Below are 136,659 nucleotides of genomic sequence, written 5' to 3'. Positions count from 1 at the left end.
AAGCAATAGCAATACACACACACACACACACAGCTACCTTGATTGCACTAACCATACTATGAGAAAAGATGATGTCTACTGTATAAAAGATCTTCTACAGGTGATGGTCTTCCAATGCACGTATTGTGAACTGCCTTAGATGTTGGAGTATTCAGAACTCAAACTCAGTACCAACATGAATAGGAAGAGATAGGAACTTGATCAAAGCCGGACCCTGACAACAGTTAACAAGGATGTAAGAAGGATCCTCATCTTACATAATGAGGACCCCCAAAAAAACACTTAATTGCTTCAGTCTATGCTGCACTACATTACCATTATATGAGGCTTTAATTCAGCCCGCTAACAGTCGACTGAGGTGTAATATCCTGCACTTGTCAACCTGTCTACGTCAATATCATGATGATGACTATTCACCACTTCCCACCTGTTTCCTGGTTGAACACATCAGCAGCACCAGTCCATTTGAATGGGCAGTTTCTAAGATGTCTGATGTACTGCGTGTCTGCTCTGTGCATTTGTATACTTTTTGACGGTTGTGACTGTTGAAAAAGATGACCATGATGAAGCCTGATGAGGTTTGTTGAATAGATAAACACTAGACAGAGCTGTCTTGCACTGTAATCCTCCTTCGTATCAAACAATACATTTAGAGCTGTTACTCACAGCACATTTGTACACGGGAGACAATGGATAGAATTTTCAGCTGCTGTTTAATCCGAGGGTGTTAACTAGAGTCAGTATGTTGAGACTGACAATAGACTGGATAAGTACTGCAGAGCATTAAAACAATGTAGACAAATATTTGTGGCAGTGGAAAATCAACCCTGTTTAGATTGCCGGTGCCCCACAACACTGCAACACTGCAACATGGCAGTTTGGCATTGTTCATACCCAATTAATAACTTAACGCAACCAGTTTTGCAGGCAGTGCTTATTGATTCTATGTTATTAAAATCCCAGTGCTACCATCCAGCTCTCACCGCTGAAGCATCCAGACTGCTAAACAGAGAGCCCCTACAGTCTGCTCCTTTAATTTGGACCATTTGCTATCGATATTGATTAGTTCTCCTTGATATTCCCTTCAGCAGCACGTCTGTGAAACCCCATGTAAGGCATTGCTCACCCATATGTCAATTAGACCGGGAGAGCTGAATTCTGTTTCAATGAAAGAGATGGTTTAGGAAGTTGAACAGTTTGACACCACTGCACAAGATGCTGCAGGAGCTGTTCAGAAGAACGAATTATGTAAAGGATGTGACAATAATACTAACATCTAGACTGAGAGCAAGGCAACCTAATGGGGAGAGGAGATATAAATATTCATTATAATTGCAAATTGAACTGAAGAAGACACCACGTTCGAAAGAAAATTGTGCGGCAGTACCTCTCAGTAGTTTATCACTGAATGCAAAGTCAATTTAGGATTATTCTTGTGATGATGAAATTGAAAAACAGTATAAAGGTTTTAAAGAACATGAATTGCCATGTTTTACTTGTATCTTTGGTGAGAAACAGTTCAATTAATTTCCACCAAAGACACTAAATCATGCCTATTCCTATTGAAAGGGTTTTCTCTCATCATGTTGAGGTAGGTTTAGGCATTTACGACCATACAGTTCATTTCACCTTCATCTTTTCTTAGGTATGGTCGTCAAGTCATAACTTGGATCTCAACAATTATTTATATATTTTTTACACTATGGAAAAAGTATCCTAATGGTCACCCACTCAACAGTATATTGGAAGGGCCCTAGAACATGACAGAGGTGCATCCATCCCCTTGAGTGTGGCACAGAAGGCCAGCATTAACCGGCGCCACATTACCAGCATATGGCTGCACTCTACTGCCAAATCCAGAAGGCTGTTCTGTGCAATCATCAATAAAATTAAACCACACATGTAAACAGCCACCTCCTGGGATTGAAAGAATCCCTGCTGCACTTCTGCCAGACCCACCACCAGCAGAGCACAGCGCAAATACAAGTACCGTCATAATTTACAGTTTACACACAAGAAATGCAAATGTATATATATTCATTTGAGAATCATGCTATAATGAGTTTCACGCCCTCTGTCATGCCTGATGTTATTTCACGTCAAGTCGAATCACTGGTAATGGTACAGACATCCGGTTTCATAGTGAGTTGACTCCATAATCCGTTCTGCTGAAGACTAGAGTCCCCATCAAACCTCTAGACCTTACACTGAGCGCAATCATGATTCCACACGATGATTATTAGCACAGTTTATCCTGATGAGTGATTATGAAATGTCAGCGGAGATGATTGCTGCTGATGTTGAGATATTTCTCAACCACCTGCTGTCCCTGATTAGGTTCCACAGGAAGTAACATTTCAAACCAAATCACGGACCTTAACTCTCCCTAGGAATAACTGAGCTGATGTAACTCTGTCTAAATGATGCTGATGCTGTACTCTCAGGAACATGATCTTCTTGGTACATCATCTCAGATCTTATCTGCTTTAGTCCTTAAAAACGTTTAGATCTACAGAGTTTGCCAAAAGTATTGATTGAGCCTAAATGTTAGGTCCCCAGTAATGTTTCTGCGGCGTACAGGTCATACTGCTCTCATTGTTCTTTATGACTGTTGTTTACCACATGAATACAGCAGCCTACCATTTTTTTTAAACGGGTCCCGACCAAAGGTGTAGAAAGTTTTGTGGTGAATTATGATCTTTTTAACATCCTCTCTCATTGTCGCTGTGGATGGAAGGGCCTTCAAGCATGAACATAGCTGACGAATAAGAAGTCACAACATCAAAATGTATGAATAGTGACTAATACATAGAGACATGGGCTATTTGTTCAGTCATGAGCTTCATGTATCAGAAATAGTTATAGTTAAAAAAAGACTGTTCAAATGACAAGAGGGCAGACTGAGGTCACAACCGACACAGCTAGGAGAAAATGCAGACCACAGATTACTCATGCTTAAAGGCACGCATTGTCTATTCTCTGATGTACAAAAAGAAAATTGATGGGACAGTTCTTTTCAAGTCAGGGGTCACCAGGGTAACAAATGTGATGGTTGAAGTGCTTCCTACCTAGGGATTTTTCTGTTCTATTTAATGGCTCAAAAATCAAGATGGGTACAGGTGTCTGCTTCATTTTGTTTTCACTGAATGTAAAGAAAATGTACCTTACATCGGGGGTTCTCAAACTTTTTGGTGGCAGGGACCCCTTACAGGTGTGAACATTTTCCAAAGACCCCCCATAATCATAACACCCATTCAGCACACCCTTTGTACTCTTAAATTGACACAATATGCTTGTTTTTTTTTGCTGCAAATGGTCCCCATCTCTAGATTATTATTTTTTTTTTTTCACTTTTCAATGATACAGCACAATTTTACAATATTATAATTTATGGCAAATTATTTTGCGGACCCCCTGGTTATGTTTCGCGGACCCCTAGGGGTCCGGGGACCCCAATTTGAGAACCATTGCTTTACGTAATACATGATAATTGGTCATCATGAAAACAGATGTTGAAAGCATTGACGTTCTGAGGAGGATGTTTTCTGAAGTGGAGATGTGACCATAAAAGTCTGGGTATGTTAAGTTGTATAATGCACAAGTTGGATAATGAAACTCCTCACTAGTCGGTGGAGATAGTCATGATGGTGGGCATGATTGTCTGCAAGCTGACTGCTGGGCCATCGATCCAACTCAAAACATTACTCCTGGTCCGTTTAGCGAGCTAACAATCACATCCCGCCTGATTGATGTGAAGATAATTGAGCTGCCACCAGAGTTTCCATGTTCTCTTTCGCTCTGTTTCAAACTCTGGGAATTTCATTGTATTTTACTTTCAAACCATTTGCAGCAAAGGACTCCTGACGTTTATTTATGTCAATATTCTGCCAGACTACTGACAGGGAGACAGGCAGACAGCAGTCTGGACATGATAGACCACTGCCATAGCCAGGCTAATTAATCTCTGGGGATGCCTCGCGCTGCTCTACAGGGTCAGCGAGCAGTTCAGTGCCCCTCCTCTGACGTCAGTGACTTAACGACTCTCTGCCAGTGCAGTTCTGTACAAAATGTATGATGGTAGTTACAGTTAAGTAAAAAAACACCTCAGATGAACTCATATGTTGTATTTTGACAGAATGTTTTAAAAGCTGAAAAGGGCAAACCAAATATGGTCCTCATATCACAGGGCATTCTCTTCAGACCACGAAGGTTTGAAATAGAGTAATTATGCGGAATCTTAATGAGAGATTCTGAATCCTGTTGTTTGTTTTGTTTCTATGATGCAAGGTTTGGACCAACATCACGTCATTGAAATGCAAGTGGCAAAAATAAGGCAATTTTTGTTCTAAGCTTTGTTGTTTTCCAAAGGCACTTAATCGCAATCTGCCTTCTTCACACAACAAGCGTACACCATGGAAAGCAAAGGGGGGAAATTAATCATAACGCCAACACAATGGCAACAGCGCTGTCTCCAACAGTTGCAAGATTCTGAAAGATCAAGGAATCAAGGAAATCATATTTCTTATTTTTCAACCCATCACCTTAACCAACAATGTCAAAATAAGTGTCACAAAAGTCAACAACAAAAAAAGAGACCCCTGCAGTTATTTACATATGATAAAACCTCGCAGCAAAGAAATACAGAGAATGACTCTTCACAAATTGACGGGAACATCTCACCCCAGCTTGAATTAACATTAGAGAGGTCCTGCTAAAATGATCACAAAAATGGGTTTTCTCCTTGGTCTGGGTGTTGCCACTCTAAAGACCACATTAGGACATGCCATTGCGTCTCTCCATCTGTGAATGGTCGAGCAGCAGGTTAGTGCAGCCCACACTGAGGAGAATGAAGCCAGGGTGTTAATAATTAAGGAAGCTCTGCTTCCCCATCTCTGCATTGTCCTCTCTCATGATAGCCATAAGCGGGTTGATTATCCTTTTCACTGTCGACTCTGCAAGATTATCATCTGCTGCCCGCTGATACAGTGCCCATCACATAAATGCTCGCTTTCAAACTAACTGCATCATTGCTCTTGGGAAATGGAAGCTCCATCAGAAAGCTTGGCCATGCACTGTGATATTCACAGATTATGTTAACACACCAAAGTTTACTTTTTGAAAGGAGAGGGATATAGTTTTTGAGAGTTAGGTAGTAGGCTTTGAGCATGTCATGCTTCTCCAACGTGATCATTTGTTTGATGGCCTACTTCTTTTTGGCAATCGCACATTTCAAATAAGGCTGCCAAGCTACAGTTGTAAAAGGTATTGAGGGACTGTTTGAGACATGTGTAGAATGGCTATTGTGTCAGAAAGGTTAATGACAAAGCGGACTTAAGTCATTCAGTCACTAGTGACAAGTGAAATACCTTTTACCCACGATACTTTTACAAGATAGGACAGAATAATCAAGAGAACCTGATTGCAGATCACTTTGCAGAGTGAAGTGAGCCAATTTGATTGACGTACCTTCAGCTTGTGAAATGAACTCAGATTCTAATCTAAGTGCAGCTTTGTAGACTGTCCAACTTCAATGCCATTTTCACTCTCGTGGAAGAGATTTCATGTAAAGTCAATTTAACTTAACAGACAATGGACCAGAAGGTTTACTGCTACACTAAAGTTTAATCTAAATTATCCTATAGTTACAGTCATTTAGCCATTATCTTTAGATTACATTTAGTCAGAGAGTAGAAATATTGTAAATTGTGAATACACGCGCACAGTGGAATATACGGTTTGCTTCCGATTTTCCTGAGTGCATGAGAAATGTCTTTACAATGTTGGAAGCAATTACACATTAGCATTAATTTCTCATGTTTTTTTCAGTCCTGGAGGGCAGATAATTGGGCATGGGAAGGCAGCTAGTCTTCGTAAAGTAAATTCCCAGGCTAGTTTTACCTGAGCATGATGAAGCCTTGAGGGGGACCCTGTTATTCTTTATACACTCAGAATGTCTGAGGTCTCCTACCAGTGGAAACAGGCCCCAGTAAAAGACGTCTGCTTAGTGGAGGCAGGGAAGATTTTGACATTTGTCTCCTGTGTTTTCACATTTTTACACGGATCAATGTCCAACTAGCATCAATTCCACATGAGTTAGAGCCAAACGCAAACACAACCAAGGGGATGTTACTGTATTCTGCCTGGATTGGTGGTCATTGGACCACAGGGACCTGAACGCAAGCTAACAATATGGTTTTAATACTGAACTTGTATTCCCAACAAGTGGTAGTGTAGCTCTGTATACATGCTGGCAATGTCTTTTATTGTGATACTTTCCCCCCTTTTTGACAGCTATAGTGAGAAAAGGATAGATATTACTTCTCTATTCACACTCAAACAAACTTTGAGAGCTCTTTTGGGACCCAGGACATCTGAGAGTCGCCTTTTATGTCTCCACATATAATGTGAAGTTATGTGTGTTCGCTCAATACAATTAACAAAATAAATCAAATGCGAACATCTCTTTATATATTTATAAGCATTTAATAACACCATTACTCTTTCTGACATTGCATTTATTGGTTGTGTATATCCTTTCTGCAGCACGTAACAAAGTTAGATTAAAATATCAGATGAAATCACTGTGGTTTGCAATTTGAAGTTAGAAGAAAACAATTATTGCAGCTCCCAAGGCCACACCATAACACATTGGGACTTTAAAAGCTGTTTAATGCATTACACATAATGTACGAGAGGGTATACTAACTACAGAGCACAGTGGGAACCTCTGGATACGATCATGTGCTCTGAGAGTGATATTTTAGAAACAGCTTTTTATGAAAAGCAAATGGACCATAGTTGACACCAGATCGTATTAAAGCTGTTTGGACCTTGCTCTCAAACCAAATAGATCTCAACTATTTGTATTCAAACTGCCCCACTGTAGAAGTCAATATCGCTTCCGGTCACAGTTTCAAGTGCTGTTGCATGGGAAAATGTGTCAAATGGCAGTTAAGGACAAATACAGGGTAATGACACCCAGGTTTTCCTATTTTTCATGCTGGCTCACGACTCCTTGAACTGTATGGCATTGTATGGTTCAAAGCAAATTCAGTTACATAGTGTACTATAAAGCTTGTACTTTGTGGTTAAGATAGTAAATTAATGCTGCAAGCATCATTAGTGATGCTTGCAGCAGCTCATCAGCTCTAAGAGACAGAAAGTTTCCAGAAATACACAGAATAGGCAGAGTTCGAGGAGTATAAATTGGGCAATATGCCTGTTCAGCAGCTAAATATACAAATGAAATGGTGTGTACAGGCCCACTTTCCAGAAGAGCATAAGTGGTGCAGAGTTTAGAGTCCTGCTGATGCAAAGCCCAAGCTCGATGAACACTGACACAGAATCACGTCTCCAGCCTGGTCGCAGGTGTACACTCCAGGCCACCTTTAACTCAGTGGTTCAGACAAATAGTGATCAAAGGCACTTTGGCTCAGAGAGGTGTATCACAGACCTCATGCAAGATTGCCTCTTAGGGATGGAATCCACACAGCAGGAATTCCCATCCTAAAAGCTCACCTAGTGTGAGAATTGTTTCAAACTGTTGTTGAAAAATAGAGATGCAAATGGTGGAGGCTCATTCATGGCCATGAATTCAGTACTCAGGTTATTATCTCAGCAAAAGCGATGAACATCCAAATTGCCTTTCAAACATCTATCACAAGCTACATTCACAATATATATGTACACTGTTCACCTCTTACCCTTACAGTATGGTTGATTTTGAGTGAGAAAATTATGGAGCCTGAAATAAAATAGCTAGCCGATAAACATTTGTCGTGAGTAGCCTGATGTAATTAGTAGCAACTGACAACAGCAATCTGACTCCAATATGGTTATAAAATTGTTATAAAAATAACCAAATGAAGAAAACAGTTGAGGGATGTTTTCATCCTAGAATTTTACTCTTGAATAAACAGTATTGACTGACTCCAGAAGCAGGAAGGGGGAATAATTTCAATCAAATACGAGAAAATTGACTGTTGGGGTTGAGTGGTCTGTGTAATTTGCCTCTTTAGATGCTTTGGTTTGGTTTTGAGCTTGATCCATAGTCTTGGCCTTTTACCCCCCAAAGACATTTATCTGACCTGGAGTTTTGCCAGAAAGCAATTTTATTTTGAAGCACAGTTTACTGCGGTTCATGTACATTGCATTGACACAAACAAAGAGCTCTACTTCAGATGTGAAGTTTTGACTTATTTAATTGCAAAGCTTGCTGATCAAATTTGACTTGTCAATGATTGCATCCTTTGATTGACAAAATCCAAATCAATCAACAAGTATATAGCAAATTACTATAACTGTACTAGTGTGCTTCCTGAAAACATTTAGAATTGTTCATCATTATATCAGGATTTAAATTTTACATTTTTGAAATGTACCTAACATAAACAATAGTGAAATAAAATGAGGAGTTTTCTAAACGGCATTATTTCTTTGGTTTCACAGGACAGTGCTACAGAGATTTGTAAAAGTCTCTTTACAAGTATAGTCTGGGGAAGTCTGGTCCTCCAAACCTATATAATTGCGTAAAGCTGAAAATGGAGGTGTCTGTTCTGTAAGCAGGTAATTTCTCAATCGTAACACAATTAATGGAAATCGTTAGGGCTAATGGAATAGCAAAGCTCTTGTCTGCTTCAGGAAAGGTTCCTCACATTAGGGACACTTCACATGCTTAGATACATGACTGTGCTGGGTTCCCGTTGATGCAGATTCATATGCCCAGAGGCAAGCAGCCTTATGCTGCACTCCCCATTCCAGCATGAGCAATGGCTTATTGTATTCAATCAAAAAGTTGACAAACCGGTTGCTTTGTCAAGAATAAAGACAGTTGATTTTCCAACCACCTTTCTCACCAATGAAAATCCAGAAATTGTCCAACACCCTTCAACACTTTTTATTCCACCCACAAAGCAGTAAGATTTGCGATAAACATAATTGTATGGATCTTGCTTAGAGAAGGTTGAGTCCAGTCCACTAATTAGAAATGTTGGAACGGGCCAATTCCAATATTGGGTTGCCCTGGGCGGCCATTAATGTCAAGCCCTGGATAAGCATTTGTGAAGGTCGTCCTCCTCAATCAGCTCTTGCTGGTTATCATGTCAGTCCAGAAATCATGCCTCAAGAGGCTGTCAGGGGCAATGGACTTCTTAACCCGTTTTTTCGTTTCTATTCATTTCTAATTAGTGAACACTATAAAAGATCAGTCAATATGACCAACATGGAAGGGAAAAACATATACAATATAGCTCAGTGGTACCACATTTAGACTGCAGATCTATTGGTCGCAATTCAAATCCCCCACTCTGTGTTGCTTTCGATCAAAGTCTCTGCTAAGTGAACAATTATACACTATAGCCATAAACGTATAACATGAAAACACTGGCAACTGGATCCCCATTCCATTTTGAATGACGTGTACCTCAATACTCATGTTTGGATTGTGAACAATGAGCTCAAAAACGTTATTATAGTGTTATTGAGAATGTTATTATAGTGTTAGTAAGTATGTTATTATAGTGTTATTAAATATGTTATTATACTGTTATTAAGTATGTTATTATACTGTTATTAAGTATGTTATTATAGTATTATTAAGTTGATACTGAGACACGTCCACTTTACTAAGATCCTTCAGTATATGAAACATTGTCTTGGTGAACAAAATGTATCCCATTGATGCAGAAACACAACCTTTTTTTTGTTCAGTCACAGCAACATGGCTTTCCCTGTTCCCTGTGAAGATATAAAAGAAAGGGAATTCATAGGCGCTTGCCACACTTGCTATTTTACAAATAAGTCAATGCCTGCTCATTATTAATTCTGTTTAACATGTTTACACATAACATTGTTTTGCAGCTGCAGTGTTACATATAATGTAGACTGTTGCTCTTGTTGGTTAGTGGTAGCTGATAGAAACTGTTGTATTCTATTTTAGTTAATCCTATTTTTTTGCTTTCTTACAGGTACACTTGCACTTAAAGATTCATGTTGTGTAATTGTAACTTGCTTAACTACATGCTCTTATGGTTTCTTCCCTTTAGCACTTATTTTTTGGTTGTTCACAATGTGTACTTCTTGTTTTTGGCTACCCGCAATGCTTTGGGGCTATCTTGTTGTTATTATCAGTGACTTATGCACTTTGTAAAGCTCTCTCTTGGAAGTCACTTTGGATAAAAGCGTCTGCTAAATGAATAAATGTAAATGTACTGTAACTGCCTTGAAATTGAATTACATTTGAAATTGAGATGAGCGAGACACGTGTATAATAGTGTACTATAAAATATGTGGCTTGTAGAAACAACAGTTTTAAATTTAAGTTAGAAACATTTAAGTTTCTTTTAAGAGGATTATTGGGGATTCACTTTGTGTATTAATTTGAGGGTGAGGGAGCAATCCAGCAATTAGGTAAAGCTTATGACTGATAAGCTCAGATCAGTGGCTAGAGCAAAGGCATGGACCTCTTCAATCAGGAATTAACCAACTTTCAACAGACCTCAACTTTCTCCTTCCAGACTGGGTCTTTGAGTCTTTACTGTAATCTTCAGACGTCATTAATGTGTATGAAGAATATAGACCATAATGTGATATCAATGAACAAATCCCCAAATTTTCACTTGTCCCTTTTCTCTAATGGTGAATGAAATGTACACCATTGAACGCATCATTTCACGCCAACACAGTTGGTGTGAAGAAATCAGTGAATGAGTAAGTCTGCTTTTCACAAATGCAGCTTACAAACTATTTCAAGCAAACATCATCTGACACATCCTATTATTGTGTGAACAGCAGTTGGCCATGTTCAAGCCTATCTAGGAACAATGGCTTTGGTAGTTACAAAAACATTTTTTGACACACAGTTTGTTATCAGTCGAGTAGAAGCAATAGCCAAAAGCATTGTGCCCAAACACCATGGTATCACCACCTACAGATGTAAAATCTGGCATATCACCTTTCCTTCCACAAGGGTAACACATTCATGGAGCCATCCCTGAGGCCCGCTCTCAATCTAAACTTGAATCATGCGTGAATACAGCTACAACCTAATCTTAAAGCCCAATGTGTTTTAAACAATGGGTCCCAGTGGCACAAAAAGTGCTTATCAATGCCATTTTCCTCTTGCAGCTTTGTTGTTGTGTTTAAAAGTGTGTAAGGACACCTTAATTTCCTCCCTCTCATCATCCGCAGAATAATAGCTTGTTTGCTGATAGGTAAAAAACAAGGCCTTATGGGAGCAGGATATTAGACACAATCTTCAGGAGTTTTTGTAATGATCTTCACGGGGGCTATAAAACATAATGTTGTTATTTGCAGAAAAGTTCTGATTTGCTGTGGTTGTGGGAGGTACAAGGCATTTATCAAGCATCTGTAATGGGTTCTAGGACTCACAAATGCAAGGCAGCCATTAAAGTGAATACATTCTTCACCACCACACTTGTGTGAGAACAAACTTGACGGACAAGCAATCCACTAAGCGTATATAATCCACTTTTACAATAATTAAAATATTAACACACTTTAGGAAGATTATGAAGTAAATTCTGAGCTCACAGGGCAAATTCCCCAGAGTTTTACAATAGGATTGCCCATTACTATGCATTGTGTACTATGAGTTCAGTTGTTCTGTGTTACACCGGGAGCATGAACAGTAAATGGGTATGCCAATTGATGAAACAGCATGGTGTAACCTGCATCACTCAATAAGATACAGTAGCAAACCAGTTGTCAGATGAGGATAAGGTTTTTCTTGAAAAGGTTTAGCAAAAGGAGGCTGCTACTGTATGCCAGCACACTGTATAGCATGTTAATGTAATGCCCTCTTCAATTGGGATGTTTTGATAAGCCTATCAGATAATTGCTTCTGCAGTTCCAGACACTTTCCACCCGAGAAATGTGAACGGTTTCATTTTCTTGTGTAAGAGCCAAATAATAAAAAGGGTCCTATGTCATTGCATTGTCTTTTTTGTAGTAGGTCTCCATTGTAGGTAGATAACAGCAGTAGTATTAAGTCACCTAATACGGGTGATATATTGTATGAATCTTTATTTTTTGAATCGCATCCTTCTCTGCAAAGTATTTCATTAAGTCACATAGGGTATTTCAAATGTGTCCCTAAGGCAATACATTTTCGGACATGTATTTTGTAGTTTGCTGTGTCAATTCATGGTTAATACCAGAGTCAGAAGTCATGGTCATTTAGGAGAACTAAAATACTTTACTTTGGTGATGTTCACCCTTGGACCCCTGGTCTGGAACACAGGTTGCAATGCATACGCATCACAATTAAACCCATTGTCATGCAGAGTCTGAAGCAGAACCATGCCGTCAACATTTTTTTGTTGGTATAAGACATTCTTAAACCAATCCCTTAATCTGACTCTAGGACTCTAGTCCATCATTGCACTCTGTTGGTACTCTAAGTTCATCACATTAAGACCTTCTGTCCTTATCTCTTACATGTAGGAGCAATTGCAAATAGCAAACTGCTGTAGAATTGTTCTGATGTCCAGGCTCACTCTGGCTTGGTGTCTTGTTATGTGCCACACAAAGCAATGATACTGCTGTGGCAAAGAGACATGCTGTGAAGTGTAGCAACATCAACTAATCAATGTGGCATCAGGGGAGGAAACTGGAGGATAAAATAAGCAAACCTGCACACATAAACAGAGAACCAGTTTTACCTATTCGTCCCTCAGAGGGTGGTTTCTCCAGTCTATCTCATGTCAGAAGACTCAAATCTCAAATCAATGGACCACCAGAGAGATCCCAAACAACCCCAGTAACATCCAGAGCAGGCCTCGTTTCAGGTTGGATGGAAAACTTTGCGATTGGATGCAAAGTTTTAGCTGTCAGATCAGCACTTTTCAGTACTAATCAGTACAGAGACGCTTTGTTAACAGCTGTCTGGGGAGGAGCAATGCTCAGCTCTCATTTCATTGGACCTCTGATTGCAAGGTTTAATTAACTCTACAGTCCTTCTGACAAGCGTCTCAAAAGAGAGCTTTCAATTTATGTGGGAATTTTTAATGGACAGATTTACTGGAGTGTTATTGGTTTTGGCATGATTGCCTGTTAGTGATATTTTGATTGACATCAGGTAACATAGATGATAGATCAGAATCATTCAAAAAAAAAAATCCCACCATGTCTATTTCAAAACAAGCATAATCAAAAGGTTGTATACCTTAGCACATTTAGTACATTAAGTGCATGACTCATCTGACTGAATATTTTAAGTAAAGTAAATCTGATGTGGGGTCAGGCAGTGACCTTACATTTACCATACACTTGCATCTCCAGATAGTTTACTTTGTACTCAATACCTAACCACCAGGCAGTTTAAACTATTCATGGTTGTTTGCATTGTGGTCTAATGGAAAACTGCTTTCCATCTGGAAAGAAAAACCCACGTCACATTCAGGCAAGCAATCTGGAAGCTGTACATGAACTTTCAATTCAACCAAGGGAACTAACTGTTGCAGAAGTTTAAAAGTTTGAATGTTCTTCGTAAAGACATATCTGACAGTGTGTGTGTGTGTTTGTGTGTGTGTGGGAGAGAGAAAGAGATGCCCAGCAAGCAGACAGGACCGAGCACAGCAGACGGCTTCCCTGGGGGCTGCCAGTCTATTCTGTCCAGGTCTGCTGCTGAGAGGATTAGGCACGCTGGTGACGCCTCTGTGCACACCTCCCCTGGGACAGGGGCCTGTGAACAACCTGTCACAGGAACTGAGCACCCAGGCCCTCACTAACACATCTCTCTTTTCCATTCCAATAACCAGGACCGTTTATGAATGCATGCATTTCTTCCATATCTTACAGTATGCTGGCTGTTGTTATAGTCGTCTTCTTGTATGTGTTCTTACGTTCCCAAATCTGTTCCCCTCATTCAAATGGAACCCAAGGAAAAGATAATTGTGCAACGTCACTATGGCAAAACAACTTTAGCACCTTCACAAAAGAATAAACTGCTGTTCTCAACCGGAAAAAAAATACAGCAACTTCAACAAAACATTGGTTGCTGTGATTCACAGTTTTGACTTGCAAGTTATGAAAACACGATGCTTTGCGTAAAGAACAAAATAAAATCTTGTCTCAGACATTCAGCATGACTTGTGAATTGCTTTCCAGTATCTGAAAGCTATCAGACAGCAGTCCCCAAACCCCTTTCAAATCTGGAGCCAGCTCCCCAATTAGGGGAGCTTTAGTGACAGGTCTTGCATTACTGGGCTCCACTGAGGCCAAAGACATCTCCTGGACTTGGTTTATCTCTTATGTCAAATGCAGCTTCCCTGACATCATTAAAAATCGTCTTTGATGTTTGATTAATAAGTGACAAAACAACGTAAGCTGCCTGGCAAAAAAAAAAAACAAGCTCAATTAGGATTATCCAGTGGAAACAATTCATTGAGTTTGAATATTGGTGAAGCTTGTCGAACTGCGGAAACTTTCATAAGGTTTTTAAGGGTTCAAATTTGCAATTAACTTAAGCGACAGCCAGGAGAACAATGCACCTACCCAGGTCAGCCTTCCCCCTAAAGCCTTTCCATTATTTTAACAAGCACAAAAGCCTAGTGTATGTTAATAGATTTCTTCCCAGTCCTCTAGAGCTTTCTCTGCCTGTTGTCAGTCTTGTTGATTAACAAGAGAACAATTTGAATTAGAGGCCATGTTCACTATTAGTATTCACAATATGCACTGTAGTATACTATGTCTATTCTCTCTATGGTGTCCCTCCTTCCTAAATGCTCATGAAGCACATTATATCCAAAACAGTTCACTCTTTTTGTGGTATGTGAGTTTTAATACAGCTTTGTCCCTCAATTGTGACTTGATTTCATACATTTTTGACGAGATACCGTGAACAACATTGTTGTCATTAATGTGTAATGTGCTGTGATTGTTTGCATTGATTTATTTGAAATACACAAAATAAATCTATATTTTGCCTCTCACCCTCATCCAGAAACTCCCATTCAATTAGTTTTAACGCAATAAGTTTCTTTTTGCAGACCGCTAGCTTTCTGCAAGTAGATTGTCCATGAGGAATGGAAAGACAATAGTGTCAGACATGCATGAGAACAATATATTAGGGACAAATCCTTCTGAAACTGCACTTAACACATTCAACATACTGTACACACAACAACCGATCAGAAATGCAAAAACTATTTCTTCATTGAACGTGTTCTATAGTGCAGTTATATATTGTTTGTTCAACTTCAACTGTTGTTGCACCAGCTTATGAATTGGATTTGGAGCCAATCAATCAAACAGCCATCTCCTTGCTCCTAGGGCTGGCACGGAATAATGAATCTTCACAAACCAAACATTGTGTTGAGGTGTGGGGACATCCCTGAGCCTTCAGGGATCCTGCGCAACATTTCACCTGCACCTCTTTCACCTCATCTTTCAGAAAACAACCTTCAAGAAATACGGTCTGTGTGATGAATCTTTGCAGTACACAAGCAAGCAAGTGAAAGGGATGACTAAGCTCCCCTCTTGAGGCCGGAGATGTGAGGTTGTCTGGTTGCTTTCAGCTGCTACCTACTAGTCAAAACTCAGGACCCCTCTGCTGGCATTTAGCCCCTAACAGTGAAGAATTTCTAGCTGTAGGCCCGACAGACACTGCTTCTCCTTTATTGTCTCTCAGAATCCCGATAATAACAGCAGAACCGCAGAGCTCGTACATGATCTGCAGTCTCAAAAAGCAATTTGTTCCCAAAAAAAAATACAACCAGCAATATAAATTGTTCACTACTCCACAGTGCAGAAATGTAAAACCAGGAGCTGAATGCTAATTTGGCATATTCCGATGTGAGCTCTTCTCCAATTTGCAGTAAAGTGTAAGACATCCCAGATGAATATGTATGTCTTTATGTGTTTACAAGAGACTTAAAAGACTAGGCGGGTAGATGCGATATGCCTTTTTAGCTCCGCCTCTAAGTCAAGTATTTAAAACCTATCTGGAAAATAATCCTTTAAAATGCAAGCAAAGGTCAAGACTCATCTCTCTCAAGAGAGAGAACAACTTAAATGAGGACATCCCAGTATCCTTGCATAAACCTCAATTTAACTGATGTTTTCATTTAGAACAAGAAATAGATTTACTTAATTGAACCTCCAGGCTCCAGTCTGTACCAATCGATACATTGTCTAAATGGGTAAACAGATCACTGATTCTTGTCGTAATTGTTGATGGTGTTGCTGCAATAAAATGGAAACATGAAAAACTGAGGTACAGGTCAAAACCAAACAAATATTTTTCCTCAAGTTCATTTTTGTCAGATCCAACCATGCCATTTAAGATCCCACACCACTACAATGGGCATTACTATTCTCTGCTTCTCTGGAAATCTATATTTATTTCTCTGCCCTGCATATTGTACTCACCACCCACAGATAATGCTTGTAGGTCAAACAGAGGCTGATTGTGTATATTTTCCTAGGAACTTGAGTGACTCAATTCACTGTCCTGTAGATTTGCCATATTCTGACATGTTATTACCTCACTATACATGATCATGCCAGGTTCTGGCATTGTTACCAAGATGATGCAGATATTCATTGTCAACATGTGCTGTACACTTGGAACATGATTGTATAGTGTACATTTCACTGCATTTGATACAAAAAAAGGTTTTGAGTGACTAAGAGGTAACTGAATCTGTGATAAGGTAAATAGTATATCAATAAATATTCCTAACTTGGTTGAGGCTGTTACATTTCATATTATTAAGCTTGAAAAACATAAGAAATTGCTGTCTTTGAATTCACTTTACACAGTTCTTGATGTGATTTTCCTGTGAAGCTTCCTTTGTCTGGCACCTGCATGGAGCCAGGGCCTGCGTGTGTTTTCAGCAGCTCTGGGTGTCAAAGTACAGCAATCAAGAGCAGTCAATTACATCCCAGGGTTCTGTCTCAATCAAGACTCCTGTCATCTGATTACTATTGTGTTGATGCATTGCATTCCAAGGTAGTCTGTTCCTACAGCCAGGAAGAGTAATTTGGCACCATTTTTCCAAACAGAGTGTATTTAAAGTAGCTACATGTAGTTTATTTCCACTTAATTTCAATTGAAAAATACAATGGGCGTCTTTGCACACCTCGCATGAGTTGAAGTACTAAAATGTGATTCCGTTTCTTGACAATGTGATAGTGTTGCCAGTGTGCCAACGGAATCGCCTTTAATAAGTTTGACATTTCCAGGCCCTCAATGAAGGAAGACTCTTTTTTCACACGGTTGCTATTGAAATTCACTATGTTTGATTAGAGAAAAGTGGATGTTTACAATGTACAATGACTTCAGAGCAAAGTCTCCTTCTGTGAGGCCACAGAATGAGACTCATTCTCATTCTGTAAAATTGGACAGCCGGACCTGAAATGGAGGGGATATGGATTGAAGATTTCCTTCTTCCATCTTTCTAGACACCATATATTGTTATGGTGAAGATTAAAGGCAGCAATATGGAGTGGTGAAAACCACTGTTGGTTACATGTTACACTCTGGACCATGAAAGCTCTCTGTTCTTCTTAAGACACATAAAATAGGCAGACGTCAAAGCAAATGTCTCTAATGCTCTCAGGACTGTGACTCTCTGTCCATTCAGTAGAGAGAAAGCTAATGCTGTACCTATTTACAGATGATTCATTGGTCTGTTAAGGTAAGAGTGATTGTGTTGAAAGGAATCTTCATTTAGCCTGCCTTTGGTTCATCTTTCTTTGAGGCCAGATTCATTTTCCACTTGGAAGCACTCTCACAGGAACAGCACTACATACTTGTTATCCTGCCAACAACAATGACATGCAAGGTGTGAACACTACACCAATCCAAAGCCTGTATTCTAGTGCTGACACGCTGTCTTTTAACACCTAGAATGTACTAGGTTTATTTTAACACCTATACCAACTACATTTTAGATGTGTGGAGATTCATTGTACAGTATGTTACGAAAGGCAAATTGTCTCTTCATATCTTGAAGAAAGAGCAATAATTTATTCTGAATCATAATATTTGACAACAATGGTGAAACAATGTTTTTGAATTTCATTCAGTGGCTTACGGCAATCCCTTTTTAGTCCTTTGTATATATGCACGGACAAGGAATGACCGTGGCAACATAAACAAACAAATATGAGTGTCTGGTTGTTTTGCAGGTGCATTACCATAAGCCCTTCTCATTAGAATGAAAACCACGTAGGAAGAAGCATGGGAAAGATGTGGGCTGGAGTGGCAGTGGGTGGTTGTAAGGAGATATATAGATGGTGGTGCGAGTAAGAACCCTGAAGCCCCATGCATACATGTGGCAGTGGAGCACAAATATCAAAAACGCAACACAGTGGACACACATCTACTGACAGAGGGATTACCTCACACAAGCACACCAGATAGCCTGCAATAAGTCATAAGCAGTTCTGTATTGACCAATGGCTTGCTGTCTGTCTTGTCAATCAACTATCAGCTTTACCACCTATTGTGACATTTACATTTAGTCATTTAGCAGACACTCTTATCCAGAGGCGCCCTACAGTAAGTACAGGGACATTCCTCCCAAGGCAAGTAGGGTGAAGTACATTGCCCAAGGACACGTCATTTTGCACAGCCGGGAATCAAACCGGCAACCTTCTGACTAATAGCCTGACTCCCTAAATGGTCAGCCATCTGACCCCATCTGACACGGTACACTAAGTTTGACTGAGCAGATCCTGAAGGAACGTTCTCCTCCTGGGGTTTCAACAGTCTAAGACAGTCTTATAGGCTTTACAACTGTATGTAATCTTTTTGTAAAAACACAAAATGGAATTTAGATTAGGCAAAATCTGAAGGCAAAAAGCACGCTGAATGCCCAGGTTAAGTTGAGGCATGAACATTTAAGTTGGGGTTAGGGTTAGGGCTAATTAGGTTGGTTGAGGGGCAGTTCTATGGGCGCATGTGAAGCCCTCTGTGACATGCTTGCGTGTAAAAAGGGCTATACAAATAAATTTGATTTGATTTGATTAATCGATGCATTCTTGTGAAGAAGTGAATTCCACAACGAAACTTCAGAAGTTAGCAGTTTTAAAGAATAAGGTGGTGTAACTTTCCGAATGTCATGCTTTACATTTAGAAACTGCAATAGGTCTCTTAAGAAATGTATCATGTTTAAAGAGAAATATGACCACTTATTATGAATGCTCTTGTTCATTAGCTAAAGTCTGAGTGGAAGAGGCACCTCCTATCTACAAAACATACCACTGAGACTTACCTTCAAATCCTGACAAATTATTACGATATGTCTTGTGCTATCATGCAGGGCTGTTAACTGTGTAAATACTTAAAGGATTTGAGTATGTAATCCCTTGGGTTAGATACATTCATAAATTTGCAGCTAATTTTTAAGATGAATTACCTTGATCGTGGCTTCTCTACTTTACGTGATGGCATCGAATAATTAGGATTAAATGGTTTGTGACTTCAGCAACTCTAAATTCTGAAGTGGTGTCTATTCCTAGTATACAGTCCATGGTCTCACAGGTTAGAGTTTGTTGTCCTTTCAAGATGTTTCAACCATTACAACAGGACTAAAACAACAACTATGTGTCAGATTATTATTTACAGATTATTATTATTATTATTACAGTACCATGAAACCTTGCAAGGTTTTTATTTGTATCTTGCAGCAAGACAAACGCATAGTATGTTCAACAAGGAAGTTTTGTGACATATGGTTACACAAAACTTAATGTTGGCAAAGTGAGAGTTCTGGCAAATAAACATATCAATGTAGGTGCTGAAACATTTTCTTTTGCAGAATAATGTAGCTTCGGTTTTTAGAAAAATAGAAAAGCAGGTTGATTTTCTCATTAAAATTGACTATATCTATGTTTACTTCTATAGAAATGTACAAAATGCCTCACTCCTAAATATTCACGTAAATATTTAAGGTTGTATTTGTCTAAAGTATGCCAGATTTGCAACATAAATATGAAATGATGTATATGTACAATGTGTCCCCATATTCATGAATATGACCTTCTTTGCAATTGGTTTTCACTGCATTTAAGGCCAGAATATTTAAAGGGTAGATCAATATGCAGTATGAGTGCATGGTTCAGCATTAATCCTTTATTTCAGATCTATTCTATTTTGTTTTGTTTATTTGAAGGAAGAGATGGGGGAGGGGATTTGAATGTCAAACTTAGTTTTATAGTAGTTGGTAGGCCTGAGGCCAAATCTTTCAACAAGCAGATGTTCTCCCACCACCTTTACAGAAGCTGACATTTTTGTGGTGCTGTGAACACTCCTACGCATGAGACAAGTCTGAAATAGTAAGGCAGCGTGGACCAGAAGCCAGTTCTACCCGTCTGATTGGACATTCTTCTTTATGGTAAAAACCATAAAGAAGAAAAATAGCCTTTTGTTTCGGTTCCCATTCAATTTACTCACTGCACACCTGTTATTATTCTTTATAAGATGTGATGTTTCATCACCAAGGGAAATCCTTGCCAGACAGAGAGTTAGAGCATGGGGTGGATAAGCCATTATTAGAACAGCTCTCCAATAAAACTTGTCCAGTTGTATTTCAGGTAGACTGATGCTGATTGCAGGGTTTTTTCTTACTGTGTGACATGCTCTTCAAGACATCATTTTTTGTGGAAACCTGAAGGGAGTCGCCACTAAAAGCCACTAATTATTAAACTATTGACCAAATACTGGGGATCAAGATTTGCTTCCTATCTAACCTGCTAGTCTTTGAGAGGAAGACAAAATCTCGCAACACTCCAGAAGAAAGACTCGAACAACCATAATAATGTGGAGGCGGAGGCTAGACTGTTTTGTCACATTGTTTCAGCTATATTGCATCAGTTGCATTTCTAACAATAACAGTGGCCTAGTAACTGAGAGCAACAAGTCTCCTACCTGCTTCTTTACAGCATTAGCACACAAATGTGAATCGTAGTAATATAAATGTATCCCTCTTCAACCGCGTCTGGATTTCCATCAGCATTCATTTTTCTTGAATCCAAACCACATGGACCCGATAATATATAGTCTACATTACAATGTATCAGCACACCTGGGACAGATTCACTGCCTCACCTGAAAGTTAAGACAACCGATTTGTCTTTCAAATAATCTCACCAATGTCATTGGAGGACTTTTAAATGTTACGTCTGGTTTTGTCTTGCCTGGATGTGTTGCAAATACAATATCCTCTGTATAGCAAAAGATCATTTACCATAGGTTGCATCCCACCATCCAAAATGGCAACTATGTGCCCTTGGCTATGAAAATGTTTATCTGCTAAAGGACATGATACATCTGAGTTAAGGCACTATTTAATGTGGGCCTAATTTAAGACCAAAGAAGCGGAAAAGTGCTGTAGGACACTTTGTTTCGGTCATCTCATTAATTGGGTGGCAATTAAGGAAACAAACCCTTCAGGCAGTTTTTTTCACAGCAACTGTACTGCATGTATCATACTGCGCTTTTAGAACTATTAGTTACCAGATTATATGTGTCAAATTAATAAAAAAAAACTGGTTTAATTTTTATAGGCTTAATGATAAAATCCATTCACATCCATTCAAATAAATAAAAATCACTTTAATAGTTAGGCCTACTCAGACAAATCTTATTTGCTGCTAAATTCCTATGCATAGCCATGCCAATAGGAATGGTGGTATCCAATTAACACCAAGACCACCAGCACAGGGAAAGAGATGGCATTGGCAGGAGTCTGTTGAGTGTCCAATTGATCACATGATTTTTATTTTATGGCTTTCATTTGAAGCCAGTTGGACTTGAAGTGATGAATGAAGTCCAAAGCATCAGAGGAGAGGAGTCTGAAGAATTATGAAACTAAATGTGTGAAATTGGTTGACAATTAGAGTAAACAGTGAGCCAAATCTACCTCAGACAGTTGCATGAATAGGGCAGGTTGCTACGATACATCATGGACACACAGTAACTGCAAATCCCTCTGAAATAATGGTTCTATTCAATGCAGAAGTAACTCTTACACTGTTAAATGGTGTACATTTTGTACAGGAAGTACGTTGCAAATATATGCTTACGCTACAAATAGTGCACTTTTACTCCCTCCTCCACTTTTCTTCATTGTGTAGTAAGCACCTTGCAAAGTTCAAAATTAAAATCACGTAACACAAGCAATTGTGAATGCTCCATTTATGCTTCCCTACATTGGACATACCTTTCATATAATAATGAGAACAGAATAAAAGTGTTCATGTTTTTCTAATGCTCTACGACAGTACATTGGTGTCATTACACCCCCTCTCCTTCCCTGCGTATGCCTTAGTATGTAAATAGTGAGAGGAACCAAGACTTTGACAAGCAGAAACATCCCTTTAATTACCTTTAATCCGCTTTAGACCTGCTATGCTCAGCCTGCAAAAAGTCTGGTACAGCCTGCTCATAGGTAAGCCTACAAATATGAATGACAATGATTCATGCTCTACAGCAAAAACATATTACTTGCAGGTCATATGTGTTTTAAACCATTTGTATTGATATGGTTCACGTTCATGCTGCTGTCACATGGGCAATACCCCAGGCGTTTGATGTTTTTCATGCCACATCAGGTGGGTTTTGGTTGTATTCCACAGAGTAGGAGGAGCAGGTGATGGCTGTGTCAGAAGGGGGTGTCAGGAAGAAGAGTGGAGCATGAGCGGAGCATGAGAGCGGAGCTGTCCCTCCGTAAAAGGCTCCTATTTCTTACGCAACGCAATTTATGTACAAAACCAACAAAAAAAAATTAAGACCATCAATGTATCAATCAAGTATTTTTATTTCTAAAGCACTATGCCATCTATGTAAATCTCAAGGGTTTCCATTCTGTAACTAATCAGGTTGTTTATGATGCAAGGTTATGTCGCTTGTGTCTAGTGTATTCATTAACCATGACTCAGCACAGTATTATTTTATATTACAGAATTCTTAACTTTCAGTCTTCCAGAGCAAAACTCTGGACATGTGGCTAATAGGAGACAATGATTACCCATTAAAGGCCTATATCATCACGTTTTAAGAGTACACAGTCCCCACATCTCTAGGACAATACAATCAATGCAATCAAAGCTGTCAATGCCCGTGTTGTAATAGAAATGCATTTTGTTGTATGAAAATGCCTTTCAGATGTTGGGATGGATTGTGTAGGGGGCATTATAATACGGTCATCGATCATTCAGTGTTTCCTTTGAGGAATGTTGTGTTCTGCACTCTATTGCCATGTGGAATGAATGCCACTTGGATGTTACGAAGGAGATATTTCAAGGATGTAGGCAGCATGATGGAGAGCTATATCAGCCGGTGGCGAACACCAGGGCATTGCAATTAGCGACCATCTGTTTCCTACTTAGTAAGTGAATGTCTACATAAGTCGCTACCAGAAAAGCACGTCAGCAAGGTATGTCAAAACATTCATGACATGAAAAGATTGAAATTCACATTGTCTTCTTCCCCCATGGATAATTGAGAAGAGATCACGATGCCACAGGATTGAGGCTTACCAGTGGTCCTGAGTTGATCCCAGTTGGCTGGATTCAGAGGAAGGCTGCATTCTCCTCCTAGTCCCGCTAGAGGAGAATATATTGTGCATACAGTACACACCTCTATCCCTCCAAACTTTGTCTGAGGTCATTGAACCTGGTTTTGCATTGCTCAGGTGTTCTTGAGACTCCAGACAAAGATGCAGTGACAGCCACTGTTAAATTGTTCCGTTTATGGGGGATGTTGAGCAACTCCATGAACCTTTTCTATGTTTTATGTCAGTGAACTTTCATCTTAGCCTTGTGAATTGAGCTTTTCTCAGTCATTGCATTATTCATGTTTTTTCACACAAACCCTGTTGGTAGTGTTGAGGACTGATTGGTAATAATGACCAGGTAAATTACTCAATCATTCAATTATTCCACCCACATGGCGGAGCCGGTCTCACCGACTTCCGGATGAATTGTGTGAGCAAATAAAAGACCAATAAGTCTTTCAGTTATACCTGGAGAGTTACACAGTATCTGGAGATTTACAAAGTACCTCAAAGTAATATTAGATGCCACTCTGGTGTCTTCTGTGGATCCTAAATCTTGGCCCGAATGCATATGCAGTACAATCATATAACACAAATGTTCAGTTACTATTCTTTAGTCTCAAATGCACTCCTCCTGAACCCTGAGTAATGGGCCTTTAGCATGCTAAAATCACCCTATATTACACTGATGTATAGATTAAGACTGCTCACTTTTGGCCACGTGCAGTTTTTCTCAAATCATAATGAAAAATTGAGGAGGACTAAATAGCTGTTGTTGATGCAGTCACTGCAGTTTATCTACCATGTTATTATCCAGCCTAGCATTCAAAAGATTGTTATGTGACTAAGCCATCAAAAATATGTGTTCAAAGTCACTGTATACTGATGTTTAACCATAAGGTTAAGCTTAAGGCAAATAATATGTATGGACAGTTGGAACAATATTTTCCTTATTATTTATTTTAATATGTTTCTTAGTTTCTTAGGATCTCTAAGACAATTACCTTAAAGTAAATATATTATTGCATTCTATTTGCATGAATATGGTGTATTTTATTTGATTTACATTTACATTTACATTTAGTAATTTAGCAGACGCTCTTATCCAGAGCGACTTACAGTAAGTACAGGGATATTCTCCCCGAGGCAAGTAGGGTGAAGTGCCTTGCCCAAGGACACAACGTCATGTGCACCGGCCGGGAATCGAACTGGCAAATTTACATATTTAAACCCCAAAATAAGGTATATTACTTAACGGCATAGTTCATGCAACTATCAACCAATTTCATGCTAGGAGATCCTGTTAGTGGGTGATATGGAATTAATTTGATTTCATCTACAAGTTTGATGAGTTAAAGCCTGGACCAAATTCAAGCATCATTTGTGTTGTCTTTGATGCTAGATTCTATATCCAACCCAAACTTTACTTATTCATATGTGTGTGATAATGTGGTGTACAGTGGGGCACTTTGTACAATGATATAATAAATGTACTGAATGGAACAGACATTCTGTGACAAAAACTACATGCTGTGCTTTTTGAAACACTTGGTTCGCAGTTGTCAGACAGTTCATGTATTTGTGTACACTACAAAGCATGCATGCAACAGGACACTGATTGTTGTTATATAGTGCACACTATATTGACATTCATTTTCTTCACCTAAACTAAAGCTTATATTTACAGCTGCAAAAAAAGCAAAAAAACTGGTTAATTCCTGCCGGACCATTCAAATATGGGTCGAAAAAGACCCATAGAACCCGCCTTAATAACTTTGCCATCCAATCACCGATTTTATTTCTGAAAACTGCCAGATACTCATGACAACTTAAGCTCAAAGCACATATCATTGGTTAAGGGGTTAGTGGGAGGGGGAAATAAATCTATCGTCTGCAACGGCAGCCATTGTTTTCTGAGGCGGAGCCAGAGCGGAGACCATGGGAGATTGCCTACAGTGTTAGATATACAGCTTCGAATTGAAATCGGAGACGATATTATGAGTTAAGACAAGTTCCTTAATATGTGTTGTCAATATTGTCTATTAAAAGTCTCAACTTTTTACTTACGAAGAATTTGTTTGTGGGAGTGACGCGAGTGTTTTCAGGAAAGAATGACGTGTCCGGCTTGGCCGTTTGTGACAGGCAGCAATGACGGTAGTAGCACTGTTTAGCTTCGATTTGAGCAGATTTCTAAAAAACTTCGAAAAACAACATTAACTAGGTAGATTATGTATACTCTAAGCTAAATGTACATGCCTTGTTTGGCCAATTCGGTCGATTGTGGAAGAAACTCGAACGTTTTTTACTTATCGAGAGGAGTATCTAGCCATAGCGCTAGCTGCTTTTAGCTGCTTTTGGGACAGGATAATTCCGGTTTCCCCCATGTCTCCACTAGTCACAAGAATGGTCATAACTTTTAATCAAAATAAGGTATTTCTAATCTGTCTTCTGTTCTACATTGCCCACAGACTTGTGGATATTCCACCTACTCAAAGTTTTTCTCTATCTTGTAATTAAAGTGGTGACAAATTCAGTTGTCTGATGAGGTATGGTGGATGGAGAAGTTTTTGTTAAAAATATCTACCTGAAACCACTTTGATAAAATATGATTTGCCTTAAGTAATCATATATTCATTTACATGATAAAAATCCCCTAGTTCTCCTCTTCAAGATGGTATAAACAGTTAAGGTGTATGATTTTATATGAAAATCCATAAAATATGAATATTAATATGCATATCATATTTCAACAGCATATGGAATGTTCGGAATTTTGTATTAGGCAGTAAAGGGTTAAGTATGACAGTTGACATCCTGACAATCCTTGGCAAAATCAGATACATACATACTGACTGAAGAAAATACGTCCAGATTGAGCGAAGGAAGTGAAAATGAAACACCACGCCACATGATACATTTGACAAGATTCGATGTGAGTGTCGCTATAGATCCTTCACATTTAGACTGTATTTTCTCAGGTCTGCAGACCATGGGTCAATTACCATGGGTTAAATTCATCTTACCAGAAGATTGTGATCTGAGTGTATTTTATGCCTGTAACATTTTGTAACACACTGGCCTCCTAATATTGCTGTGAACATATAATGTGTGAGCAAGAGTAGGCCTCAACCGTTTTGCAACAAAAGGATAGGCCTGCAGTATGTGCACAACTCATCCAACCGGAAGGGAATTGTTTGTGTCTTCCTGCCTATTTTAAACCATCATCTTGATGATTCGTTTCTCATCCATTTCCACCGTGATTGCTTATTCTGGGCCATAATGGAGACTGAGCTAATTTCAATTTTGTCATGGATAGTGCCACTTCATTTTCTGCAGCTGAATCACAACAAAACATCCATCAAGCTATCCTCATAATATCATCCCTGACAGGGCAGTTAAAAACAAATACATATTGAAACACAAATACTCTGTGCTTGTAATGCTTTGGTGGTGCAACTGACTCTTAGTACCACTCAGTATCTGGTCTTCTGTAAGTCATTTATATCATTGCCCAAATGTATGCTTATTGGTAGTGACATTTAATTTAAAGAAATATTTTTTTTTGTAATTGCGTCAGTCCAATAATTTAACATAATTTAACACAGTAAGATACACTAACAAAATGGTAATTGCATTATTTATACATGGCTATGTGTGTTTGTGTGTGGTTTTAATTACATTTACATGTGGAATGTGACAAAACTATAAACTTGACTTGAGGTGTCTTGGAAAAGAAAAATCAGCACAAAAAGGCAATACCAAAAATCCTGGTTTAGAGAAACCTTCTGCTGTATGAATGATTTTAGGGTGAATACAGAATCATAGTTTCAATGATGCACCCAATGCTTGCAGGCAGATTTCCTTAGCTTAATGTCTCAAAAAGCTAGGCCTTAGAGTAAGCACAAATCAATACGTCTGCTCAAACATCTTCGCCTTGAATAAACCTGAATGACTTGGAATGATGCCAACATCCTGTTGGTGAGGAAGCAGTTCACTGCCTCATGTCTCGCAACATAAAGAAATCGGTTTATTGGCAAATTCATCATTCTAATAGTTACGGATTTCAAGAAATGTTGTCAGGCATTGCATCCAGTTACGATAAAACAATAACAATAAAAAAAATCTACTTTTCTAATCCAAATCACTATCAAAACATTTTCGGATACAGCCTTCATTAAAGTGTGAAAATGCATGTGACTTCACCCTGAAGCCAGGGCTGTGGACTGCCTTGGATTTGCTATCACTGCTCCAACAGACTCTTAGCTCTTATCTTCTCGTACCTCATTTTCTCCCTCCACCGAGTAATAACAGCAATACAATTTTCTTCACCTCTCTCTTGATCCTGTAAATATCAATAATGGACATCCTGAAAGTTAAATGTATATAATTAGCTCCCCATCGTGGAATAATTACCTCCATTCTATCACTTAAATTGACCCTTGAGTCAACCTATGATCCTGCTCAAACAAACAACACTATCCACTTCTACCCAGCTTTCTCTGTTGTCCGATGGTAATCAACAAAAACAAGTTGACAACTTAAGGAACCACTGTGTGAACATCACCATAAAGAAAATTATTCTTCATTCCAGTGTTGATGAATAAGAATTAATATAGAGAGAAAAATGAAAAATATAAACAAAGCTACATGGCATAATAGTGGAAACTTGTCCACAACATCTGAAGGAGGCCTGTCAAAACATTAAATATATGTCTCTTATTTACGGATCATCAATAATATGGATGTTCTGTCCGCAACTTGGCCCCGTGATTAACTCACTTCATTTGGTTCTCTCTTGGGTTTGCCCTCTACTCCTGCTTCAATCTTCAGGGTCGCAGCTTGTAATATAGTTACATCTTTTTTTTTTTTCTAGTTCTTTCATAGCCTAGTCACTGACCTTTTTAACCCAGCAGCATTGGAATTTATGGCTATGCCAGTAGTATTCTGGATTGTGTCGTAAAAAGCCTAATGCACTGTACAACGTTTTACAACACAATTGGTCAGAGGAGCACCGTTAAAGTATCATACCCCTGCCTGTTTCAAAGTGTATGTTCAGCTGTGGCCACTTACACATTAACAACAAAAGACAACACAGATCTCATACGACTCAGGTTTAGGTGAGTTCAGTTCTGCTATTTTTGATCAGGCAGTGTCACACAAGGTCTTATAACACTGCATTAACAAATCAGCTCTTCATTCACAATGATTTACCTGAAGGAAAGAGTACAGAAATAGTCACCAATGTTCCAATCTGTATTTGTTTGCTATCTGGTTTAATAATCTTCAGAAAAAGAATACAGTAATTACTCTGAGGTAGTTCCAATATTGAAATAGTCACCTTAAAGAAAAGAACCACACAATGTATTGATACACTGACTATTGTCAATTTCAAAGTAGACTGAAGATTGTAGATTTCACAAATACCAGCCCTGTCTCCTTATTCAACTGTATCATCTTTATGCCAGACACTGGCACTAATTATCTTTTTCTTTCATGCATCAACAGGTAGAGAACCTTTGAATTACAAGCTCTACTCTTGTCAAGCTTGGTCTATCAAGAAGCAACAAGATGCATAATTCATCTCCACAGAACTCCCTCTGCTTCCTCTAAAACACATCAACAATCATGACTAGTGCTCTGATATTTAAATCAATCTACATAACTGAGCTGTAGTCATTCATCACCGATCTTCAAACATAACACCAACTTCAGCGTTTCTACAGGTATCAAAATAGGCTTCCTTCTAAGTCCATACAAATGCTTCATAGCCCTGGACATATTTAAACCTTTTTGTATACACACACAACATGTTTTCTGTGATCAGCCTCAACCTACCATTAACAGCAATGTGATTTTGAAGAACTTAAGACTGCATTGTGCTGACTTCCACTAAAGGCTGGGTTACCATGGTAACTCCTGTCTAGGGGTGCTAAGCATAAGCTGCAGACAGCAAGGGGAAGAATCACATAAAACTCTTCTCTGAACAATTTTGGTAGAGATTCTGTGTAGCCAATTTTTCTCTTTTACTTCACTACTATCAAATGAAACCTGCAATTCAAAGACAAAAGTTTTTTAGGTAACTTAAACTTAATGTTAAAATGTCGAGAACAATGCTGAAAGAAGAGGTTCTCCAAGTCCAATTTGTCCTTCAAGATGTTGAGGAAGATGAGCACTATCTGGAAATAGTATGTTTTCTACCATTTGGTTGATTTTCATCGTAGGGATCAAATAAAGTGAAATTTTCACATAACTTCCTCCCTATGCAGGATGTCCTATTCAACGTATAATATCAAATAGCATTCCCATTGGTACTCTTTCCTTTATCGAGCAGTCAGGTATAAGAGGGTCATTTTGTACATTTTTCAACAGTCTTACCAGCATGTTCACAGTACTGTGCTGAATTCTAGTTTGCCAGATCTCTAACTGAAATTCAACAATGGATCCACTTTGATCATTCATCCACATAGAAGAACGTGTAAAAAGGTCTCTGAACACATCACACACTGGAACCCGAACCTTTGTCTCATCAGAACATCTCCCTAATGACACCTTTCACAACTTGGAAAACAAACCAACGGCTGTCTGACATCAATAGGCAACACAATAATACTGTCCTTTGAAGTAAAACTAATGTTTTTCCTAATAAAGATGTAACTCTGACACAACACAAGTTCTTGGTTCACCCTAAGCAGGGTGACAAGCCCAGGAGGGAGCTTGTGTGGAAGGCTACGGTTTGACTTGATTCAGCAGCGTGTCTTGTATATCTGAGAGCATTAATCTTTTTATGGCTGTCTTTTTCAACTCATCATCACAAGTATTTTCTCTCATGTCAGGAAATTGCATGCTTTGAAGTTCATTTCATGCATTTATGCAATGTTGAAAATAGAATAACCCTTTACATTTCAGATTAACATAATAGTTCATCATAAAGCTAATTGAAAAATGAGCCATCTCCGACAATTTGCCTAAACTGGTGAATGTTATACATGTGTCATTCTCTCTAATGGAAGATAAAAGGCAAGAATAATTTGTCATTTTAACTTTGTCTTGTTATAATAACACAAAATGTCTTCCTTTTTATGTCTGAAATCATTGACTACAATCACGATAGTCCAATTGCTGGGCTGATTTGCTTTGAGGGGTATAAGAAACTGGATGAACCTACATTGGGCTCTGACTGTCTTCTTATTTTGTCATCTCATTGTGCAATGATAATTTTGGTGTCAACTGCCTTCAAAGGTGTTACAGCCATTGTTCACTGTCCTGGTTAAATTACTTAATTGATATCCTGATTTTGTTGATCACATTCTTTGAGAAAAATGTTTCTCTTTTTAATGACCAGCAAGCGTAAACTTATTTTGGGAGATCAACCACATATTGCATGTTTTGGATGGGGAAAAGTTTTATGTTTGTCCAGAAAACCTTAAGATTATGCCCGAGATTCCTAGCAAGCTGACTTCAAAGGCAATGTGATTGCCTTTTTGTATTGTCTTGTGGCAATTAGACAAAACAAGAAACATCCTTGAGCAAATCATGTTTATGCCACTTCCCTGTAAACACTCTCAGAATATCTTATTAAACACCAGTTGACTTGCCCAGAGGATCAAAACGATGTTTTATTTATTTTATAGAAAATGTGTTGTGAAGAGTAATTTATGTCAGATCTTACTCTCTGCCCTCTTAAAAGCAGAATAATATACTCTTGCGTCTTTTAAATGCTAACAAAAAAAAGATCTTATTCGGTCACGTTGGATAGATTAAGTGCTGTGAAATTTACCAACCCACATGGGTTTGTTTTTAATACACAGTAATAGGTACTGAATAGACAATTAATCTTTTAATGAGATAAGTAAAAATAGTAAAGATAAAGGGGAATTGTTTATCATGACACTTTCAACAAGTTCAAGATGCAAGCTCTCTTGTTTCTGTTTCTCCTTTTGATAAAACTTTTAAGATTATTTGGTAAAACTGTTATGTTCCTGCTGGTTGCATGTAGCTCTTGGAGTTGGTGAGTCTTTGCACCTTGAAGGAATGAAAGCAGTCAACCGAATGATCGGCAGAGCACTGTGGGTGCCCCCCAGGTTCTTCAAACAGCCAGTCAGACCTGTCTATCAACATCTTACCGAAAGACAGCCACTGCAGTTGTGATACAGGACCCCTCTCTAACCAGTACATGGGGCCTTGGGGTTTTTACTGTAACGGTAGCAGTGTGTCAAATTCTGCCATCAGCATCTTTGGAGAGATTAATGACGATATTAACTCTAGAAGACTCTCTGGCCTCCACTTTCTGTTTCTAAGTAATCCAAAGAGGCATCCAGCCATACCTAAAAATGCTAAGTGGATGAATTGGACTTCAAAAGGTATTTGATATTCAAGGCTCATGTATAGCAATTAAGACCTGCCATGGAGGCATGTAGGTGGCTAAACTTGTGTATTCTAAAGTGAGGTGTCAATTACATGTCTTGAAAAAGAACTTGTTCCTCACCCAACAGTTACATTATCGCCAGCAGTTACATTATCGCTTTTATCCAAAGCGACTTCCAAAAGAGAGTAAGGTTAAAGAGTTAGGTTCAAACCAGGAGAAAATTAGAACACACTTAATCGAGAAATCTGAATAGTCTAATGAAGGCTCTGCAAAGTCCTGATTAAAATATGACAGTAAGTGAAACACACTCTTCTCAATGAATCACTGATGTAAAGAAACATTCAGCCCATGTCCATGTTTTTCTGTTGTGAGATACAAATCATTTCCCCTGTCTGACAAGTAACTGGTTGAATGAAGTAAGATGTCCCAGACATCTTAGGTCCTGTGCCATCTGTCTCACACTCACAGTTCGATCCCTTCTGTAACTTCTAATTTATCTGTCTACCAGCCAGCCGCAGAGCCCCTAGACCCCAGTAACCAGTTCCACACCTGTGTTTTGACAAGATAATTAAATTAAAGGAATAATTGGTCCATATTGGAGGGTTCTAAACGCCTTTGTTGAAGGGCTATTCTGTCAAACTGTCAAGCAATTAAAAAAGGGTCATGAAAGAGTTCATGAAACGTGTTGCATGGATGACAATATGGGTTATAGTTATGTGAAATGCATTGATGAACTTTCAAATGCTGATAATGTTGATATTACTAAAATGAAGAAGGAAGTATAGATTGATAGGTGTGTCCATAACTTCTACGTGACTCAGCCATAGATGAGAATAACAATAAAATATTCTTGGACCTTACTGATTTTGCACATTAATACCAAAAAAAGAAACATGAAATTACAGTAGAATTTGATCACCACCGAAATCTTTCTTTATTATCATTTCATGATAGAAGTATGACTTGAACACTTGAAACCATAATGTCTGACCAGGCATAAATATGCAGTGGCATGCTTCGCCCTACCCTTCCACAAGACAAAGGTCTCAGTGTCACTGAGTAATTTGCCTTGCTAAACCAACCATATTCTCAACTGAATGTGGTATTGATGACAAAAAGACTAAACTCAGCCAGAGATTTCACTTCATTTAACAACGAGTGTGAGGTATTATCCGTGGCTTCTTTGAATGCATCAATGTCCTAGTAAACCCCAAAATTTGAAAGGTATCAGTGAAGAGGATCATTCTGGCAACAAAGGCCATATTCAGCATGCAAGCAAGGGAGAGAATGGTGAGATGGTTGGGAGAGATATCTCTAGTCCTTTCATTTCCTCTTTGACAGTCCCAAAACTTGGAAAACTGCAGTGTGGAGCCATTAAGGTATTGGCCCTACAAAATATGACCACGAGGAGATTTGGATAAAACCATTATAGTAAAATAAAAAAATTAAACAGTGATTTGTTTGTGGTGCACGTAAAACATGCACGTAGAGCATGTCAGGGTTCATTCATCATTCAACTCGGCATTAACATGAAACAGCATCACATCTGGCCTCAACCAAGTCTTCCTGATTTCAACCTCTGAAAAAGGTTTGTAATCTCCAAGCTGCAGGCTTGTTGCACAAGAGAAAATGATTGCAACCAGTCAATGCTGGTAAAAGGAGGTACATTCATTAAGAAGCCATGAGAGAGTACATTTCAGTTGATAATACATGGGAAAAGTTTCTTTGGAAAGCCCTAGTGCCTCCCATGTATATCTTTTTGAAAGTTACCTAACATTGGTCCAGGTGAGAGGATTGTTTCAGATTAAAGAGGTAAACACAACATTTCAATGATTACATCTGACTAAACCTTTTTTACCCCTTCAACTCATGACCTTTTTATTGGGGCTTAATAGACTAATATTTACATACCAACCGCCAGCTGTCCAGACGAGAGACGTAACCTGCAATTCATTGTCTTTTTCCAAGCCCTAGAGTACCTTTGAAGGAAATGTATGATTCATTATTGAATTTCAGTGAGTATCATCTGGACACAGTGTTCGAGTAACATCAAAATGTGATTTAAATATCAAAGAGAGTGATGATCATCAAGAAATAAGCAGGAAAAATGGGTCATCTGTTCACCAAAATGGTTGCTGCTATCTAATCAAACCATTTGCTATTCTTCTCTTATTAGGTTAATTTCAACAAAAGTACAGAATTATTTAATTGAAGTGATATTACTCATCACTTTCTTAGCGACAGGTTGCCCCCAAAGCAAATAAGCAGATTCCATTAGTACACTAACATTAACTATCTCTTTCATTGGTGCCAAAAATGCATGCACATTTAGTCTTAATTAGGTTTAAAAGATTCCATTTCATGGGATAATTGGACTTCAAAAAACTCAATTTCAGGTTTAATCTGATTTCAACAAGGAAATTAACTCATTTGTAATTTATTTGAAGGGCATGTAGACTATTTTCAGGGTAGGCCTCAACAGTTGATTAATTGAATAAAATTAAACCGTTAAAAGCATATATTCAGTAGTGATGTTAATACATTATTGAGCATTGTATAAAGGAAATGTTTTGTAACACTGCTAAGGACAACCCAAATTGTAAGATTCTGTTATATTAGATTTTTTTATAGAATCACTTTTAAGGTATTATCACAAGCAACATAGAAATGCAGCGGTGTCTTTTAAGCATACATGAACACCTCATCTACTAAATATGGATGTGGATTAGATCAGTGGATTGCAATTAACCGTTAATCTACAACATAGAGGACTTTGCAGCATCTTGTGCAGATCACAGTATATGATAGCTTGGTCTGTGACAACCAAGAATGTTACATAGTTCAGTGAACAGTTATTTTTTTTATGTTTTATTAAGACCCAGTTTAGATCCATCCATCAGATCCCAACATCTCATAGTGCAATCTGTTATAATACATTTGTTCCATTCATAAACGACAGGATGATTTCAAACACTGAGAGCAGTATCATCACAGAAGCATTCAAGCCAACGGAGAAATAAGGCATAGTGAAAATGCAACCAGAACATTGCATCCCAAAGTATTGAGCTCACTCATATTGTGAATAGCTGCAATCGGAATAGCAGTTTACTGGGCAAACATAATTTCAAGGAATACAGACTCTTCAGTCTCAAAAGACTGCCCGAGACTGTTTATAATACACAGCTTTAGTAGACTGAGGCTTTCCATTAGTCACGCTGTCTATGATTCTTTTATCCACATCATTTTACTTTTCTAAGCCTATAATGAGGGAATTATTACATACTTCTACATGGCTAGTAGAGCAGATTATATGCATTGCAAATACTAAACTAGAGAAATGTGTTCAAAGAAATAATGTGTGCACTTCATAACATAACGTTTTGACAAGGAAGAAACTGAAAAAATGGACAACGCTTTCACATCTTATGGACACCTTAAGAGTGCCATCTCCTGGTGGAGAATCTTGCTTTTCAAGAATTCAGAATCAAGTCGCCATTTCCCTAAATTTACAACACTAGTTTAAAATAATAATAAATAATAAAATCAAGCCATCAAAGTCAACTGCTCCAAATATTGTGAAGACGTGTTTTATATACAGAAAATTCAGGAATCTATTCCTCTATACATTTTAGCGAGGAAAAACTTTTCAGCAGATTCTTTTCTGCAGGCTTTTGGTTTAATAGTCCGGATTTCACGGAAGACAGCTAACAGTTTATCATGAAGCTGTTGTGTGAGAGCCCCATCCCAGTATTTACATATCAGAGAGCCTCCAGGAATCAAAACCTTCTTAGCCAAATCAATCAATGATGCACACATGGAGACAAGTTGCTCGTGGTCCATCTCTTTAAAACCACTGGCATTGGGCGCCATGTCACTCAGAATGACATGAGCCTGACCACCCGGGAGGAGCTCAAGTAGCTTGGCATGTGTGCTGGGGTCAGTAATGTCATGGTTGGACAGAAAGTGGGCTCCGTCCAGAGGTGACACACGGAGTAGATCAACACCAAACACAGTGCCGCGTGGTAATTCTTGATCTGAAATAAAGTGAATGAAAATCGATCAGTGGCAATTTAATCTTTTTGAAAACATGATCTTGCCGACCAGTGAGAAAATATTTCTCACCAGCGGCATCTCCTTGTAAAATACAATAGGCTATCTCCCAATTAACGATGCCACTGTTAGCTGTCATGAAAGGGCATGTCACACAATCAATGGACATTAATTTCACTCACTAGTCCCAGCAGAATTGACCCTTTGAACTGCTATCTGGCTCCAGGCGCCTGGTGCAGCACCACAATCTATGACATTTAGTCCAGGTTTTAAAATCTTAAATTTGTCATCGATCTCCAAGAGCTTGAAAGCGCTCCTACACCGGTAGTTGTGCACATGGGCTGCTTTGACAAAAGGATCCTTGAGCTGCCGAACTATCCAACGTTGTTCAGAGGTACTCTTGCCTTTCAGATTATGTGGTGCGTTTTTTAGGATATTTATAGTGGTATGTAAATACGACTTTTGAAGATGTGAGTACCACATAACGATGTTGTGATAACTTCTACAAAAAGAATTCGCTTCCGCTCCCTCGTGTATCCAGACTCTACGTCCTCCCAAAAAACAACGTTCCGCCTGTAAGTGGGGTGCAAATCCTATTGTACTTAAACACTTTAAATTGTATGTATATGATTCCATCAACTTAATTGCTTAAGCTCAACCTTTGAAACAGTGGCTGTTATACTGAAACGAAACTGAAGGGAATTTTCTCATCCAGTTTTCTATGAGTTCAGAGTCGAACATATTAGAAAGTAACACATTGGTGGTAGGTTTCTGCAAACTGTAAAGAATGCGGACAGGGCAAATCATATCTAATCTTGACTACGTCTCCCAATCGTTTTGTTTGTTAAGTCTACTGTTTGCTTTACGGCTTCGCATGGAAACATCACATGCTCGACCGGGAACGCGGGAGACGGGAGTAATTATGTAGTTTCATTCAAAATGAATGTTTGGAACACTATGAAACACAAATCAATTTTCAAATGCAAGCTATGCAATTCATAATTTGCTGTGTAGGCTAGTGTACATAATCATGTATGTTACATGGTAATGCTTACTACTTTTTAGGTGGTGAAATGTTTACCTCCAAGCTGCTGACTCTGGTGCTGGTGGTACAACCTGGAAGGGTGCTGCTCGGCATGAAGAAAAGAGGTTTTGGAGAAGGGAAATGGAACGGTTTTGGAGGCAAGGTTCAGTCAGGAGAGACGATTGAAGAGGCTGCCAGGAGGTGTGTTGAGTAGGTGTCACTTGGATAATAAATTCTCTGAGTACCGTATTTGAACTGTTCTGCTTTACTCTTGTTGACAGAGAACTGCTGGAGGAAAGTGGCCTCACTGTGGATGTGCTGGAAAAGATTGGCAATATTAAATTTGAATTCATTGGAGAAACAGAGTTGCTTGATGTCCATGTTTTCAGGATCGACACTTACAATGGAGAACCGACCGAGTCAGAAGGTAAGGATTGGTATAGCATTTCCTTATTTTAGAAGTTGTGCTTGATTGTTAGCTAGACCATGTTAACTATGTATTGTTTTTTTCTTTGTAGAGATGAGGCCTCAATGGTTTGACTTTGACAAAATACCTTTCTCTAAAATGTGGGCTGATGATATTATGTGGTTTCCGCTGATGCTGCAAAAGAAGAAATTCTTGGGGTATTTCAAATTCCAGGGTCATGACATGATCATCGACCACAAGCTGGAGGAAGTGGAGAACATATGACAGGGTCATTCATGTTAGGTCAAACAGATGTTCTTTCTGAAGGACACCCTATTGAGGTTTTGCAGTGTAGCCACCATATTGTTTGGTCATGTTATGAAGTTCGGTGCCATTTGAGAATAGGACTGTCTTTCTATACTTATCTAAAATGGAATCCTGTACAAAGTATAACATTTTAAAAACTGTAAAACAAGTGATCAACAATAACTAATGTGTCAATTAAAAGATGTTCAACAGTTGTCAAGTCTGCAATACTTTTATGAAACACTCGATTGAACAGCCTCTTAGTTCTGTCATTCTTTTACTGTAATGAAAGTATCAGATTGTGATGTTTACATTTAGATGTGTTTATTTAGCAGACGCTTTTATCTAAAGCGACTGACTCGAAAGAGCTTTATAAAAGGTGCATAGGTCAATTATGTTTATTGTTGAAGAAATAGTCATCTTTTGTTGATTTCATTTTGTTTTAATAGAATCCAAAATAACTGAATATATTATGAATATTATACACATCTTAAAAAAACCTCTTTGCTAGTTTTATATTACATACCTACAAGTAAACACTGGAGATTTAAGAGGGAATCCTTGCAAAACACCATAACAGTCTACCTGATAAATAACTACACTTAATTTGATCCAAACATAAGTTTCTTACACTAAAGACTTTTAGATTATTACATTGTGTGTCTTTGGTGCGTTAATCAATGCTTGATAGTGTAAATACAGCCATTAATCATAAAAAAAACAAAGTTCATTAGTTACATTCCTGTAGTTAGTATTGTGTTTGAGGTGCAAGCATGGAGTTGAGATCACAACATAGGAAATAATTCAGTTCAGTTTCAACCAGGAATTTGAAGATTATTCTTATTGTTTAGGCTATACATGACAGACAACGCCATTTACAAAAGCTGGCAATACCTAATGTGAAGACACAATTAACAGACGATCAACATTATGTAGTGCAGAACACTTATACTCAAGACAGAAATGATCTATAGACAAGAGCAAGATCTTATTGTTGCATGTGTATCAAAAATATAAAGGTTTAGATATATTTGAGAAATTCTTGTAAATTTCAGAAACATCATGCTCTGTTATTATGATTCAATAGCATTTATATTATAACAAAATGGAAGCGTACAGCTTTAACTCTAAGAAAAATAAAACACTTGCTGTGAGTAGGAATATCTTCAATTAGCTCAATTACTTGAATTTACAAGTAGCCTACATCTACCTTTATCTTCTTGTTTTAAAACTTTAGTTTACAAAATTATGTTAAAAAAAACTTCATTACAAAATCCCTCATTTAGCAGTAAGCTTTTACAAAGTAATAAGATACAGTAACAAAATACAGGTATAATATTTAAACAGGCAAAACCAGCTTTCTTGTGGATTTATCAACCACAGTATTGAATACTTTTACGAAAATCAAAAGATCAAAGCACGTTCATGTGCTTTCAAATGCCCCTAGAAGCCATCTTCTTTACATTTAGTGTGGTGACAGGCCATTGAATGGAACGCCAGTGATGATGCAAGAACAGTTTCATAAGGCACAATATGTTACAAAAACTGTTACATAGCAGTTACTTGAGAGCTTTAACAACTGTATGTGCAGATAGCCCAAGCAAAAAGGATATCTTCATTATCAACTACTTCAAGAAATGTTTTGGAGTACCAGTATAATAACTCTACTGGGGTGTTAGAGGAAGAGATTGAATTCCATTATTTGCTCCAAAAAGACATCCAAGCTTCGGCTGGAGATCATTCCACACTTCACCCATCTACACACAAACAAAAAAAACGTTATTTATACACAGACATAATGTATAAACACATACTCAAAGGACATTATGGGCAGTCATTAGACATTAAGATATTAAGCGAGGGCACAGTTTCACCTCTTTGTGTCCTTGGACCTGGGAGTTCACAAAAGCCCCCAGGATATTTGACGTGATTGGGAGGTATGTGAAGATAAGCTGGGTCTCTTGATGAAGGCAGAAGAGGGAGAAGTAGTTCCGAAGTTCCATGGTCTGAATGGCATTCTCTTGCTGTTCATGGTAGATCCGGATTACTTATATATCAACCACTCTCAAAGACATCATATATTATTTTGTTTTATTCCAAGATACTGGTCATGGGGAATGCTCTCTCTTCACAATGTCACAGAGGATGCAGCCCGACAAATTACATGCAGTATTTGACCTGGTATGGATTTATTGAGGGACGAAAAGGCCATCTGAAAGAAAAAAAATGAAGCGCAAAGCTCCCTAATTGTGCGGATCATGTGTACCTGTACAATGCGTGACTCCAGCTGCTCCACAGATACTTGCTCCTTGGGCTGCACTGTGGCACTCATCATCTGCCTCTTCATCACACTGTACTTCTGCAAGGCTCTCTGGTGCTCATGCAGCACTCCCTTCTCATGGCGTTCACACAGGTCCTAAGGGAAGCAACACTGAGGCTTACAGATCCACTGTACGTAGCTGTGTACCACATAGCATTCTGTGGTCAACAAGATTGACCACTTTTCACTTGATTTACAAACTCACTCTGTATGATTGCAGTAGATCCAAAAACAGATTGAGTTTTTCCACCACATCATCCTCTTCTCTTCTCCCCTAAAGGAAATAAAGGGACCGTTTTACAAAAAAAACTATCATAAATCAAGCGTGGCCCAGTTCAGGGATGTGGTCCTCACCTGTTGAGCAGCTTTGTCAGCTAGCAGAGCAAACTCCACAGACAGGCCTTTCAGAGACTGACGCAGGGTACCCCAGGTGCTTTGGGAGGAGGCCATGGAAGGGATGGGTGAACCGTCTGAGCCCAATGTACTGCAAACAAAAACCCATGATTGAAAAAGCTTAATTAACTGAAAATAACAATCTCAAAAGGGTTCATAAAAGCACAGACTACCAAAACTGGTTATACAACAGGAGTGGTGGGTCATAAAGAGGAGCAGGTCTGTTTTTGGGCAACACAGTTTACGGTGAACCAAACCAAGCTGTTGTACAGTACCTGAGCTCTCTGCCAAACATGAGCAAGTCTGTTGCGTTCTCTTTGGAGCGCTCAGCCATTCTCTCTGCCCTGTCACGGAGCTTGACGAAGCTGTTGTGAATGTTTCTGATCAACTCCCTGCTTGCTGAAAACTGGGCCTGAATATCCGTGGGGAGATACTCCTGTAGCACAGATGTCATCGAACCACTCAGCCAGGGGATCCATTACCGGCACTAGCTACACATTGTATTCATTGTTGTTGCAGAACACTCTGTAAGCATATGTTTTGTCATATTGTGTCAAACCTTTGCCTGGGTTGAAATTCTATTCGTCATGAATTCATCGCCCATTTTCTTGGAAGCGTCACGTAGTTTCGATTGAACCTCCTGTGGGAAGAGGGAGAAGTTTGACGCAACTAAGTACCATCACACTACCTAGCAGAGACTTCCATGGCCCAAGTCCTACTGTAGAACCAGGCAAGGAGAAGAAGAGCGGGCACACACCGAGCCATTGAAGGTGAGGAAGGTCTTCACCAGCTCGTCCTCAGAGAAGAAGGGGTGTCGGGCCACCAGGTTAATGAAACGGCACAGAGCACGCCGCCTTCCCTCAATGAACTCGCGCTCAGACATGGAGTTCAGGACTGTGGACACAAGGTCAGCATTAAACTCCCCATTTAAATGGCATCATTTGGACGGCTTCACAGGAAAAAAAGATGTTATCATTTTAGACTGCTGCATTGCCAACTACAACTGGGCTATGCCAAAGAACATAGTGTCATTGCATGAAACAAACCAAGCAGATGCCCCATCTTCAAAAGGACGTAGATAACCAGTAAGTCAAAAGGTCCTACCTCCTTTGAGCATCCTTTTAGGTGGAAGTGCAGGCACCATTCTGTAGGCAAACCTCTGCAGCAGAAGCTCATGGAAGACATCGAAATCACTGTATCGTCGGTAAACTGATATCTTGAAACGCTACATATAAGAAACAACAGACATACATTTTTTGTAACTCAAATGTATACGACGCTTTTGGTTGGAAAGCCAACTGAAGTATACACAATGGGTATGTGTTGCTTTGCCTCAAGTTGATTGTGAACGCTCACTGCACAGAAACAACTCAGCTTCTGTTCCTGTCAGGGTTCCTGGGTAATCGATGTAATGGTTGTATACTTTCTCTCTGGGATCTTCTATGACAAGCATTACAACCCATTACAACCCTCTGAAACGGGATTGATAAAACGCGTCCATCTCCTGGATTTTAGCTTATTATAAATAATATATTTTAAAAAACTAAACAACACACTGCTACTGATATAATCGAATACACACATGATGGTCTCAGGCATACCAGTTGGAGTTTCTTCTTACCTGGCTTGTGATCTGGTACTCCACATGTTTAAGAAATAGCCCCTTCTTCTCAGGGATGAGCTCCACCTGTACACTGTCTGTGGCCAGCAGCTTGCTCAGGGTCTGGGACACCGTGAGAGGGTTCTCATGAACTGGCTGCATCCTCAAAGTCTGCAAGTCTTTCGGCTCTCCAAGCTGAGGCTTTGGTAGCTCTGTGAAGAACAACATGACATAAGGTACATAACACATCAAATGGATATCATTTGTATTTAAAGCAGTGATTGTTACGGCAATCAACGGTTATCTTACAATCAATGCTTTTTGCCTGATATTGTTTTTATTTGTATTGTTGCTATTGTCAGCAGTAATGTAAGTGCCCATATAAAATGAGAACTGATTGCAGTACATGGGATCCTTCTTCAGTCCAAACCTGATAAAAGGGGAAACCATCTTGAAATGTGACACAACAGTTCAAATCTGTACAGTTAGCTGCCATATTGGCATCACCTGAAATAACACAAGGGCCTTAAATAATCATAGAGGTTTGGAAAAGAGGCCCGAGTCAGAGCTATATTCAGGGTAATGGCTACCTCCGTATCCTCAAGACTCCTTTACTATTCTCCAACACAATTACAGAGGACCTTTGGGCCTACCAGTGAAACATGCAGGGCTGTAGGCTACCATCCTTCTCCCCACAAAACCATGCCAAAGAATGGGATAAGTGGTCAAGTATAATCTAGACACGCAAATGACCTTTCATCCAGAGAGAAGTGTGTTGCAGAAGTGCTGAGCCATGTCTTTAAAAATAACATGTAGGCGGAGGTGGAATATTCCCGGAAGCAGTGCTCTGGGAATCGGGCCCAAAACATACAACACTCTTAGGTCTTGGGGTAAAATGTTTTAATAAAAGCAGCAAAACTTTGTTTATGTCATTCTTCATGCAAGGCCACATGTATTGAGTCATATTCCTTAAAATATTTGGCTACACTTTGTTAGTAGAATAGCATCTGAAATAAGAAACAAATCAAATCACAAGAAAAACTGTCTACTAAAAAATGGCAGACTTGCAGTTTATAGAGGTCTCAAGGTTTGCACTTCTCACATCCTTATAGCTGTTTAAACTACTCATGAAGCAACATGTTTATGACAATGTGCAATAAAAAATAAAAAAGTGTCTTACCTTGAATGCAATTCTCCAAGAGTTTCAGGCTAGGTTGCTTTCCTTGCTGAGCAAGAGCAATTAGTGCCAGAGCTTTATACAGGGACAATTTGTTTATGAATCCTTCAGTGTACTCAATACGTTCAGCAATCTAGAATCAACACAGAACATACATAACTTGATTTGTCAAAACAAGGTCTGAATTCAACCGTTTTCTACATTCAGTGAAGGAATTCATGACAAATTCAGAACACAACAATGTTCACAGTTGTAATCCAGAGTTAGATCAGAGTGAGTGGATGAAATTGAACCACAAATTCACACCTAAAATACATCCAAGAGTTTCAATTAATAATGTGCACCATACATGGGTTCCATAACAAGCAAAGCTATAACACCTGCTCTGTCCATCTAATCTAAGATGATAATGATGCCATAGAATTACTCTGAGGTTAAATGTGATCTGTAGTGCCAATTTCTAACACCTAACTCAAGTCGTTACTAACTTCCAGATAACTCCTTGGAACAATGCAAGTTTGACAAGGTTCAGCTTCGTCCTTGGTTAGCTCTCTACCCACCTGGGCAAGCACAGCTTTGGGTAACTCTGTCCTGTTCAGCAACCGTTGGAACACCTCAGACTGCACTCGCTCGTCTGTTTTACAGCAAATAGCCTCATACACCTCCCTGTAGTATGGAGGGACTGATCCTGGGAGAGGATCAACAGTCTGTTATGACAGTTACAAACCCATACCCCATACAAGTGCTTTCCCCCAAAACGGCAAAAGGTTTACAAATAAAACCTTCTGTTCCTATGTAAATTAAGTAATATGTAATGTGTACACTATCAAAGTGTTACAATACTACTGAACTAAGTGATGGACGATTAATTAGCCTACACAAGGAACTCTGTGCGAAGGGATCGTGTCCAATTATAATTTCACCCTTATGATTATCATGCATCAGGGCAAGGGAAAATAAGTATATTCTGAGGAATATGTTGCCATTGCTGGCCCGTGAACATTTACAGATGATATACTAAGTGCATATTGGTCTCCACTTTCTTCATTTTCACTGGTGCCATAGCTAAACGTTTGACAGGTGTGCATAATAGACTAAAACATTGGTAAAATACACCAATTATGGTTAAGTCAGGTTGAAACCACTGTTTTGTATCATTCTGCTTAACAAAGTTACATTTTAACCGCCAAGTTGAAGTGTTCAGTTCTCAAGACATTAGGATGAGGACGCGCTGTGCGTTTTCGATGTCCTATCTCTAGTCTTAAAAAAACAAGATTATCTTGACAGCTTGACTATGTCAGAATACAGGATGACCAAAATACATAACAAAAACATATGTACAGGCATGTTATAAGTGTATATTTGGCATGCAAGTTACCTTCATTGATCTCGCCTGCCATAGTTCAGATTGTCATGTGAGCACGACAGCACCTCCATGTGATTTCCTGAAGAAAATGTAAAAAAAACGTGGAATTTCTTACCTCTTAAAGTAGCAGTAAGCATTTTACTCATTCTACAAATGTTAGCTTTTGTGAAACAGTAGGCTACATACAAAACATTTGAACAAACAAATTCGTTTGTTTGTTATTGAGGCCGAATAGTAGCATTAAACACTTAATAACAAATTACAAAAATGTGCGCATGTGTTTGTGTGTGTGCTTGAGTAATGAGGTTATTACTTCTAAACAGAATATGTGCTTTAAATGGGTTTGTTTTCACAAACTCTTCCTTTATTTTGTGTTCACCAGATAGTCAACTAACTTGGACAGGATTTCTTCATTTTTGTGCATGAAATTGTGACTTCCAAACCTATCCACCAGGGGGCAGTATTACACAACCATGGTAGCAGAAGTGCTAAGGGCAGCCTCGGAGTGAGGAGGAGCCGAGTTTCTTGTGTTGTGGAGGATGTAAGAGACCGCTAGCTAGTTCATGGTGAGGTTCAGCGTCCTTGTCTCTCTACGGTCAGCTGGATTCTGATCTCTTATTTGGGTACTTTCATCAGAAAACAACACATTAACTCTAAAACTACACTGAAGAAGAAGCGGCCGTTTACAAATTATGTGGATAAAATAAAAGAAGCTCCAGTGTGGAACAAGAAAAAAACTCGCGGATGGCTAGCTAGCCTGCTGGCTAACAGCCCAGGAGGAACTGCACGAGAACAGTACAAGGACATCATCAGTAGAACTCAGGAGAACGAATAACAACACGTACAAGGCTTAAGTGCAATTTACCCATTCAAATAAAGTTGCGGAAACGCAAAGGAATGGAAGATATTCGAGTAGATCTGTGAGTAGAGAAACAATACAGCGAGCAATAGCGAGTTGGTTGATGGGTTAGGAAGTCAGTTGTCATACGTCATCTGCAGAGCAATCGGAAGGCAGACATGGATAGATAGTGCTGCTAGACACTTAGATGTGTTGCCACCTACAATATGTATAATCTATAAACATCAGATAAAATCAATTACCAAAGGCAAGTGAAAATGGAAGTGGAACTTGGACTGTCTGCGAATAGCATAATCTTACCTGAGTAGAACATAGCAGTGCACATCTAATAGATAGTAGAATAGCTAGCTAGCTGGATTGCTACTCCTTTTGGTTCTTGTCCACTCTGTTTACAAGAACTTAAAGAATTGGACTCCGACTATTCTACACTGGTTATTACTGTCAACAGTTTTCCAGAAGCTTTCACAGACTGTTAAATATGGCAGCAGTGGTCAACTATTCCCCACCATGGTGGGTGAACCTGCTGCACAGACTGCCCCACTTTAACCTGCAATTCGAACAGACAAGCAGTGACTTTCGCCCCGAGGACTCAGCATATCAACAGGTAAGTCCGGACATTTGCACTGTTTCTTATAGCAGTTGAACAGCTTTATATCTTGCACACTTATGTGTGAGACAGACCTACCACAGGTGAGTTTATAACTTGATGGGCTTTACAGGAGAGTCCACCATTGTTATCTATTTAAGTCTTGAGGATGAAAAACAGTCGTAATTGTGTTAAACCTATATCCTGCGGCATTTCTGAAACCCATGCCTGTGGACTGCACAAAATGCATGCTGGTTCCTGCCAGTCTTTTGTCATAAATGCTTTGTACTAATAAAATGAAAAGGCTGTTAGTGTACTAATAGGCCCCGAAGGAACAAGTCAACTGACAAGCTGAGAACAAAAGCAGAACCCAGAAATTAGCCATGGCCAACTTGAAGAAAAATACAGTATGTCTCTCGAGGAAATACGTAGGCCTAATTCCTTGCTGGATTCTCTCACCAGAGGATAGCTGTGTGAATGGACACAATTTGGAACAGGTGGCCTGTAGCCACCAATATGGCCCTGACGGCTTGTGTTGACTATAAAATTGCCTGATTTGGATTAGGTTAACGTGGGAAGAAAAAAGGAAATCAACAGAATTACTCATTCATTGGCACAGGATAATCAGTCAGCATCAGACAGAAAAGAGAAAGAATATGCTGTGCTTGTTTCGGACAGACATTCTGTCTATCTTCCTAAGGCCTTCACATGACAAAGCCTGTTTTCATGGTCACAAGACCTTGGGGTAAAGACCTTAACCTTTAGGTTGTGACCCCTAGAGCAGTAACAAAGTATTTTCTATTGTCTTCAGCGTCAGGGAGACCTCATAAATTCCCCCCTCAGCCTCACTTATTTTTACCTGTTATGTTTCGTCAGCTAGACTTAAGGAGCAGGCCGTAGCAGCGGTAAGTTGCCACTGTAGAGCCATTTGCATGAAAGCTCAGACTATTGGCTATCATCGGGCACTGCCATAGCCTGAAAGGGGTTAAGCCTGTTAGTGCGTAGTAGATGAGAGCAGGGCACTCTGCACAGCTGAGGATGGGGGAGGGGTCCCCCTGCCTCCTGTGGCTCGGCACAGGGTCAGAACGAAGAGGAGCTGTCAGCACGTTTGGTGAAGGGGTTTAGCTCAACCTTACGCTGAATCCAATGAGTCTTTGATGCTCTTATCCGTCTGAACCTTGCCCCGTTTCTCTTTTTAACAACCATCGCCCAAGTCTTTTGGGATCGTTTGGGATGTTTTGCAGGTTTTTGAAGTTAAATTACTTTGACGGTGTTCAATTGAAAGGGGATGAAATTGACCAGTTTGGTTCTTGCTATTTAGGTGTCAGGATGTTTCCTTGTGTTCAAATGGAACCGTTCAGACTTTTATCACCACATCAAACGACAATTTGATCAATTCTAACCTATCAATCCACCCAGACAGGCATAGCTAGGCCAGGGCCCAGAATGAGTATAAAATCATTTTGAATGTCCTTTGGAAGAACTTGGAATCATCCAAATACCATACAGCCTAATGAGATGGCTGATAACACTTCTGGTCCTCCATTTAAGAGACAAGGTCCAAGGAGTAACATCAGGCATTTTGAATAATTGACAAGTGATTCACATGAGGAGAGCTGCATTTTTTGGGGGGTGTCAGCTTGGCTGATCTGGGCGATGAAAGAAGATAAGCACCCCTCCCCATCTCTTGTGTGGTGGTCAGAGTGAAGCAGGAGACCTTCCCGTTGCAGAGCATCATTTTCAACTGACGCCTTAATTAGGGCTACTTTAGTGTCCAGTAAAGACATGCTTTGGCGTTTAATGGAAAGAGGAAGAGGAACTAGGTTAAGCTTATTTGTTCTGTTAAATTGGGAGCCGTAGCCTCAGAGTGACACCAGAGGGATTGTTATTCCAGGAGAGATGAAACTGACGGCTCCTTTCAGCAATGCTTATTTTTTAACCAATTAGAAACCATTTCCATTCAGGCCTCTTTTGTCTGAAAGTAGGATATGACATGCCGAGCCCTCTGTATTCAGTTGACTGGACGGAGCATATTCAAGGCATGTTCAATGGCACATGTCACAGATTATAACTGGGTGGTTTGCTTTGGATGAAGCTTTAGTCAGGTTCTGTAATTCAGGTCAGGTGTTCCTCCAGGGCAGAGAACTATAGAAAATTCTATGAGGAACCCCTCCATTCACCAAAGGCAAACCGCTTGGTTGATCTTTTACTGAGATGCTGCTGTGTTTAGAGAACCAGAGCTCTGGCATTTTCCTGTTTAATATACCAGTCTGGAAAACAAAAAAACCTGGATCAAAATCTGTGTAATTACAGTCAACTCCCCTCCCCACTCCCCCCAAAGGAGTACAAACGTGAGAGGGCTCTGTTTGACCTACATATTACACGCTGGCCCAGCCCAACTATGCAATAGACTTGTGTTCTATTTTGTTTGTCTGGATTTGTTTAGGCCTACGTAGAGCAGGTTAGTTTTCTCTTACAGTTGTCAGGTTGGTGTTTCATTGCACCGACGGTTCACTGAGCAGATGCCTACCTTGTATCTGGGCCCATGACATCTGCCTTTCAGCCAGGGCAGATTTATTGTCCATTATTTCGGCTAAATAGAGAAGAATATAAATGCAGTCAGTTAAGTGTCTGAGGTTTGGGTAAATAGATCCTTCATGTCCCTTTATCTACAGCGCTTCTTTAACTGAGGCCTTTGTTCTCTATCAGCAGTCCACAAGCGGAACAGAAGACTGCCACTCGGCATCTAATATTAGATCCTTATTTAGCATTTGCCTGAAGGGAACTGGGCTGTCTTGCATTTTGGATAACAGTTTCCTTTTTTGTATTGCATAGGAGTAGAGAGCTGTTGTTCAGGAACATTCTTCCCTTGCGCACTGGATGTATTTTCATTGAGCCATCAGAGATCAAAAAGTTTTTGAATCATGCGTCATGTCTGGCAAGTTAAGGCAGATTATGAGCAGTTTTATTACGTGAGATAATAACGTGTGATGCAAATGTTCGTCTACATGGCGGATGGTGACTAATGTATTAAGTGGTGCCAACTCTCTTCAAATGGCCCACCCACACGCACTGCAGAAGGTGCCCTGGTCTCAGAGCACCATAGAGAGAGACTCCACTTCAGTTTGAAAAAATGTGTTCCTCGCACAAACCCTGGCATTCTAACCTACCTAAAGAACCCCCCAGGCCCCTCTGCTCTGGCCTATTAGCCGAACACAATGCTCTCTCCGCACCCCCAATGCCCACATAAAGCAGGTAAGACAGGCTTGGCACTCATTGAAAGGAAATGTCCCCTTTTTGAGTTTCGCGATTGCATTTGTTTTGAAAGTGCTTACAGGGATACAGGAGTTCACTGGGTACGCACACATGAGAATCATGTGTAAATCATGCTAAAGCTTACGTTGACTTCAAGAAAGCATTAACTCGCTTGGGAGGAAGTGATTTCAACTCCATCCAAGGTTGCGGCTAGTCAATGACAATGGGACTTCGGAGATAGCCTTGTAGAGATTTGCCTGGGGATGTAAAGGAGATTAATGCAGTGACTGTCTGTGAACCTGGAGATTAAGTCACCACTTAGCAGTCCCAGTGGTTCCACGCTGCTACTTTGACCTGAGAGAAAGCTCAGTGGTTGAAGCTCATGGTTGACAGGAGGACACTCACAAAGTGGTTTTCTCAGCTATGAAGGGCTTGTCCATGGTGAATTTAAACAGTCAGTATTGTTAGCACTAGCATAGATGCACATGTTTGTGTGAAGAAACAGAGGTTATTAAACAGTGTGTTGAAACAATATGTTGTTTTTGCTCCTGTGGTGTACAAGAGGTCAAGACACCTATTTTATACTGCCTATAACCCCTAGCCTTTCCAGTGTTTACCGTTTTATGTGTTTAATCCCACTTTCTTAATTTCTCATAGAGCATCCATCTGTTTAGGAAGTTTGATGTCTCTTGCTGAAAGCTTCATGTCACTGTAACCTCCAGTATCCTCCTTCCTCCTCCTCCTCCCCCTAGTCCATCCTGCTCCTGGGAGGAGTGGCCCTCGCTTGCCTGGCCCTGGACCTGCTCTTCCTCCTCTTCTACTCCTTCTGGCTGTGCTGCAGGCGGAGGAAGAGCGAGGAGCAGCCCAACGCAGACTGCTGCTGCACGGCCTGGTGTGTCATCATCGCCACGCTGGTCTGCAGGTGAGTCCTCATGCACCAGGTCCCACCATCATCCCAGTACTCCATAAACACAGCTGGCAATGAGTGGACCATCCCTTCATGGATTCTCTATATCAGTGGTTCTCAAACCTGGTCCTCAAGTACCCCCTGTCCTGCACGTTTTACATGTTTCCCTGCTCCAACACATCTGATTCAAATGAATGGGTCGTTATGTAGTTGTGCAGAAGCCTGTTAACGACCATTCATTTGAATCAGGTGTGTTGGAGCAGGGAAATATCTCCAACGTGCAGGACAGGGGGTACTTGAGGACAAGGGGCTCTAATAATGGCTCGAGGCGGCCCCCACCACCCCCTCCCACCACTCTAACCTCCCTGATTAGCTTGGCTTAATAGGCCTTCCTGGTGTGTGCCTGGGGGATCTTCACCCAGTGGGGTGCTGGGTTGGTCAGCAGAGCTCCTCAGAAATAGATGAGCACCACCCACAGTGTCACAGGTGACCGGCCGGCAGACCTTGTTGTGCCCATCTGCCTGGGTGGGCGGGAGGTGGGTGGGGGTTTATGAGCTGTTGACTCTGCTGCCGTCTGAGTTCTGAGGGGAGCGCTGTTAGAAACACAACAAACTGACGCAGCTTGGTTCACATCCTGTCCTAGGGGTGGCATATATTATGTGGTGCTTCACAATATTACTGTTGGGTTGGTGGGGGTGGGGGAGGGGCTGGGGAGGGGAGGGGACGGGGGATACATAAAGAATCGCAAAATAATGAAAGAATCGCTAATTGGATTTTAACAATCTATAGTCATATTTGAGATGTTTGAAGGTGTAATATTTTGGAACTTTTCTTTATGTTTTCTTATTTGATTGTCGTTACGAAGCAGAGAAAGGCAAAGTGTAGCCTTTGGTGTGACAGTCACCAGTGGGCTGCATTGGAAACAGTCCGCAGCCTGAATGTAAGATGTTCTGGAGTGAGATGGTGGTATTTTTAGAACTAATCTTCTCTAAACTTCATTGGAGCTGTCAGTTGCTGTGGCTGAAAGCAGCATCTTTTAATAACTCTTCCTGGTGTGGTATCTCTCAACTTCTAAATCTTCTGCAAGAGGGCCTCGACTGCTGTTCTACATCCTAAATGTATAGTGATACCTAATGAGGATACACGATGACCCTTCAGACTTCTCAGTGACTTATTGAATAATGGATGATTACATTCAGGTTAGTTAATTGAGCTGGGAGTGGAATTGATTTGTTTATGAAAGCCATAAAAGTGAAAGAGCTCTGTTATGACTGAGAGCTCATAGTACAAAGAGGACATCCATTCTGTTTAGACAGTGAATTGATACCCAACGCAGTTGAACAGAACATTCTTGCAAAGACGATTGTGAAACTGTGAAATCATTTGTATGGTGAACATCTGTTTGTCTTATTAAGGAACATGCCCATTTCAAAACATTTCCTCTCTTTAAATTCCTGCATCGACGACACTTACACAGTAATGATGAAAACACAATAATAAAAATGTGCGAAACTGACGGACTAAACATGCCCACACACCACAACACAACTGTGTGTGGCACAGACACACATTTCTCACTCAGTCTCCATGGAAACATGCCATCTCAAAGGCCAACCTGGGACACAAGAGACTGGCACAGTCTCATCCATCCATCTCATCCATCTCATCCGCCACCTGAGGGACGTCTTGCACCACCTACAGCTCGTTCAAGTAACCCCAACATAGATATAAATGATGTGTAATGATGTGCCTGGAGGAGCCTGATGGAGCTCTGGCTGTCTCTACTGTCCCCGGTGAGTCATGATATGAGTCCAGCACCTGCTGCCATCCAGAGAACCCCTCCTGGAGTTCCTCTCCACCCCAGCCCTCCCCGGAGGAACCCATCAACCCACGTTTCCAAAGGAGAGACCGCCCTCCCTCGAAGATCTCTCCTACTCCCATGCCCGCGCATAGGGAGTGTTGATGCTCACTGCTCTCCTCTCATCGACGATGATGAGGAGAGGGAAGGCGGGCTGACCATTTCAACGAGAGGGATATCATGAATTTACAATGACGTCTTTGTGCTAGGCTCTTGTCCGGGGTGGGTTCTGGTGAGTGTCTTGAAGGCAGGGGCGATCTCAGTCTGCCATTAGTGACCACTCCATAGGCTGTCATGGTAGCGGAGAGGGTTTGGTAACAGGGACCCGCGTTCTTATGAGACCTCGTCCAATTAGTCTGCTGCCTTTAGTCATTCATCTAATTTGCCCCGTCAGAGTCAAAGCGAAAGAGCTGGAATTCAGTAAACGTGAGCTGTGTTGCACATTCAGCTCCTGTCCAGCCCACCCAAACAAGTAAACACTTTTTAATCTTCTCAAGCTGTTTCCTCAGTATGCTTGTACTTTTGAGATTACGCTTTCTTCGTCTGCGCAGCCCTTGGCAAGTATAGACAGACGGCTATACTATATCTATACTACGTACTGTGTCTGCCAGCTATAGGATCTCTGCTTATTTTTGCTCGACAACAGAAGGACAAAGAGTAAATTGAAGATTCCCCCACCCCGTATTTTCATGTGTGATCCGGTCTGTCTGGGGACCATATGGTATAGAAATTAGGAGTCTGTATTTAATTTATTTTGACAGTGTCTTGAGTGCAATGTTAGGATGTTGGTGTCAGTATCAGTACCATAATGTATGACATGTGTTACATACAGCAGGAAAAGCCCAACAGCATACGCATATTTCCATATCGTTTGTGTGCAACTTCAGGTGGTCTCTGAAATAAGAACCCCAAAAAAAGCCTTGCTGCACTGAACTGCAGTGTGTTGGTAATCCGTAGGGGCTGAGCTCTTAAGTTAGAAGCCTTGCGTGCAGCTTCTCAGGAGACATGTGAGATGCAAGGATATCACGGGACCTCAAAGAACTCCCACACGACTACTGAGAGAGGAACATCTCTTACAAATGCAGGACGACCAAAACACTCTCCTAAAAAGTCCAGCATTCCCATTATTCATTTATCTGAAGGTCCTTTGTGTAACCAAACAGGACATTCAGACTCATTCAATTGTGGAATCTGTCTTCCTGCTTTTGTACAATTCACTTTTAACACTGGGTTTCTTTCCATTTCCTGTTTCCACTTGGCTGTGGTGGAGTCAGTCAAGAGCTATCTTGGATGATTCAGCTGGGGCCAGTTTAGAGCGAGTGGAACACAAGAACATGGAGGCTTGATGAGCACGTGGGCTGCATGGCTGTCCCAATGTGTTAGTCTGTATGTGTGAGAGAGAATGGGAAGGAAAAGAAGGCGAGAAGAGATTAAAGCAGACAGTAAAGAAAGCAATTAGTGGTTTGTTTGGGAAGAACTACACCAATGACTGGATTGAGTTTCTGTTTGTGGGAATTTGAGAGATAATTTACAGAACGGAGGGATTTTAATTAATCTTCAAACACTTCAATACAGTACATTCCCCTACCAGTCATTTTCATTGTGCTGTCAATGGCACACTTAACCTGTATTATAGGACTGTAAACTATGATTATAAGAAGGTATCATCTAGGCTGGTTACTTAGTCTACTGTCTGCCATTTTCATGCGTATCCAAGTGAAAGCTTGTTGTTAGGGCTAAATAATGTGTCCGTGTCTAACCCGTTTCCACTGGATACCCGTCCCAAAGATGGAGCCTGGCTTTGTGTCCCCTGGGCACAGACCCCACCCCTGCTCACCTTTGTCACCCTTCAGAGTGTGAGCCGGAGAGATTAGAGCCACCAAAGGAAATGACAAGTGCCATCCACTCACTGGCTGCAGGATACAGACAAGACAGGGCGGCCAATCGAAGTAGAAGGCTTCCCTTTTTCAGCAGGCCAGGACTTGATCCAACCCTCCGTGGTGCGAGGTGATCTTCCAGTGTAAAGAGGGCTTGGGAAGCCCTCTAAGGGTGTGAAGTCTGCCAAGAAGGAAGGCAACCGTAACAAGGGCTGAGACAGTAGCTGCTATAATGTCACTGTTCTGTATTATTGTGGCAGGGGAAGAATTTCTCTCACCCTTGCCCGTTTTCATTGTTCTGAGTTTTAGGAAGGTCAACAGATAAGTCCAAAAGGATTGTGCTACTTTGTTGTGAGTGTTTGAACCCGATACACGGGTTCATGTGTGATTCTAAGATGTCGTAATGGGGTCATTAATAACTTATTTACCAGAAGACACCACCTTCAGCGTGAGACAAAAACACATGTTCACACCACCTCCTAACCCAGGCTGGCTTGAATGCATAGTTGCTGTTGTAATATGACAAATAAGTGAAATCCTAATGCGATTTTCACACCGTTATTCCTGGGAAGATGAACCTTAGGTCTGGCTTGAGTATGATGTCTCCATGAACATAAGTCTCAGACCTTGTTAAAGTAGGCTTGTGTCCATTATCTGTCCAGATTGCTGCAACCCATGAGTCCAGCCTGTGTCCCTCTGTGTCCATAAGGACAAGGCTGTCTCAGGAACCGTCAGAGCTGATTGGGTAAACTGGAACACACTTTACAGCCTTCAGTCTCCAGCCTGTACTTGAAGTAATTTCCTTGCCTTGATATGATGGATTTTTTCGGCTGGGACTGATTTCATGTTTCATAGTCCCCCCCCCCCGGGGCGACAAACACACTGAGTCACAACCATCACAGACGTCACACTGGATAAAGTGCTTTGAAAGACTATGAAACATTAAATCAGTCCCAGCCGAAAAAATCCATCATATCAAGGCAAGGAAATTACTCTCACTTAGCTTTCAAAGGGTTGCAATGGTGGCCAAGTCCATAGGAGATTAATCAAAAGGTAATATTATCGTAGCTGTGACTGTATGGATATCAGTTACAATCACAGCCAGGCGTATGCAGTTTCAGCCCTGTGATATTGTCGGCATAGAGAGAGAGGTTGCGTTGTGCGTTCGTATCTTCAGCTGCTGTAAGTGGAAGCCATAAACATCTCTGTGGAATGTCGACGTTCTGGAAAAACCCCCTACAGGTTCATGGCCTTCAGCTTCGGGTTCCTTTGTGTGTACTACATTTACATTTAGTCATTTAGCAGACGCTCTTATCCAGAGCGACTTACAGTAAGTACAGGGACATTCTCCCCGAGGCAAGTGAGTGAAGTGCCTTGCCCAAGGACACAACGTCATTTGGCATGGCTGGGAATCCAACCAACAACCTTCTGATTAATAGCCCAACTCCCTAACCGCTCAGCCATCTGACCCCTCAGGATGTACTCTTATGTAGATGCATAAGAGTACACACTGAGGCCCAGAGGGTGCTGTGGTCTGGTGAGAGGTGAGTCGGTTACGTGTGCTATGGAACTGCAGAGGAACTCTTTGTTTCCTCACGTACAGGAAATGGGAACTGCAGAGGCCAGTAGAAAGACACTGTTTGAGGGTGCCTAGAAGATGACTGGGGTCAGGGCCGGCCCAAGGCATAAGCGAACTAAGCGGCTGCTTAGGGGCCCCTGTGGCTACCAGAGTGCCCCCAAGAACAAATTAAATTACAGTTTAATGTATTATGTAAAAATATGTATATTCTTTTTTTTTTTTTTTTTTTTTTTTTTGCAACAATAAGCGACGCCGAGGGGCCCTCAAATCAATTTTGCTTAAGGCCCCATAAATGCTTGGGCCGGACCTGACTGGGGTGATCTGTTTTTCTAACCCCATCCACTTTGTGGACGCACAGTGCTTTAGCTGTGCCCTTCATGGTCATGTGACCCAACCCTACCACCATCATCATGCATTAGTCTTTTTTTGGTATCCACATACTGCCTTAAATAATTTACAAGTCATATGAGTAAAAAGCAAGACTGGTCCCAGGCAGGAATCTCTCTCTCACTACATGGTGTCTGTTCTTCATGGGATGTCAGATGTGATAATGGACTGTCCAACTAGCAGGTCTGCACATGGAATGCCCCTTCACTTTATATGCTTCCAGCTGAGAGTGGCCACATGGTCAATAGGCCATTGTTTGGCCTGGCTGGCAGTCCCTCAGTCAGCAGGGAGGCACTGATTGTGGCGGCTATTGAAGCGTTCACAATGGACTTTGGTGACACTACAGACAGACTGAAAAAAGAGAGGAGGAGGGGGGGGTGGAGGTTCAGAGGCATGTGTGACAGTGACCCCTGGTGGTGTGGTACTTATCTTCAGGCAAACGGTTCCCTGCGGTCTCCTTTTGACTTCATTTGGTTTCTCCAAAAGCCGTGTTTGTCTTCCGAGATAGCAACGTGCTCCGTGCGAGTGTAAACTGAGAAGCAAGATGTCCGGCTGAATCCTGGAGAAAGACCTGCTCCTCTGAGGAACTGTGTGGAGGAAATTGTTGGTTCAATTGATCTGGTTCCCCTCCCCGCGCGTTTCATACTGAGCATCAAAGTGAACAACCGACCGTGCACATTCATATCAGACCCTGAGCGAGGTTTGTCATCAAAGGCGAAAAGCCTTCAAAGTTAAAAAGGTTTGAACACAGTTGTCTCAGATGACAGCGCTAGTTGTTGTCGGTTGCCTAACTGGTTCCCATGGCCGTGCGGCGCGAGCACGTTGGGCAGTGTGTGGATCTCCAGGCCTGCGTGGATGAATGGATGAATGCTGAGCTCCTCTCTCAGAGCAGGTTTTGTCATCTGTGGTGTAAGGGGGCCGTGCTCTGGGCATAGTCGGCCCATTCCTCAGGAGTTGCTAGGGCTCTCTAAAGAGTCTTTCTGCAGGGGCCTCAATGCTGCCTGTTCACAGGGATCTGCCCCGGCAGAGTAGACCCCGGGTTACACGACTAGCCCCTCCCTTCTTTTCTTCCTTCCCCCCTCCTCACTGCTTCCCCTCTCCTCCCTTTGTGTCCCCTCAGCGCCGGCATTGCTGTGGGTTTCTATGGGAACGGCGAGACGTGCGATGGAGTGAACCGGCTGACGTATTCTCTCCGCCACGCCAACCGCACCATGGCAGGCATAGGGAAACTGGTAAGACTCCCCCCACCCCCAGCCTTACAGGGCCAGAAATAACCCCGGACAGGACACCGAAGACCTCCAGCGTGATCCTTAGGAGATGGAAATCCCCGGTAAACCCATTAGAAGTGAGTCACACAGCCCCGGTTTGTCCTCTCGTTCTCCAGGTAACGGACAGCACGACCTCCCTGAACCAGACGGTGGACGACAGCCTGCTGCAGCTGGAGGGCCAGTACGCCTCACACACAGACTACCTGTCCATCGTTCAGAAGCTGCAGGGCCAGCTGGACGAGCTGGTCCGACAGATGGTGGAGATCCCCTTCTGGGGCAACGCTAAGGTCTCCCTCGAGGCGCTGGCTGTGCAGATCGAGCTGTATGACTGGTACAGGTGAGAGACTAGGCCTGAGGGGCTGGAATGGACACCCAAGCGCCAAACCATACTCCGGAGAAACAATGATGAGATGGAACTGAGAGAATGTCAAGATTTTTCTGTAGTTAAAAAAAATATATACAAGACTTTTGGAGATGGAAATGAGTTCTGATTTCTTTTCCTCCTGTGGTAGTTCTGTTTGATCCATTGGTCTTCTTCACTCAGGCTTGATCAGGCCTATTGCACAAGCTATTTTGGGGAGCCTTATTTGCATACTAATGGAGCTCAAAGGAGCCTCACAGTCACTTGAAATGTCAATCGTCTCCAACTTCATAATCCTCCGACAATAACAAGGAAATTGAAGACCCATGATTATAGTGCAGATGCCAATACCAGAATGCCTCCCATATTCACTGTACGGTGCTGTGGTATTGCATGGTGCTGTTTCTCACCCAGTGGTCGTTGTTGCCCTCAGGTGGCAGGGCTACTTGGGTCTGCTGCTCTTCGACGTCCTCATCTGCCTGCTGGTGCTGTTTGGCCTCATTCGCAACTCCAAGGCACTGCTGATTGGGTGAGTCTAGTCACATGACCAAGCGCACAACAACAAGGACGATTTGAGAGGAGATGATTCTGCTCAGTGAACATGATTACAGCACAGCGTTTTGTATGCTGTACATATAGCACCTCCCGGTTCATCAACATTGCTTCGTCGACTGTAATGTATACAGTCGCGTCGTGTAGGTGTGCGTGGCTTTACTGTGCAGTGTACATGCAGAGACCAGTTTGAGCGGTTTCATTTGCACTGGCGTCGGTTCCAGAGCGTTCCGCTTCCCAGGTCCCTCAGGTTCCCCCCAGGCCTGGTCCTTGTGCTCTCCCAGCAGCATGGCCCTGTCCTCTCATCTCAGCCGTCCTCCCCCTGTCCCAGCTGAGCCTGGGGGAGCCCTGGCCACTCTGGCTGACACCATTAACCTAAACTCTCCTTGAGAGAGGAAAGGAAGGAACATGAGCCAAAATTGACAGTTAGGCATTGAGGTTTCATTTTTTTCTTAATCCAACGTTAACTTCCCTGGTTTTAAGGGTATATCGCTGGTGTAATGGCTGTTTGAATGCTGTTTGAAGCAGCTACAGATTCCCTTTCAACCCTTCCTGTCTTCTTTCCCCCAGGGTGTGTTTGCTGGGCGTGCTGGCTCTTGTCATCAGCTGGGGAACCCTAGGCCTGGAGCTGGCTGTTTCTGCGGTGAGTGTCTCCATGGGAACGTGACATGAAGAGACGACTATGTTTCTGCACCGAGTCGGTCCACAGAGTCCATCTAGTATGCATGCATATCGTATTCATATTTCATGTGATCCCCTCTGCTCCAATGCCATCTCCTCCCCTTAAGATAGTCGTAAATGACTTCCATTAGTTTTCCCGGCTCTACCGATGTTTTTGTTATTCCTTGAAAGTAAACCGCTGCATGATGGTTTTGTGAGCTGTTGTGCAACTTGTGTTGTTTCCTCTTCTTCCAGACGGCCAGTGACTTCTGTGTGGCTCCTGACATGTTTGTCACTGAAGTGACAGAGAAATATGGACTGATCAATAAAGGTACAGACGACTTGCAACAGGCTATCACTGTCTACTGTATGGGATGGAATTCCGAATTTGTGCCTGTCCGTTTATCCTGAGATCAATGATACAAAGAGCTCTGGATATTTCGCTGAATGGGTGATCTATACTCTGCTGTGTTTTGCATCAAGGCAGTTTACCTGGATGATCTATCCAATCAATGATTTTCCATGCACCATCATTAGAGAGTCGTTAAGCCATGCTGTTGGTACTCTCTGGTCTCTCTGCAGACTTTGGAGTGGAGTTTCACAACCTTAGTCCTGGAAGCTTTCGTTTCCTGTTTGCTTTGGGTGAGAGCATCTGCAGCCACTCTATCGCTCTCTTCAGCGTGACAGAAAAATACGACAGTTGTAAAAAGCGCCCAAAGACACAAGGCCGGAAGGATGACGGCCAAATGATGCAAGGACAAAAAGTGTTTACTAACTGCAGCCAAGCCCAGTCTTCATACCACCCTGGGGAGAATTTGAAAACTGCTGCTCCTGTTGCGGGGCGGTCCTTGGATGACAGTGCTTTATGGAGCCGTGCTGGTCCTCATCTCAATAATAGAACTCAATAAATGACCTCCTACCACATCTGTTGTCTGGCTGACAAGTGGCAACATGCTGCATTTTAAGTGGGGGTCCGTTGGCTGAGCGGTTAGGGAGTCGGGCTATTAATCAGAAGGTTGTTAGTTTGATTCCCGGCCGTGCCAAATGAAGTTGTGTCCTTGTGCAAGGCACTTCACCCTACTTGCCTCGGGGAGAATGTCCCTGTACTTACTGTAAGTCGCTCTGGATAAGAGCGTCTGCTAAATGACTAAATATAAGTGTCGCAGGAGCTGTGGCCCGTGGAGTGATTGGCCAATCTGGTCCCCATGATGAGAAGCGTGTGTGTGTGGATAGGACAGATCGAGCCTGGGGAGAGTGTGTGAAGCTGAGTGTGTGAAGGAGATAAAGCCAGCGCAGCAGGAGGGCCAAGCCACACAACATGGGATTGTTCACACTGCACTGGAAAAAACAGTCGCCCGGCGAATACTTCCCCAGCTCTGGTTTGTCCACGTGGAAATAACTGTCCCTTTTGTCTCTAGATGAGGATCATGTTGGAACCGTGAAGTATAGTAAGCCTAATCCAGGGTAGAGCAGGGTGGAGGGATGGGATCTGGGGTAGACCCTTTGAGCATCGTGGCCGTGCTGCCCGTGATTCCCCTCCCCCTCTGCCCCCAAGGCTGGCAGCATGCAGTCAGGATTGTCCTGTCTGTTCCACTTTCTCCTCAGTCCTCAGCATGCCTGTGTGGATTATGGTCTGGATGGAACACCGGTCCTTAAGAATCTTGGCCAGTCTCGACGGAGACGAGTTTGCCAGTTTAGGCTGCGGCAGGGTACGCTAGAAAGATTAGGACGCCACTGTCAACTTAGCACATTCTTGTGACTCCCGAGGAATGACCCTGCCTTCCAGCCTTAGGGTTGTATCTTATCTTCAAATGACAGCCTCAGAAAGGGCACTGCCTTCCTTTCTGTTATCTCACTTTAATTTCATCCAATTTTATACCTGCCGCTCAAAACTGGAGCAGAACTGCAGTGGGACAAGTCTTTTATTTCGGTATGCAATTTATGACTGGTTTTATTACTGCACTGAATGTAGTTTATTTTTCATGATGGGCCAATATTTGACTATATATGCCACTCTGAGGCAGTGTGCTCACCTCAAGCCCTTCAAAAGGCTGTTTTTTATGTTTGTCTCTCGTTTTAACTGCCCAGAAGCCTGCATCTTTACTACCCTGTCATACGAAAGGGCAGTATTTTTCCCAGCATTGCTTTATGGTCCAGCTATGGTTGCTCTATTAAATTCAGAAATTTTCAAGGAAAAAAAACCTGAACCCACTTGTCGCTGTGGCAAGCTAAGTTACGAGCTTGTCATGTCAGACAGTGGTGCCGTAAGCACGGTTACAAGTCATTCATGAGGGGTCTTCAGCTACTGTATACAGCAGCCTGAGAATATAATTGAATGAGCAGTTAATTGCCCTTGTCAGGGCCATAATTACACTGTTTATGAATCTCACTGGGCCCCTCTGGTGCTACAGCAATGATCTGGCCCATCCGTAACCAGGTCAGACTGGAAATGGGGTGTGTGGGCGCGCGTGTGTGTGTGTGTGGTTTAGTAGGATGAATCGGCGATGTCAGAGTGGATATAACCTAATTGTGGGCGTCCTTCCCAGGCCGCTGAATCCTTTGTACCCATCATGTTCGCACATGGACATGGCTGCAGTTCCCCTCGTCGCGTGGGCATCGCTGCACGTCAGCGCAGTGGCGCATCACCGTGCCATGTGTTGTGTCGGTGCTGGAACGCTCCCAGCTGGAGTTTAGGGACCAGAAGGACCCGGAACCTTGCCATTCGGATTCAACACTGTGCCAGAAACTGTTGCGGAGTCTGTTTGAGTCACGCACTCAAAATAGCCTTAGTTATTACCCTGCGTGTGTACGTGGGTGGGGATTCTCATCCCTGCTTCTCCCACTGGCCTAGGTCCCGTTGGGATAGGACTGCACAGATAACTGCACACCATTGGACTGCCCTGACCCATTACATTTACATTTATTCATTTAGCAGACGCTTTTATCCAAAGTGACTTCCAAGAGAGAGCTTTACAAAGTGCATAGGTCACTGATAATAACAACAAATAAAAACATTGCGGGTAGCCAAAACATGAAGCACATATTGTGAACAACCAAAATAAGTGCCAAAGGGAAGAACCATAAGAGCATGTAGTTAAACAAGTTACAATTAAACAACATGAATCACTATAAGTGCAAAACCATTAGTACTGGTCTCTGATCTGAACCCAGCAATGCAATCATCCAATCCCACCTTTCATCACACACACCGGTCATCACATCGGCAGGTCCTCCTTAACAAGATCATCAGCCAGCATTGATGACACGGCAGTACCCCCTCAAACATTCGTTCTTCCTACACTCGGGAGGAGCCATCCCATAATTGACCCTGCGTCTCCGGGGCGATGTCTTAGCACCTCTGACCAGCACCGCTGTGGTCAGTAGGACGTGGGGGGGGGGGGGGGGGGGGGGGGGGGGAGACCTGACATCCGCTCGTAGGCTGGCCTCAGCCTGGGGCTGTCGTGCTGTCAGCACCATGCCACACGACACGCTAAAGTCAGGGGGCTGTCAGCACCATGCCACACGACACGCTAAAGTCAGGGGGCTGTCAGCACCATGCCACACGACACGCTAAAGTCAGGGGGCTGTCAGCACCATGCCACACGACACGCTAAAGTCAGGGGGCTGTCAGCACCATGCCACACGACACGCTAAAGTCAGGGGGCTGTCAGCACCATGCCACACGACACGCTAAAGTCAGGGGGCTGTCAGCACCATGCCACACAACACGCTAAAGTCAGGGGGCTGTCAGCACCATGCCACACGACACGCTAAAGTCAGGGGGCTGTCAGCACCATGCCACACGACACGCTAAAGTCAGGGGGCTGTCAGCACCATGCCACACGACACGCTAAAGTCAGGGGGCTGTCAGCACCATGCCACACGACACGCTAAAGTCAGGGGGCTGTCAGCACCATGCCACACGACACGCTAAAGTCAGGGGGCTGTCAGCACCATGCCACACGACAAGCTAAAGTCAGGGGGGTTCAATATTATCCAGCACTGTGGGTCATCCCAATGGCAAGTGCTCGTGTACAGCACAGGGCCCCAAAGGCTTTGTTTGTTTTCGTAGCTGGAATGGTAGGGGGGGGAGGGATGTCAGCAGATAAGCGTGAGACCGCTCCCATAACCTGGTCCTCTGGTTTTCTTCTCCCTCCAGATATCCTGCAGTACTATCTGAGATGCAGCGTGGGTCAGATCAACCCCTTCCAGCAGGTATCTCATGCACACATTCAGGGTTTCAAATGGCACATACTGTCTTCACTTTGGGCAGCAGGATTAGCTTTAATTAGGCTTGTTTTGTACATGTTTGGTTCTTTCTCACAGTATTTGATGCATCTCCCCTTGATGCATCTCCCCTTGAGATGAATTGGTTAATCCCACATGACTAGATTAGAGTAAAAAAATTAATAATTCAGTATGTGTAATGAGTTAGAGAGGAATGCAATGTTGCCAATGTGTAATGTATTTCTTTTTTAATGCAAATATTCTCATTCATAACCTCATAATTGGTCACAGGAGTGCCTGCCAGACTAAACATGCTAATTAAATGCACCCTTTGGTCTGGAGGCATGTTGGTGATTAGCAGCCCATGTAAATGTGCATCTGCAGGCTGCTATCTCAGACTACCAATAGAAACCGACACAAGGCTCTGCAAAGTCCCATGTCTGACATGTTGTTCATCGGTAATAGTTCAACTGGCCTACAAACATCTGCCTGTCTTAATGTGTTGGATACTGACTTTATGACAATGCTCTGTTTAGACTCGTTAAAGAGTCATAAAGATAACGCTGATTAGTGTCGTTTAGGGGTCACAGAATAAGAATGGCCCCTTTTATCCAGCACGAGAGAGAGGAGATTCCATGATAGGCAAGAGAGAGACCGGCAAGAACAAGTTGTACATTTCCAGCCAGATGGATCATTAGCTTTTTTAGGGAGATTTAAAAATAGGACTGCGCAATCGTTACCTAGTCCATTTTAACTCTCCGTCTCAAATATTCATGTGATCTGAAGACCCAAAGACTCAACACGTGGCCTGCCTTTTAATGGCCTGTATATTTATTCTCTCGGCTTATGAATTTCTCAAACGGTTTGAGTGGTGCCCGAGCACAGACCAGCTATTGTTGCTCCGTCGGCGAGGAGAAGAGAATGACAGATCCATAATGCGAGCCAGCTACTGAACGTCACAGCCACAGGATACGCGTGTCCTTCCAGTCGATGAAGTGTTCAGGGGAGAGCCATCACCCTCCTTGGGAGGTAGGACAAGCGTTTGTCATCTCGGATCGATCGTTTGGACTGACCCCCCGTCTCTTGTCTTCCTTTGTTTGCAGAAGCTCTCGGGGAGCCACAAGGCCTTGGTGGAGATGCAAGATGATGTGTCTGAACTCCTCCGCTCGGCCACCAGAGAATACCCTCAAACCAAGGTGTGTCCTGAGACCGTCCGCTGAATAAAGACAGCTCACAGGGCTGATGTGGCAGCATGGGGCTCCCTTAGCGACACCACAAAAACCCTCCCCATCTCCATAGCGACACCCTCCCCATCTCCATAGCGACACCCTCCCCATCTCCATACGCCACTGTACCTCCTACCAACACGCTCCACCCGGTCCCTACAGGACACTGTACTGTTCTTTCTTTGGGCTTTCTCTATAGAGCCCCGCGTTATTGTCCAGGGCTGGCTATTCCACTGTGTGCACACAGGCACAAACGAGGGCTGACGTTTGGGAATGGCTGGAAAATAGAGAGGCACACTTCAGTAGTCCGGGCCTCTGTAGAGAGAAAGAGAAATGTGCTGAGTTCATGGAAACATTGACGTTGTAGGACGACCAGACACGTCTGACCTCTGCCAGCACACACAGCCTTCATACAGTATTCATTCATCTGAGGCACGCCACGGCCATCTTTGTTTGCTGCCATTGCAGTCCTTGGGATAAGAGTGCTTGAAAACAGTGTAACTGGAGACGTCTCCAAGCTTCACCTGCGCTTATTTGTACTTTTAGCCAAAGCACAAGCTCGGTTTATACTTTTAAGTAGGACACTAAGTACTTATTCCCATAACTCTCCCTGTCGTGCATTCTCTCGCACTGAGACACAGGCATGGTCTAATTTGGGGTGTTAAATGAAGGCCCGACCCTGTTTTTGAGCCTGTGTGTGCATCTGTGTTGCAGGGGAATCTGGAGCAGATCCAGGGGGTGCTGAACAGCACGGAGATCGGCCTGCACCAGCTCACCGCCTTGGTGGACTGTCGCAGCCTGCACATGGTGAGCCCGACCACACCGAGAGCCACGCCTAGCGAAGGGGGATGCTTGCGTGTGAACGCGCGTGTTGACTCCTGTCTGTAGCGTGGACTATTGGTGTTTACTATAGGGCCCCAGAGTGCATGGACTCCACATGTCAGCTGGGATATGACGACTCTGCGTGAGAGGTGGAGACGCTGGCCCGTGGAGCCGTTTGTGTGCTCCTCAATGGAGTCGCTCGCTCTGCCTGTGTGGAGAGGACTATCACGTTCCTGCACACGTGCATCTGGAGCCCGCTCAGATGGGCTTGGCTGCTCAGCCCTCCACCCTGGGCTGAACCCTCCATCCTGGGCTGAGCCTTCCACCCTGGGCTGAGCCCTCCACCCTGGGCTGAGCCCTCCACCCTGGGCTGAGCCTTCCACCCTGGGCTGAGCCCTCCACCCTGGGCTGAACCCTCCACCCTGGGCTGAGCCCTCCACCCTGGGCTGAACCTTCCATCCTGGGCTGAGCCTTCCACCCTGGGCTGAACCCTCCATCCTGCGCTCCTCAGCAGCTTTCTTATCCACTGTGGCAGTCTGAGTCATCAGCCTGTCAACCACCCAGCAGCCCCAGCTCTCGGCCTCCCCTCTCCTGGACTCCTGGCCACGTCTGCCGTCTGCCTCAGTGGGACCAGAGCCACCGTCCTAGCCGTCAGTCTGACTCACCCACCCCCCCACCCCCCCTCTCAGTGCTCAATGACACACAGAAACTGATCTTCCGGTGGTCTGACAGGAAGTTTTTTCTAGTCCGGATCGAGATCATAATACAGAGATGCTGTGTTCTCCCGTCATCCATGCTACAGTACAGCAGACAGTCTGTCCCCCCCCCCCCCCCAAACAAGACAGGGATTGGGAGAGCTGTATCATTAAATAGTCATGTCTCTGCCAGCTTGTGGAGCAAAGGTATCGCTGCACTGCCCGGCCCTGTGGAACATTCGAGCCTCGGGAAGCAGCTGTTTGCTTTCCCACGTTCGTACACAACTTCCTCTGGCCGTGGTTGGCTTCGGGCTGAATAAGGATGTTTGTGTCCGCTGACATATTTAGGATTTGTCAGACATACCGTCTTTCTCGGTTTCCCATGATTGCATAAAGATGCTCTGTACAACAGGACCTTATACCCATTCAACAGATGCATTCGTCCAAAGCGACGTACAAAACGGGGCTAATGGACAGTACAGCAGAAAATCAAGGATCCGATAGTTTGCATCGTTAGGGATTGTAAAGTCCCAACAGTATTTTGGTGGTTGGAGTCAAGGAATGCTCTAGTGGAACTACATTGTTTGGACCTTTAGCAGGTTCATTGTGCTGGGGGCTGATGATGTACTGATGTGTATTCTCTCTCTCTCTCTCTCTCTCTCTCTCTCTCTCTCTCTCTCTCTCTCTCTCTCTCTCTCTCTCTCTCTCTCTCTGTCTCTGTCTCTGTCTCTGTCTCTGTCTCTGTCTCTGTCTCTGTCTCTGTCTCTGTCTCTGTCTCTCTCTCTCTCTCTCTCTCTCTCTGTCTCTCTGTCTCTCTGTCTCTCTGTCTCTGTGTGTGTGTATGTTGCAGGACTTGGTCCAGGCCATGACAGGCCTGTGTTACGACGGGCTGGAGGGCCTCATCTACCTGGTGCTGTTCTCCTTCATCACAGCCCTCATGTTCAGCTCCATCATCTGCAGTGTGCCCCACACATGGCACGGCAAGAGGTGAGCCTCGCCCCCCACCCCTCCGTCCCTCACCCCTCCGTCCCCCCGCCCAGACAGCACCAGGCCCGGAGGGGCTCCACGCCAGCCGACAGCCGAGCGAAAGACGTCAACAGAAAAGCAGGAGCGGTTATTTGAAACATCGGGGGTGACATCGGGGGGGGGGGTAGAGAGAGTGCCGATTTCACCGTCGCTTCCGCTCGGGCTCTTCACACGTTGGAGGATGACTCAGAGGCGCTTGTGTAATAGCCTGTAGGCGCTCTGCCTCAGTGGTGTTTCTATGAAGCTGTTGTTAATCTGCTGATGAGTGTGTTGAGCAGAGCCAGTTTGGGTCCTATTGTAGCTGTCAGAAGGCTGGCGGTGCTCCTCTCTGGGCCACAGCCAGGGGGCTCCAGCTGTTTCCCCCCCAATCATTTCCTGTTATCCCTCTCCTTAATCGTGCCACGCTCGGTCGAGCGAGGCCCCTGTGGCGCGAGCTGGAGGGCTTCTGGGGTGGTGGTGTTTGGGATCGGTCTCATTTCTCGCTTTCCCCCGTGCTGTCAGAAAGGGTTAGGATGCCGTGGGAGAGAGCAGGAGAGAGACCTCTCCGTGCTGGGGCCCAGGCTCCTCTGGGTGTGTGACCAGCACTGCTCTGAGACGGACCTGGGTTGCACTCAGCTAGACTCCCAGCTAGCACAGCCCCAACCCGCTCTGTAACGCACCAAGCCAGAGGAGGTTGATATTCCAGCGTCAGATGAATATTTGAGTGTTGGTGTGAAGGTACCTCCTGAGAAGTGTTAGACGTGCAAGTTTAAGACGCATCGGAGAGTCGCGTTTCACTCGTGTTGTTGGTCCGTCGCGTTTGTGTCGTCGGTTTGTTACCGATCCATGGTCGCTTCGCTCTGTCATCTGATGTGTGCTTCGCTGCACAGGATGGAAATCAATGATGTCATCGTTTTGCACAGGGATGTCCTCTAGATGACCACTAGGGGGAGACAGGCTCCACTGAGTTTTTCTGTTCGTCCTCCATGTGCCACTTTTGACTGTCTTTGTTTTATACCGAATTTCTCAAGCCTAGTGGTTTGGGTGCAATAACTCACTGAGCTTATAATGTGAAATATTTCATTTAGACCTTATTAAGCACTAAAAACTGCTGTTACATGAAAGTCAGTGAGCCGGTGCCTCTGGTGCCAAAATCTATTATTTTCATTCTCTTGTGGAAACAGAATCAATTACCATTTGATCAGAACCCTGTTTTATTCCTTCTACCTTAGCAGACACAGAAGCTCACACATCAAAAAGGAGATCGTTCCATCCGTCTTTCACCCACAGAATTTCCAAAACCCACTTTCAGGCACAGAAGAAATAGAATCGAAACGTGACCGTGAATGAATAGAAAAACGTGACCGTGGTTTGGCTTGCTCTCTGCCACTTCCTCAACAGCGGCACGGAACAGGGCTCCCCCTGGTGGAGAAGTCTCACGGTGCGCCTCACTTGTGTTTTTCTCAGGACCGAGGAGGACAGCGAGGAGGAGTCCATGGCCCACGGAGGCCGTCAGAACCACGACAACCTGTACCGGGTGCACATGCCCAGCCTGTATAGCTGTGGCAGCAGCTACGGCAGCGAGACCAGCATCCCCGCCGCCACGCACACCGTCAGCAACGCCCCCGTCACCGAGTACATGTACGTCAACACAAACATGTCACTTCCTCCCGGGGAGAGGTGCCAGGCGGAGGTGCGGGGCGCTCTGTTAGTGGGCCACCCCCCCCAGTCCCTGAGATGGTGTTGACTGAGCGAGGCCAGGGCTGCGGAGAGAGGAATGCGAGAGAACACGTGACCAAGGCGCCGCGCTCCGCCCGGTGGGGGGGGGGGGGGGACCCCTGAGACGAGCCGTGCTCTCCCAGAGAGGGTCGGGTTCTGCCGGACAACTGCAGCTGTTCCCGTCCAGCTGTGGCTCCTTTGAAACCCAAGGACCTCAGCCTTATGAATGGACCTCTCGGGATTAGGGGAGGGGGTTGGGGAGGGCAACTCAGATTTGGGGGGGGAGGGGGGGGCAGCAATGAATGGTGGGATCAGTGTTTTTGCACGAGCCCTCAAGGGTTTTAGACACTCTCAGAACAGAAGTGGATGTCAGGGTTTTGATGCGCTCATGCGGTGAACAGTTCTGATCTCTGTCTCTCGGTGAAGGGTGTATTTGGAACGAGGACCACCTCCATCACCTGACCTCACTTTCCCCTGTTTGTTTTGACAGGACCCAGAATGCCAACTTCCAGAACCCCCGCTGTGAGAACACTCCCCTGATTGGGCGGGAGTCCCCCCCTCCCTCGGTAGGTTTCAACTCGACAGAGCACAGACTCAGTACACACTCTGATCCACCGATCTCCTCCCCTGAGGAGTCATTTGTCAGCGTCTCGTGAGGAAAGGGTCACGACTGACGCCGTGAGTCGAGCTTGGCTGTGCTAAACGCTCCTACTATGTGTCGTTTGGAATCCGCTCCTGTATGTTTCATGCGGTGTTATCTGTCAACAAAGCCAGGCGTAAACCTTGAATGTCTGCCAATGCGTCTTTCACTGACTACTCTTCTTTGCCTTTTTATCGTTGAGGAAGAGCACTGTCATTGTTTTACCTCAGAGTACAGACACTGTCCATTTTCTTTTCTTTCATTGTTTTGTTGAGTTTCACCTCACTATGGGTTGATAAGGAGCCGTTCTTCCTCTTGAAGACCTGCGTTCTATAACTGCTTGTTGTTCTCAAGTAAACAGTCGGCCATCTTAAACCAGACTTGTGTCTTTATTGTAGTGTTAGATATGTTAGCCGGGTTCTTAGTATTCCTCGACGCAAAGAAATTGATTTGGGGAAAAGGATGTTTGACGAAATTCTATGTCAGCGCGCGTAGAATTGGAATGCTGTTTCTTTAGTTAGCGGACCGTTTGCAAGTCAAGTGTGGTTGCGTAGAAGCGCTAGGTAGCTGTAGAAGCGCTAGGTAGCTGTAGAAGCGCTAGGTAGCTGTAGTAGTAAGCAGGCAGGCTGCATGTTGTGAGTGGACCTCAGTTCCTCCATGACCCAGTTCCTCTGGGCGTGGATCCTGTTCCCTCCTCAAGCCCGGCTTAGAGCCCCCATTCCTCCCGCCCCCCGTCCCCACCCCCCACCCCTTCCCGCCCTCCCCTGGTGTCCGTGTGTCTGCCTGGACCTAGACGCTGCTCTGTGTATCTTCTCTATACTCTCTCTTGTCGTTGTGTTCTTCTCTGCCAAACCCACACAGTTGTATTTGACTGCCACGGACAGTCACGGCCATCACAGCTGGCAGTTAAAGCCCTCGGAGAGTTCAAGATCGTTTTGGTAACCTCGTCCGCTATGCTAAAAGGTACAGAACATGCCCCACACCTCCACCTACTGGCTTGTGTAAACCCCTAAACCGACTCTGCTCCCTCCCTCCCTGCCTCCCACCCACCCACAGCAAACCAACGCTTCCCCCCAATTCCCCTTCTCTCTCACGTGTCACACCTCCTTCCTCTTGTTTGTCCCTGAAGCCCAGGCCAGCATGCTCTCCTCTCCCCCCCCCCCCCCAAGCACTGCAGATGTTTCAGCTGGAAGATGTAGTCCTGCCTTCTGCTCCATGATTACTGACTCTGTAAAGCCTTCAACCTCGCCACAGTTTTGGTGGTATCCATTTGAAATGAACATGCTCTCTAAAAGAGTGTAATATGCCCAAAAATAATACTCCAAAGGTTCTGGCGTGGATGGACATGGTAGCAGGTGACCTCTTTTAGGTGGTCAGAGATTAGTTCTCGAGCCAGTTTGTACAGAGCATTGTCTAGTTTGAGTGTTTTCCAGGGCTAGCTCTGTCATGGGCCGATCGTTTTCCTCATCTCTTGGCTTTGAGAGTGTACTGTAGTCAGTCAGACGGTACTGTAGACTAGGTGAAGCGTGTCCACAACCCCTTAGTACGAGGCCTGTCATCAGTAATATGGAATCGGCAGCCTAAACCTTTACCGATCTGGATTATGATCTCTGGCAAGGAGTTAGCACATATCTGTGTCCGTTTGGACTACAGCACATATTGGCTAGACGTGTTTTAGTGCTTTAGTGTTAGCGTTGTAGTCGTTTTGCTCACATTTCCTCTCACAGAACATGGACTGTAAATGCACGTGGGTTTGTGTGTGTGTTCCTCCCTTTGCAACAACTATATGGTGCTGTACACAGATGTGACTGGACAGCCAGGCCCAGTAGGTCTTTGTCTGAAGACCAGTTCGTTCTTAGACTACTGGGACTGGATTGTATGTATTCCTAGCAAAATCCCAAACCAGGCCTGCATAGCACAGCACTAGGCTTAACCATCATCAGTAATCATGTAATCATTACTGGTAAGTATTAAATATTTTGTTTAATCAAAAAATTTTAAGCCACAAAGATTTTTTATTTTGTACAATCCGACATTAGCCATCATTTGTTATTCTTACATTGTTAATCCAAAATTATGTTGGCTTGAGCATCATATTATTTGTCAAGTTGCATTTAAAAGCCAACCTGAGGTGAGTAATGTTTTCTAAAGATATTCAGAGAACAAGTTGATCCTTACTGTCCACAACAGACTGGCCAAATGACTGAGGGTGATTTGATCGCAACACAGTGATGCAAGTGCCATGATCAAACTGGAACTGGATCCATCCTATGTACATTAGAAACATGCTAGCATACAGTATGTTGCAACTCGGCATGAATGACTGCCACCCTGAATGCACACTGCACTGCACTGCACTGCAAAGTTCAAGATTCAAAAGTCCTGTTGGAGCTTTTGAAACTAGCACTGCTTCTTTTGCCACTGTCCTAAAGGGGCCTCGGGTGTGTTCCGTCTGTGGCTGCAGTCTAGCTGTGAGCAGTTTCTCCAGTCCTCACAGCTACACTCATGCTTTTGCCTGTGTTTTTCTACGATGTAGTTTTTCACTTAAACCTACGTGCATTAGGAACGTTATAGTATGTCGATATGGAACTGATATGACTCAACCTGATTCCATTGTGGGTCGTTAAAGCTCCTTTCTTGTATTGTCTCAACAGTACACTTCCAGCATGAGGGCCAAGTACCTGGCCAACAGCCGCCCTGACCCCAGCCGCCCTGACCCCAGCAACCCCTCCACACACTGAGACCCTGGGGAACTTCAGCCACCCACAGACCAGCAACATGGAACCACTCTGCCCCTGGATCCCCCCCCCCCCCCCCCCCCCCCTTTAAAACCCGCCTTTGTGACATCACAGCATCCCTCCTCCAATCCACTGCCTAGATCTGCTTTTCTCTTTACCACTGGTCGTCCCCCCCCCCCCCACACCAGCTTCAACCAGACAACCAAATCTGTCTTTGATGTTTGTGCGTGATAGCAGAGTTGAAACAGAACATTTTCATGTACTGTAAATAGCGCTGTCGTCATAAACGTTTTCAGATGACTGGCCTAAGACCGGAGCAGCTCGTCACTGCGGAAGGCTGTCCCCTGACGTGAGGTTGGGAGACTGGCTGGCTACCATCACCGCCTGGCCTCCTAGCAAAGACACCCACTCTGTGGCGCTGGGAACAGTGAAGAAGCCTGATGGAATCTAGGTCTTCTTCCTCAGTACACAAACACTCATTTTGAACATTGTAACGTTGCATGTGTCACTATTCTTTATAACAACATCACTTTTTTATTTTTTATTATCGTCTGCCAACTATGGGGTCCTGTTCAGTTTGACATGGTTTGATCTTGTCAATGTTTACGCCTGCAAACCACTGTTTTGGATGCAGTGAGAGTAGTGAAGGAGACAACTCACTGGGTTTATTGTACGTACCCTGGACTCAAATTCCAATTAATGACCTGTTTTCTTTCCAAGTTGATTAATTCCGAGTCTTATTCAACAGCCGGTGAACAGTCATTTAAACTGCCATGGTTGAGATGAGGACTATGGAAGTCCCCCTTAGATCAACTACACTAGCACTGATTAGTATAGGTTGGGGTCGATGAAATATGTTGCAAAGTACTGTACTCTTCTATTACTGTGGGGATGGTGTAAGAAAATGCCTTACACAAAGCTAGGGAAAGGCAGAGGAACCTACTGTTCCCTATCACTTTAAAACCAACTGGAATAGTAAGGTATGCTCCAAGCACTGTTCCTCAAGGGATGGTTGTACCACAACAAAACTATCAGATGTGGTCTATCAGACCACGTCCAGTGTTTACGAAGCGTTCCGTGGGTTGACTGCTGCCGCTGCAGCATCGCGGTTCCTCATGTCCTCCTGCTCTCTGGAAGATCTGGGACACAGCCGGTAGAGTACCTGCTCGGTGACAACACGGCTATGAGTAGCCTTCTCCACTCTCTTGTTATGCATCGTGTCTGAATTGAATCATATCACTTGGATACACTTTCTACATTGCACACCGGTCTGTCATCTACCCTGACAGATGTTTGCTTGTCATCATGTTTTTGTCTTCAGTCAGTCTGACTGTATGTGGGACCAGTAATCTTTTAGCATAGCAAAGCCTTACAGGGTTGTGACTTGTAGTGGCTGGGACCTCTAAACCCATGTACTAGTTAGATCTCTCCCTGTGACTGTCTCTCCTCCGGGAGACATTATACTATTGCAGTTGTTACGCCATCATTCCACATGATTTACTGCATGGATTTTTAACTGGAGCGATTGCGGTGAAACTGGAGCTGGTTTGCAATTCAAGTGTCTGCTTTTGGATGATGTGAAGTGAAGAGAGAGAAGGTGGCCTCCATGGTGACTCCCTGGCCCCCTGCTGAATACCACAAGCCGCTCAGGACTGGGAACTTCCCTTCCAGGATGAATTTTAGACACGGGGCTTATATGATGGACCAATTCCTCTCATTTCGAGACTTGTTTGTTTTTTGGGGGGGGACAGACAAAGGACACTTTCTTTCTTTTTTTTACCGATGGAAGCACAAACCTTTCTGTATACGAGCGAGGTATGGTTCCTGATTACTTAGACGCTGAACCACAGACGAACAGAAGAAGAAGCTCGGTGTTTCTGTGGTGAGCCAACCTCTTACCCTGTTGGAGATCAGTTGCTGTTCTGATCTTTATTTGCCAGGTGTGCCAGCTTTTGGTGCGTTTGCCCACCCAGACAATGTTCGTCTGGGAAATTCTCCTCTTTAGAAAACGACGCGTGTCAGCGCTGTCCACAGGAGGCCAATGGAGAGTGGTTCTAGCAGGCTTGAAACAGAGGACGGTGATGCCAGACAGATTTTGACCACTTTTCTCTCCCGCGAGAGCGTCCTGCTCTCAGGGGGCGTTGCGTCTCCCTCCTCCTAAAGCATGACGACCCCTTCATACGTGGAGTGATCTCTTGTTGTCTGTACTACTGCCGCTTCTCTTGGCTTCTCTTAGTCCTGTTTCGTGATCCGTATGAGAGGTGTGTTTTCAGACTGTGCCAATAACCAAACACAACACCATAGCTTTTACTAGATCTACTTTTTCAATGTCTTCACTTAGGCCTGTTTGTACAGTTCACAGCACTGGGTTGCCTGAGCAATCAAATGAGGAAATGAGCCCAACATTTTTTTTTATGATACTTGTTTTAAGCTCTGTGTAAAAGACCATTTATTATAGTGATGCAATTTACTGTTTTTTAGTAGTCATATTTTCTCTGTTAATACTGTTATGCAAGACCAATGTAAACTAAAACAAAAGGCGTTTTTTGACTTTTCCTTTTTGCAATCACATTGCAATTTTAATTTTGCTTACGTTTTAAATAATTTCCATTGATTTGTCTTGAAGTTTCATTGCATCTTTTATTGCTTATAGACTTTCTAGCAAGCACAATGTTGTTTACTTTATGTGAATACAAGTAAATAGTTTTGGTCTTTCATTGCTTTGTTTTGATAAAATCTAATTATAGGTTTGCTCATTGTTTTTATATATATTATTTTTGGCAATAACTAAAATATTGTACATGTTAAACCTGTGGTTTTATTGAGCTTGAACTCAGTGTTTTGAAATAAACCAATCTTAACTGTTGAAAACGTCCTTACATTTTCATTTAAGTAGTTAATTCAAAGATGACTGTTTAGAGGTATGTACAGTGGACAGGGTATTTGTAGGGGTATTTCAACAAGCAGGCTGCGCAGTTTGCTGACGTGCTGCTGAGGAACACTAGGTAGCAGCACAGCTACACCGCTCTGCTTTGCTCTGCTCCGCTTTGCTCTGCTTCGCTCTGCACGCTGCTCGTATCTATGCAGTCATCATGGTTGTGTAACTATAGATGACTGACAGTATTTTTTAAGATGAGTTTTTGAGATTGCACATTTGACCATATACTTTTACCAAAAAATCCTTTTGCTTTAAGTCTGCTTGGACCTTTAGGCTAGGATGTGTTCTGGAGGAGAAGGCTTGCCTTGTGTTTGACCTCACTGGGTTCACTGCAGGAGAGAGGTCAGTGTCACCATCAGGCCAGAAGTTTCATATTGTCTCGTTCCTGTGGACCGCCGGCCAGCTGCTGCCGTCAAGACTGGCCGTCTGCTCAAGGGAATTGGAAGGATGGGTTGGAGCATGACCCTGTCTTCCTCTGCACAACATAGCTGTGTATTCATACAATATGGTATGCCATTCCATTATAACCACATAACATCTAAACCAATGACTATACCCTTTTAGATCCACCCAGTTGATCTGGTCTCCTCTGGTATAGTTGAACTACTAAACAATTAAAACGTTTTAACTGTGGATAAACAGAGTCCTGTTTCACCCAATGAGGCAGACAGAGTTTTATAAATGGACCGGACATGTATTTCGCAAAACAGGGTGCTAATACAATTTCACAGTCTTACTCCTGAGGAAATGAATTTACTCCCCATTCTTGGTCTGAAGGAATGCATTGCTAATTCTTTGAGGTGGAAGGCTGAATAGCCGGGTGAGACGGTGCCAGGGCCCTCTGACCCCCAGCAGACACTTCCTGAGTCTGGCCGGGCACGCTGCCAGGCCCTGGTGCCACGGCCGGGCCCTGGAGGACGCTAATAGAACCCTGGGTTCTCTCTTGAATTCTAAGCAGCTGCATGACAGGAGAACAGAAGCCCCGGCGATGGAGGTTTCTCCCTTGATGCATGAAAAGTGAGGGGAAGTGATGCATGAAAAGTGAGGGGAAGTGATGCGTGAAAAGTGAGGGGAAGTGATGCGTGAAAAGTGAGGGGAAGTGATGCGTGAAAAGTGAGGGGAAGTGATGCATGAAAAGTGAGGGGAAGTGATGCGTGAAAAGTGAGGGGAAGTTGCAAATCAATGTCGGCGTTCGTTGACACCGTGGCTCCTCTTATCTTTCGTTCGGTCCGTCAACGCGTGGTGACTGATTTCTTAAAGTGAGCAGTAAACGCAGGCCTGCGGCCGTCATTGTTTTCCAGGTCTTTGGAGACTCCTGCCAGGCACATTGTGCTGCAAGCCTTTTGTGGTGGGGGGGGGAAGGGTGGGAGGGGTAGGGGGTGTCAAGGAGACAGGACATGTAGCTTGTCTCCTTTGTGGTAGGGCTCAAAGGAGAGGCAGCTGTATCCTGGGTGTGTGTCCCCCTGTTATTCACACCCCAGCAACTCCTTTCCTCACACCAGTCAGGGGGAGCCCACACCCATTGAGGACTGGTGAGGCTGGCCTGTTGCCCCCTCCCTCACCTATTTTCTTCTCTTTTTTTTTTTTACTTCATGGTTGTGTCGAAAACCAGTCATTTTAGAACAAGCATCCACATTGATGTGTGGCTGTTAACTTTTCCAGAGCCCCCCCCCCCCCTTCTCCCACAGTTCCTGTCTGCACTATTCAGACTTTTCACAATGATAGAAAGCATATCCCTTTTCTTTGCTCCAGTTAGGGGGTTGTTACATCCTTGGCAACCCAATGTCATGATCCACTGGTTGCTCACCACCTCCATGGTAACAGCGTGAAAGGTAGAACTCAGAGGCATTTCAAAACACAATAATGTTTCCACATTGCACATGTACAGTAACAACGACCACTTAAATGGTAACTGGTATAAATCAATGTACTAGGTTAAACTGAATTGCGCAATGTGTTTATATTTTGATGCACATATGATGACGTGTCATTGCCAAGAGATTTGCATGGGTTTGAACTGACTGTCAATCAAATACAGCACCTGTTTTGTGGATCAACATCAATGGACTGGCAAAAGTGAGGCCAAAAAAGCCATAATTTGCATATGTTTTGCATCCCATGAACTGATGTCTCACTTGCAATTTTTTTTTTTTACGGAAACCAGTTTATCTAGAGGCAGTTTTGTGCACGTTAGCACCATAGGCCATCCAGGACAGCTGTCGAAAGGTTTCCTCTCCCATAAATCCTTGGCATATGAACCCTACAGCAATGATAGCATCCAGATACCGATCTCTACTGTAACTGGGCCTATTAATGAGGGGCCATGCAACACCAGCAGCATCTGGTGGAAGAAGACACTGAGAGGATGAACAAGACCACATGCTAAATACACAAACTAACTGAAGGTGTTAGCAGAGTTTTCTTTTCACCATGACATTTACATTTAGTCATTTAGCAGACGCTCTTATCCAGAGCGACTTACAGTAAGTACAGGGACATTCCCCCGAGGCAAGTAGGGCAAAGTGCCTTGTCCAAGGACACAGCGTCATTTTTCACGGGGAAATCAAACCGGCAACCTTCAGATTACTAGCCCGATTCCCTAACCGCTCAGCCACCTGACTTCTATTACGAGTGCTTACTATGATACAGGGCTGAAAAATCAAAGAAGTTGAAGAGACATGTTCAGTTTAGATGAAGTGGGCTGGTGCTCTCTCAAACTCACAGTGGCACTTCTCCAAGACGAGAGACGTAAAAGCCAGTACAAAGCCTGAGCAAATATGGTAACACTGAAGTTCAACTCTTTATTGTTCCGATATGTGATACCTGGATTATGGTAAACTCTCTCTTCTCAACCCCTTTAGAGCACATGTTGAGGATTAGGAGTTTCAGACAGTTGCTGTGAAAGCTCCCACTGGGGCTGCAGGATTGTCTCGCCGCTGCTAATCCCACAGACAACATGGCCTGTTAATTGGAGACTGGCTGATATGGCAAGGAAAGCCATAGTGACAGCGTGCAAGTCACCGCCATCTCTGTAATCCCCCCGCGCTCTGTGGAATGTTCGTCTCTGGCAATCGGTCCTCGTTGGGAGCCGGCCATACCTTACCAGATTGTGCCGGGATTCATCATCACTGAAAGTCTCTTAATCCCCACCACCTCCCTTCCTGCTCCATGCATTCCTTCAGCAGAGCATTATCATGTTACAGATACATAGTCAGACACAGAGCTCCATTCAGGATTTTCAGTGCCTAAGATTGGTCAGGAAGCACCTATTCTAGTTCCAGTGTGGAATTTGACACGTTTGAGCTAGCAGTGTGAAGTGAGGTGGACGAAGAAACACCTCAATGTTGGTTTTTCTTATCAGCAGGACACAGACCTGGTACATCACCAATCAGAAGAGTTTCCTTTGTCTGTGACAGCATGGAAACCCTTTCTATGGCCTGGAAGTTTCATCAGCAAATGGAAACAATGGAGATAACCAGATAAAAACAACTGGAGGTTCTCGTTGCAATTTGTGCCATAAAATTGCCTTTGGAAGAAATGTGTATATATTTCATATGATTTAGATTTAGTTGATTCATGAACTCTTTTAGCAAGACTTAATGTTATGTTTTGGTGGCCCATCATACACATCCTCAAGTAGGATCTTACCGCGTGTATAAAGACAGGAAGGACTGTCTGGGAAACTGCTAAACATGCACTCTCTTGTCCCTCTGAAGTGGAGGAGAACCAGTCAAAACATATAAAAGCTCCAGCTATGTGTGTGTTTAAAGTACTCATGAATTGATGTCAACTTCATGGGAGTTTGTACTGCTGACTGTCATTAAAAGGGTGGCAAGCAAGATACTTCATTATATATTACCACAAGTCTGGTAAGAATGGTCATTCCGTAGACAGCTGGAATCAAAGACAGGCAACGGTGTGAAAAAAAAGGATGGTGGCTCCTTATGAAGTCTTTCTAGTTGGTCATTCAACACACAGCAGCCCCCTGCAGTTTAGACTACAACATGTCCTGCTGCTGTCTGGAGATAGTGACACAGGGCGGTTTACGTGGCGTGGCATCCTGTTGTTGCTCACTGATAACCATCTCACCAGTTAGATGTTTGACTGTTATTTGTCACCTGCTGAACATTTTCACACTTCTGTCCTGTTACTCTTTCCTCTCGTAATTTAAAGTTCATTTTGATAAGATTTGTGTGGGAGGCTGATTATCTGTGCTGGGGGACTGTCACTGAAGCTTCTTAGCAGCTGAAACAAATTAGTAGAAAAAACATCGAAACCACAAACCATAATCATAGTTTTTGACTGGTAAGATGTTGTGGGAAAACTTACAGTCAGCAATGTGCCAGAAGTTTAGTCTGAAACACACACATCAGTTATCACAACCTTTTTATGTCCTGTTATGTTGTGGCATGTGTAATGGCAACTTGCGTCCAAAATCTTTCTGCAGACTTGAAATGGACGGGAAATGTTACGCAGACCTGTTCAAACAATCCAAATGGAAACCTAATCCATGTCACCAATGACTGATGGTTTAGCGGTCTCCGTTTTTACTCAACCTGCAAACCAGAGGAAGAACAGTATTCCTCTTTGGCACTGCACCCATGGGAAAACGAATACAAGGTTTTAAGTATATAAACCCTTGAACAATCATGTGGTAAGACACGGATGTACCCACATCATACCATTGATACATTAGGATCAAGACCACTTTGATATCTTCTCATGGAAAACAAAGGTTTTACATGCATAATAAACCATGAGTGTGTTGGGTAATGAGATGTAATCTGGCTTGGACTTGTCTGTGACTCACTCCAGACGAGTCTAGGATTTAACTGTCAGAGAGACAGATGTTCTGGATGACTGGGCCTAGTATCTCAGATAGGACCAAACTCAAGTGCAGTTTCATGGTCTATAGCACATACAGTACAGCCTATATCATCTTCCACAAGTCCTGTGTTTGTTACTGTGTGTAAGAGTGTGGGTGTGGAGGGGTGAGCATTTCCGTCAGACTAATGACATGTCACATAGAGATAACAACTTCAATTGAATGAGGATTGTTACACAAGCTATTTCTGTTGCATGCCATGGTTCCTGACTATTTATTTTCTCTAACGATTTGCTATTGCAACAATGTCCTTTCCCATACCCAATGTTGTAGAATAATAAATACAGTCTGAATGAGCTGACGGTTTTAAGTGTGCGCTATTAGCGTTACAATTTAGCTCCTGGACCCAGGCCAATATCTCAGCCTGCCTCATGTGGAGACTGTGTATGCCAAAATGCACTGTTGAAAGCAGGAGGAGAGTAGTGGACACAAGTGTTTGGGCATTAGCATTTCTATTTAACCCCTTCTCTTCACACTGATGTTGAATGTGATGCATAGTGTTCTGAGGGATACCAATCTACTGTAAAATGACCATAATGTCCGTGTTTATGTAAATAGGATTATGTTCACTTATCCCATTTAAACCATGATGTTGTGGTCGATGAACTGCAATCTAAGATTACCATACCAAATGAATGATATTACAAAACAATACAAAAAGGAAGTTTCTCAGTGGTTATGCAACTTTATTCAAAAGCTGAAGTTGGGGCACCACAGTGTTTCCTGTGATGATAATATCAGGAATAGAACATAATTCCTGAGAAGCAAATATTTGAATAGACTATTAAAACCATCCAGATACTGGAGGATAAATTACAGCAATTAGAACAGTTAAAACAAGTACAAAATCATGTCCAGGTCATTAAAAGCATGTTTAAACCACAAGGGGACGTGCATCTTTTTTACATTCTAAAAATTGTTATACCAAGACAGCATTTTAACAACAGCGCAGTACAGAAATACTGCTTTATAATAGGGATATACAGTTGTACCCAATATGGGACAGAAACAGAGAGGTGACACCTCTCTGTGAAAACACTGCTCTTGCTCTGGTAAAGTTCTCAACAAAGCAACCATTTACACTGTAGCGTCTACTGCAAGGAGATGAGTCAATTGACACTTGGGATTCTAAATAAGTAAAAGTAAGTAATAAGTAAAATACAGACTCTATTGGTTCTGTTGGTTATCATTCAAGGTGGAGGAAGTCCAAGTGGTTGCAGATCATTGAACTACTTTACCAGAGCAAGCGACAGCTTATTTGAAACCCAGCTGTGCAAAGAAAAAACGAACAATTGTATCTACATGCAAATCAGCATTTGATTGTAACATTAATTCAATATCTCCGCTATATATTAGTTTCCCTGATTGTATCAAATGCAAGGAATGTTTTTAAATAAAATTAAATCTAGAGATATTGACTGATACATTTTTTGGGGGGGTTATACTGTTACATCAGTTGGCATGGACACAGCTGTGAAACATATCAGTGGTCATAAAATCTGTCATATCACTCATTTCAACTATCAAAAAGGGAAAAGTGCTTAATCCCGATATACTTCAGGTTAGATAACCTGACCTGAGGGTACATTCGGTAAACCAACTGCCAGCTCAAATCATAGTAGTAATAACACTGACATACCCATAACGAAAAGCACATTATATCTTCATATTGGTAATTTTGTCCGGAGTCTTTTAAGGAAAATAATCAAAAGGAATACAACAAAAAAGTCACAATGAAAATATTACTCCCCAATCTCTACAATCCTGAACGTATGTGTTTACTCATACAGTCTAGAAAATCCTGCATAGCTTTCAAGACTCTAAAAAATAAATTGAACAAAAAGAACCAACAATTAATCATACAATTCTAGTCATTTGTGTAAAGCTGGCACAAGGCTTGATATATAAGTGTACATTCTATGAGAATTGCAAATACATTTACAAGCAACATTTACAACACAAAGCACAACTGATTGCCTGCAAAGCTCAATGCTGAAAGCTCCTTCCCTCTGATTGGCTGGCTCCTCAGTCCGTATAACGGGACAGGAAGCTCAGGCACCAGACAGGAAGGAAGTGTCCCAAAGCGGGCCGCACAGCAGCCCAGTAAAACTAGAAAAGGCCATGTGCCACTGCAGCAACAACACAGTGGCGCGACGGTCTAATACCAAACAATGGTCCCCATGAGCCTTTCAGATACCGAGGCATAATGGGGACGAGGATACGAAAGGAGCCGGTCGCCCTAGTAGGCAACCTGGGTCGGGCACCAGGGAGTGTCAGGGTACAGCAAACAGTGCACTGACTTAAACCTAAAAGAAAACAGAGAAGAAGAAGAAGAAGAAGAAGAAAGGTCAGATTTGCTGTTGGAAAGGTTGGCATGAGTTTTTGCTATCCTGCTATACACTGTTCCATACTCTGGAGTGCCATTGTGATCCTGTAAAATGATGTAATCTCTCACCTTGATGGGTCCTCCTCGACAGGAAACGCCCCTTTCATATTAATGATGTTCCTTTTGTTCTCAAACATTCCATAACTCAATGTAATCTGAAAGGGAGAGCAGAAAAAGCAATTCAGCACCATCGGTAAAAAAAAAAAAACGACGAGGCTTCTGAAAGTAAGGTCAAGGAGACACACACACACATCTACGAACACACACACACACCTGTTTGTGAAGTTCCGTTTTGGACACCTGTTGGAGGTTCTCGAGGTGCGAGTGGAACAGGCTGCTGCGGGTGAGAGGAACCCCAAGCACCGACTCGATGATGTAGCCGATGGTGCAGTCGTCTGGCAGACGGATCTTCTCTGCAGTGTTCATGAAGTGACCGCCACTGAGGATATGAGAGCGCATGGTCGATGTCTAACACACGAGGGCTTTTTTATGATTATTGTAGCAGATTTACAAGTTTTTTATCTTACCTCGCCCAAGGGCTCATCTTCAAAGCCAGGCCCCGACTCACACAGAAGCCAGCTCCTCCAGTGGCAAACCAGAAGTTGACGGGTCTCTGAAAGAAAGGGAAAAAATGAAGGGCATGTTAGGATATTGTCATTGACTCAGTGGACACATTTTAAAGGACATCTGTGACAAGTTTAGAGAAGACTACGAGCAAGGAGTTTTATCTACACACCATCTTGTTTTCCCCCAGCCTTTCCGTGGCCTCAATGGGCCTGTCCAGGCTGGGCTTGCCGATGTACATATCCTGGGTGTGTGGGTACTGTGACAGCAGCTTCACCAGTGTCCGAACGTTCACATAGTTGTCATCATCCACATGACAGAACCACCTAAAAACACAATCATTTTGTTATAGCTTAATATCAAAAGTAGCAACATACATTCATATCACGAATGTAGAAAAAAGCAAAGGACCGTGTAAAGCAATGGGAAACTGCCATATAACTGTCACACTTCAGTGAAACGAAAATGAAAATGAATGTATATGTGTATTATTTCTGCGTAAAATGCAAAACACTTACTTTTTCCCAGACTCTATGAACTTGTCATACTCCACAGCCATCTTACAAGACAGAGCCTGGCGACTGTGAGCTGCAGAACAGTTGGTGTTGATGGCATGGCTCCCTGTGGCAACGATGAAAGGAGATGATAAGTTCCAAAGGACTACCTTTACTAGCTAGTGTTGGATGAAAATAATCTCTTCAACACAACATGAAAACCATCTGCCGCTAGAACTACAAACCCCAAGGAGCTCAGAGTGGAGAATTCCATGGGGATTATAAGCTTTAGCTCCATTTCAAATCTAGACCTTTTACAATAAACACATCTTTCGAATATTAAACTCACCAATTTTCTTCTTTAGCTCTTCATCCTCTCCATCGGTGAAGATGTAAGTCTGTCCAAAAAAGAAGGAAAACAGCATGAGTTCCCTTTGCTGTAAAATCCATGAAGTGGATGAAGTGGTCACAATATAAACTAAAACTCTCTTTGTAATATTCTCTACTGTGTCTGAGGTCCTTGTTCCCCTCAACATCCAATTCATGGTTATTAGCATCCATCAGCACTCTTTTATGCAGTGGAAAACACAGTGGGTTAAACAAGCGCTGCTCTGAAAAAGGCCTCTTGTCCCTGTTTTCAACCTCTCCATGGCAACTGTGTGGCCCTCCAAAGCATCCTAGACATAGAACAAAGAAGGAGACTGACTATAACCCCCCCCCCCCTCCTTCCACCAGGCACCCCCCCCCCCCCACCAACCTGCCCCCCCCCCCCCCCCTTGCTTAAGCACAGTTCTAGATAACTGTTAATGTTATAGGCATGTGGACCATCAACAACAGTTTCTGAGCCCTCTTTCATTTCTTTTTCCGAACAGCATCAACAAGCGTTTCAGCTGTTAAGCTCAACTGAAACCCTGCAGGCTCTTGTTTTGTGTAACAACAAAAGGTGTCCCCAGTGGCACACTTTAAAGAGCAGGCTTGGATTAGAAGCTCCTGTCTGGCAGGTGGGGCTGAGCAGGTGCTAGGCGGGGAGTCCCAGACAGAGGTATGCTGATGAAAAGAGCCCCTGGTCCCAGCGTTGGTTCTGCCGTTACACTGTTTGCTCTCTACTTCAGGTGAGCCAGCACCTGCCGCGCACCACGCCGCCTTATCTACGCCACGTGTCTGAACAGGCCAGGTCACGCTGCCTCTGCCCACTCCTCCCTCACAACCCCCAACAAGCTTGCTCGGGAAAACTTTATGACGGCAAACCCACCCTCCCAGTCATTGATTGTCCCAATGTTGTCGCAACGGCTTGTTTTGATCTGTATCTGAACGGCCGCCCCGTGTTCATGCCGGGAGGGGAAAGACGTTTGTTTTCTTCACGCTGCCCTGCTCGCTCTCCCCTCCGTTGCTCGCCAAGGCCAGTCTGATAGGTTAGCGGAACAAACTCTGAGCAGATGACAATGTACAGGGCCCTGGGTTTGTGTTTGTTTAAGAAAGAGTAGTGGTTTCACTGTGGAGGAGATCAGAGTCTGGCGCTGTTTGCTTTAAACCTCGCTGAATGGACAGCCTAATCACTACGGCAGCTGCCAGGGCCTCCAGCCCGGGCACTGACAGAAAAGAGGGCAGGAGAGGGGGGGGGGGGGGGGGGGGGGGGGGGGGGGGGTGCGTGGGGGGGGGGGGGGGTTCTCACTGCTGATTGGTAAATCAAAATCTGTGTGTGGTCATTCACCCCCACTTCACCCCCTACCCCTTCACTCTCTCTCCTCCCCCCTCCTACTCCGCCTGGCCCCTCTCCTGCTGAACAATGCTGTGTGTTTTCATGCTGGGTAAAGTCTTCACTGGGTAAATTCTAAATATGTTTGCCGTCATTTGCATACAGCTGCAGCGGTTAACTAAAGGAAAGTCTCTGAGGGCAAATCTTTTGTTCTTTGTCTCTCCCACTTAACTGAAACATTAAAGAATGCAGTTACTCACATGGAATCCTAATTCAATCTCTGTGTCACAAAGAACTAGTCTGCTGTCGAATAGAAGAGATGATTTTTCAATGCCGTCTGTCTGAGGCACAGTTTGGAAAGGGCAGTGGTGGTGTGAGGGATGTGAGGGGGGTGTGAGGAGGAAGAGGGGGGGAGAGGGGGAGAGAGTGCTCTCCTCACCACAGGAAGGCCTGGCACAGCCCTCTCTCAGAGTAGAGCACAGCAGAGCGTGGTGCCTGGCTGGCTGTCTCCAGCTCCCCGGGAAGGAAGGGCACAGTGCTCCCCTCCCTCAGTCAACAACCGCCCACCGCCTAGCCTGCTCCCACCCAAGCACACACACACGCACGCACACACACCATCTCACTCTCTCCCTCCTCACTGAGCTCAGCTCAGTGCCACTGGGGGTTAGAATATAGGACACCAGACCACCGACTGACCAGTACTGTCCCTCTCTCTGACCAGAAGCCACAGACTCCATGAACTCTAAAGTGGAGCCAAGTCTTTCTCCAACTGCCAGTCTTGCAGATGCTCTCGTTGTGGGTCCAGTGGATAATGAATGTAATCTCCATTAAGGATGGAATGGACACCAAACAACAAAGCTGTTATCAGCAGCTGTCTGGATACGACTCAAGTCAGTTCAAGTGCTGATGAACAGGGTTATGTGCAGTTTACCAGGATTTAAATCTGTATAAAGCAACTTGTAATTCCATGCAGGTTTCAGAGTGCCATACCGCAGGGGCGTGATTTAGTCCACTCATTGTTTGGAAGCCTACCCACTAGGGAAGCTACATTGTTTCAGGGGGGAAATATGGTGAAACAGCGGAAACTAGGACATAGTATATGAACAATACTTCTATAGTAACACGATGTAGACAAGAGCACACAATAGAAAAGTACTAAATCAAACACCAAAACCTCATAAACAGTTCATACACTTCCTGTCATTTTTCCAAGTTTTAGCAGATTCTTAGATTATAAAATAATTGTGTTTATTCTTGTGATGTACATAATTATCAGATTGATTCTATGGTGCCTCATTTACCAGAAAAGGGTACTACATTTGGTTCAACACAGTAATTACAGATTAGGTCTTCTATCAGTGTGTAAACAGCAACTACTCTGTGAAAACAGTATTCAGTCACATCTGAGCTGGACAACAATAAACAAGATAGTCTGTTTTAACCGGGTCCTGAAACCAATTCTTAGGACCTGGACTACATGCACAGCAGTCACCAGTCTCATTTGACCTTCATAGGACGAAGATTTTAAATCGTGCTTTTGGTCCAATGGTTACCATCACCCCGAGATACAAGCATAATCTACGATACACAGGTGTTCGTCAGCTAAATCAGTAAATCCAACCATAGAACAGAGCAAGTCCACATGTACATGGTAGGAATGTAGAGCTTCGTATGACTGGCATTAGGGACATCCTTTGTTCCCAAACTCCTGACCACCTGGCAGCCTTTCCCTAGGAACTCCCTCTTGTATTGTGGGCTCAGCCTATCCATTATGCCTGCCCGGCCTCCCACCAGCTGCCTGCCTAAACCCTGCTGTTAACTCTCAGGGCTGGGCTAACTTATTTCATCCACTACAGTAGGCACCACCAATGACCATGTACACTGCTACTCAAAAGATGAACATCCGAGCCTGTTTGGAGTATTAATTTAGAGTGATGTTGTGTGTTGTGTGTGTGGAGGAGGCAGGGGAGGGGGAGGGGGGTTGTGGCTCATATCTTATCATGTGAGACAAACTATTGCTGACCATTGTCATATGCTTGGAGCAGTATTCGAGCACCAACTAAACTCACCCCACCTCCTCCTTATACAGAGAAAGGATAGCCTGTTGCTCTTGACGACACACAGCCAATACCAAACCAAGAGAGCAGTGGTGTCCCAGCAGTGGATAGAATCCAAAACCTCAAAGAAATGCGGCTAAAGAAAGTGTGATTATGCCCGAGGCAAATTTAACTGACTTTTGGAAAACTATGCGTGACAACTCTGGATGCTGGATTAAAATCACTTTGACTAGCGTCTGTTTCCTCTTGACTATGCCCCTGAGTGCTTTTGTGCGCAGGGTAAAAGAGCTTGGTTCTCAAGGCTGCATTTTCATACTCAGCGTGCTACTCCCGGCACAAACTTCCCTATAGATGCACCCCTTTGTCCCAGACATCCCCTTAACGAAGCCCCCGTTTTTCCCATCCTTGGCTGGCTTGACCCAGACTCGGCTCCCACGTTCCCATGGAGAGAGGGAGACAAGGGGCTGAGAAAGCCTTTCTTCGCCCTTCAGAAAGACGCTTTGTTAGCCCTGGAAGGGGGACAGCACTGGAGCCGCTGCTGGGAGGCATCCATTGCACCCAGGCATTCACAGGGACACCCAAAAGAGGGGGATAATGGAGACAGGGGTAAGGGGCGGAGGGGGGGGGGGGCAGAGCCCAAGGACTGCTCCTTGGGTTCTCAGGAGCATCACTCAAGGCCAAATAAAAAGTGACAGTGTCTAAGAAACATCATTGAGACAGACTGTGACTCGGGGAACTATGTGTCACATAGCAACCAGGTATCATCAGCATGTGGACTGGGCAACCTGGGTCAACTACAACTGACTAGCAACACCTGGGGCCTTAGACTTGTTAGACTTGTCCTTGTTGGAGTGATCGTATTCATCTAATTACTTCTTTTTCATATTTATTTTGAGTTATCGCGTTACATGTATGAATGCATTATAGTAAAGTGGTCATTATTGTCCCATAATGTTACCATGACCCCTAAGTCAGTTGTGTGTCATGTAAATTGCACTTTGTCAAAAACGTCTTTTTGCTCACCTGCTGCACGTTTCTGGAGACCCAAGTATCCAGGAGAAGGTTCAGTCGAGACTGGTGAAACTTCTTTGTAGTCTTGACAGCAATGAAGATGTCTTCTGCGCTGATGTCCTCAGCGGGAGTTGCGTCTGTCGCTGAACCAGCTGACGATGTAGGATTCTCCGCTTCTCTCCGTCCTCGAGATAACTTGGAAAAGTACGCAGAGAATCCTTTCTTTGCCTGTGAACCAGTCTTGTCGTGATTCTCATCCTCTTGGACTACGTCTGAATCCGTAGCAAAACTGTCAAAACTTTGGAGTGAGCGCGTCCCAATCTCTTTTAAATCTGGCTCATCATGCACCTGAACTCTGTGGTGCTGCGCGGCAACCAGGACCAACAGCAGGCACATGAAACCTGCACTTGCTAAAGAGATAGCCGTTTTCTTCCCATAACTTTTCAACATGATTAAAATATAATAATTACCATATATATTGGTATGAATATAATTTAAAAAAATCAAAAGTCCATATGGTATTTGAAAACTGAACTAATAGTTATATAGTGTTCACGTTGGTCTGCATTTCTGAATAGTACGGCAACAATTGATGAGAGACTTATTTATAACCTCTCCCAACCCAGGCCACGCCTCAGGGGAGGGCTTTAGCTTCACAGACTCACAGTTTATGTCGAACATGGGCGGGATTTAATCGGAGGAACGCCCTTGATTGTGTGAGGTTCTGTGCGTGCGCTTAAACTGTGTGTGTGTGCGCGCGTGTGTGCGTGTGTACGTGTGTGTGTTAAAATATTTGAGATTAAGGATAGGCCTTGAATGTCTTATCAGCAAGCAGTCAGTGCTGCCATAGATAAAAAAGACTAAACATATTTACTTATAAAACGGCGAAGCTGGTAAGTATAGTCGCTGTGCACCTGGCTAAATGTTTGCAGTCAAACTAACGTGGCAGCGTGTTTGTGGAGATTTGCAGAGGTATAATCCACAGCAGGACACAATAGTTAATGGAAGTATTATTCTTTATTTTACCAGAAAAGTAAACATGTGCAAGTTACTGAATAATTTCAGTTTGGTTGTAAACTGTATAAAAGAAAAGAATAATACCATATGAGTAAAGTTATTTTACTTTGTCCAAGTGTGGACAGCTTGTTCAGCAGCAAGGCTCTCTATTCTTATACTCTATTCTTCTACATTGACCTTGAGAAGTGCTTTAAACAGTTGGCCATTCCTCAGCACTTGTTATTCAAATTCAGTTTCTTACAGCTATGGTCCTTCTGGTGACGAGTTCCTGACCCAGGCATGACGTGAGTTCCAGCAGGTCACCATGCAGCTGGCTGAGACAGCAGGTCTGAATACCAAGTCCACTCCCAAATACCCCACTGCTGGAGGGTCTACTGGTTGCAGCCCATAGCCTGTGTTTTGATTCAAAATTCATAATCAAAACACACATCATGTATTTTGATGTTTATTGTGCCATTGCCGGAGATGAACATCAGTACGTACAACAATAGCGCCACTTGAGGGATGTAATTTTATCACAGTGAGTATAAACCCTTATAAAATGTAACTCTTGGAGCAAAAGAAAAACTCAGAAACTGACTTCTGGTCATAAAACACAGGCATGCAACAGAGAAGTTGTCTGTTAACTTAGTATTGTTCTATAGACAAGGCCTATTGTGCATCTTTTGAAACTACCCAGAAAAAGGCAGCCAAAACCAGTATAAGAAACCAGGCCGAGGGGGTTGGCTCCTTGGCCCCTTCTCTCCTGGGATCAACAGGCTCTTTTTCCTGCCCTTTGCAAGGGGATTCGTCTCACCTCTGAAAGGTTTTTGGTTCAGACCACTCCTTGGACTATTGGAACAATGTCAGTTGTTAAGACGGGTGAAATATACAAACTAAATGTATTTCTTCTAAAGCCTCTTTCACTCCTGTCTTCCCTCCACTGACGGCAACAAAAGAAAGAGAACTAACCTCCTTTCCCACTTAAAACGACCCTGCACCGCCTCCTCGTCTGAGGCCGCCCTAACGATGTTACCGCTGAATTCCTGTGAAATGAAATCCCCTTTCTTCTGAGGCTCCCACTTCCTCAGTGGAAGACCCACAGACCATCCAATGCGCAGCAGAGCTTGATTTCACCGTGAGCTTGTCAACATCTCTGAGGATCTGAGCAGGCCTGGGGCCCTCAGAGAGCTGGCTATGATTAAAGGGATGCTATTTATAGGTCTCACTGTTTGACTGATGCACAATAACGAGGTAAAGTACTCCTGTCTGTTCCAGGACTCGTATGGGTAATCACATCCATACAGGATGGCAAGTCTGCTGCTGTTTTTTTTTTGTTTTTTGAAAAAGATATTGTTGCTGTTCTGTCCAGAATATCGGTTCATAGTACATCATAAACACACCACAGAGATATACAAACCTTTTTGTAAACTGTGCTGAAAGCTTAAGCACTCACAGCTGAAACTGGAATCAATGTGTTCAAATACGCGTAAACATCAGTTATGGGTTGCAGACACAGGAAGCATCTGTACCTGATAAAAACTCTTGAGTCTCCTGAAACTTGGTGATGCATCGGTTTTTGGATATGTGTTACAAATAGGCAGGGAACATGGGCTAATATATTGCAGTCTCTGCATCTAAGATTTTCAAATGTAATCCGTTACTTGTCTCTCTCTTTTTTCTCTCAATCTCTCACTCTATCTCTGTCACTCTCAATCCCCCCCCCCCACCTTCACCACCCACACAGTGTTGCTAATTTATGGCTTACTTCAGCTTATTTTTGTCCTAGTTGAGAAGTTTCATTCAAACATGTGGAAACCTTATCTACGGATGGGAGGGTCAATATAGAAAAACATACTCTGTTTATTTGTATCTCCATTCTGCAGACAAAATCCTGTAGAGAGCATCCTCTAATGTTCCACAGAGAGCAGGGAAACTGAGACCCACTTCTAAGGAGCCGCCAGTCCCCTGGCTCTCACTTCTGGTGTGACCTGTAATCCTATCAGAGCTTGTGTGTCCATGCAGGGAGGATAAACAGAGCCAATAGCTTCTCCCTCTGCCCCTCTGTAATCCACTGTTTCTCAGGCCCACACAGAGCAGCCCACACTGAGAAACAGACACTTTTGTGAGCCGACATAATACTCACAACATATCACGTATAGCAATGTAAACTTCTGCAGTCAAACACTTATGAATTAATACAGGCTTGTCTGATTACTTTTGATTTTTTTTCTTCTTTTTTTCATCTTTCTCTCTTTTCCATTGCAACACTTGCATGGCAGACAGGATGTAACAGTTATGTTCACGCAATAAAACTGCGTTCCTATCAAACGTTTATTCAAATGCAAATTTAAAAAAATTACAGATACTAATTTGGTTGTTGTATTTATCATCAGTGGTTGCCATTTGTAGATGCTAGCTACAGTGCATGGCGTCATGTTCCACACTGGCTTGCCTGGACATGTTGAGCCCACTACACCCTTCCATTAGGCCTGGATAAAATACTGTTGTACACACTGTCTGTTTGTGGCCCTCAACACCAAGTGTGGCTCATTGTAATTAAGAGAGGGCTGGAGTTTCCCGAGAATTACATTTTCCGTTGTTTTGCTGTTTTCGGAGATTCTCTTGCTCTGTAAGTAACAACTGTCAAAATGTGAGAAATCTGAGGCAGAGCCAAAGTACCATGACTGGAAATACATTAGCCTCCAGTTAGATGACTCATAGCAGACCTGTTGGAAGTCATTTGGAAGTGTGATGAACACAATGGAGAGAGGCTAACCTTATCCAGTTATGTTTGTATTCATATTGTTTATGTTGATGTATTCTGTTTATCCGTTAACATGAGCACTTGTGATAACTGTTGACCGTCTTGATTCCTAGTTATTCACTGTGGAGAGTCAGTAATGTGAGATTTAACTGGTTGAGTGCTGCAAATAGCAGGGTCTGGAGACAAGAGCTCTCTGTTAGAATGAATGGCCATTCTTCAACCTGTCTTTTGTTCCCATACCACCTTATTGAGAAACACAACAGGGGATTCCTTGAATGATGAAACGTGTCTTTGTGACGACTGGATTCCATTCAGTTCTTAGACATTACTGTCTTCGATCATCAGGTCTATTCTCTTTCAGACAGCCCGATGCATGCCTTGGGGGAATTAAAGTCAGCAGTTACTGGACAAAGGGGATGTTTGGAGTTTTCGTTTCTTTGGTTTTGAGCGGTGGTTTGTTTTCCCTCATTGGGGTCGGGTCTTCTCTCTCTCTGATGTTTTACAGCCAGCAGGCACTGTGTGTGGTGAGTTTGTGGTGCCTTGCAGCAGTGGAATTTAGTTGGCATGTATGAGCCCAGTTTAACCACACTGCAATATCTTTAATGTCATAAACATAAAGCACAAGTGGCTTAATGAAACTGTAGCCATAGGGACTTCTTGCTTTTCATCTCTTCAGAAAAAAACATTAATTTGGATAATTATTCCATGTCATCATGAGTTTCAAAGTCCTTGCCACTTCTGAACCACAGATCTCTATTGAAAACAGGAAACTGGAGATGACATCATGGGTGGGGGTAATGTCCTGTTTAAAGTGGTCACTGTTTTCATTCACAGTGATAATTAGTGTCTCTCTCTCTCTTCTCCTCTCCCACAACTGTGGAGTCTGCTTCTCCATTTGCATAACAGATTCCATTATTCTGCCCCTGCCCTACTTCCACTCTTTGAGCCTAACGCTTCCCATAACTTCTCCTTTGTCTAACTCCATGTCTTCCTGGGAACTTCCGATGATTGACATGCTCCTTTGGGAGGAGTGAGGTCTACCCGTCTCAAACTGATGTGGTTGACAGACAAGATGGACGCGGTCAATGTAACTGCCTTCAGATGAATTGCACTTTGCATTGAATAATGGATGTTTAGGATGTGGTGTAAGCTTTTGCAATTGATGTTTTTTTTCTCCATGCTCTCACTAGTGTTACAGGGTGTTCATTGTGCTTGTAATGTTGAGTCTAGAGAGTTGCTGGGACCTGACCTGCCGGTGTATTATGGTGCAAGAATGGAGCCCTGGGAACTGATACAGTGCAAATGACAGGGCATGCCAATGTGTGAGAATCTCACGGGACTACTCAGAATGCTGAGCTGGGAGAGAGTCCGATGGGAAACTGCTGATGTCAGAGTCAGGGTGTGTTATGTGGGTGTTGTGTGCATTGTGTGAATCACTTCAATCTTTTGGGGAAATGGTAGCAATTACAGAAATATTGGTTTAGTATTAACAGCTCATGTTATGACAATGATGTGGTTTTGCTCAGACTGCCCAGTTAGGCTTCCATCTCCACTGTCTCTTTCTCTCTCGGGTTGGGGAGTGAAACTTATCTTCCGAGTAGTTTCCATTCAACCTCAGGTAAAAAAAAAAGAAAAAAAAAGAGAAACTTCTACCTAGAGCCTTACACTTCAGAGTGCCTGATACCTGATATGTTTTGAAATGACCAACTCTATGTGACCCCCTCACTTCCCTGCCCTCAGGCATGGAGGAGCCTGGGGAGGAGGCCTGTGGCAAACATTCCCTGGTCAACAGAGGCCCCTGGCCTGGCCTAATGTGTCTGATACTGGGGGCCTCCTTCATGACAAAGCTTCATCATAACATTACATCATCATGTCCCTCGTACACCACAGAGAACAATACCAGATGGACCTGGATTTCAGGGTCAGTTACTATCACACTCGCTAAAATCAAGCCTGTAATACGTTAACATGACAAAAAGAAGAAAAAAAAAACTCAAAAGAATTCTCATAAATCTCTCAGAAAAGGGTTAACTGTCTCCAAACAATTTTGTATTGTGGATGCATTGTTCTGCTGCCGCTGTTGTTGTTGCTGATGGATGTTGTTTATGTTGTTGTGAAATGTTTTCCTTGTTCATTCTCCATGATTTTATTGTCTTTGTCAGAGATACAAGCTGCCTCTAAATGGTAACCTCATGTTATCAGTCATCAGATCTCTGCAGAGTAGCATCCCTCTGTCGTTTCCCAAGGTTTAAAAGACAGGGAGGCTGGAGAGGGAGCAGGACGTCATGTAAAGCACCATGGGAGGCCAGTGGAATTACACCCCTACAATGTAAAGCAGATGTGATTATGAGCTTGTTCAATTACTTTACTGCCATGTGAAAACCAGGGCCAAACAGCACAAAGAGGACGAGCTAATTACCAAAGACAAGACGATAATGGCACAGACATGGGACGCAAAGGCTGCAGTTTCCTGTTGACTGGCGATGACAAAAATTAAATCTACCCTCATCTGTCTCACCGCCATACAAGGAAACCAGTTCTATTCAAACTTTTTGTTGCCCAGTGACTTGAATTGATCATAAAATTACCCCACAAAAATGTTTGTATGAAGGCATGTATACAGTATAAATTGTATGCAGACATTATTAATTTTAATGTAGATCTCCATGAACACATGAAGATATTGTGTGGTGTAAGCAAAGCAGCAGACAGGGCCTGTGTGACTGGTTGCCACATGGTCGGCTACACACCCAGCAAGCCACCTGCCAGGAAAATACTTCTGACTATCAGCAGCAGTGAATTATAATGAGGCCTGCACAGACGCAGGCACACACACACGCACACACATATAGACACACACACATATGCACATATGTACACACACACACACAGCCTTCTGCTCCCCAGACAAGCCAACCTGGTCAGCTGAGGGAAGCCTTCTGCTCTATTTGGTGCTGAGCACTTCATGCTTGGCCTGGGCCCAGATCTCCAGTGAGGGAACACAAGAGCAAGCCCCGTGTCTCCATCCCACAGAGCTGCTGTTTAAACCTGGAGCTGGGTCGAACTGAGCACATCCTCTCATTTTAAGTGGATTAGAAGAGGCCTTGTTTAACTGTCAGACTGTGCCGTGTAGAGTGGGGGATTTAAGCTGGAATGTCTCTCCATAGATGCAAGTAGGAACTTATTATTAGTGTGATTAATAAAGAGGGTTTGTATGGATACAAAACGACTAAACTGAGCCATTGGGGTTCCACATCCTGCCCTAGCCAACCCCTGTAAGGTTCAGCCTTGTTTGACTCTTGTACCCTCCGTGGGAAACTGTAGCATTACTGCAGGTTACAAGCCTTCTGATTTCCCACGGGGAGCATCAGTGAGAAGCAGGTTAGGTTTAGAACCCTGCTGCAAATTATATATGGTCCATTATACGATGGGATAGAAGGTATCAAGTTTCCTGTTTATGTAGATCACATGACAGGTTCGCGTTCAGTCTGGCCCTCCGAGAGAGCACTCTTTTCTCACGGTAACTGTGCAGTTTTAGTAACCATAGCGCCCTATAAAAGACAACTGCTTTTATAACACTCCAGCATTGCATGCATGTCTACAAGCATTCCTCCTGGTGATCTGATTTCAGATACTGCCTTGGGTTGGGCTGGAGTGCCAGACTGAAGTCATTGCGTGGGGACAACAGTGGAGACAGATCAGATGGAGGGATGTCGGGTCCTTTTATGAGGCGCTGTGCTCTGCTAGTCTGTGGAGTGGAGTGGCAGGTGCTCCTCCCTGCCGCGCTCTTCTATTAATCTCCTTCAGAAGGCAGCGACCTCTTACCCCTCAGAGTCCTCCATGCGGGCGCCACACTAATCACACTGTTTAAACAAGAGGCCGTCTTTGGCCCGGCCGTCTGACTGCCACAGACGGGAATGAGATCGGCCTGGGCACAAACACCCCAGCCCAGGCCTTAGGTCCCAGCTTCAGTACCCAGCCCCCTGGTCCCAGCCCCAGCCCCAGCCCCTGCCCCTGCCCCAGCACCAGCCCCTGGGTCCCAGCCTCACCTTCCAGTATCCAACCTTCAGCTTGGACCTCAATCCCACCCACAATCTATTGTGTGTATATACGCATGTGTTTTATTATCTAAGCATGTTGTAGTTCTTGTTGTGGTTTGTAGATTGAATGCGGTCAGCTGCACACGAAAAAGACAGGGAGAGAGAGTTCCACCTGTCTCTGTCTTTTGCTCTTTTCATCGAACATCTGTGCGCCTGTGACGTAATGACGTGGGGAGGGAATGACTGCTGAATCTCTATTCCTGAGGCAAGACAAACACATTCACACACACAGACGCGCGCGCGCGCACACACACACTAACACACCATGACTTTTGTTTCGTCCCCTCAAGTTGTGACTGGGGCTGTCATGTGATCTCACGACAGTGCTTCAGTTGAAGGCACCCTGGTATCATGAACCTCCACAGAGCCATTCAGCAGAACAGGCTGCACTCGCTTACTGGCCCTTTCCCACAACCCCCGGGCACCTTGGAGGAAGTCATCCATGGCTAACTGGGCTCCTTAATCAAAGGCTGAATGTAGAAGTTGTCCCGGAGGTTGGCCGATGCAAGTGCGGCATTAGCAAAGCACATGCTCTCCTTTCATAGAGAAACAATGCTGCTCATTGTGTGGGTTCAGAGCTGTCCATTCAGATTTAAGGGAGGTCTCTCCGGCAAATGGACAATGCAGAGGGGATATCTTTGCCCCCGCAATATAACAGTGCACTTTCAGGAGCCCTCAGCATCACTTAGGAATTTTCTATGTAATTCTCTTTTTAATTAACACTTTTTATATCATCAGCATTTTTTTTAGGGCTCTTGTTTTACATGAGATACAGTCAAGATGAGATAAAAAATCTAGCTGTAAACGGGAACAGAATACTACTGCAGGTGACATTTGAAATTAAGACAATTTGCTAATAAATCCAAAAAACAATGTTCTTAAATCTTTGATTTGAAAAGGATGTCCTCTACTGTATTGTTATGACAAGATGAATTCTGCTTGATTCCAGCCGACAAAACAAGTTTAGGGGTGCCTGTTTTCCAGATGTCACAACAGCAGCTTCCCTGACTAATGGATGAGAAACAGGACCCTGAGATTCATCTGAGAAAACAGGACCCTGAGATTCATCTGAGAAACACTGTAACTCTAGAACAGTCAGAACCTCATATGCTGCCAGACAATTCAGGGTGTCCAACTGTGATAAAAAAAATACAAATGACGTAAAAAAAAAGTACTTGTGTCAGTTGTTTGTGATTCCAATACCATGTTGCCGTTGATTCATGGCAAGGCTCCAGTCAGTTTATAAATAGCTAAACCCATGTCTTACTGTAAAAAGTCTTTGTTTTGTCTATTGTGTTCCTATCCTGGTACTGTCCTGTGTATTAAAGCTCCCATCTCTGACACTAGCTAGTAAACATCCTGCAGACTCAGTGACCCACTAATCCCACACACAGAGGCGCTTCTTTCTCCTTGGTAGGTCAGGGAAGGTCATTTCACTATAGCTAACAGTGTATTCTTTGTCATATTTTTTCCACTAATTTGTTTATGAATGTTACAGATAGAGCCGTGTCCCAATGATTATGAAATGGTAATAAAACATATTTTATACAATATTATACTGTAGCCATGGGAAACAGTGTTCCATGGGATTTTTATGTGTTTGGGGAAAAGGTCTGTTTTCAGAGCTGGTTTGTTTAACTTTTTGTTTTACTTGGTCTCCATTCTATTGGAATGAAATACATTTCTGATTACAACTGCCATTTATGAATAATGAAGGCCGGAACTGAAATGACTTTCTTTTGGGTAACATTTCTAAGCAATCAGCTATTTTAGATTGTTCAAAAGTAATTCACTGCATTTTGTTTACATCTATGTTTGACATGTTGACTCTTTGAAAATGGCAACAGTTTATTGTATAGTTTAAATAATAATTTCCTGTTCGTCATAACAATTTTCTTTGAAGTTGTTGACGCCTCAATGCAAAAAAAGGGCTTTAAAGGGAGAACATAAAACTTGGTCAGACATGGTTTCTTTTCTCTACATGATTAGGCTCAGTATCAGACTGTTTAAGAGGAGCCTTTTAAAAGGGAGGTTTAGGGGCTGTGAGCAGGGGGTGTTCTGGAGTGGTGGCTCATCATTCTTTCCATTCTCTGGGTCGGCATTTTCATTGAAATGAAGGCTATCTATCAAGGGTCCCCATAGGTCTTTTCACAGCATCATAAAGGGTTCTGTAGACAGACCTGTCCATGGCTTGCGCAGACATAGGGCCCAACAGATGTGTTAAAAATAGTCAACCCTGTGACAAAAAAAAAGTTTAGAAGGGGGTTGTGCATTCTTTAAGAGGGGCAGCTTTATGCTAATTGCTGAATGGAGTTTGTCAAAGCTGTTTGCTCCCCTCGTCTTCCGTGAACACGTCCACCCACCCACATCACAAAGCACGGGGTAACCCTCTCTTCCCTCCATTTTCAGACTGTGAGGAATGCTGAAGAATGAGAGGTTTGAAGGTTTGCCCTGTGTCAAGCAGTTGTGATGGCTAAAACAAAATCCTGTTTAAACCGGACTCTATAACATATGATCACAGTGTTTTGTTACATGAAGATAAAAATACCTGTTATATATTAGTCAGCTGTGGCACTCTACTATCTCCACCAGTAGCTTGGTATGGTGGGAGGTGGCCTGACAACAGACTCAGAGGCTGTTTCAGAGTGAGAGGTCTGGAACCACACGCCTGCTGTTGGGGCTCCATGCAGGCTGCCCCCTTTACCCCTGGGGAATACAGGAGCTAAGCCTCATCCATATGGACTACCTTTTGTCTCACTGCTAATGCAGCTCCAGCTGAAACATGCTGACTTCATAGGTTCTATCTGTCTTACGTCATGGACAAAAACATCCCTTAAAACTAAGTTGTGTCCCAAAACTGTTCAAATGGTGAGGATTTCAGTCTGCGTCGTTTGGTCTCCCTGTTATCTGAACGTCCCTTTTTTGATGCCGAAGGAGGAGGAGCAGAGAGGTCCCCGCTTCAAACCCGGGGGTAAACAATGGAAGCTTGGCGTGGACAGCCCGAGGCAAGCCATCTGCCATTCAGAGAGCTGAGCCCCATTGTCAGCCATAGTGGAATGTGCAGCCAGATTGATGAGGGTCTGGGTGATTCCTTCAGGGTCTTCTGAGGCAGCAGGCAGTGCACTCCACAGGGAACGCCGTCCACTCTCCCCCTAACTCACATCCAGCCATCACATGGTTCAACACAGGGCTTAGGGTTGTTTTTTGGTGCAAATCCGTAGAAGAAATGTGCTCCAAACGTCAATGTAATTCACATTAACCCCAGCTCATTAGTCTACTTTATAATATTTTTTTCATGGAACATTGTAGACATACCACAAGAGATTAAATTAAAATGTTCCAGTGTGTTTCTGGTGTTACTAACACCAGTGTGTTCATTTCTGAAACAAGATGAAAGAACAGGAAATTAATCCTCTTAAGTTTATTAGCTGAACCCATCATACTCATCAAAGTGAATGAAGTCTTCAAAAAAAAGTTTTTCCCCATTTCCAAAAATTGCCGTTGTAACATATACCATTTATTTGAATAGCATGTTGTTTGAATTGATAGTAATTGTTCAGAGTTTGCGTGTAGACAGTGAGCCATGCTCAGACTGTGTGGAGAAAGTAGGGTTTTCTCCCTCTCCCATGTGTGACAGCGCTGGGCGGTAGGAGGCTGGGGTCCTGCAGGGCTATGGCAATGTGTTCATGCTCGGGTGGTGACCTCTAACCCTCTCAGCAGGTGTGTGTGGCCGGCCTTTATTAGGGGAGGCGCCCTCTCTGGATCTTTGAGTGGGCCGATCAGGGGGTGGGGGTAGGGGCAGGGGTGGGGGTGGAGGTGGGGGTGGGGGTGGAGGTGGGGGCGGTGGAGGTTACATGGGACAGATGTTGCATGGAAAGCCCCTAGGGAAAGTGTGCCGCCACTAAAGGGGGGAGGGCTGGACAATGGGCCGGATCTCTGACACAGCCTCGCGCAACACCGGTTTCCATGGCAACTTGCTGCGCTGGCAGCATTACCGATGCCGTCTGTTCATTGTGACTTGAAATATAACTTCCAGGATCTCCGACTACAAAACCCGCTTTTATTCTAATGTTGCTGCCGATCGTAGGCTTAACAGTACAGTCACAGAAAATGTCTTAGCATCTCAGTCAATTCCTTTCAGTGGGTGACTACCATACGCTTAGAGAGTTAGAACTGGATGCTGAACCAAATAGCTAAGCATCTGTGTTTGCAGTGTTTCCCTAATCATGCTGACCATCTGTCTTTGTTTGAGTCATTACAAATCGTGAAAGCAAACCTAATTTGCATCTAAATATTGTCGAAATGTGCCACACCTATTTACTAATTCAGCATATTTTGATGTGTACGATCATGCTGAACGTTCTGTCCATCCCGGTGTGGGAGAGTGTCATCTGGTTGGTTTGAAAGGAGTCCAAAATCTGTTTAGGGCCCTGCGGTATCTATCGCCTTAGATGTGGGTGGACCAGACACAGTGTTTAATTCTGGCTAGTGTTCAGGGACAGGGTGGCTGAGGAATGCACTATCTGGGGACAGTTCCAGCATTTAGTTGCAGAGCTTCAAAGCCGCGGGGAGCAGCCGACACAAGACAGAGATTAAAGCACAGCTTGTTGTCCTGGCTGTTTACTGCAGCAGTGGAGGCATTTCCTTTGAGGAGACGGTTGCAGAGGAATGCCGGTTTCTGTCAGTGTCTTTGATCAAACCTTGGCTTGATCAGAGTGTCACACTATGCAATAAAAGAGTCATTAAACAGTCACTTCAATAGCTTGCAAGATTGGTCACTCTTTCCAGTTCAGTCATAATGTGTCAGCAAGTTCTGTTTCACATCTTTGTTGTAAGCGGGCAGTCCGAGTGCCTCAGAGTGGTTTTATATTCAGCATAAGTGACACTTTTGATCTAGTTTCCTGGAAAGTATTCACTTTTAGTCTGAGGGCCAGGAAAGAAGACAGATATAAGAATAGGCAATCTTAAGAATAAATAGCTTTGAGGCAGGAACTGAGGGGGCAACGGAAATGCTTCTAAAAGGAGGCTCCAAAATGGAGGCCAAGGGGAGAAAACATAGCCTTACTGTGCTGGGGGGTTTTCTGCGTGACCCTGTCTAGAAACCCCCATTGTTTGTTTGACCAGGGGTCTCTGCTCTGCCTCAAAGAAACTGCAGATAATGTTCACTCTGGCGTCTTGTATGGGAGCTGTCAGTCCTATGATGCATGACATTTGTATAACATTACTGGGTTCACAGCCCAGGGTCAGAGTGACCAAGGAAGAAGAAAAAGAGAGGGCCACGCCTCAGGACAAATCTTGAACTTCAGCTGACAGGAAGAAAGCTCAGGTCAAACAACCCTTAGATACGCATCTTGGCGCTAGTTTGGTCATCACATCTCTCTGAAAAGAACTCAAAATGATTGCTTTCTTGACCCAAAAAGGACACAGCCATCCACTATAGAGCAGGCTGCTGATGCCAGATGACAACAAAGATGGTAAAGGAATCTTTCCACCAACTACTTCTTAAACTGTACTGGTGTTGGTGGATGGTATTTCAAGCTTACATTAACGTTTCTGAAAATGTTGAAAAACATATCTTCGTCTTAAAGCAAGTCATATATCAGAATGGAGGTTAAGATCTGCTATTACAGATGGTTTATGCATTGTGTGCCCTCTTGAATAGCTCTGAATCCTAGCTAGCCAAATCCCAAGCTTGTTTATTTTGAGAAATTCGCAAATGACACGGCACTGATTTACCATGTAATCTGCTTAACAGTCAAACTCACAAAGAGCCTGCATGTTGGCTGTACTGCCATCTAGTACTCTCAATCCTATCCACATTAGATTTTTTACCACATTATTGTTGTGAACAGGTATGGCAGGCACAAACCAAAACCACCATGATGTTGTTCTTGTCCGCCACATTCTGTTTCATACATATGTAAGGGCTCTTCATGTCTTTATGGTTCCACGACTTGATTTTCAAAGGTCACACTGGGAGTCCAGTACTAGGACTTCAGTAAAAATGATTTTCAGTGTTCCCGAATGACCAGAAACCAGGATTTAAATCTAATTGAATAGGAATGGAATCATTCATTGAGTGAGCTCATGAGCCAGTACACTCAGTGAAAATCCAGGAGCCTCTGACAAACCCCCGTGTATCCTTGTTTTTCACCATGCGCCAAAGCAAATATGGAAACCTCATCACCGAATGAGCAGAGGTTAAGGGGAGCAGCCCTTCCTCTCAGCCCTCCCCCCTCCCCCCCTCCCCCCCGTCCCACCCTCCCACCCTTCCCCCCCCCCCCCGATTAGTGGGAAAGGGTCATCCTCTCCTGACATCCCTTTGTGTTCCTATCAATGGAAAGATGCTTCTTCTCCCTGGAGAGATGGCTGATTACCAACAGGGACGCTGGTTTGACGCCAATGTGTGTTTGATGTGGACCTGGTCCACCTTCACGGCTCCCGCTCCGGAGACGCGGTGGACACGGTCACATCTGCAGGAAGACTCCGTGATTGTGATTGCACCTCTGTGGTTGGATCCGCTCCCTCTTCCATTTCCTCCTCTCGGTGGATCTGGACAGGCTACACGTGCAGCTCTGGCTTCATGCAGCTTCCATCGTCTGTGAAAGATTTGATCTGGATAGCATTAAGACCGAGAGTGTTGACTTGACTGTGTCCTCCTCCTTTTAAGTTATCAGTTGTGTTTACGAGAGGATTTCAATCTGTTATTTCCCACCATTGTCGACTGGAAAGGCGTGTTTTCATGAAAGTGTTTGTTTACTATATTCTTTGACTCTTGGCTTTTCCAAAAAAAGGCGCTGCTAAAGATAACTGCCAATGAAAAGACACCCCATCCCTTGGACATATTGACCAGCTGAGGGCTATCCTTGGCTGTTTGTAGGAATGGCAAAATGGCAACAAACAGACCAGCTTACTGTTCAAACCACCTGCATCTGCAATGTAGGCCTACATGGTACAGAAAACATGATCTGGCCGCCATTTTCCTTGCTGTAATGTAACAAAAAGATGGACATCATCAGGAGAAAATGAGGCTAAGCAAAGATTCAGCATTTTTCTGATGTCTGTCTGTTGGCGAGAAGTGGAATAACAGGATAAATGACTAGGATGTGAGCACCCAACTTTGACCTCCCTCTCTATGGCTTCCTCTCCAGACAGCCTGGGTGGGACTCCCCCCCGGGCTGCAACAGGCCACATATCTACTGTTCTCATTACAATTGTCTTCAATTATGCAAGCCAAGCATTCACCCTGGCTAATGTTTCTCTAGTTAGTAGTGTTGGGGACTTTGAGATAACATTTACTGCCTGGCTGGAGTACCAGGAAAAACTGTTTGTTTCAGTTGGGTCAGTGCCATGGGAGATATTCATCTTCTATCTAGAGCAGGAAATGAAAAATTATCTTTAAAACACATCAAATGAGTGAAAAGGGTTAGCAAATCCACTGCTACCACAACAATACCTTGTGATATGCTTGGGATTTCTGCTAGTGCATTGGAATCATGGCATGTTTTGATCACGTTTAAAAATGTTAAAAGATGACACGGTATAGTTTGGAAATAAAGTGTTTACTCCTGTGATTATCCCATAGTACAATTAGTTTTTTTCACCTTATTTGAAATTGACATTCTGAAGTCTATTATCTCCAGAAAGTGATTGTAATAAAATGGTTTACATCCATGGTTAGTCCTTTCTCTCCTTCTTGTAGGTTGTTCAATGTAATAGGTTTGTTGTAGATATGCAGAAATATTACATTTACATTTATGCATTTAGCAGACGCTTTTATCCAAAGCGACTTCCAAGGGTCGGGGCTTGATGGCCTCAACAAAACTGCTGTATATTTGAATTTCCCTGTGGTAGGGCCCCCCCAAAAACACATTTGGCAACACTTTCAAGGTTAACTTAACTGCCATGTAACCACACAGCAATATCTGTCTATACAACATTGTAGTTGCCACTAAGTGTTGCCACAGATTAGAATGCTTGACAGCAGCTTACTACTCCCCCAGGAAGAGTGCGCACCAGTGCAGGGAGGGGAAGTTTACACTCTGCTGCTGAACAGATCAGTGTTTATGTTGGGGCCACCTCAGACGGACGCAGCAGCTCTGGGGGTAGCCTCCCAGCCACCCCCAGTCATCGAATGAGTCACGTTTTCCATTTGATAAGTGCAAAGCAAACAGATGAAATGTCCTGTTATTGATGGAGCAGGGGTAGTGCATCCGTGGGACATCAGAGAGATGCCATTGATGCTTTTGATGTGTTGAAGTTTGACAAAGACAGATTTCTATAAGCATGATTTGGTTTTTTTTTCTCTTTGGTGCCGTGCCTGTTGGCCAGGGTTGGTTTGTTGTGAAGTGTGTGTAGAAAAGAGATGATAGCTTTGTGGTTCACAGGGGAAAGGTGAGCATGCTGGATGTTTATTTAAAGGCATGAGGCCGAAGTGCTGATAACTGGACGTTTGAGTTGAAGCACGTTTCCTTGCCAAAAGAACCCACTCAGCACTTCTATTGCTGCAGTGTAAGTCAGCATGTGACATTTTCCTCTCCCTTTCAAATGGTATTTGTAACGGGAATTCTGTGTTAAGAAATACCACGCTTGCCTCAAGATGTCATTTTTGAAGAGAATTACATATTATTGTGTTTGATAGCAAAAAACAAGACAGTAATTGTCAATTTCGATGTCCAGAGTATTTACATACTGGACTGTTTCTGTTGTTTTAAGTATATTGTTAAAGTAAGAATGGTCCCAGAAACTTTACAATGACAATAATTAGATTTTCTTTGGTCTCCAAATTACCTCAGTCTCATGTTATCTGTTTTTAGAAAACGTTCTCACAGTTTTTGTGACAAAGAAAAATTGGGCATTTGCTCATCTGCTCCGAGATGTACATGGTAAGAATAAAGAGGTGTCAACCAATAACAATGCACTTGGTTATCTCCTATCTCTGTTTGCCCCAGCTCTTTCTCTGAACACATAAACACTCATGGGAACTTAAGTAAGACAGTGTCTCTAAAACTGGTTTCTGACCCCTACCTTAGAAGGCAAGGATACAGTGTTGCCACAAAGTCCAGACTAGAACAGTTAGATACAAAAAAATAATTTCCTTTCTCTCAGTCACATGGTTCTATTGTAGCTATAATGGGATTGCAATCTGAAGGTTCTCAAAGAGCACTGGGTGTGCCTTCACCATCTGATCTGTATTGTTCTCTGTGTCCTACAACAATTTATCTGAAGAAACGAGATACCTTAGTTTAGTTTTTGTTGTTGTGTTTTTTTTTTTCACATTTCAGTACACATGGAAACTTGTGTGGAAACCTCATTTATGGATCCTAAATCCAGATACGTGGCATATCTACAACATCAGAAAAAAACCTCTCGACTGAATCAGGAATAATTTCACAAAAGCAGAATCCTTTCTGTCTTCCTATCCAGACCACCACCAGTTGCAGCAGCAGAAGCTGTCATTGCACGACGAAACGAAATGTGATCCACCGTCGGAGGAGAGATGGAAAGATTGGGTCCGTTCTGATTACTGCAAAGTTCCCAGGCTCCTGCCTCTCTCTGGGGAGAGACCTGCTGTGTAAGAGGCAGCGTGGGTCTCTTAACTGTCATTACTGTCGATGAGCCGTACAATAGGTCAGGCGGATGAGATAACATTGTCTGCGGCAGAACAGCAGGTGAGAAGCTCAACAGGACCATTATTAGGTATCCGGGTCCCAGGGTGTAGCATTGCCACTGGCCTCAGGGGCTCAGCCCCACCATCTGCCAGGGAGAATAACTCCTGCTCTTAGGACAACTAAGTGCCCACTGTACTGTTGCTATATGCATTTGGCCAAGCTCTTCAGGAGTATGAGCAGCAAATGAATACATCAGAATGTACTTGTCTGGATGAATGAATGCAATTGAATGTAATTCATATAGGAATTCATATAGGGACGTCGCAAGAAAGACCCACGTCAAAAACGACAAGACTGACGCAGTGTACTGAACATTTGAGTGGATATCGTTCATCTGCAGTCACCAGAACTGACCACCCCCCCCCGTGTAAAATGGTCTCACAATCAGATATGTGTGGCGAATTTCTCCAGTTCAAAGATTTACTAGCATGGCATCATCAGTCAGTGAGAAGACACACAGGGGACTCTCTGATGACAGCCATGCTGAAGGGTTCACACATGTCCCTGATGAGCTGCTTCTGGGTCCACCTTGTACCTGACCCCTGACCCCCGCGCCCGTTTGATCTGACATTGTGGTGTAAAATCGGAGGATTCGCCCATGCCAGCCATCCATCTTGGCTGACAGACAGACATGGGTGAACCTGAGAATATTGAATTAAGGCCCGCTGCTTCCACGGCAAGCTCCTGTAACAGATGAGACTGCGGCCACGTGAGTCGTGTCGGACTTGGCTTTATTGACAGGCCAGATTAGCTGTGCCTATTGACTGACTTATGTTTTGCTGAATAGGACATTTCAAAGAATATTATAATTTCCACAAAATCATCATTTGGCCTTTAAGAAATTGAAAATGTCTTCCTTTTTTTGTCCCTCTATTCTTTGTTAGCAATTTTAAGTGTGAACATTTTAAGAGATTGGAGATGAGATGGCACCATCTGCTAAATCAATTGAAATCAGTTAAAGAGAAGACCTTGTGCAATTTTCAGTGATGTAGTTGCTGCTACCAGATACATACCGCCATGCACAGCACCTCTGACCTGGGACTAATACACACTGTCACGCTGATTATCACTCCTATCAACTTCCTTCCCCGCCACTAAACCACAAAAAACTACCTGGACATGATTTCTCTATGAATCCTTCATGGACCCATGCATTTACCCATGTTAATTAGATTGTTTGTCTGAATTGATATGACATTAGCTATCGATTTGATCCAGGAATATTGGATGTCCTTGTGTGAGCTAGGCTAATGCGTTGTCCAGATGTGGAGCATGACCCAACGTTGACCCACAGTGGAGCCTCCATGCCCTGGAGGACGCGCCAAGCTGGAAGATTTACTCTCCGTTGAGAAACAGAAGAGCATGCTGTCATTGGCAAACTCGATAGTTACACATGTTTTGTAGCACTCATGAGAATAAGACACCCAGTGATAAGGTCAGTAACGTCAACAAACACATAAGTCGGGTAACGCCATACAATTTCGGAATAATAGCTGGAATTTGTTCTGTATGTGACAGCTCTGAGTCAGTCCCAGGTTCGGAGCTGAGGGCCCTGGCTTCGTGCTGACAGAGAGCAGGGGTCCAGGGGATTCATCGGAGAGGGCTGCCCAGGATCCACTGCACAACACTGCTCCCATCTGTTCGACTCATCAGTCCTGTTCTGCAATGCTGAGGCTGCTGGAAAACAGTTTGTGTTCAGCTGACATGTCCAACCAATCCTGGAAGGAGGTCCCCGGGCAGGAGTCCTCCTGGCCACTCCCCTGCTGGGCCACCATAAGGCCTGTGTTTAGATTTCAGCCATAGCCCTCAAGGAGATGACCCTCTGTACTAACATCCCTGCCATTGGATACACAAGTAAACAAACCTATGAGCATGCTCTGTGACACAATGTAAACACGTTGGTCAGGCAGTGGACTGTTAAGTGACAGACAGTAAATAATCAGGAAAAAGAAAACAAAGCAAGGCCAGCTTGGGCAGGGAGCTGCTTGCTGCGTGCCTGGGCCACTGTAGTGCTGTCAGGCTGAAGGCAGCCAGATCACGTGTCTGTCATTCATGTCCCATTCACCACAAACACATCTCTTTACTGGCTCTCAGCTTCACCTCTTGGTATGGCTCCAGTTGAAGACGGTGAGCGACTTAGCAGATAAATGGGATAGACAGAGGTTGACTGTCTCTGTACTGTCTGCTGTGTGCTCACCTAAAGAGCATGCATACAGTAAATTGTTATTCAGGATGTCGGGAAATGGTGGCCACTAGAAGGATGTACAGGATCAATGGAGCATGCTCAGGTTTGTTTGCTTGAGTCTTGCAGCCACATTGCTTACCGGTCAAGTATGACACTGCCCAGTTGATTGTTGTAGATAGGAAACATCCACATCTTGCATCATACTTTGAACAGTTAGAGCAGTGTGTTCTTTCACCCCCCCCCCCCCAACACACACACACACATACTCTGCTCCTGATGTTTTATGAACAGCGGCACAGCCATCAGTACGTTGATCAACAAGGGTCAACTCCGATATGTTACAGAACACGCACCTTCACAACCATGCAATAAAAACCGTCAATATGAGTTTCAACAGGTCGACTACCTCCCGGGAATGTTTTATTGCCTGATAGCTTTGTTCGACAGACCCACCCACAAAGTAAACCTTTATGATTCATAATAAAACAACAGTCAGGTTTGACAGTAGGCAGATAGCATTTGCTCCTGTTTGTCGAACAACTGCTTGAAGTCACGCTAAAATACATCCTATTTACTAGTTACTGTCAAGAAAGTTTAACTTCACAGCGATGAGGCACAGTTCAGTTTTCCATTTGAAAGAGAACAAAGATAAATGGACGGAGAGCACCAGAAAGCGAACAGGCGCATTCTATCAATGTTGTCATCTCTCTTCAACTTTCCTCAGTGCGGCCTTTCAGGGGTCAGATCCCTTTTCTCCCAAACAAACAGGAGTCTGGGTTGGAGGCTTGCTTGAGGTATGGGCTGCCCCCCTCTCATTCTTCCTCTCTCTGCCTCCCTGCGGCGTCTGTGCATGAGAGGAAGGTTGTCCACGGAACACCCTTGGGGCCTAACCTCCCCATAGTTACACATAGTTCACAGAATCTGTAACTGCAAGCAAAGCACTAGAACTCTGACAAATCAGGACAAAATCTGCTCAAAAACACTTTGCCCTAAAAATCTAACATAACATGTCATTGTCAATCTGAATTATTATTATATATAATAAGTACTTGGATAATCATTGACTTATGAGAGATAGGGTGCATACCTTTCTACAAACATACCCAATGAGAGCTAGGCAGCATGGTTTAATTGGTTTCACCTCACTGTTTTGGAGGTGTGTGGGAGCGTCATGACCTCAGACATCCACAAGGGGTCAGTGGCACACATCTTCACCACCATATGGTCCACATTCACATGCACTGGGAAGAGATCCCATCAGAGCATCATTATGTAAATACAGACGCCAGGACCAGGCCAGGGTAGCAGACAAGGACCCAGGCTGAGGGAGGGGCTCCTTCATTCCCACACAACAAAGTGTGATCCTGCCCCTCAGAAACAAGGACACATGCTAATGAATCAGCTGATCCACACAGGCCCTTTAAAAACAAGGTTTTCTCGTGAGTAGAGCTTATGTTCGCCTAGGCTTTTTGTCTGGACCTCAGACATCATGACGCATAGGCAGACCTGTCTGTGTGCTGTTACTCGCCTTGAAACAATGAGAAGGGATTATAAACAAGCTGATGCTACAATGAGTTTGGATGCTTGTATAATTATACGCTAGTGTTCCCATGTGCGTGCAATTGTGGGAGGAGAGTCATATCAAACCTATTTTGTCTACCACTATATCTGTCAGGTCTTATTAGAACAAGAAACAGAGCCTGAGTGAGTTTAGTAATTGAGATGTTTCTTACAATGAAGATGTAATATATATGGATCACTTTTGTTTCCCCATCTCCATTCCTGAATTGGGTTGTACTCAAATGTATTTCTCTTCAGTAGCATAATGTGCCAATGCTTCACTGTCTTACACCATCTTATTTTCATTCTGAAGTTGGTACCACAGTACCACAAACAATTCGAGTGTCAACAGAGTCTGGTATAAAAGGGTAACTACATCCAAAATTATTCAGGTTTTACTAAAAGCCAGCAGAGGGCAGCATGTTTCCCCAGAGGACTGTCTTTCCATTTACAGCAGCACACCAATGACCTCACAGAACGCCTTCTACAGATGGAGGATGTAGACTGAAAAGCTGACATCTGATTAAATTCCAGAGTAAGGTCTCAACAACTTATACATCACTGACAGTTCAGCTGCACATTGATATAACTGATTGTGAGGAAACTTGTGACTATTCAAATGAGCTGTGTGACATCTGATTCAGAAATGATCACATTTCTCGAATGTATATGGCAGGGTAATTAGTGCTTACACTAAACAGTGGCCATTCCTTTAAAGTACATCATAACACAGGCTAATACAACTAAAAATACAACTAAAAATAACTTCCAAGTATTCCATTTTCTCACTCATAGGCAGGCTTGTCAACCTGTATTCATGGGTGTTCTATCCTGGTCCTCGGGGTTCCCCATATTGTATGTTATAGATTTTGCCCTGCTCCAGCACACCCAATTCAAATGAACTGGCCTTCTGCAAAAGCCTGATAACGACCAATCATTTAAATCAGGTGTGCGAGAGCAGGGACTTTTCTAAAACATATAGGATAACGGACCAGGATTATACTTCCCTGCTGTATTCCATGATTTTTTAACTCATGTTCCTGCTTCTGTAAACTGAAGTGAGCCAAAGAGCATGACTGAGAAAGCAAGATGGAGAACATTTGTTTATTTTTTTAACAGCACAGGCCAGTCAAGAATGCCTTCATGTCAGTCATCCAACATCTAAAACTTCTGGAACTGCTTCTTGGCCCCAGCAGCCTTTGTGACCTTTAGAACATTGAACCTCACGGTCTTGCTGAGGGGTCGGCATTCTCCAACGATTACATTGTCTCCAACCTGGACATCTCTGCAGAGGAAAAAAGAAACCAATCAGAACATGGATATCTGGAGGGGCCCTGTCCCAGCAGAACTACGGAAGCCATTTGAAGCCCCACATCTAAAAAGGTTGTGCTTCAATCATGTGATGGGTTAGAAGATAAGCTGCATCAGTGTTGCCATAAGGCAGTATCATCAGAGCCCGAGGGCTAAGAAGACCATCGTGAGAAAAACATCATTTGCAGAAAAGTACTTAAAAAAAACAAATTGGCCGTAACTTAAGTGCATGTGGTGTTGCTGAACATGAAAGGATCATACCTGAATGCAGGTGACAGATGGACAGACATGTTCTTATGCCTCTTCTCAAAACGGTTGTATTTGCGAATGTAATGCAGGTAGTCCCGTCTGATCACAATGGTCCTCTGCATCTTCATTTTGGTCACCACACCTGTTGCACAAGAACACAATTAGTTTTTGTAAAGTTTCAATTAAGACTCCCCTACAACGTTCTAAAGGATAGATTCCTGGGCCACATCAGCTATGCCATAAGGCATTATCGTCAGAGCCCGAGGGCTTGGAAGACCATCGTGAGAAAAACATCATTTGTAGCCTAGCTTGGAGGGATTCAAATTCTCCACGTATCTATAATCAAATCAAACTACAAATCACTTGCAGAAAGCTAAGTGAAGTTAGGAGTAGACTTCAGGACTGACCAGAGAGGATACGTCCACGGATGGAGACGTCTCCGGTGAAGGGGCATTTCTTGTCAATGTAAGTGCCGTCAATAGCCTGGTCACAAAAACAATTGTTAGGTTCAAGCAGTATAAAGTCCTAGACTAGTGCAGATGCAGAAATGTCCCATAATTTGCATCAGTTTTGCCAAAAGGCAGTATCGTCAGTGCCTTACAGGCTAGGAAGACCATCGTGAGAAAAACATCATTTGCAGACAGCAAGGAATACCCGCCGGGAAATAGTAATGACCACTTGTGACCTATAGGACCAAATCTTTATCACTGAGGCACAATTTACCTCTCTTGGGGTTTTGAAGCCAAGTCCAACACTCTTGTGGTAGCGTGGGATCTTCTCCTTAGCCTCCTTGCCACCTTCAGCTACAAGAACACGCTTCTTGTTCTGGAAGATGGTGGGCTGCTTCTGATAAGCCCTCTCGGTCTGAAAACAACCACAATGAGAGAGAAATTAGTTTAGAAAAACAATCTACTTGATGGTTGTCAAATCTATACTGCATCAATACTGCCAAAGGGATATGTCGTCAAAGCTATTGTGATAGAACACATCACGTGCAGAACAATTGAATGAAATCAAAAACGGAAAGCTAGATGGCTTAGTTCAAGTAGAACGGTACCTTCTGGGTAGCGTTAACTCGGATGGAGCAATACTATACACTAGTGAAGCCTGGATGTTAGCACTTTAAAAATCGACAATAAATTGTGTATCACTAAATATATAAATATGACTTTGATAAACTTCAGCCAAGTATAGGCACAAACATTAAGGCCTGGCCTGGTATTTAGTTAGCTAGCGTTAGCTCATTCTAAGGCTAGCATGCTACAGCCATAGCCGTAGCTTCCGACAATGCGTTCCACATTGCACAAGTCCGTGAAATATGATTTTAAGTCCGATTTTACGACTAAACTAGATATAAATATTTCACTAGCATGCTAATTGCCTAAAGTATGTTGTGTGATGCATTAAAATGTCCAAAAACGTATAGTTAAACGATAAAAAGTGTATATTTTAATCACCACGCCATTTAGAAGAACATACTTGTGCGTCCGCCATCTTAGCCAGCCGAGTCGTAAAGAGGCCAATACATGCGCGCGGCTGACGGAAGACAGAACGGACCGGAGATGACGATTAAATAGAAAAAGGCCAACGAGGTGTGCGCTAAAGTTGCTTCCAGTGTTCAACAGTCGGTGTGAACTACAAAACGGAGTCACACAGTTGGATTTAAACTGCCAGCGACTTGATCAATTACAAATGAAAAATACTTTTCTATGTCCTGGTGTTTAAATGAAACCAGAGACACATTTAGATTGCCCCCACAACACGTGTGAGACAAGTGTCAACATAGTGCCCTTATCTAGGATAAAATGGTAAATACATCCTAAATTATGCCGGTTTTACTAAAAGCCAGCCGAGTGCTACATGTTTCCCCAGAGGACTGTCTTGCCATTTACAGCAGCACACCAATAACCTCACAGAACGCCTTCTACAGATTTAGATGTAGACTGCAAAGCTGACGTCTGATTAAATTCTAGAGTAAGGTCTCAACAACTTAAACATCACTGACAGTTCAGCTGTACGTTGATTATGAGGAAACTTGTGACTTTACAGATGAGCTGTATGACAACGGATTCAGAAATGATCATCTTTCTAGAATGTATGGCAGGGTCATTGGTGCTTACACAATTAGGCAGTAGCCATTCCTTTAAAGTAAATCACAAAATAGGCTAATAGTTAATATCACTAGGTAATCACTTGCTTCTCACTTATAAACCTACTTGTCATCCTGTATTTTTGGGGTGTTCTATCCTGGTCCTCAGGATTCCCCATCTTGTATGTTTTAGATTTTGCCCTGCTCCAGCGCACCCAATTCAAATGAACTGGTCTTCTGCAAAAGCCTGATAATGACCAATCATTTTAATCAGGTGTGCTGGAGCAGGGACATTTGAAATGTATAGGATCGTTAACCCAGAGGACCAGGAACGCCACTGCTGTATTACATGATTTATTAACTGGTGTCCCTGCTTCTGTAATTAAATTAAAGTGAGCCAAACAGCATGACTGAGAACATTTGTTTATTTTGAACAGCACACGCCAGTCAAGAATGCCTTCATGTCAGTCATCCAACTTCTGGAACTGCTTCTTGGACCCAGCAGCCTGTGTAACTTCACGGTCTTGTTGAGGGGTCGGCATTCTCCAACGATTACATTGTCTCCAACCTGGACATCTCTACAGAGGAAAAAAGAAACCAATCAGAACATGGATATCTGGAGGGGCCCTGTCCCAGCAAAACTACGGAAGCCATTTGAAGCCCCTCATCTAAAAAGGTTGTGCTTCAATCATGTGATGGGTTAGAGGATAAGCTGCATCAGTGTTGCCATAAGGCAGTATCATCAGAGCCCGAGGGCTAAGAAGACCATCGTGAGAAAAACATCATTTGCAGAAAAGTACTTAAAATCAAATTGACCGCAACTTAAGTGCATGTGGTGTTACTGAACATGAAAGGATCATACCCGAAGGCAGGTGACAGATGGACAGACATGTTCTTATTCCTCTTCTCAAAACGGTTGTATTTGCGAATGTAATGCAGGTAGTCCCATCTGATCACAATGGTCCTCTTCATCTTCATTTTGGTCACTACACCTGTTGCACAAGAAAACAGTTATTGTAAAGTTTCAATTAAGATCCACCTACAACGTTCTAAAGACTAGATTCCTGGGCCACATCAGCTATGCCATAAGGCATTATCGTCAGAGCCCGAAGGCTTGGAAGACCATCGTGAGAAAAACATCATTTGTAGCCTAGCTTGGAGGGATTCAAATTCTCCACGTATCCATAATCAAATCAAACTACAAATCACTTGCAGAAAGCTAAGTGAAGTTAGGGGTGGACTTCAGGACTGACCAGAGAGGATAGGTCCACGGATGGAGACGTCTCCGGTGACGGGGCATTTCTTGTCAATGTAAGTGCCGTCAATAGCCTGGTCACAAAAACAGTTGTTAGGTTCAAGCAGTATAAAGTCCTAGACTAGTGCAGATGCAGAAATGTCCCATAATTTGCATCAGTTTTGCCAAAAGACAGTATCGTCAGTGCCTTACAGGCTAGGAAGACCATCGTGAGAAAAACATCATTTGCAGACTGCAAGGAAAACCCGCCGGGAAATATCCATAACTATTTGTGAGCTATAGGACCAAATCTTTATCACTGAGGCACAATTTACCTCTCTTGGGGTTTTGAAGCCAAGCCCAACACTTGTGCTATCCTAGAAGCTTTTCCTTAGCCTCTTTCAGCTACAAGAACACGCTTCTTGTTCTGGAAGATGGTGGGCTGCTTCTGATAAGCCCTCTCGGTCTGAAAACAACCAGGGGAGAGGAAGAAGTTTATTAAAACAAGTTACTTGATGGTTGTCAAATCTATACTGCATCATTACTGCCAAATGGATATGTCGTCAAACCCCAAACGCATCACGTGCAGAACCATTGAATCAAATTCAATGGTAAGCTAGCTGGTTTAGTTCAAGTAGAACGGAACCTTCTGGGTAGCTTTAACTCGGATCAAGACAATACTACATACTAGTGAAGCCTGGATGTTACCATCCAGAAACGTATATTTTAACAATAAAAAGTGTATATTGTAATCACCACGCCATTTAGAAGAACGTACTTGTGCGTCCGCCATCTTCGCCTGCCGAGTTGTAAAGAGGCCAATGCATGTGCGCGGCTGAATGAAGACAGAATGGACCGGAGATGACGATTAAATAGGCAAAGGCCAACGAGGTGTGCGCTAAAGTTTCTTCCTGTGTTCAACAGTCAATGGGAACGTCAATCACATTTGGGAAACAAATTTGAGTCACACAGTGGGATTTAAACCGACAGGGACTTGATCAATTATATATAAAATATACTTTCTATATCCTGGTGTTTAAGTGAAACCGGATAGACACACATTTAGATTATTGCCACCACAAATTTGTGTGCGGTCTCTCCAATAGTCAGGTGCTATGAGTTTACTTATTTTGCGTACCATGTTGATAAACTAGTGGAAGACGTTTAAAGATAATTTCATTATAGAAAGTATTTCAGATTTCAACTTTGATTCTAAAAAGCTATCAACTTCACAGGAATTCAACTAGCTACAAACATAGCCACGCCCCTCGTTTGTAGGAAAACACACTTGTCACGTGACCAAAGACGGAAGCAATCTAGAACAAGAAGTTATACAAGAAGATGGCATCGTCGGGAGGAGGCGATTCTGGTAATACTTTTATCAAGACAAATAGATGTGGCATATGACATTGCTGATAAGAACATTGCGAGATCATCCAGGTTATAGTTATGATATTAACTTCGGAATCGGGGATACCTGTTAGTGTTTTTGTTTTGGGTGCCTGACACATGTAGCCTATTTTGCTTGACAGCTAACGCTAGCTAGCCAGACGGGACGGGTTCAACACATCAGCTCGAGCTAGCTTGAAATCACGAACGCATTGTGTCTGTGTGTCCCAAACTGGTCACTTTACCACTAAGTTTGTGATGTAAAATCAACTGTTCACTGTAGTTAAAAGTAATATTTCATGTGCTGTGCTGTAAATGGTAATTTCCTAAGATTGCCAAGGAAACAAAGTGCCCCGGTTTCAATGACAATAATGATTTGCTCAGCGTCCGCACCTAGTAACGATAAGCATGTTCGTCGAATTTGTCACTTTCTGAAATCAGGAAAGTTCGATTCTACACAGTACCTGTTGGCCCATCGAGTATTGTTTACCAGCAAAATATTATGTCTAATTGAAAATATGTTGCTCTTCCGACTCCTAGGTAATGGCAATGATCAAATACTAGATGTTGGAGCCGCTTTACTGAAAGAGTGAGTATTGTTTACTATATTATTGTTTCCTCTATCATCATGAACCCAACAAACCTCTTATTCTTTTCATGCAGTTTCATTTATGAACGAGTTCACCGACATGGTGACAGCAACAACATGGTGACGCGATCTCAGTTAGGTGGAAGTGAGCTTTGTGACCCCAACCATAAGAAGCTGGCCCAGTGCCTTCAGCAGATTGGAGATGAGCTGGATGGAAACGTACAGCTCCAAAGGTATTACAAATATATAATTATCTGGACCTGTGGTAAATCTGTAAAGTATATAGAAGGTGGCAAACGTTATTGTTCTGTTGTCATTTCAGCATGATAAACAATTCTTCACTCATGCCTACCAAGGATGTGTTTATGAAAGTGGCCTATGAGATTTTTTCTGATGGCAAATTCAACTGGGGAAGAGTAGTAGCCCTCTTTTACTTTGCCTGTCGGTTGGTTATCAAGGTAAGTGGAACGTGCTTATGGCTCCCTACTTTCAACCCTCCATGGGTAAAAAGGAAAAGTGGAATGTGCTGTAATTTAAAGAGTATATTTTAAATAAATTGTTTTGTGCAATATGATTGATGTGATGGCACAAGGAGCTGATCCAGATCAACACTCCCAACCTTCATTCTGTCACTGGATCTTTCAGGCTCTGGTGATTCATGTTCCTGACATTATTAGAACCATTATTGGTTGGACCATAGATTACCTACGTGATCATGTGATCAACTGGATTAGAGAGCAGGGTGGCTGGGTAAGAGGAAGAAAAAAAAAAAATCTAAATGAAATTAAATGTCCTATGGAAGAAAGGTTTTAACAACTGTCTCGATGTGCTTGGTTTTTAGGAGGGAATCCGGTCTTACTTTGGCACTCCTACCTGGCAGACAGTGGGGGTGTTTTTAGCTGGCGTTCTCACCACTGTTCTGGTCATACGGAAGATGTAAACGGAAGGGGAGGTGAAAGAAGATAACAGGAAAATAAATTGGGATTGGAGGGAGAAAAGCTATGTTGGTAAATGACGAGGGCTTCAGGAACTGAAGTTAATGTTAAAAACATGAGAGAGAATAAGAGTGAGTTTAAAGCACTCAGTGTTTGGACCTGATAAACAACCAATTGTTTCCACCCGCCGTATATGGATAAGGATTGGGCGTGTGAGTCATGTCTCTGTCCTCTACACAACTGAAAGTGTGAGTGTCATGTGACTGCCTTGAAGGGAGATAAGGATGGAGAGACTCTGCCAGGGCACATTTTTATTTTATTTATTTTTCCCTACAAACAGTCACTGCATTAATTTATGAATTCCTGTATGGGTGAATCTCAAAACGAAATGAACAGACTATATAAATATTGTTCTCATGAGCTTTAAGTTGAAACTCAACTTATTTCTTGCAGCGTTTTCATCCTTGCACTTTTTTCCTTCTTTGAGTCTCCCTTTCCCAATCTGATTCTCTCCAGCTTATCACGGTGTTACTATGCTTAAGTATGCTTTTTTAAATGTGTCTGTGGGTGTTCTTTTGCAAGTGTGATGTTATGATCAGCTTACTCTGAAGCAGTGCGTTTGTGTGCGTATGTTTGAGTCCTTCCTGTATGACAGACACAAACAGCACTGTGCTTCACTCACAGATGTTTACCTCTCACAGCATAGTCTTCAAAGTACTGTATTTTTAAGTGGGCAATTTAAACTCAATACCACAATCATACTTTCATTTATATACCCTTTTTGATACATGTATCCTATTGGTTTTGTTTAATTTGTCAGTGCCTTGGTCTTTATTTAATAAATCACTTTGATATGGATCTCAATTTTTTTACTTTTTCTATCTCGTGAAGCTGATCAGTTTGTTTAGATATCCCCCCCCCCCCCCCTCAAAAACAAATGTTAAGCAGTGACATTGTTTTGTACGATGCAATTCAAAATAAAGTTTTTTAAGGATTTTAGTCTTGTGTACTGTCATAAGTGGCAAATAATAAAGATGTAATTATTCTGTATTAATGGTGTTGGGAATTTAATAACACACAAGTGTAAAACAAACTTTATTTTAGCATGATATTTCATCTAATACAGATGGACAATTACATTTAAAAAACATCATGGTGGTTGCATTTGTACATGAATTTTAGTCAGGTGATAATAGAGAAGCCATTATCAATCACATTCAAAACCAGACATTAAATGGTAACTTTTGCATATACCTCCAAATTTTTCAAAACTATCACGCACGTTGAAACACACAATGGCATAAACTGTTCTTGAAGGGGTGGACGGGACACCTGACGACTCGATGGCAGTAATAACAGGTTGCGCATACAGGCTCAGTCTTGTGTCTCCAGGACCCCATCTCTGATTCTCCACGTCCAGGAAGTGCTATGATCAGGGGCAGGAATACAGCGCAGACTGATACCAGCACTCTGCACCAGCTCGTTACAGACCACTGGCTGGCCCTCCTGTGTCTCCATAGTGAACACCCGTTCAGAGATCTAAGGATGAGTGAAATGCATTACTGATGACGCTAACAGGGTTGTTAGACAGCATATAAAAATAAAAAAAAACACAAGGTCAACTTTCAACTGATGTGTAAAACCACCGAGCCCTCACCTGTTCGCTTATCCCCGTGGCAACGTGTCCAACTGTCACACCTAGTTTCTCTCTGATCTGGATATGCTGCCCGTTAAAATCTCGGATGCACACGCCCACTCCTGAACCAGTCAGAGGAATCATATTAGATCAAACGTTTTATAGAAATGGAACATTCCATAAAATTTGATACAATTGTTAGAGGAGATAAATGAGGCTTCGCTTACCTTCTAAACGACGGGGTGACGGCAGGTTAGAATGGCCCCGCCAATCCATACTAAAACCGGTCTCTGATTGGCTGTTGTATGAAAACGCTCCGGAGCTGAGGTCTTCTCCCGGGCTGATGGACCAACGGCCAGAGTCCTGTGATCAGAGTGCCAGACAGACAGAGCAGGAAGACAGGAAGGTTGTAAATGCATATAATAATAATAATGTATTCTTTTAGAAAAAATGTGCCCAGATGTTGACGTACAGAGGGGGATTTAAACCTGCAAACCTCCCCCAATCTAGTGATGTTGCAAAGGGACCCTTTAAAGCACATTACTCCCTTGACAGTGAAACGTACATTTGGATTGGTTACCTTTTTGTCACCTTGTTCCCAGTTGGAGTGGCTCTCACTGTTCAGGCATGAGAGCAGCTGCTCCACACTCTCAGGTGAGTACAGCTGAGACAGACTGATCAGGTAGAAATCTGGACGGACACAGACAGGCAGGCAGACACAACAGAAATCCAACCATGAGAAAAGTAAGTAAAAACAGCAATGACAGAGAGACTCATGGTCCTACTATTTATATGACTCACAACACTTTCTCTCTCACTCACATACTACAGTAATGGCACTCACCCTTTTCCAATTTGCGCAACTCAACCTCTGACAGCGTGGAAGACACATTTGCTGTCTTGTTTTTGGGGTGGACATGTGGTGGGGTAAGGAGGGGGAGGGTCGATTCTGCCCTTTTTTCCCCTTGGTCAGAGGCCTCCTCCTCCTCCTCATTTTCCCTCCAACCTGGATCCTTGGAAAGCTTGCAGGGGTCGTAACACTCCACAGAGATGGCAGGGCTGGAGCTGGGTGCAGGGGAGTACAAGGGGTGGTCGACGTTCTGTAGAGGTTCCTTGTAAGGTCCTCTGATGGGGCTAGTGAGTCCCCCCACTGCAGCATCACAAACACATACAAAATATTGTTACTACATCACTAAACGTAGTAGTGATGTTTAGTGATGTAGTAACAACAATGTGGTGAACATTGTTATTACACAGCATTTCCAGCAGTCGATAGATAAATTAATTAATTTAATTGAGTTATTTTAGCTAGATGATTGTGTTATTTGACATGGGTCTAGCTCTTTTAGTAAGTCAGCATTTTCTGTGAATTCAGCATACACTTGGAATGCTCTGCCATCTCACATACGCACAAAAGACACGTCCTTCACACATAGTCTTGAGGAATGGCTTGTTGCCAATCAGGTTTGCAAGCATTGATGTACTGTCTGCCTATATGTGCGTTTGTCTTGTTAAGTGTTGATGTATGTAATGTGCCTCCTCAGTGTTATGTATGTGCTTGTACTTCAGGTACTTTTCTTTTGCTTCTATGTGAACTGGTTGTGTCTGTACGTTACTGTCTGTTTATTGACTCATTTTAACCTCAGTATGTTATTTGACATTTTGTAATTTTATGCTGCCTTTAAACATCTGGCCGGGGACAGCAGATGATAATTAGCCTCTCTGGCTAACTCTGGCTCACTTACGAGAATAAAAAACAAAACCAACAGATGATTGAACAGGCACAGTGTAGCTGTGGTCACCTTCTCTAAGGGCTCTGACTGCCTCTTTCTTGAGATCAGACGCTGAAGCTCTCACGATTGGGTCTTTCTGCAGCCCCGCCTTTAGGATCTCAGCAGTGAGCGAACTGCAGTCAGGGGGGATCTCTCTGAGAGGCGGTGGCTTATTGGCTATCTGTGACCACGGAAACACAAAGGATCAGCGTTGTTGAATGAACAGTTGTTCCGGAATGTGTGAAAGTTGGGAGACTCGCACGTGGGTGGATGAATCCTACCTGGAGGTACAGAAGACAGGAGTAGTTTCGAATCCAGGGCTGGCACCCGTTGAGCATGTGCAGTAGCATACAGCAGCTGCTCCACACGTCTGCCTTGGCTCCGCGGGGTTCCCCTTTCACCACCTCAGGGGCCATGTGAGTCTCCGTGCCCTTCATATCTGCCCCCACACAGACACGGAAGGCGTGAACATTGAGGCGTCCACCAAGGTCACATACAGGTCACGCACTCTGGCCGAAGGACTGAGCGTCTGAGGTCTTGTTAGTGTTTACCTCGAGAGGAACTGAGGCTCTGCCCGTTGAGGTCCAGTCTCTCGGACTGTCCAAAGTCACACAGAAAGATGTCTTTCCCATCCTCGGAGAGCAACACATTTTCCGCTGAAAGACACACACGTACAGGGAAGGAAATTTACTTCATGTAGCTGTGCTGTGATGGATTATCTGACGGTTGTTCTGTAATCCTTAGATAAGAAAGACGCATTTAGCAGCAGTGTAGCTATGCAGACTATGGTCTGATGGCCATTGGAGTAGAACAGTAGAATGTGAGTCATGTCGGCTACTGTTGGCCAAGACAATCATATCTAGAATGCATTTAGGGGCTGTTTACAGACAGGCAGCAGGTGATCAGAGTTGGCAAAGCCACCTTGTTTCCTATGCAGAACTGCATATCAGACACCAGGGGGAGTCTAGGTTCTGTCAACCCCTCTCCATCCCATTCTGCCCCTCCCCCACTTCTCCTTTCTGCCTTTTTTTTTACTCTCTGTGATAAGTATTCTCTGTGGTGCTCCCTTCCCCTCACGCTCACACTCTCTCGCTCTGTATTTTCTCAGTTCCCCTCCTTCGATCGGACTTGCACGCTTTTTCTCCCGTGCGCACATGCGCCGTCGCTAAAGTGAAGCGGTGAGTCACGCTGTGGGAAATTCCCGGCTTGGCAAGTTGTCTGTGTGATAGTCTGGTTTCACAACACAGGTGCGAGAGATCAAGACTCAATCTTTGACATTTGTGTTCCACATAACAACTACAAAAACAAACGGAAAAAATACGAAAAAAAAAAGAAAAGAAATCTCAGTATGATTTCTATGACGACTCCTGTCTTCTCACCTTTTCCTGAACTTCTGAATGGTAGATGTTAAGAATGATGTGAACACTCAAATACAATCTAACACCCAGCCCATCTTTCACAGTGGTATAGTTACAGCGTTCAGACCCATAGATATATATAAAGACTAGATGTCTTAAGGCGGAGTCTAGAACGTCCGCACATCTTGCTAAAGTCAACTCACTCACCCATAACATTGTGTTGGTACGTTGATAACAAACAAACCGCTTCAAAATCGGTTGAAAATTTAGCAAGTTATGGTCATTTAAAAAGTACATGTAGCACCAACACAATGTTATGGGTGAGCGAGTTGACTGTAGCAAGATGGTCACCATGTGCGGACGTTCAACTGCGTTGGCCGGCAACGCGGACGAGACATCTAGCCTTTATATATATATATATATATATATATATAGATATTTATATTTATATATATATATATATATATATATATGTTCAGACCCCCTTTGTTTATGTGTGCAGTTGTTTATGTTGACTGTAGAAGTATTGAAAGTCAGATGTGTCCCGTACCTTTTATGTCTAGGTGTGCGACTTGTCTCTTCTGCAGGTACTCTAGTGTAGCTGTGACTTGAGAGTAGTAGTGCAGGGCTATGTCCTCTGGAAGTCGACCCCTGGTTGTGAGAAGCTGCCCCACAGAGCCTGGAGGGAACAGAGGGGGGGGTCAGAAGGTCACCAAAACCATCAGAGTCACGCGAAGCGCAGTCGACTTTAGGAGAGCCCAGGCTGGAGGCAGAACACACCGAGGCAGGAAGGACTTACCAGATTTGTACTCCATTAACAGGTGAATGTAAGGCCCCTCCCTCACCACTCCGAAGAGCTCCACCACGCGAGGAGACTTGAGGGCACTCCACGTGCTTACCTCCCCACTGTTGAAATTCTTCAGAGGAATCTGGGAGCAAATAAAAGGGGATAAACGAAAGGGCACATCTCTGATGATGCACATCCACACGGACAACGTAGTGAAGTACAGACACTCTTGTCTCTTACTGCACCTTTTTGGAAGCAAATCGGTAGTTCGTTTTTCTGTCTCGGACACTGTACACCTCTCCGTAGGCTCCCCTCCTGATGAACTCAGAAGTGAACTCCTTCCCCTCTCTGTACTCATAGTCCACAGGCTGAATGTTCTAATGAGGAACCGGAAAGCAGCAGGTGTGATTCCAGAGGACTCCGACGACCAATGGAACAAGCATCTTATTCAACATCATCGTGATCATATATATTAGTAACAGAGATCCCCCCCCGGAGTTGAGAGTCAGGCCTACCTCATTGAAAACGATGCCCTCGTTTACGTCAGGCTCCGACGCAGAGAGCTCGTTCTCCTCGGCCTTCCTCACGTCCGTCTCCACGTCTTTGGAAAAGGGACCTGCGAAACACCGGTCCCCCTGACTCACACTCCCCCGGAGGCCCGCCAGAGGCAGAGTGCAGTCTCCCACACTCAACAGTCCACACTCGCTGAGAGGCGAGTCTGAGTCACCGTCCAGCCCAAAGGCAGGCAGGTCGGAGAGCGGGCTGCAATTTTGGGGGCCCCAGATGTGGCCTGGGTTGTAGGAATAAGATGACAGTCCCCTCCCTTGCTCCTCTGAACCTTGGAGATGGCTGTTGATGGTTCTTTCTCTCGGGGAGTCTGACACCTTACCCTAAGGGGGTACAAGCCATGAACAGGACGATTACGGATAGTGGGTCTTCCAGATAAAAAAGAAGAAAAACAAAAGAGACACCTGCAGGCACACTGTGCTGCCAGTTTATCGTGGGTTTTGGGCTTCACACATGAGGAAACATTGTCAAAACTCTCTGAATTATGTGTGCCCAAGGATGACTGTGGGTGCAACCTTAAACGTAATATGAGCTACAGACAATTTATTTCCTGTCATTCATCAGAGTTTGAGACCAGAGTAAGAGCCATGTGGGACTTACCTGAAAGACCAGACGAATAGCGCCACTCTCCTGCTCCGGAACTCCAGAAGGAACTCTGCGCCTCGGTCTCGGCTTTCTGCTCTTCGCCTTCTCCTCTTTCTTCTTCTCCTTTCGTTTTTGTCTTTTCCGTTGCTTCTTCCTGGGGACGTGCTGGGACCGGCAAGTGTCCAGAGGGTGCAGTGAGGTGGGGTCCACCACATGGTTGTGTTCCGAGAAGTGACTGTGGAAGACAAAACGAACCGTGTGATTTAATTCCCTACTAACTGGCATGAATATATCCAATGTCACAAAAGATGACGGCTATAGGATATGTTAAGACAATAACTTTTAAACAGAACTACAAACTGCGTGAAAAGTGGCCCAAATGTGCAGGAGCGACACTGATGGACTGTGTTATTGAGAGAGGTCATACCCGCTGATGAGGCAGTTGGGGGGATTGTAGGAGCGTGATGAACAGGAAGGACTGAACTCCTGGGATTCTAGGGTTTCACCTGCAGAGTATAGACAGCAGGTGTTAGCTCACTGGACTACTCTTCCTCATGATAAGGACTGTGGAGTGTTTGTTTCCTCATTTATACTCACATTCAGCCTGGGCGATAAAGGGAGAGTCCTCCCAACAGTTTGGTGGTCCTTCCCCTACTTGTGCTGTGCCTTGTGTCAAGACTTTTGCAATTATGGGGTGGACATTTTCCATAATGTCTCCTTTGCTCTCCTTCCTCCTCTTGTCCTCTACCCTCTGGACATGCGTTTCGTAGGCCTGGTCAGCTTTATTCCGGTCAGTTCCAAGTGAACAAGAGAATGGAGTGGTCGAGTTTCTGAGAAGCCGGCCACTGACTGCCATTTCATCTGCTGTGGAAGAAACACAATGTTGGAAACTACAATCAAATTGGTAGTTAAAAGCAGCCTTGGATATTGGATCCACTGGTCAAACTCTTGCATCAGCATAACAACCCTTTAAAAATACACGAATTTAAGTTGTTACACCGCCAGTGGTAAATGTCAACAAACCGCAACCCGTGGTTGCATTGGTTTCAACTCTAATCAATCTATAAACTTCATCTATAATCCTGACGAGATCTCATGTGAACTGGACTTTCCACCTGTTAGCAACGGAACAAAGCAAGGCTTGTTGTCGTGGTGATTATGTCGTTATCTCTTCCTTGTTCTTTCATCCACTGTTCTATCAGACTCTCAACAAAGACGGTTTAGTCTGTGATGCACAGAAACTTGATCAGCGGCACACCTTGCTCACTATTACTTCAAATTGGCGGAAGGACGCATAAGGCAGGAAACTCAATAACAGGCTTGTTTTGACAGTTACAACTGTGAAGTTAGTCAAGTATGAAGTACAGTAGAGTGATTTGGTTAGGTTCCATCGTGTAGTTAATGTAGACTGTGGACTTGGAATAGAGAACAGTAGATAGATCATCAGATAAGACACAGATTAAATGTGAATTAATATGTCATAATAACTGCAATTTGACAAAGGACTGTGATAAGATTTGATCACAGCATGTTTGAGTTGAGTGGTCAAATGGGTGGACTGGTCAGAGACTGGTATAAGCTCTGAAGAACTTCGAGCTGTAGTTGCTGCCTGTTGCATCATGTGCTGTGCTGCACTTGACCCTAATTTATTTCCCTGTCTCTCAGCATTTGAACCACAGACAAAAGCTCCTTTAGAAAAACAGCCTAAACAGCAATTATATATTTGATAATTAACTTAAAGAGAAATGGATTGTCTAGTCCATTAATGTTCACATGCTGGATCAACAACGCAATGTACCCTTTGAAATGTCTTTCAGTATGTTTTTATATTTTTATTAAATTTATATTGAAGTCACTATCAAAAGTCACTGAATGCTAAAGCTTGCATGCACATGCACCTCTCCTGCAAAAACCACACCACAAAACCACACTCCAACTGAACATGAAAAGGGCCGGAAGTAGAGACGACCCAACTGAGAAAAATATGTAAAGATTAGGGGACAGAAACACAGACATACCAGAGGCAGGTTTCTCTTCTGATTATCCACTGTTAATAATCTCTTTCTGTATCATCTCTCTTTAATACATGCCCTGTAACCGTGCTGTGTAGCCTCCGTCTGTTGCTTAGTGTTGGTTGATCCTGGCTTGCCCTGGGCCAACCAGAGAGCTGTAATTGGCTGATGGTGATTTACGGGAAATCATTTCCCACTTCTACACTCCCTCTTTAACTCTGCAACAACAGGACTGGCCTGATTGCATGGCCTCTCTCTAGGCATTGTCATTGTCAGAATGACAATCAAAAGATAGACAAAGATGATCCAATTTAAAAGGAAAACGTAATCTAAATCAACCATGTTTGCACTGCGAAGAAACTGTAAGCATTTTAGGCTATAGTGTGTTGCAGTGGTTGTTATTTTAGCTTGTCCAAAAGGGTCGTCGTCTAGGCTTCTTACTGATTTAAGGTCAATAGCAAACCTTCCTCAAATCTTATTTTACTGAGCCACTGTAAAAATACGGAACATATTTCCCATAGCATTGCTGTTTGTATGGGAACGAGGCGCTTCCTTCCTCCTTTGTGTAGCTTAAATATAAGATAAGCGCGTCCACTAACTAATACAACATTAGGCCTACCGAATAATACCTGATGAAGAGCTTTGCACACAAATTAGGATTTGTTCCCAAGCTTTAATGTGTAGCCAATTACGTGTCAGTTAAAAAAAGCTCGATAACTCTTATTCTTTATGAATTCCTCTTTTTCACAGACCAATAAGCATCTTCTGGTCTGTTAATAATAAATAAAACAACCGAAAGCTGAGAAACGCAAACCAATATGCATTGTTTTACCTTGAAAGGTCATGTGATGTGCAGTGTCAATGTGTCTTGAAATACAGATGTAATGTATACACAGTAGCCTGCTCCTTAAAGCAGACATTGGATCTGACCAAAACTTTCAATATTGTAAGAACACAAACGAGACTTCTAAGTATCGGCCATTCCAGAGAGCATAAACATAGGCTACTGGGCAGCCTACAAGAATGTACGCAATGATTTAGTTGCTTCCTTGTCTTTTCCTCTTTTCGCTCGCCGCCATTTCACGTTCAACTTTGTGCCATTAAAAGTCATAAATAGGTGTGAAACAAATGTTCTACTATGGAGGAATACTTGTTGGACTATGACAGTTAAATTTGAATGGACTCACCTGTTGTTTCTGTAAATAGGCTGAAAGGCGTTGGCTCACTTTGTCTTCGCTCAACGTTTAGATCGGTTCAGAACTAGATCTGAAATGATTACGTCATGATGGGTGTGAAAAAACGAAAGTCAGCTAACCCGAAGATTGGCCTAAAATGTTTTACATCAAATATTTTCCCTTAGTTATCGACTATGGAAGCAAATCGTGACCAAAATTCAAATGAAAATGCATTTCCAGAAATGCATTTTCATTTTAAGAATGTGGCTGCATTATTTGACTAATAAATCAAATTAGTATTCAATCATCCTATTTGCATTTTCATTTTCTTCTTTAAGACTGCTCATTCTTTCCCTTAATTAAAATGAAAACGAAAAAGACATTTGAAATTTAATTTTCAAAATATGCCCCAGCAAATAGATACCAAAATTCAATTTGAAATGTAAAATTTGAAAATGAAAATGCATTTCCAGAAATGCATTTTCATTTTAAGAACGTGGCTGCAAAATCGTGACCACAATTCAAATTCAAATGCATTTCCAGAATTGCATTTTCATTTTCAAGAACGTGGCTGCAAAATCGTGACCACAATTCAAATTCAAATGCATTTCCAGAAATGCATTTTCATTTTAAGAACGTGGCTGCAAAATCGTGACCACAATTCAAATTCAAATGTATTTCCAGAAATGCATTTTCATTTTAAGAATGTGGCTGCATTATTTGACTCATAAATCAAATTAGTACTGATTAGTACTGAGCGGACATTGCATTTTCATTTTCATGTTCTGCCCGCAAAGAACTGCCCATAATTCGAAAACGAAAATGCATTCTGAGCGGCGCAGTAGAGTGACGTCAGTAGCCGTTCTTCTTCAGCTCCCTGCTGACCGAGCTACCCATCTTGTTCGGTAGGGGGCGGTGTGCACATACGCATTGCATTACATGGCAAATGTGCCGGGAAATTGATTGAATTGCCGGGTCTTTAGAGGACGCATCACAGATCATGGCGCTCCCTCAAATTGTGCAGACACTGATGGAATTAGCTGAGCTGGTAGAAACTAATAATATATCTGAGTCTGATGCCCGTGACCGAGTAGAACAAGTCACAGAGAGCTTGGCTGCATACTCTGCCGTCACAGACGTACACATTAATGAGGTTGCCATAGTAAACCTCTCTTCAGTCCTGGAACGGCTGGATGCTGGGGTGGAGCCTCAAATGGGACGGGGACGACCAACCATCCACATCCCGTTCGAGTCCATCGAAAACTATTTATTAAATGGTCTACTTTTTCCTGTGAAAGCAAGCTGTTTCACCTTTGGCCTGGTTCAGACAAAATCTGAATTTCCGCAATCTGAATTTGAATTTCCGCAATCTGAATTTCAAGAATCTGAATTCCTGCAATCTGAATTTTAGAATGTTTTATTTTTGGATCAAAATAATTCAGTTGTATTAAATTTGGCATACAAATAATTCAGATATTATATATTCAACAGCAATATATTTCAGTTTTATGAAATTCGACACACAAATATTTCAGATCTTTCATATTCAAATTCAGATACTTTTGTCAGCTTTCTAGCTCCATAAATCCGTTGCTTTGGATCCTCCGACGGATGGTCTGGTGGCCGACAACAGCTCCGCTATGTCCTTTATTTTTAAACCATTTAATAAATAGTTTTCGATGGACTCGAACGGGATGTGGATGGTTGGTCGTCCCCGTCCCATTTGAGGCTCCACAGCATCCAGCCGTTCCAGGACTGAAGAGAGGTTTACTATGGCAACCTCATTAATGTGTACGTCTGTGACGGCAGAGTATGCAGCCAAGCTCTCTGTGACTTGTTCTACTCGGTCACGGGCATCAGACTCAGATATATTATTAGTTTCTACCAGCTCAGCTAATTCTATCAGTGTCTGCACAATTTGAGGGAGCGCCATGATCTGTGATGCGTCCTCTAAAGACCCGGCAATTCAATCAATTTCCCGGCACATTTGTCATGTAATGCAATGCGTATGTGCACACCGCCCCCTACCGAACAAGATGGGTAGCTCGGTCAGCAGGGAGCTGAAGAAGAACGGCTACTGACGTCACTCTACTGCGCCGCTCAGAATGCATTTTCGTTTTCGAATTATGGGCAGTTCTTTGCGGGCAGAACATGAAAATGAAAATGCAATGTCCGCTCAGTACTAATCAGTACTAATTTGATTTATGAGTCAAATAATGCAGCCACATTCTTAAAATGAAAATGCATTTCTGGAAATACATTTGAATTTGAATTGTGGTCACGATTTTGCAGCCACGTTCTTAAAATGAAAATGCATTTCTGGAAATGCATTTGAATTTGAATTGTGGTCACGATTTTGCAGCCACGTTCTTGAAAATGAAAATGCAATTCTGGAAATGCATTTGAATTTGAATTGTGGTCACGATTTTGCAGCCACGTTCTTAAAATGAAAATGCATTTCTGGAAATGCATTTTCATTTTCAAATTTTACATTTCAAATTGAATTTTGGTATCTATTTGCTGGGGCATATTTTGAAAATTAAATTTCAAATGTCTTTTTCGTTTTCATTTTAATTAAGGGAAAGAATGAGCAGTCTTAAAGAAGAAAATGAAAATGCAAATAGGATGATTGAATACTAATTTGATTTATGAGTCAAATAATGCAGCCACATTCTTAAAATGAAAATGCATTTCTGGAAATGCATTTTCATTTGAATTTTGGTCACGATTTGCTTCCATAATCGACAAACGTATAGCTTAACGTTTTGAACTTAACTAAAGAAACATGAAAGTACTAATGATCTTTTCGATGGTCTTGCCATGCCGTGAAGATCACCATTAAAATATTAGGCTACTAGAGAAAACACGAATTAGTCAAATTGTAAATAAATATGAGTCCTTGTTTGACATTGTATTTAATAATGGATTCAGTATAGGCCTAAGTGTATTCGCCTTCTTTCCAAGAGTTGTTCAATGTCTCTTTCTTATTAAAATTGCAAACAAAAATATTATCAAACTGTTTTCTATTTCTTTTATTACAAGAACAACCAATTGTGTGTTGTCAGTTATTGATGATTCAATACAAATCTAACTTTACAGTAGGGCAAGATTAAATAAAGATGCAGAACAAACTACTTGTTTGCAAGTTACATTTAATGCATTTAACACATGAAGTGTATGAAGATATTCTTAAGGGAGTACAAATCTGTTGCATCTATGTGCCGATTGATTTGCCAGAGGGACTTGCTGTTGATAATGACAAATGTGCAGCACGCAGCTTTACAAATGCACTGCATCAACTATCACTAAATTGTGTCGGTCAAACTGCAGAGTATAACAGTGCTTCTAAACTAGACCGCACCATTTCAATGATATCCAATATACGTCTAGACATGTTTACTGTAACTTTGCTTCTCTTATCTATCTGGGCTTTATTGCAATGGCATAATGCCTGGCTAGTGGCTAAACGTTCGAGTCCCGCCCACATCCCGCATAAAGATGAGGAAATACAGAAATAAATGACACATAAATAAATGCAGAAATAAATGTATCAATAAATATTGTTCATACATAGAAACAATTTTACAATTAATGTAATGTAGAGTCGTTTATTTTCTACGTAATGTATTTCTGTATTTATTTACGTGTACATTTATTTCTGTATTTCTTCATCCTTCTTGCCTGCTTACTAACTGGGTTTGGACCTGTTGGACCAATTGCATACCCAATAGAAATATTCAATATTCGCTATTTGTCCACTAGGTGGAACCAATGTCTTATTTTGTACTTTTGGGTGAGTTGTCACTTATGAACAATTTCTTCATGATATAAAACGTGGTGTTTATCTGGGAGTCGTTTGGCGTAAAGGAGCCTAAGCTGTTTGAGACAGTGAGTCATCCACCTGACAATCTCAGGCAACATCAACCAATGACTTGCAGTGACTTGCCTGTTGGTCAACTACCAATACGGACCTTTAGTCATGGCATGGGCCAAGCTAATGTAAATGTACATGTGTTAACTTGCTAGCAGCAAAATAATAATTTGCTTATCTACGACATGTATCAATCATTTGTGTTGCACATGTTGTGTGCACATTTTTACCATGATGACAGTGAGATCTTTAAATCTTCAAACAATGGTTTGTGGTAGTTATATCATCCCTTCACACTAATCTGGAACCATATTTTCGGATTTGGAGTCATCACAGAGCCAATAACAGAGAGGTCACCATTTCTGACAGCCGTCAGAATGTGTGACCCAAAAAAAAAAAAAAAAAAAAAAAGATCGAAATTACGTGTTACCCCACCATAAATGCTTCCCAAATGAGTTAAAACTTCAAACAATGGTTTGTGGTAGTTATATCATCCCTTCACACTAATCTGGAACCATATTGTCTGATTTGGAGCCATCACAGAGCCAATACCACAGAGGTCACCATTTCTGACAGCTGTCAGAATGTGTGACCCGGGAAAAAAGCCCTCCAAAAAATGTTTCACCCCACCGTAAATGCTTCCCAAATGAGTTAAAACTTCAAACACTGGTTTGTGGTAGTTATATCATCCCTTCACACTAATCTGGAACCATATTTTCTGATTTGGAGTCATCACAGAGCCAATACCACAGAGGTCACCATTTCTGACAGCCGTCAGAATGTGTGACCCAGGAAAAAAGCCCTCCAAAAAATGTGTGACCCCACCGTAACTGCTTACCAAATGAGTTAAAACTTCAAACACTGGTTTGTGGTAGTTATATCATCCCTTCACACTAATCTGGAGCCATATTTTCTGACTTGGAGCCATCGCAGAGCCAATACCACAGAGGTCACCATTTCTGACAGCTGTCAGAATGTGTGACCCGGGAAAAAAGCCCTCCAAAAAATGTTTCACCCCACCGTAACTGCTTCCCAAATGAGTTAAACACCACCACTACATGGCAGGATGGTCGTAGAAATCCATCCAGATTGACATTCTATGACGGTCAAGTCCTTCAGAATGTTTGTATGAATGTTTGTTGTATTGATAACATTTGATTAAATGTATGTGAAAGCTTCCACCACACTTAATGTTTCCAAAACATAAAAGCGTCCTATCGCATAACATCTAGCAACATAATTTCAAGTCACACATACAGCGTAGTGTCGGCATAACTGCGTTATCAGGGAGCCGCTGTCAATTGGCCAAAATTGACATCAATCATATATTTTGGCATTAGGTGTATTTGTTTTGATGTTAACTGAAACAACCCATGTGGCCAGGCTGAAATAAAGCAGAAATTCGATAGAATACGGATCACAATGCAACACTCTGGCATTGTATTTCATAATACAGTTTACAAGTTTCAAAGATAGTGGTGAAAAAACAGAGAGCATTTAGCTCTTCACCCCTTACCCGCTACTCAAATCGTATTGATTCAAATTGTATGCTTTATTGTATATTTATATTGATAGGCTGAGAGCGCCAGTCAAGATGCACCGTAGGGCGTTCGTGACTCCTTAACCGAATGTACAGCACTTTCAATTGGACAGTCGTTTGCTTGCAACATGTCAGTGGGCGTTTCCAGTTTGGGCTAAGCTGGTCCATTCAGAAGAGACGAAAGAAGCTGCTGCGTACAGAAAATGGCTGATAGATTTTCTAGGTTCAACGAGGAGCGTGATTTCCAGGTAATTTTACCGTAAAGGCAAGCAACTGAAAGTGAATTAGTCAAATGTATGTTACGAAAACATTTTATCTAGCTACTTACAATAATTTTAAGACTAAGCCATGTACTTATATTATCATTCCTAGCGCGCAATGACGGTGGAACCTGCTGTGTGTAGCTAAAAAGAGCTGCAAGCTAGCTAGCCTGCTCTAGTAACACTAGCCTGGTAGCTGTGATAGCCAGCCTAGCGTCAGGTGTGTGTTCGTCGTGTTGCATAGATCGATTTCAGTGCGAACAAAAAACAACACTTAGTGTGAGTTTAGTATGTAAATATTAGAAATGGTAATGCCAATGTTCCTGTAAACCTAGCTAGCTAGTGACCTTGGGAAATGGTGATTGAAAATTGATGCTAGCTAGCGCGAATGGAGCTAATGTTTACTGACTAGCTAGCTATATATCATAACAAGTTGTACAGCCTGTAGATGTTACTTTGTGTCGACACGTTTGGCTGTAGTTGTTAGTGTAAACTACTGGCGACACATTGGTAGTAGTGTTACCCATCTAACCATCTGTCGTAGCCTACTAGTTAAAAAACATGTTTACTCATTGTTAATGAGCTAACTGCTACTGTCAACTAAAAATGCCATATGGCATCTCTGTAGATTTACTTTTGTTCATTTACTCGTTTGATTTAGGCAACTGCTAGACCGATGCCAGACGTTTTTGTGTCGAATCCGTTCAATGCATTACCTGTGTTTTGTCATTTTTATGTCAACAACATGATCATCGACAGATTCCAGCAATTTAGATTGATTATTAAACCCCCAGTTTCTTCAAGTTCAGAAAAAAATATGTATATATTTGTGATTTGCCAAAGCTTACTATCTAGCCCATGTTAACTAAGACTGAGGGAAAAGCGCGACTGTGTGACAGCATCCACTAAAGTAGTTAATTTCCTCTTTTTCGTTTTCGGGAACCTTGTGTATCTGCAATGTTGTTTGTCAGAATGTGTAAGGGTTTTGATGCACTTTGTCTTGTGGACTCAGACCACATGAGATGACCAGCTGGTCTCTGCATTCCCTGCAAAAGCCCCAGGAGGCTGTGTCAATGGCTCCGTCTGTGAGGAGCAGAGGTGTGCAGCCTGCCATGCCACAGCTTGGAAAGACTGTCTGACTACTGTTTCAATTTGTTCATCCCTCGTTTAAAAAAAATTCATGTTGTCATTCCTGCTTGGCATGTTCTCATCTCCATTGTATTGTGTGCACAATGATCTGTTTACACGGGGTCACCAACCCACATTTTTTGTCAGTAGCATAAATTACATGTTTTAGAGTAGTCCAACATTTGTACCTGCTCGGTTTGTCGGTTAATCTTGTTGGGTTGCGACTGACCAGAAGGGGATGCTCTGGTTGTGATCCGGATGCTGTGGGATTTAGGGGGTTGAATGCTTCCTGTGAATGCCGACCCCCCCCACCCCCCCCCCAAGGGAAGTGCCCATCATCTGCTGTTTCTGCGGAGCTCATTTCCAACATTCTGCTAAGTTCAGCAATTCTGCTTTTCATTGCCGTTCCTATTAAAGGAAAGCGATGGCCAATGATATGGGAGTGGAGTAAGGGAGAACACGGATGCCCTGAGCAATGTTAATTAGAAAACTCAGTGATTAGAGAGTTTTATCATCAGCCTACAACTAGCCCAGTTACAAATCATTCACAGCATCTTAAATGGCCCAAAAGAAAACATCTTTAATACGTCTGCCTACTTACTGTTCTACTCTTATAATCTGAAACTGTTCTTAACCATGAAGTCTTTCCGGGTACTTATCAAATGGAAATTCGAGTAGCAGTGTTTCCCATTAAATTAACAGACTGTGGGGATCCCATTACATAGTGAGTCGAAAATACTTCTTAGTATTTAGTATAAGAAGTACACTTCTTATAATGACATTGCTTCGTTAACGCATCTCTCACTCCCTCTCTTTAATGTTAGCTAGGTAACTATTTTACCTTCATTTCTTTTATGGCTCAAATGAATGCACTTGTCAAATTTGTGTTTGGATAATTTTTAAACTGCATTAATCTCCTTCTTGTTTACCAGATATTAATCTAGCCTCTTAATTTAGCTCTAAGTGCTCTAGATTGATACATTTAACTTTGAAATGTGCATGTTTTTGCTATCCCAGAAGTTAAAGGGAGCTGACTTGTCCTGGCTCATGCTGACAGCTCTGGTTCAGTTGTAGAAGCCCTAGAGAGCAGTATTGTAATGTTCTGTCTGCATGGGAGATATGTATCATGGAACTCCATTTTTCTATTTTAGTGGCTGTAAAAATGCTCTTGCGGCTAGAATAATGAATGAATAGATCCCCCCCTTTCCCCCCCAGTGTTGTTGTATTTTGATAAATGGTTTGTGTATATGTCAGGCCGATATGAATTAGTCTGTGTCTGAGTGGGTAGCTCCCTCCTAGGACAGAAGGACCCTGTATGAGAGCTCTCTGGCTCAAGCATTCAGATGCTCAGTATTCACTGGGTGTCTTTCCACACGGCTTCATGGTAGCTTGCTGCCAAGCAACACTGCACACGGAGCACCCAGACTCACAGAAGGCCTGTCTGCAGCAGAGACAGACTCTGCCTCATCCCACTGTCATGAACAGCCTATTGATTGACTTTGTTGTTGGGGCTCTGACGTTCTGTGTGTCAGAGAAGATTCATACAGACCGTATCCATCTTAGGGAGATGGCACCAGCAGCCGTCATCCTTCAAGACCTCCCTTACAGCCAATCATTATAGAGTTTATAAGTCCCACAATAAGCCTGCTTGCTCCCTCACGGAAATGCATGCAGAACACTGATCAATTTCTGTTGTTATTGTGTATTTGTTGACATGTGGTTGGGATTCTTGTCCAGGGGGGAGAATTGGAATCCCAGAAGCAGCCGAAATGTGAGATCGTTATGTGGCTTGTTGTACGTCAGGCGGTCTGAATTGATGCTGAGGAGAAGGGAAGAGGGAGGAGAGTCATCGATTTGCTCATGCACAGTCTAGCTCTAACTCCCTTTCCCACCAACTCTCTGGCCTAATGGACTTTTCTGTGCCTGAACATGCTGATGCAGTCCCCTGGTCAATCTGAATTTAACACCACTAATGTGGGAATCGAACAACCTTTTGAAGACTGAAGATTTCTGCAGGTGATTTGTAGTTCACGGAAATATTCCATCCAATGGTCATTGCTTTCCCTACGGGTTTGAATTTAATTTGCATAAGGCTGGCTTGGCTTAGCTGTGTCCTTCAACATAGATATATAGAGGACAGGGCGCGGTGGAGACAATCTGCTATGTTCTCTGAGGATTAATCAGCACATTAGAAGTTGGCTGAAAGGATCAAGTCTAGGCCTAATTGGTTGATGATAGAAAATAATGCCCATCCGTCCACTATCCTCCTCAAAAGACTTTGGTGGTCTAAAACCTATTGATCAAGTCATGATGTTAGTTGAGTTGGTGTGTGAGAAGGGGATTGACATAGGATCTGTGTTCCAGGCTTTAGGGTAAGGAGATCCATTTGTCCAGCATGTCAAGGTGACCTTTTACATTCATTCTCCGATAGGAAGATATCTAGTCTCAGAACAGATACGGCACTGTAAACACCCAGGCCCTGCAAGATAGAGTGACAAAGGCCTACTACTCATCCTGCATTATACTAAGACCAAGGACTCCTTCTGTGGATTGCTGAGGACAGGCTAAACATAGTAGTTTAGATTGCACTGGATTGTGCCCGGTCTGTGGGTCCACTAAAGAATCAGTGTTTTATGTTGTTATGGGATTGGTCTCTAATGACCTCACGGCATTGAAATGCAGTAGGCTTGGGGCTGTGTGAACCAGCTCAACTACTGTCACAATTGCTGTTCATTTTCTCTGTCTTGTAAGATAGTAGGCTTGACCTGATACGCAACTGTCAACGTTCAGGCAGGGCAAGATAACCCTATCAGTTTCTAATGTAGTGGACCAAATAGAAACATGGTTCCTAAATTTCCTGTTGGAATGACACCCACAATAAGCCTGCCTGTTTACTCAGTGCTTTAGAGACTGTGGCAATTGAAATGTCTGTTGGCTCCTGGGACATGAAATGGTTTCACTTCTATGTGGGGAACACAAACAAAAAACCTTCCTCTTTATCTGTTCCACTTTCTTCTTACGGTCTTTTCTTCTGGTCTGTCACTTTGCTATCATAGGGCCCTTTGAAATACTAAATTTTGCTCTACCGACACAGTTTTTGTTGTTGTTG

At 43.0% G+C, this 136,659-nt stretch overlaps 10 protein-coding genes and 6 non-coding genes across 23 annotated transcripts in view; 4 read left to right on the top strand and 12 right to left on the bottom strand.

Annotated features, from left to right (window-relative positions):
• Positions 1-34,436: 34,436 nt before the first annotated feature.
• On the bottom strand, positions 34,437-36,488 carry mrm2 (mitochondrial rRNA methyltransferase 2). The gene is made up of 2 exons (XM_047038352.1): positions 36,123-36,488; positions 34,437-35,924 (listed from the first exon to the last, which is right to left on the bottom strand). The coding sequence occupies exons 1-2, from the start codon at positions 36,421-36,423 to the stop codon at positions 35,494-35,496; spliced, it is 732 nt and encodes a 243-aa protein (XP_046894308.1). The 5' UTR covers positions 36,424-36,488; the 3' UTR covers positions 34,437-35,493.
• Positions 36,489-36,757: 269 nt separating this feature from the next.
• Positions 36,758-37,891, top strand: nudt1 (nudix (nucleoside diphosphate linked moiety X)-type motif 1). Of its 3 annotated transcripts, none has more exons than XM_047038612.1 (4): positions 36,758-36,856; positions 37,006-37,165; positions 37,246-37,391; positions 37,483-37,891. In XM_047038612.1, exons 2-4 carry the CDS (start codon positions 37,014-37,016, stop codon positions 37,653-37,655), a joined length of 471 nt encoding a protein of 156 aa, XP_046894568.1. In that variant the 5' UTR covers positions 36,758-36,856; positions 37,006-37,013; the 3' UTR covers positions 37,656-37,891. The 3 variants fall into 3 exon arrangements, with proteins under 3 accessions (XP_046894568.1, XP_046894569.1, XP_046894570.1); XM_047038613.1 differs by having other exon boundaries at positions 36,793-36,864; XM_047038614.1 differs by having other exon boundaries at positions 36,834-36,881.
• Positions 37,892-38,108: 217 nt separating this feature from the next.
• Positions 38,109-44,612, bottom strand: snx8a (sorting nexin 8a). Of its 3 annotated transcripts, XM_047039144.1 has the most exons (13): positions 44,545-44,612; positions 43,727-43,854; positions 43,170-43,299; positions 42,011-42,201; positions 41,494-41,614; positions 41,147-41,283; positions 40,949-41,029; positions 40,665-40,825; positions 40,351-40,480; positions 40,202-40,270; positions 39,943-40,092; positions 39,551-39,700; positions 38,109-39,433 (listed from the first exon to the last, which is right to left on the bottom strand). In XM_047039144.1, the coding sequence occupies exons 1-13, from the start codon at positions 44,564-44,566 to the stop codon at positions 39,341-39,343; spliced, it is 1,563 nt and encodes a 520-aa protein (XP_046895100.1). In that variant the 5' UTR covers positions 44,567-44,612; the 3' UTR covers positions 38,109-39,340. The 3 variants fall into 3 exon arrangements, with proteins under 3 accessions (XP_046895100.1, XP_046895101.1, XP_046895102.1); XM_047039145.1 differs by lacking the exon at positions 43,727-43,854 and having other exon boundaries at positions 44,545-44,592; XM_047039146.1 differs by lacking the exons at positions 43,727-43,854; positions 44,545-44,612 and adding an exon at positions 42,299-42,419 and having other exon boundaries at positions 43,170-43,256.
• Positions 44,613-45,056: 444 nt separating this feature from the next.
• On the top strand, positions 45,057-73,598 carry ttyh3a (tweety family member 3a). Of its 2 annotated transcripts, XM_047037595.1 has the most exons (15): positions 45,057-45,995; positions 49,985-50,154; positions 56,961-57,072; positions 57,225-57,445; positions 57,903-57,998; positions 58,592-58,664; positions 58,937-59,012; positions 62,841-62,896; positions 64,012-64,104; positions 64,849-64,941; positions 66,502-66,638; positions 68,124-68,297; positions 68,866-68,941; positions 69,877-69,978; positions 71,670-71,753. In XM_047037595.1, the coding sequence occupies exons 1-14, from the start codon at positions 45,870-45,872 to the stop codon at positions 69,955-69,957; spliced, it is 1,584 nt and encodes a 527-aa protein (XP_046893551.1). In that variant the 5' UTR covers positions 45,057-45,869; the 3' UTR covers positions 69,958-69,978; positions 71,670-71,753. The 2 variants fall into 2 exon arrangements, with proteins under 2 accessions (XP_046893551.1, XP_046893550.1); XM_047037594.1 differs by lacking the exon at positions 69,877-69,978 and having other exon boundaries at positions 71,670-73,598.
• Positions 73,599-80,759: 7,161 nt separating this feature from the next.
• Positions 80,760-88,361, bottom strand: lfng (LFNG O-fucosylpeptide 3-beta-N-acetylglucosaminyltransferase). Its single transcript, XM_047038895.1, has 8 exons — positions 87,797-88,361; positions 83,370-83,418; positions 83,045-83,147; positions 82,699-82,852; positions 82,490-82,575; positions 82,236-82,401; positions 82,032-82,117; positions 80,760-81,882 (listed from the first exon to the last, which is right to left on the bottom strand). Exons 1-8 carry the CDS (start codon positions 88,232-88,234, stop codon positions 81,816-81,818), a joined length of 1,149 nt encoding a protein of 382 aa, XP_046894851.1. The 5' UTR covers positions 88,235-88,361; the 3' UTR covers positions 80,760-81,815.
• Positions 88,362-110,153: 21,792 nt separating this feature from the next.
• LOC124479940 (40S ribosomal protein S11) lies at positions 110,154-112,194 on the bottom strand. The gene is made up of 5 exons (XM_047038909.1): positions 112,103-112,194; positions 111,347-111,487; positions 111,031-111,106; positions 110,636-110,765; positions 110,154-110,348 (listed from the first exon to the last, which is right to left on the bottom strand). The coding sequence occupies exons 1-5, from the start codon at positions 112,115-112,117 to the stop codon at positions 110,225-110,227; spliced, it is 486 nt and encodes a 161-aa protein (XP_046894865.1). The 5' UTR covers positions 112,118-112,194; the 3' UTR covers positions 110,154-110,224.
• On the bottom strand, positions 110,479-110,561 carry LOC124480115. The gene has a single exon (XR_006957515.1). It is a non-coding gene; the product is annotated as a small nucleolar RNA SNORD35 (small nucleolar RNA).
• On the bottom strand, positions 110,843-110,925 carry LOC124480113. The gene has a single exon (XR_006957513.1). It is a non-coding gene; the product is annotated as a small nucleolar RNA SNORD35 (small nucleolar RNA).
• Positions 111,179-111,262, bottom strand: LOC124480130. The gene has a single exon (XR_006957528.1). It is a non-coding gene; the product is annotated as a small nucleolar RNA SNORD35 (small nucleolar RNA).
• A 927-nt stretch (positions 112,195-113,121) lies between the features above and the next one.
• Positions 113,122-114,748, bottom strand: LOC124479941 (40S ribosomal protein S11-like). The gene is given in 6 exon segments (XM_047038910.1): positions 113,122-113,290; positions 113,575-113,704; positions 113,966-114,041; positions 114,282-114,319; positions 114,322-114,412; positions 114,725-114,748. Coding segments are annotated over 6 exon segments (504 nt in total). The 5' UTR covers positions 114,740-114,748; the 3' UTR covers positions 113,122-113,136.
• Positions 113,421-113,503, bottom strand: LOC124480114. The gene has a single exon (XR_006957514.1). It is a non-coding gene; the product is annotated as a small nucleolar RNA SNORD35 (small nucleolar RNA).
• On the bottom strand, positions 113,778-113,860 carry LOC124480132. Its single transcript, XR_006957530.1, has one exon. It is a non-coding gene; the product is annotated as a small nucleolar RNA SNORD35 (small nucleolar RNA).
• On the bottom strand, positions 114,114-114,197 carry LOC124480131. The gene has a single exon (XR_006957529.1). It is a non-coding gene; the product is annotated as a small nucleolar RNA SNORD35 (small nucleolar RNA).
• Positions 114,749-115,227: 479 nt separating the features above from the next.
• On the top strand, positions 115,228-117,858 carry LOC124479495 (apoptosis regulator BAX-like). Its single transcript, XM_047038261.1, has 6 exons — positions 115,228-115,315; positions 115,876-115,924; positions 115,999-116,157; positions 116,247-116,382; positions 116,570-116,674; positions 116,766-117,858. Exons 1-6 carry the CDS (start codon positions 115,288-115,290, stop codon positions 116,862-116,864), a joined length of 576 nt encoding a protein of 191 aa, XP_046894217.1. The 5' UTR covers positions 115,228-115,287; the 3' UTR covers positions 116,865-117,858.
• Positions 117,859-117,941: 83 nt separating this feature from the next.
• map3k14a (mitogen-activated protein kinase kinase kinase 14a) lies at positions 117,942-126,862 on the bottom strand. Of its 3 annotated transcripts, none has more exons than XM_047038258.1 (16): positions 126,764-126,862; positions 124,162-124,428; positions 123,992-124,070; positions 123,580-123,799; positions 122,928-123,302; positions 122,658-122,789; positions 122,425-122,554; positions 122,176-122,304; positions 120,819-120,923; positions 120,549-120,706; positions 120,298-120,448; positions 119,340-119,645; positions 119,076-119,185; positions 118,723-118,858; positions 118,517-118,617; positions 117,942-118,398 (listed from the first exon to the last, which is right to left on the bottom strand). In XM_047038258.1, the coding sequence occupies exons 2-16, from the start codon at positions 124,418-124,420 to the stop codon at positions 118,234-118,236; spliced, it is 2,556 nt and encodes an 851-aa protein (XP_046894214.1). In that variant the 5' UTR covers positions 124,421-124,428; positions 126,764-126,862; the 3' UTR covers positions 117,942-118,233. The 3 variants fall into 3 exon arrangements, with proteins under 3 accessions (XP_046894214.1, XP_046894216.1, XP_046894215.1); XM_047038260.1 differs by having other exon boundaries at positions 124,162-124,425; positions 126,764-126,858; XM_047038259.1 differs by lacking the exon at positions 126,764-126,862 and adding an exon at positions 125,583-125,695.
• A 5,457-nt stretch (positions 126,863-132,319) lies between these two features.
• The window catches only part of gpatch8 (G patch domain containing 8), a 23,525-nt gene continuing 19,185 nt past the window's right edge, over positions 132,320-136,659 (top strand). The window contains 1 exon segment of the mRNA XM_047037792.1: positions 132,320-132,410. Within this exon segment, the coding sequence (XP_046893748.1) occupies positions 132,366-132,410 (45 nt within the window). The 5' untranslated portion in view covers positions 132,320-132,365.

This window comes from Hypomesus transpacificus, chromosome 17 (assembly GCF_021917145.1).
Source record: "Hypomesus transpacificus isolate Combined female chromosome 17, fHypTra1, whole genome shotgun sequence".
Classification (NCBI taxonomy): Eukaryota; Metazoa; Chordata; class Actinopteri; order Osmeriformes; family Osmeridae; genus Hypomesus; species Hypomesus transpacificus.
Note: the sequence above shows the minus strand (reverse complement) of the source record. Positions and strands in the feature narration are given on the sequence as shown.

What these genes read in the sequence shown, in the direction of transcription:
- mrm2 (XM_047038352.1), bottom strand. Translation starts at nt 36,423, where the DNA reads ATGTGGTACTCACATCTTCAAAAGTCGTATTTACATACCACTATAAAT. An exon ending in GGTCAATTCTGCTGGGACTA is followed by an intron (nt 35,925 to 36,122) that starts GTGAGTGAAATT and finishes ACTTTATTTCAG; the next exon opens with ATCAAGAATTACCACGCGGC.
- nudt1 (XM_047038612.1), top strand. Translation starts at nt 37,014, where the DNA reads ATGTTTACCTCCAAGCTGCTGACTCTGGTGCTGGTGGTACAACCTGGA. An exon ending in ATTGAAGAGGCTGCCAGGAG is followed by an intron (nt 37,166 to 37,245) that starts GTGTGTTGAGTA and finishes TCTTGTTGACAG; the next exon opens with AGAACTGCTGGAGGAAAGTG. An exon ending in AGAACCGACCGAGTCAGAAG is followed by an intron (nt 37,392 to 37,482) that starts GTAAGGATTGGT and finishes TTTTCTTTGTAG; the next exon opens with AGATGAGGCCTCAATGGTTT.
- snx8a (XM_047039144.1), bottom strand. Translation starts at nt 44,566, where the DNA reads ATGGCAGGCGAGATCAATGAAG. An exon ending in TAAAAGGATGCTCAAAGGAG is followed by an intron (nt 41,284 to 41,493) that starts GTAGGACCTTTT and finishes TTGTGTCCACAG; the next exon opens with TCCTGAACTCCATGTCTGAG. An exon ending in TGGAGTCACGCATTGTACAG is followed by an intron (nt 39,701 to 39,942) that starts GTACACATGATC and finishes TACCATGAACAG; the next exon opens with CAAGAGAATGCCATTCAGAC.
- ttyh3a (XM_047037594.1), top strand. Translation starts at nt 45,870, where the DNA reads ATGGCAGCAGTGGTCAACTATTCCCCACCATGGTGGGTGAACCTGCTG. An exon ending in ATCGCCACGCTGGTCTGCAG is followed by an intron (nt 50,155 to 56,960) that starts GTGAGTCCTCAT and finishes GTGTCCCCTCAG; the next exon opens with CGCCGGCATTGCTGTGGGTT. An exon ending in TGGCAGGCATAGGGAAACTG is followed by an intron (nt 57,073 to 57,224) that starts GTAAGACTCCCC and finishes CTCGTTCTCCAG; the next exon opens with GTAACGGACAGCACGACCTC.
- lfng (XM_047038895.1), bottom strand. Translation starts at nt 88,234, where the DNA reads ATGTTGAAAAGTTATGGGAAGAAAACGGCTATCTCTTTAGCAAGTGCA. An exon ending in TTCATAGAGTCTGGGAAAAA is followed by an intron (nt 82,853 to 83,044) that starts GTAAGTGTTTTG and finishes TTGTGTTTTTAG; the next exon opens with GTGGTTCTGTCATGTGGATG. An exon ending in GGCTGGGGGAAAACAAGATG is followed by an intron (nt 82,576 to 82,698) that starts GTGTGTAGATAA and finishes CCTTTCTTTCAG; the next exon opens with AGACCCGTCAACTTCTGGTT.
- LOC124479940 (XM_047038909.1), bottom strand. An exon ending in GCTTCAAAACCCCAAGAGAG is followed by an intron (nt 111,107 to 111,346) that starts GTAAATTGTGCC and finishes TTTTGTGACCAG; the next exon opens with GCTATTGACGGCACTTACAT. An exon ending in CCGTGGACGTATCCTCTCTG is followed by an intron (nt 110,766 to 111,030) that starts GTCAGTCCTGAA and finishes CTTGTGCAACAG; the next exon opens with GTGTGGTGACCAAAATGAAG.
- LOC124479495 (XM_047038261.1), top strand. Translation starts at nt 115,288, where the DNA reads ATGGCATCGTCGGGAGGAGGCGATTCTG. An exon ending in GGAAACGTACAGCTCCAAAG is followed by an intron (nt 116,158 to 116,246) that starts GTATTACAAATA and finishes TTGTCATTTCAG; the next exon opens with CATGATAAACAATTCTTCAC. An exon ending in CCTGTCGGTTGGTTATCAAG is followed by an intron (nt 116,383 to 116,569) that starts GTAAGTGGAACG and finishes TGGATCTTTCAG; the next exon opens with GCTCTGGTGATTCATGTTCC.
- map3k14a (XM_047038258.1), bottom strand. Translation starts at nt 124,420, where the DNA reads ATGGCAGTCAGTGGCCGGCTTCTCAGAAACTCGACCACTCCATTCTCT. An exon ending in GTTAATGGAGTACAAATCTG is followed by an intron (nt 122,305 to 122,424) that starts GTAAGTCCTTCC and finishes TGTTCCCTCCAG; the next exon opens with GCTCTGTGGGGCAGCTTCTC. An exon ending in CCACGGGGATAAGCGAACAG is followed by an intron (nt 118,399 to 118,516) that starts GTGAGGGCTCGG and finishes ACTCATCCTTAG; the next exon opens with ATCTCTGAACGGGTGTTCAC.